Source organism: Poeciliopsis prolifica, unplaced genomic scaffold (assembly GCF_027474105.1).
Source record: "Poeciliopsis prolifica strain line A6 unplaced genomic scaffold, Auburn_PproV2 SCAFFOLD026, whole genome shotgun sequence".
In the NCBI taxonomy this organism is placed as follows: domain Eukaryota; kingdom Metazoa; phylum Chordata; class Actinopteri; order Cyprinodontiformes; family Poeciliidae; genus Poeciliopsis; species Poeciliopsis prolifica.
Genome location: NW_026562401.1, coordinates 2,016,838 through 2,161,016, shown reverse-complemented (window position 1 = coordinate 2,161,016; position 144,179 = coordinate 2,016,838). Strand labels below are relative to the sequence as shown.

At 37.7% G+C, this 144,179-nt stretch overlaps 5 protein-coding genes across 6 annotated transcripts in view; 4 read left to right on the top strand and 1 right to left on the bottom strand.

The window, feature by feature from the left end:
- LOC129371568 (C-reactive protein-like) overlaps positions 1-5,050 on the top strand; it is a 5,382-nt gene extending 332 nt beyond the window's left edge. The window contains exons 3-5 of the mRNA XM_055048207.1: positions 371-473; positions 570-867; positions 2,471-5,050. Of these exons, the coding sequence (XP_054904182.1) occupies positions 371-473; positions 570-867; positions 2,471-2,689 (620 nt within the window). The 3' untranslated portion in view covers positions 2,690-5,050. The remainder of the gene's footprint in view (positions 1-370; positions 474-569; positions 868-2,470) is intronic.
- A 1,453-nt stretch (positions 5,051-6,503) lies between these two features.
- On the top strand, positions 6,504-10,354 carry LOC129371322 (serum amyloid P-component-like). Its single transcript, XM_055047877.1, has 5 exons — positions 6,504-6,556; positions 6,766-6,814; positions 8,012-8,114; positions 8,227-8,524; positions 9,517-10,354. The coding sequence occupies exons 2-5, from the start codon at positions 6,766-6,768 to the stop codon at positions 9,718-9,720; spliced, it is 654 nt and encodes a 217-aa protein (XP_054903852.1). The 5' UTR covers positions 6,504-6,556; the 3' UTR covers positions 9,721-10,354.
- A 1,188-nt stretch (positions 10,355-11,542) lies between these two features.
- LOC129371067 (serum amyloid P-component-like) lies at positions 11,543-14,402 on the top strand. The gene is made up of 5 exons (XM_055047429.1): positions 11,543-11,594; positions 11,804-11,852; positions 13,039-13,141; positions 13,254-13,551; positions 13,846-14,402. Exons 2-5 carry the CDS (start codon positions 11,804-11,806, stop codon positions 14,062-14,064), a joined length of 669 nt encoding a protein of 222 aa, XP_054903404.1. The 5' UTR covers positions 11,543-11,594; the 3' UTR covers positions 14,065-14,402.
- A 5,211-nt stretch (positions 14,403-19,613) lies between these two features.
- On the bottom strand, positions 19,614-28,318 carry LOC129371491 (metalloreductase STEAP4-like). Its single transcript, XM_055048093.1, has 10 exons — positions 28,022-28,318; positions 27,794-27,901; positions 27,552-27,622; positions 26,178-26,262; positions 24,426-24,704; positions 24,246-24,340; positions 23,948-24,125; positions 23,673-23,813; positions 20,336-20,532; positions 19,614-19,629 (listed from the first exon to the last, which is right to left on the bottom strand). Exons 1-10 carry the CDS (start codon positions 28,316-28,318, stop codon positions 19,614-19,616), a joined length of 1,467 nt encoding a protein of 488 aa, XP_054904068.1.
- Positions 28,319-60,659: 32,341 nt separating this feature from the next.
- On the top strand, positions 60,660-142,361 carry LOC129371542 (G patch domain-containing protein 8). 2 transcript variants are annotated; one of them, XM_055048165.1, is made up of 6 exons: positions 60,660-60,798; positions 61,088-61,157; positions 61,275-61,513; positions 129,320-129,457; positions 135,062-135,192; positions 137,724-142,361. In XM_055048165.1, the coding sequence occupies exons 3-6, from the start codon at positions 61,361-61,363 to the stop codon at positions 141,535-141,537; spliced, it is 4,236 nt and encodes a 1,411-aa protein (XP_054904140.1). In that variant the 5' UTR covers positions 60,660-60,798; positions 61,088-61,157; positions 61,275-61,360; the 3' UTR covers positions 141,538-142,361. The 2 variants fall into 2 exon arrangements, with proteins under 2 accessions (XP_054904140.1, XP_054904138.1); XM_055048163.1 differs by lacking the exon at positions 60,660-60,798 and having other exon boundaries at positions 60,823-61,157.
- Positions 142,362-144,179: the final 1,818 nt, after the last annotated feature.

The following is a 144,179-nucleotide window of genomic DNA, read 5'->3' as shown; positions in this document are numbered from 1 at the left end:
GCATAACATACAATAACTTTAACAAAATGAAAATTTAATTCGATATTTTGTACTTCCTGGGAAACTAAAACAGCAATGCTGTTTTAATCTGCCATTTAAAGTAATTCTAAGATAAAAGGAAACCAGCAAAAAAAAGGGTAAAAATAAAAGAAAACTTTAGTAATTTGTAAAGTGCTTTTGCCTTTACATTATGCATAATGTACATGGTTTGCCATTAATTCATTCTTTACATTGTGGTGCCTGAAAGATGTTTCAAATGTCTCTTCCTATTTTGCATTACTGTCAAAAGATCAGACTGTATTTGACAAATCAGGTATTCAAAGGTATTTGTGAATAAAATAAAGAAATATTTTACATTTTATGTTTTCAGATCTTTCTGGTAAGATGTTCACCTTTCCACAGGAAACCAACAGAGCTCATGTGCAGCTTAACACATCAAAAATAAATTTTAGTGCCGTAACTGTTTGCCACAGGTACTGTATCCTTAAATATCAATTATGTAGAAGAACATTCTTCATCCTTGTGAGAGAGATATATTATGCAATGCTTTATGTCTATCAATGTAACAGATCATTTACAGACCTCAAGAGAGACCACATGCTGTTCTCCTTGTCCACACCCAATAGTCCCAATGACTTTTTGATTTTCTGGGATAACACCAATAAAGAAATGGAGGCACACATTAAGAACAAAAAGTCTGAATATGGAGGCCTGGACTACAAGCCCAACACGTGGCACTCAATCTGCACCACCTGGGACTCTGTGACTGGGCTGACACAACTGTGGTTCAATGGACAGCCTTCGGTCAGAAAATTCACAAACTCTGGGTCGAACATAAGAGGACCTGTCAATATTGTTGTGGGACAGGTAAAATGTCCTTTATTCATTGAAGAATGTAACAAACACCTGTCATTTTTAGCAATCTATGAATCACTTTGTCATTTTTTTACAGGTTGACAAACATAAAAACAAACTTGAAACAAAACAGAACTAAAGTTGGGTGAATTTATAAAATAGAAGTAGATGATTTATAATTTTCCACTTTGTCTTTCTGTGTTGAGAAGATCTCCATATGACATCAAAACTATGAAACTTGGCTTTATCACAGTAAAATGCTTTAGATTGTCAATATAGTATATTTTCATGATAATTGGTGGTTTTGACCTTAAAACCACCAATTATCATAGAGGCCATATTTGCCCAATCTCTCTCCTATTATTGAATTCTGAATACTAACCTTGACTGAAGCAAATCATGCCTGCAGGGCATTAGATGCTGTTCTTAGTTACTGTATGACCTCATCATTGAAATGTCAATTTGTTATTGGAGAAGATTAGTAGGCTGGTCAATTCTGGTAAGAATTGCGACAGATGTTTTCTCTGTTTGTGGACAATGATTCTCACTGTAGTTTGAAGTTGTTCCAAATTCCAAATACATTGATTTTGTCTTTCCAGAATCACAAATATCAATGACATTCCTGACTGTGCTTGTGATTCTTTAAATAATGGGACAAAAATTAGATCTTTTAACTTGCTTGATGTTTGGTTTTTAGTTGGAATCGAGAATAGCCGGACCAGAAGAAGAAAAGTGAGCAGAAGAGCTTTAATAATGTCAAAATAAAGACTTACAGTTTTGGCACAATGAGAACAGAGCATGAAACCAGCACAAGCATAAAAGAAGAATCTAGTTCAGAAAAAACTAGGAACTTAAATACTGAGAAAAGGAAGGAAATGTTTCAAAATTTCCATTACACTCTCTCTGTCATCATTTTGGTCAGTAATAACAAAAAAATATAAAAACTCATACAAACACCTCCATCTTATCAGATGGAGGTGTTTGTTTTAAGTGATTTCTTGACTGCACAGGAAATCACACCAACAAACGAAATTATATTCTCAAAAAATCTGCCATTTTAACCCTCTCCAGGCAGGGGTTGCAGATTTGCAACAACTTAAACAGTCTTTTCAAATAATTTGAGCCTGAGAGGGTTAACAAGGATGTGGAGGGTTGTTTTAATCCAAAATATCATTGGATTAAATGTATCATATCATACTGTATCACACAAATGATACAGTGGCCTTAACATAGATCACTGTGTTATACACAATTTTAAAATGTCAAACAAGCAGTAACTTGACCCAAAATCAGTAAAAACCTCTGCATAAGACAATGTAAAGCCTTTATTCAATAAGTAATAAAACCAAATAGGAAACATTTTACTTATGTCATTATGCTTCTTAGGTGTTCAAGGCTGTCTAAAAGCTACTGTACTTAGGAAGCGACATCTGAGTGTTGACTATTTACTAGCTACCACACAAAAGGCTAACCTTGACAGACCAGTTGAAAATGGTCTAATGTTATATCGTCATTATTTTGACGATATAACATTTGATTCAAATCATTCATGCGTTTTTTTCTATTTCTCTATCATTAAAAAAAACTAAATATTTAAACTCTGCATTTCCAACAGGAGCAGGACAGCCATGGTGGCGGGTTTGACCTGAAACAGTGTTTCATTGGCATGATGTCTGATGTCCACATGTGGGATTACGTCCTCTCTGGCTGTGAGATCCAGAATTATGTGGATGAACGAAACTTCACACCAGGGAATGTGTTGAACTGGAGGGCTCTGGATTATCAGATTGTAGACAAAGTGTTGTCTGAAAATAAAGTCACTGTTTGTTACTAACCCATTTTAGAACAATTTGATACTGCATGAGTTGTATGTCAAATGCAACTCATGCATTTGACATTTTCCGTGCTCCTCCTGAACGTCACGCTAAAGTTTATGTCCTAATATGACATGTTTAATATATCAGTTTAACCAAAAACTGCAAGTTGCTCAAAATAATGAGATGTATCTCTGTGATGTGCACGGGTGGAACAATGATTTGAAGATTGGGAAAGTAATTCTGAGAATTTTAATTCTGTTACGGGAAATGCACCAAGCGACATAGGAAAACTGCAAAATCTTAAAAACCTGCAGTAAATTAGGCTTGCATTTCTTCAGCTATTTGATCAAATTTTTTAATCACTTCAGATTTTTTTTATTGTTTGTTTATTATTCACAAAAAATTTTTATAGTCTAGTTAGTACATATGGATGTGTTCTATAAATTTTTGCATGAACACAAACATATAGAAATTACAACCTTAATCTGTACAAATATGTAGGTATTTTTATTAGGTTTGTTGTCCATGAATTTAAGGTTGACTGTAGAAGTTGACTTTTATATCACTACTTTTGTTATTTTAAAAAAAATTGTTTTTATCATTTATTTAGAAAGCATCACAATTGAACAACCATAGTAAACAAAGAAAATATGAAAACCAAGAAGCCAACTCTGAACAAAGTTTTGAATAAAAGAAACAGGAAAACACTTAAATTTGCACTTTGCTTCTAATGAAATCTAAGTAAAGATTTGACAAAGTGATTCTCAAGCACAAAGAGAGTTTGAAAAAGTTTAACAGTCAATGTTTCTTACAAAAAACAATCTAGAAGAAAATAAATCTAAACAATGTTCTAAAAAAGAGATAGGTACAATACTAAACTGCTTTTAGAAGCAAAATAATATAAATGTCAAAAATAAATGCCAAAACACAAAAGAAGCCATTTGATGTTGCAGTGGAAAACATTGTGGTTCCAAAGTTTGGGCCTCTTTAGTTGTTGATTTTGAACAGATTCTGAGCGTGTAACTCAAAAGTAGATCAGAAATGTGTTCAGTGAGAAGGCATAACAGAGCATGTCTTAATAAATTTGAATTTTATCAAAAAGTGTATTTATTTTAAAAGTGAAATTTGTAAAATTCATCACAGAGGCAACTTTCAAGCATTTCTATCAGTTTCTCATCTACTTAAAATATTGCAGAAGACCAATAAAGAATTTATTTAATACAGATAAGTTGTTGACATCTCTGATTACAAAGAGCGTAATCAGGAAATGGTTATTACTAAAGAAGCTGGCTGTTGTGCTGCTGTTTTGGAGCCTCTCTTTGCACAATGCTGATCATTCCTCTGAATTTACAAATTATAGATCTGGTTAACTGGTCTCTCAAAATGTCAAATTTTCTTAATGAGAAGACTTTGGGGAAACACTCAGCGGAAAACACCCTGGATTTATTTGCATGTATAATAACAAGATTTCTGCTGTTTGGAACGTAATTTATTAAGTTGGTTTAATTGTATTGAATTATTTGTTACCAATTGAAGCAATCCAATTAAGTTGGTTCCACTATAGTAATTTTTCAGGGTACAGGATCTTTTTTAAAAACTAAAATAACATTATAAAACGTATGTATAAAGCTGTGCCTTAAGTACAATGTGAGTGATAAACTTAGCAAATTGAGTTGTATGAAGATTATGAATTGAGTTGGATGATCATCACATATTGAGCTGGATGAATTTAGTAAACTGAGTTGGTCAAACATATATAGGTCACAAAACTGGCATCACAACAATCCAGACAAATAAGTCTGTATTTGTGCTTCTGCACACAAACACAGACTTATAGATATGTAACTGGCTATATACTGTGAGTGTTTATCCATTCACAGCAGGTGAAACTAAGACATTAATTGCTTGATAAATTAATGTTGGTGTTTCATGGTAAAAAAAAAAGTCTTTGTAAAACAAAATTGGCAATGGAAATATTTAGATTTTTTAGTTTTCATGCAAGTGCATTTGTGATGCAGGAATATTTTACTTTAGGCAAATACTAAACACATTTCTAATATGTCTGTCTAATGATTGTTCACCATATTACACAGAGTTCTTGTTCCAAAGATATTAATTTAACAACATTGCTGTTATTGCTTTAACTAATGTAATGGGTGAACTTGTGAGCAAATATTTAACAAATGTAAACATGGTAAGCACCAAAGTCTACAAACACTATGGACTTTGATTGTTACGAAATTTAAGCAAAGTTTTGAAAAAGTGAATATTTACTGATAGTCACAATGTTTCAAAAGCTAATATACCTGATGCAGACGAGTTAGAGAAAACATTTTCCAAAATCTGAAAATAAATGAGTGATTTGGTCAAGCACATAAAAATGAACAATCATTAAATTAAACATTACAAAATTAACAGTGAAATGAAAATGTGTCTGATTTTCATTTTGTATTTTTTAATTCCTTAGAAAAATGTATGTCTCCATTACCCATTTGTTTAATTGGTCTAGAATGTATTGCTTAATAGTCATATTTGTTGTAGTATTTGGTCACTTAATTTTGAACTAATGGCAGGGACAATGCATAGTCCTGTTGGTAGAGTCTGGATCCAGTATGAGGAGGCTGATACACCCTTGTCCCTAATGGGATCGAGAACGGTGCTGGTGCCTTTCTGCAGCGAGACATTTCAGGCTCGAGGTGGGGTACACCCTGACAGGACGCCAGTCCGTCGCAGTGATTCAAGATGTAAGGACCTCAAATGCAAATATTCACCTGCTCTTTTTGTGTTTCCTCTTTGATTGCTTAAAAAAAAAGGCCACAAGTGCCACAAAATTGTCAAAATCTTTTATTATACTACTACTACTTAAAGTAATCTTATTTTTGTTCCAATTTTAAAAAAATGAACAAATTAATTAAAAATTCAATGCGTATTTCTCTAAAGACAGACTAGGGCAGAGAACGTTATCTTTGGTGTGAAGTCACGACCGTTCCTTTGCCATACTTCATTGCTGGACCATCGTGGTTTCAAAAACACATTCCCTTACTGTTAATTATATTATGAATGCCACTAAGTAATTATCAGCTGAATTACTCAGTGCGAAGTTCACCATTAAATCCCCCACTTCAACCATTTGATATTGAGTAAATATTTGTGTGTATGCATATCATCATTATTTAATACAATTATTGTCTGTTGAGGAGATAAAGAGCTGTTATCTTGGTACAGTCATGCAAGTAAAGTTTGAAAATATTTAAAGTCTTTATTGCAGCCCAACTTAAAAGGACTTGTTTGTCAATGTCTATAAAATAAATAGTTTTAAATAGTTCTTAAGCAACATGCTTTCAATGACAGTTTTTTTTTTTTGGGGGGGTGTTTTTTTTTATCTAACAATACAATTTACATAGAATAGGATATATTTATTTTATTTTTTCAGGAGATAACCAAAAAACTGTTTTTGGTTTACACAGTGTGATGATTTATAGTTAGTTACAGTAGATCATGAGATTCTCTTATTTACACTGTGTTGGAATGACAGATGCAGTTTTGGAATGGTTTACATCATATTTAGAAAACAAAACTTTCTCCGTGCATATATTGTTAAGGTCCATCTTTTATTGAAACTGCACAAGTTTCAGTAACAGAAAGTTGTGCCGATACCATTGTGTCCTCTATTTGATCTTTTACAAAGTTAAAAGCTCAACCTTGTGGAAGGTTGGCCTTCTCAGAGAAAGTCCAAACTTCTAATTTACATAGAAGGTAGATCAGATGGGCAGGAACACCACAGAAACCAATAAAATACGATTTTCTACCACCATCTACAGTATAAAAGTGACAATCCAATAGTTTTACACACAACATCCAGAATAAACACTCAAGGATCCAAGGTAAGATATGCCAAATTTTACATAGTGAGACAGTTTTTATTTAAAATCTAACATAGAAAAAGGACTAAGGATTCATGACAACTATGGATAGTGTAAAGCTTGAATAAGTCATTATTTTCTGCAAGTTATTGAGAGTATCATCACTGTTAATTCTTTGTGACATGTATTGTGTTTTTTTATTATTATTATTTTGTTGTTTTTTGTATCAGATGCTGCTCTTGCTACTGCTGGTGGCATCATGTGCTGCCGTTCCTCAAAGTAAGAAAAAAACAATTATTGCATTTTTAACAATATAAGAATATAGATTAAAGGTTTATATGATAGCAAGTGCAGTAGTTGTTCTAATTACTTATCTTTATGCCTGATAGCAGGAAAATACATTTGTAAAAAATTGTTGGTAAAATTTTACTATCTTTTCAATTAACAACATTTAGGTTTTATGTTTCAGATTTACCAGTAGCAAACATGTAGGTCTGCTAGCTGGTTGACTTGACCATTCAAGCCAGGAGTATATATCTTTTTACAACCCTGAAATAAAATATGAAAACACTCACAGGAGTGTTTTCCGTCTCACTGGTGCTAGTGCCTGGTTTGGACTTTGGTTAGTTTGGATTGGTAATAAACATAAAATAATTAAATCATGTTGTGCTTCGACTGTAATAAAATGCTGGATAAGTTGCAGAAGCAGAAAGGTTGACTGTCCTGACTTTATTGCAGTGTACTCTGATGTCACGTGAGTTTAAGTGTTAAACTTAACTCATTAGTTAATGGGAATAATCACATCTGATTATTTACCACTGGATGCATAAATGACATTTTGCACTCAGTTCTTCAAACACTGTAAAATAATGTTCAACAATATCAAAGTTGTGCTTTGCTTTTTAATTTTAGAGTTAAGCAAATTAGGATTGTGAAGTGACTTTAACTATGTTACATAAAGTTTTTTTTTTCTTTGTATTTTCACATCATGTCAACAAGAAGGCAGATCTTGACAAAGCAGTTTTGATATAATCCAGTTATTGGAATCACAGTTTTATGTGTTATGGTAAAAATATTGTTTTATGCAAAAAACAAAAACAAAACAAAACAAAAAGAAATATCCAAATAGGTATATGTTTTCAGCGTTTTTAATCTTTGAATCATTTATTGTGATGAGAAAAAGTCAACCATCTCATTCCAGATCAAAGGTTTAAGCTGCTTTATAACTTTCAGTGTGACTCATCCAAGTTAGTTTATCTAAAATAAAAAAAAATAAATAAATCAAATGTAAAAAAAAAAAAAAGTCTATAAACAAGTTGAAATCACTTGGTTTAACATAATAGTTCTTGTAAGTTCAGCTATGAGATTGGATCCCAGTTTCCAAGTGGACAATGGTTTAACATGAACTATAAATAACTTTAAAGGCTTTTTGATGTTTTGAATTTAAATTTCTTTAAATACTTCTTTGTTTTAAAGATCTTTCAGGGAAGATGTTCACCTTCCCGCAAGAAACCGACACAGCACATGTTAGTTTGACAACATCAAGTCAAAATTTCAATGCTGTGACTGTCTGTTTCAGGTAAATATTGATATTGATGTTTAGAATTTGTTAAAATAAATAAAGCAATCTCCAGAGTGTATGAATGTATAAAACTAAAACAAAATTCTTCATGTCTTTTGCTTCAATACAGGTTCTTTACAGACCTCAAAAGAGATCACGCCCTTTTCTCGTTGTCTGTACCCTCTCACGATAATGGCTTTTTGTTTTACAATATGGCCAAGTTAGATTCTTTTGAAATGTCTGTAAGGAACACAATCGCAAAGTTTGAAGGACTGGACCTCAAGCTGAACCAGTGGCAATCAGTTTGTGGAGCCTGGGATGCTGTGTCTGGTTTGGTGCAAATGTGGGTGGATGGAAAGCCTTCAAGCAGGAAATTTACCAGCTCTGGATCTGATATCAGTGGACCAATGATAATTGTTTTTGGACAGGTGTGTTTTAAACACTGTAAATGCAGAAATATTGATACTTTATGAAAAATATCTAAAATTGTATCAAGTTTATGATTAAATCAAAGTTAGCCACATATTAAAACTGGTGCTGGCTTAGCTTAAACTAACCTTTCTACTAAGAGCTTGAGGGTGGCTGTGTGCAAAACTGCTAAGCAGAAATTTATGGAAACAAGCTCTGGGAAAAACAGTTTCAGTCTAAAAAATTATGTTTTCTTCCCTCTCCATATATTTTAACTATATATAGATGTAATAACTGAAATAATAGGCAAAGACAAGCCTGAAATAATCTGCCCCACTTAATAAATTGTGTTTTAGGATTTAGAATTCGGACACACAATATGTTTACAAGTCGGCATATAAAGGTTCATTTTAACAGCAGGAACATTTTCCAAAACCAGGATAATTTCTAAAGGAGCATTTCTTGTCATTCCTATTTCTATTGCAGGAATAAGAACTAGCTCATATAACTATGATAGAAATATGTTCCCCAAAACATCCTAAGTTATTTATGGTGCTTGCATTCAAACATTATACTATATATACATACTATGTATTTGCTTTTATTGACTCAAAGTTTTAAAATAAATACAAAACCACAACTGGGGCTCATCATGTCTTATTGGAGATTTGTAGCAATACTTCAACCTATTCACCCAACAGTGGATTTATTGCTAGTTCAAAATCGCTACTATAATATTTTAGATTACATATTATCTTTAATCTATTCTTATTAGTTTCATTTTAAGATTTTTAAGCTGTCAAATATTTCCTGTTTATGTAGTCTAATAATGATGGATGCATCTATTCCTCATCCTACTTTAGTCAGCATACAAAGTATTGAGATGTATGTCTAATTAAACCTCTGCATCACCATAAATGACCCCAAAATGTTTATACAATATCCACTGTTGCAGCTTGGAAGGTAGTAGACGTTTGTGAGTTTCATTATTGTGTCTATTCTCTGCTTACAGGATCAAGATGCATACGGTGGTGGTTTTGATGCCAAACAATCATTTGTCGGCATGATGTCAGACCTTCATATGTGGGATCACAAGCTTTCACCCTATGAGATCTGGAAATATGCGAAGGGGTTTGGTTATGCACCAGGAAATGTGTTGAACTGGAATTCACTGGAATTCCAGATTCAAGGAAGGGTGCTGATCGAGAATGCTTGACAGTAAATTATCCTTTCTACAAATTTATATAGCACACAATAATTGGTATGTTGTACGTTATGATCAAAAATTACTATATTCTTTATATTTCAACATGATAAATATGTTTAATTCATTGGACTAATCATTTTTGTCACATGTCAAAATCTTTAGTAATGTCTTTTAAATTTTATATTTGTTTGGTTCTAATAGCTACTTTCACGACAAATCTGATTATTTTTATTTTAAAAATCCTAAAATAAACAATTAAGAATTGTCAGTTTATTTCTTTCTTCCAGAAAAAATGTCCCTGAAAACTAAAATAAAAACACTTTAATGGTAATTAATAATTTAAATACCTAAAGGTTAATTACAAGTTCATCATCGAATCTCCCATTTCAACCATTTGATATGTCATAGTGAGTAAATAATCTTGTGTATGCAAATCATTTTAGAATATTAAGTAAAATTACTGTCTATTAATTTTACTCTTTGCTTAAATGTCTAGTGAGGCAAACAGAGTTGTTATCTTCCTACAATTGTTTTTTTTTTTTTTTCAGGAGATAACCAAAAAGCTTTTTTTGATTTACACAGTGTGATGATCTACAGTTTAAATACATATGTATCAGTCTAATAAAAGTATTTACAGCCATCATATGTTTGCTGTATAATTTCATCTGTTGTTATGGACAAGCTCAATTTAAATTATAATAGTGGATATGTAGGTTTGCTGAATATATTCACTCACCTTTTACTGTTCTCATGGTATCTTCAGATAATCAAAGTCCACTTAAAGAAGAGAGTCCTGACAGTGCTTGCGCTCTTCCTTATGGTTGCTGGTTATTTAATTATTTGTGACAAACTAGATTAAACAACCCTACTTCTGGAGTCATGGATGAGGTAAAACCATGTACACATTGATACATGTAATTGGCTGCATGGTTCTGATCTCCTTAAGAACAAAGGGCACAGTAATAATTTTCCCTTTTCATACTGAAAAAATACAGTATAGCTGAAGCGACCATAACACAAGTTTAACTTTTGCCCTTCCCAGTTTTTCGTTTCATTTTGTGCAAAACATCATTTAGATTTTCTTGCATTTTTCTTAGTAAACACTTAAATGACGGCACAGCTTAGGATTAAATACCTAAAGGTTAAGATACCTTTAATACTTAATTTAGACAGACTGGAAAAGGTGTATACATCAGTACTACAGAATAAAGTTGAGAAATTTTGTATTTAAAAATATATTCCTAATATTTTTTAAAAATATTAGGAATAATAATACTGATAAGGAAGAACTAAAAATATATTTTCTATCAGTGGGTAAAACATGGTGAGCTGAACAAATGCACAGTTGTTAGAACTGTGACCTTGAACCTAGAAACTGAACCAACAGAGGGAATAAACTACAATAAGGAAACATAATGAAAATAAGAAATCATTAAAAGGAAAAAACAGGTGAAAGTCCAAATTGATAAAGCATCACAACAAAACAAGAAAGTAATTATTACATCCCTTTCATTTAACTGTAAAAAGATAACTCAGCAACTTATTAACTTAGATAAGTGAAATGGATGAAAAAATAAGACCAAAAAAAGAAGAGTTAAAATATCCAAACTGAAATATTCAGTCATACGAGAAATTTGACATGTAATTCCATTGGCAACCGTCTTTAAAAGGCTATTTAATTCAATTGATGTTGTTTATAAGGTCTTTTAAATAAATTCAATGGTATTCTTTATCTGCCACTAATTTACATAGAAGGTAGATCAGATGGGCAGGAACACCACAGAAACCAATAAAATACGATTTTCTACCACCATCTACAGTATAAAAGTGACAATCCAATAGTTTTACACACAACATCCAGAATAAACACCCAAGGATCCAAGGTAAGATATGCCAAACTTTACATAGTGAGACAGTTTTTATTTAAAATCTAACATAGAAAAAGGACTAAGGATTCACTACAACTATGGATAGTGAAAAGCTTGAATAAGTCATTATTTTCTGCAAGTTATTGAGAGTATCGTCACTGTTAATTATTTGTGACATGTATTGTGTTTTTTTATTATTATTATTTTGTTGTTTTTTGTATCAGATGCTGCTCTTGCTACTGCTGGTGGCATCATGTGCTGCCGTTCCTCAAAGTAAGAAAAAACAATTATTGCATTTTTAACAATATAAGAATATAGATTAAAGGTTTATATGATAGCAAGTGCAGTAGTTGTTCTAATTACTTATCTTTATTCCTGATAGCAGGAAAATACATTTGTAAAAAATTGTTGGTAAAATTTTGTTACCATCTTTTCAATTAACAACATTTAGGTTTTATGTTTCAGATTTACCAGTAGCAAACATGTAGGTCTGCTAGCTGGTTGACTTGACCATTCAAGCCAGGAGTATATATCTTTTTACAACCCTGAAATAAAATATGAAAACACTCACAGGAGTGTTTTCCGTCTCACCGGTGCTAGTGCCTGGTTTGGACTTTAGTTAGTTTGGATTGGTAATAAACTTAAAATAATTAAATCATGTTGTGCTTCGACTGTAATAAAATGCTGGATAAGTTGCAGAAGCAGAAAGGTTGACTGTCCTGACTTTATTGCAGTGTACTCTGATGTCACGTGAGTTTAAGTGTTAAACTTAACTCATTAGTTAATGGGAATAATCACATATGATCATTTACCACTGGATGCATAAATGACATTTTACACTCAGTTCTTCAAACACTGTAAAATAATATTCAACAATATCAAAGTTGTGCTTTGCTTTTTAACTTAAGAGTTAAGCAAATTAGGATTGTGAAGTGACTTTAACTATGTTACATAAAGTTTTTTTTTTCTTTGTATTTTCACATCATGTCAACAAGAAGGCAGATCTTGACAAAGCAGTTTTGATATAATCCAGTTATTGGAATCACAGTTTTATGTGTTATGGTAAAAATATTGTTTTATGCAAAAAACAAAAACAAAACAAAACAAAAAAGAAATATCCAAATATATGTTTTCAGCGTTTTTAATCTTTGAATCATTTATTGTGATGAGAAAAAGTCAACCATCTCGTTCCAGTTCAAAGGTTTAAGCTGCTTTATAACTTTCATTGCGACTCACACAAGTTAGTTTATCTAAAATAAAATAAAAAATAAATCAAATGTAAAAAAATGTTATGAACAAGTTGAAATCACTTAGTTTAACATAATAATTCTTGTAAGTTCAGCTATGATATTAGATCCCAGTTTCCAAGTGGACAATGGTTTAACATGAACTATAAATAACTTTAAAGGCTTTTTATTTTTTGAATTTAAATTTCTTTAATCACTCCTTTGCTTTAAAGATCTTTCAGAGAAGATATTCACCTTCCCACAAGAAACCAACACAGCACATGTTAGGTTGACAACATCAAGACAAAATTTCAATGTTGTGACTGTCTGTTTCAGGTACATATTGATATTGATGTTTAGAATTTGTTAAAACAAATAAAGCAATCTCCAGAGTGTATGAATGTATAAAACTAAAACAAAATTCTTCATGTCTTTTGCTTCAATACAGGTTCTTTACAGACCTCAAAAGAGATCACGCCCTTTTCTCATTGGCTCTACCCTCTCACGATAATGCCTTTTTGTTTTACAATTTGGCCAAGTTAGATTCTTTTCAAATGTATGTAAGAAACACAATCGCAACTTTTGAAGGACTGGACCTCAAGCTGAACCAGTGGCAATCAGTTTGTGGAACCTGGGACGCTGTGTCTGGTTTGGTGCAAATGTGGGTGGATGGAAAGCCTTCAAGCAGGAAATTTACCAGCTCTGGATCCAGTATCAATGGACCAATTATAATTGCTTTAGGACAGGTGTGTTTTAAACACTGTAAATGCAGAAATATTGATACATATGAAAAATATCCCAAATTGAACCAAGTTTCTGATTAAATCAAAGTTATTTCCTGTTTATGTAGTCTAATAATCATGGATGCATCTATTCCTTATTCTATTTTAGTCAGCATACAAAGTATTGAGATGTATGTTTAATTAAACCTCTGCATCACCATAAATGACCCCAAAATGTTTATACAATATCCACTGTTGCAGCTTGGAAGGTAGTAGATTCTTGTGAGTTTCATTATTGTGTCTTTTCTCTGCTTACAGGAACAAGATTCACACGGTGGTGGTTTTGATGTCAAACAATCATTTGTCGGCATGATGTCAGATCTCCATATGTGGGATCACAAGCTTTCACCCTGTGAGATCTGGAAATATGCGAAGGGGTTTGGTTATGCACCAGGAAATGTGTTGAACTGGAATTCACTGGAATTCCAGATTCTAGGAAGGGTGCTGATCGAGAATAAACAGAATGCTTGTCAGTAAATCATCCTTTCTATAAATTAATGTAGCACACAATAATTGGTATGTTGTACGTTATGATCAAAAATTACAATATTCTTTATATTTCAACATGATAAATCATTGGACTAATCATTTTGTCACATGTTAAAATCTTTAGTAATGTCTTTTAAATTTCATTCCAAATTCAATGCTGAATATTTTACAAAAAAAATATTTTGGGTTCAATTTGTAATTGAATATAGTATTTTATTATAAGTTTATGTATTTGTTTGGTAATAATAGCTACTTTCAAGACAGGTGTTCAAAAATCTGATCATTTCTATTTTAAATATTCTAAAATAAAAAATTAAGAATTGTCAGTTTATTTCTTTCTTCCAGAAAAAAAAATGTCACTGAAAACTAAATAAATAAATAAAAACACTTTAATGATAATTAAGAATTTAAATACTTAAAGGTTAATTACAAGTTCATCATCAAATTCTACCTATGGATCAGTCTAATAAAAGTATTTACAGACATCATGCTGTATAATTTCATCTGTTGTTATGGACAAGCTCAATTTAAATTATAATAGTGAATATGTAGGTTTGCTGAATATATTCACTCACCTTTTACTGTTCTCATGGTATCTTCAGATAATCAAAGTCCACTTAAAGAAGAGAGTCCTGACAGTGCTTGCACTCTTCCTTATGGTTGCTGGATATTTAATTATTTGATTAAACAAGATTAGACTAGATTAAACAACCATACTTCTGGAGTCATGGATGAGGTAAAACCATGTACACATTGATACATGTAATTGGCTGCATGGTACTGATCTCCTCAAGAACAAAGGGCACAGTAATAATTTTCCCTTTTCATACTGAAAAAATACAGTATAGCTGAAGCGACCATAACACAAGTTTAACTTTGCCCTTCCCAGTTTTTTGTTTCATTTTGTGCAAAACATCATTTAGATTTTCTTGCATTTTTCTTATTTATTCTATTGTTAAAACTGTCAAGTTGATGTTTTAAAAATTTGACAAGTCTGGTTTCACCCAAGGCTTGGTAACATTAAGCTTTGTGAAAGACACATTGAGTGGAACTACATTAACAACAAACTCATGCAGTTAAAGAAGATGGGATCAGTTGGATCCTCAGAAGGTCAATGTCCTCGCTAGTATGAGTGGGAGTACTGAATGATCACAGTTTAACCACTGTGTGGAGAAGGACACAGAAGAACCTCTCAACACATAGCTCATCTTTAATACATGCATTAGAAATGTTTGCTCTTTTCATCTCAACATTTAAAAAAGAGTGTATTTTTTTTTGTTTGTGCCAAACACAGTCACGATTGAAGGCATTGTGATATTCTGCTATACATTTGTCAATGCATTTGTCTGCCATTTTGTGTATCATTGAAAAATACACTTTCACAAAATACCCAGAGGGAATTTCTTTAAATCTTGTTCACTCTTGCTCACAGATGAGCTGATTAGAATTGCTGGTCAAAAGTCAAATTTGCTGACAGGTTTCTGGGCTATTCAAGACTTTACATGGTAATTATGACAAGATTTTCCTCACAAGGGCCTAATGAGATGCTAAAATGAAGTGAGCAAGAGATTTATCTCAGCAGTAGACAACGTGCTTTGCATGTGAAGACCTCAAAATTCCTGATTCCAACAACCTCTTTGTCAGGAAAATGGCTTAAACAGAAGACATGTCATTAAGTTTGCTTTGTATGGGACATTTACCTTGACCTATAGAGCAGTTCTTTGATGGGAAATGTATGGTTTGGATGTAATAGCGAGCAAACTATTACAGAATAAAGAAACGGTGCTCATCGTTCTAAAATACCAAAAGAGAAGCATAGAGTTTCAAAATTATTTCACACTGATATTCCAATATATATATATCTAAGTGTCCTTTATAAATTGAAAAAAAAAAACACAAAAAAACTTGATAACTGGCTGCAGTTATCACAGTTCATATTTAATTACATGGAGAAAAACACATGATCTATTGGAAAAGACAAACAACAAGTTTTGAGTTTTGTGGCAGTGGTGTAGGGGTAAAACACGTGACCCATGTAAAAAGAGAGACCTGAGTCTCTCCCTTTGACTTTTGCAATGTGTATTCCCCATCAATTTGGCCACTATTTGACAGTAAAGGCCTGGTTTCAAATGAAGGTCACTAGAGGCACAAAAGTAGAAAAAAAAAAAAAAAAAACGTTTTGATGAAAACAGTCAATTTGGATCTTAAGAGAATCTGCCTTGATGTTCGACACCACCTGCCAAAAGAAAGTGAAAAAAACAAGTAAGGGCCTCCTGTAATTGCTTAAGCTGGCACTGAGATTTTTTTTACTTTAACTGATGCACCAAGTATCAGTTCATAAATAACTGTGTTGAAAGACACATTCTGTGGTTGTAGAAAATGTATTAATCTATTTCAGGCATGCATCAAGCAAAGAAAATGCCCAAGAAGATTTCTGAAACGGCTGAAATTAGATTGAGAACAGGCGGCCGTTATTATCAGAGCTTTTTTAGACTCTGCAAACCATCTCTTCATTGTGATGTGCGTTGCTGCACCAGAGAAACGTTTAGAGTTTGGTAGAGCCTGAAAATAATTTCAGGTTATAAACAAACTCCCAGGCTGATATTTAGGATGGATAAATAATCTGAAGAAGTTCTTCCACAAGTTTGATCAGACACTCTCTCTGTCTCCAGCCCAGTTCCCGTGGATACAAACTCTCCAATCTCTGAATCTATGTTTGACAGTTCATCAGAGCCTCCACTGCAGCACTGGAAGCTCCTTCGCTCAAAACTGTGGTAATCCAACAATATCCAATATGATGGACTGGAAACCTGTCTGAGGGACATTACCTGCTTCTTGCCCAGTGATAGAAGGATATGGACACCAGCCCCATCTGCTTACTCCCAGGGTAAGCAGGTATAGATGGCTGGCTGGCTGGCTGGCTGGCTGGCTGGCTGGCTGGCTGGCTGGCTGGCTGGCTGGCTGGATGGATGGATGGATGGATGGATGGATGGATGATGGATGGCTGGATGGCTGGCTGGCTGGCTGGCTGGCTGGCTGGCTGGCTGGCTGGCTGGCTGGATGGATGGATGGATGGATGGATGGATGGATGGATGGATGGATGGATGGATGGATATATTTTTATAAAGACGGATTAAACCAAAGGCCCCAGGATCAGTGATCTGATCTTCTTCAGTCATAATACACGTCTGAAAACTCAAGTCTGTAACCTTCATTGTAGAGCCATGTTTGCCTAAGCTGTAAATGCCTGAAAAGAAAAGTGCAATGTTTTTTTTTTTTAATTATCTAGATTCTTACGGTTGCTACCAGCCCAACCATGTTGGACTAATAAATTAGAATATTATTTAAAATGTATTTTAATAGCTCAATTCAGATATGTTTAAAAGGTGCTTTCAGTCTGACAAACACATCACCTCAGAACACATATTGTAATTCATTGAGGGTTATGGCAGTTATTTAAAATAATGCATTTCTGAACGGACTGGACTCTTCAGTGTTGGATGTGTAACCTTGCACAAACTGCTCTGGCAACAGTGTAGCCTACTTGCAAGTTCCAAGGGACCTTCACGATAAATTAGGCTGCCCAGAGAGGGGCTGCAGCAGTAACACTTCTCACCTCACACACCTCTCTTTTGACATTCCCGTTGAATCAATTAAGCACCCTGTGCTGCCTGGGAACTCTGAAAAAACCCCTTGTGATCACGAAACAGCTTCCTGATGTAATGGGGGGCAACTTCTGTCTCAGCTGACTGAGATTGAGACTACTGTAGGTCTATTTCAGCAGACACCAAGAAGCACTTATTTGAGATTCAGTTTGCATACAATGACATTCTAGGCCATAATGCATTAAATCCTACCATAAACTGAAAGCACTGAAAATGCACTGCTGAGCCTTTTTTCTAAATACTAAGGTTAGCTATTTGTTCTTTCAAAATATCTTGCATATTTTCTACTTTTATTTAAATTTTGATTGAAAAAAAAGTGCTGATTTTTTTTAAAAATAAAAATTATGTAAGAAGTGGTTTCATCAAAAAAATCTCCAAAATAATGTTACAAAACTGTGACTTTTGCCTTTGACACTTTATTCAACATATAGTTTCATATTTCACAGACATATATTGGGAGAGCCCTTCACTCAATGTTGTCCAAGCTGTTTATATTCATACAGAGCTGAACATTAATGGTCCTTGAAGGTTTTATGAATTTGTCAGGCTTATAAACTGAAACAGATAACAATAATGTGAGCTTGTTTCACAGTGTTTCTGCATGTCGCCACATTGTAATTCTTTCCCAAGGACATATTAGAAGAACTTTATCTAAGGCACTGACACACACATGCACACCCATACACAAACAAAGCAGATAGCTTTCTGACACCAGGAAGTAGGCCAATATCAACAGAAGTTTCCTCGGTAATGAGAGAACATAACAATGCGAGAGGGTGTGACAGATTGTGTGCTATGATAATATTTTCTAGATGCATGATAACAAGATAACTGAGTAAAAGGGACGCTGTGGGCATAAATGAAAAGGAAAAATTCTTCTTATTCCAGATTTTGTACCCTTAACAACAAATACTCTTTGTTCCTGCCTTTCCTCTTCTACCTCTGAGTCATTAGACTTGGACCAACTTTTGTTTACAAGCCATGTTGTACTTTTTTATCAGTTGCTAATCTTTCATTTATTTGGTCCCAAGGCTTCTCCTCCTCTACAACACACACGTCGTGCCCCACTACTTCTACTGAACATGCATGATGCCAACCCTCGAGGATCGTCTTTGGACACCACTGCAGTCAGCTCAAAATGTAGGTAGACAAAGCCACTGCAAGGATCATGTCTTCTTTCCTCTCCTTCATCAGACAGACCTCTGCTCTTGTGACGAGGCAGGTAACCATCCAGGTAACAAACAAAAAAAGGTGTTTTTCTCCCACACCTCGGATGTGTTGGAGTTCATTCATTTTTGTCTCTGTGCTCCACCAGGTTTGTTAACCAATTTTAGGACCCAACCAGAACCCTGCAGTGTAAATTACCTTAAGAAATAATTAGATTTGGTTCTATATAAAAACAAGCTGCAATGCCAAATAGAATTATCAAATGTTACAAGCCATTGATGTCATACAAATGGAACAGATACAGAGTTACATTCACTGTCCAGCGTTGGGCCACACTTAGCAGATCTTAGGGATGCGACCAAGTGAGGCCAAGATTGAAGCGCAAGTTTGCCGTTTATTTTTCTCTGCAATCTGTACCCTCCCTGAAGAGTAGTCTAATCAGTTTCAGTCTGTTTACATATGACTGGCAGCAGTCACACTTAAACATGGTTATGGAAGCTGCAGCATGTGAGTGTAAGCAGATAGAAGACGTTGAAAGAGAAAGAAGTAAAGGCAAACTCCATAACAGATGCAAAAGTCACAACTCTATTTGCCTCAATGTTATCTAATCAGAGCAGCTGATCAATAACCTTCCCCATATTAACTACTACCGTATTTTCCAGACTATAAGTTACAGTTTTTTTATAGTTTGGCCAGGGGTGCGACTTATACTCCGGAGTGACTTATGAGTGAAAATTAACACATCATTATATCATATCACATGATATTTTCACACTAAACCGCAAGAGGGCGCTCTTGCGGTTTAGTGTGTGTTATTCTACTTTAGGAGTTAACAGAGTTGTATGCAAGCGACATTGAGGACGAAGATTTCATTGGTTTAGTGATTTGGAAAGATGGTTTGGTAAACTTGTTAGCATGTTATTTTTGCTATAGTTAACTCTTAATATGTTATGTTAACATACCAGGCACGTTCTCAATTCGTTGTTCTTTATTATGCATTTTATGGCTGGTGCTACTTATACTCCGGAGCAACATATAGTCTGGAAAATACGGTAAAAAATCTGACGTTGGATATGAATATAAATATTTATAAACTTTCTTAGAAAAGAATGCTTAAAGTAGAACAGAAAACTAACAGTTCTGCTTGTTCGTGATACCATTACCTACTTTGTTTGTGATACCTTTTTTTCTAAAGTGGATGAAAGATACAGTCCCCAAGAAAGTGAAAATTGCCAAATTTGTTTTTTTTTTGTTTAACATCTTACTATGGTAATTTATTACTTGTTATCACATAAAACATATCACTCTTCACACATTGAAACATTTTCCAGCAATGAGTGTATGTGGCTAATTTAAGACGTGAATTAATAGATTGCATACTCTGCCTTTTGAGAGCAAAGTTCAGAGACAGGTGGTTTTTATTGCACCCATCTGCGTTCCCAGCCTTGTCTTCTCGAAGGAGAAGAAGTAACTTGAGCAGCAACACCACAGAAGGTACGATCAGACAGAGCATGTAGCCTGGAGGCGTGTACCATTTGTAGGTTGAGGCTTTGATAAATTTATTCCAGCCATAGATGTAGCCGTGAGCCGTGCAAATGAACAGAGTGAGATGTCCTAGATTAGACTGAAAAATAGCACAAATAAAGGCTTTACTTAAAACATTGCAAGACGAGTTGGACATTTCAGAATAGACATGTTTTCACTAACATGATGACAGAGAGACCACAACAATCAAAAGTGTAAGGTTACATGTATGAAGCTGGAGTTTAAAGGTAATAAAAGTCATGTTTTTATCTAACTAAATGGCTTGAAATGAACTTCACATTAAGGTTAATACGAAACAGGTCTACAAAATATCTACAATTACCATACTTTTAAAATTCAATGTATTATGATTAAAGAAAGATAACACTTTAATCAGAAAAAAAAAAAAAACATTTTCACATACTTTGCTTTAGCTACAATGACTATTGGAAAACTTAAAAGAGTTGTTTTTTTATCCCTATTCAACGTAATCTCTATTAATTTAACGTAATTAATTCCATTTTGTGATATTTTCTGGCAAGTTTTTTCTAAAATATGTTTTTCCTGAGCAACAAGTCACAAATATTTAATTGATCTAAAATAAAAAAATATCTCCATAAGTTATCCTAATGACCATCACATAAATATCAAACATGAATTTTTCCTCGGGGCTGCTTCTCAAATCAGACTCCTCCATGTTTTTTTCCCAACTCTAGATTATCCCGCTGTTAGACTACATTAAGTGCTTATACTAAGACTTTAAAAAATTGGAGTCGTATGTGTTACAAGGTATGTGGAATTTTTTGCTCAACTCAAAAGTTACTCTTGGGATTTATAAAGATCTTGTGTTAGAAATATATACAAAAATCTACACCATAAAATACAAAGCTTTTTAACATCACTATTTCTCATTTTCTGGTTATTTTTACAGTGGTTTTACTTCTACAACAGTCTGCTTTTGATGAAAACATTATAACTTATAGATTTATGGCTCAATTGAAATGCCTTGCTGCTGAAATGTGCTATACAAATAAAATTTGATTTGATTTGATTTAGAAGCCCAGAATGAAAAAAAGAAATGTTCTTCTTGCAATTCTAGACAATTTATTTTTTAAAATGTCAGATTTGTTTTTTATGTTTTTGCAAAGTTGCGTTTTCTCACTCATTTCCTCAATTCAAGAAAAATATATTTGTCACATTCTAAAATTTACTAAGGTTCATGTGTTTCTTGTCTGCATTTATTATACCAGCTGCATGTCTGTTAAAAGTATGTGTATAACCTGAAACTGTCCCTTAGATCATCATTTAATATTTAGCCATTCAAATGTTTACAGCACACTATTGCCAATCTTGCACCAATTATTTCTACATCTCAAAAGACTCCATAGCATTAGTGTCACAACTTAAAGATTCCATATCTACTTCATTCTATTTACTGTTTATATATACTTTACATATGTACCAGTGCTGCAGAAGAAATACTGAAGTGCTCCACAAATGCAGCAATAACCCAGTAATAACCCTTTCTAATCTAATTTTAAGGCATGCTCTGTCCACACTGATGAAGATTCACTCACTTCACCATGCTGAAAACAACTGCAGTGGGAGGGAAATCTGACATTGTTTTTGTTTGACTCAAGGAGTTAAGCAACGAGAGTGTAAGCAAATAATTGTTTAACCAATGGGGGACAATCATAAGATTAGCACAACACTGTTAAATTTGAGGCCAAGATGATTAGACGACCATTGGATACAACAGTATATGACACAGTGTCTTCTGCACAACTTGTTCTACCCTGAAGATGAAATAGTAACAGATTGACCCATTAAAAATATATATTATAATAGGCCAAAAATAATTGGCAAGTTAAGAAATTGTGTCACAGATGATTTAATTTAATTAAACAAAAATCTATTCTTGAAAAATATATTTTGCCTTTTCAAAAACAGAGAGCATGAAGATCAATCTTTGGTAAAATGAAGGGGCACCTTTATCATTGTTTATAATTGTGCATTATTTATATTTTCCATTCAGTAATTCAGTAATCCATAGTGAAGCTTGTGTCAAAGTTGAGTTTTCCATGCATATTGGTGTATCTAAAATGTGTTTAATCATTATTATGACATGTTCTACAAAGAGTATGAGTGCCTCCCAGTGGTCAGACAGTTATCAGCTGCATAAATAAGAAAAGAGGCCAGACTCTGTTGCAGTGTCAGCCACTTCAAGCATTTAGCATGCCAAGGAGAGTGTAAGATGAGATGAAGAAATGTCATTATCAGGGTGTTGCTGCAACATCTGTGTAACAAATATAATGAGTTGTAAATGTAGATGGCTTTACATATAGATTAACAGCAATTTTGCAAAAATAAATTTGCTTCAGACTCTTTCATTTAATAAAAAAATAATTTCAGTGTCATTTTTCCTAGTAATTTATAGTTGCATGTAAACTTGTTTTTTTCTATTGATAGAATCATCAAGTGCTAAGAGGGGCTGAAAATGCACATTAATTAATTTCATAATGACACTCCTGGCCTAATTTGAAGCTTAATTTTGTGAATTACTTGGACAACCTGCTTCCATTCAGAGTTTTAGTTTTTGGCTGCATGATTTTACATCCACATTTAGTTACAATGAGCTCAGACAGCACAAACAAATTATTAATATTGATTTAATGATGATCAGAGCATATCTCACTTAATCTGTTTGAAACGCCAAATCCCTCCAATGTGTGCATCAACATGCGTACAACCTTCGAGTCACACAAACCACATCTTTAATGTATATTTGTTGAAAATTGCCATCTCAAGTGTAATTTTTTTCACAACTCTTTTCGCCAGATCATAAGGATTATTTTGACCTATGCGTCTTTCTGTGGGCCTCATTCTGGTGTCGACTTATGGATTTGACCTTTACATAAATAGGCTTGTGACCTGTATTAACAATGTTCCTGCTGGGAATTACACCAGGTATCATAATTCTATTTAATGAATAACTTAACATTTAAAATCCCAGGCAAAAGTCCACCAGGCTTTCACTCTGAGAAACGAGAGCCAGCTACTGCTTTTGAAGAATTTTAATTGCTATCGTAAAAGAAGTTGGAAACTCAAAATATAACCCTCTACAAAGGTGCTTAAAGATCTTTTCTGCTGATTGATTCACTCCACCTGTCTGATGATGTTCGTACTCAAAAAGGTGAAGTACACTCACACATGCATTCACATTTCCAACTGAGCTCTGACCTGAATAAAGTTGAATTCTCTCCAGCTGAGGGATCCGCCCACAGAGGGCAAGGATGTTAGTCCTAACAGGACAAAAAGGAAAAATCCCAGGATTCCCAGAGATATAAACGAGTCTGTGCCCCACGCCCCAGTGTTATCAAAGTAAAATGGGGTGGTTTTATTTTTCTTGATATGAGAAAGAGAGAAAGAAAAAAAGAGGCAAAGGAAGAAATAAATGATCAATGCAAGTTTTATGTCATGTTATTCTTTGTGCCTGACTGTTAAAAACATTATAACTGGTTTGGACCAGCTTGCTGTACCTCATCCACCACCCCTGAAATGAGTTTGTGCCTTTCAGAATAGCGAATAGGAATGATGAATGAATAGATGGCATGCAGAAAAGCATAGCCAAGTGCAACAAGACCCATCTGCTTCCTGCAAAGCATCCAGCGGTCCAGCCAGTTAGGGAAACGCCTGGAGAAAGAAAAACCAAAGGCAAATGCGATTTAATTTAACATTATATTTCTACAATATACCATATTGTTAAAACAATACATTTTTATTATTTTATTGTTATTTGTGTGATGATCCGACCTGTATTTGGTCCCTCCGAAGAGTTGAAAAAAAGCAGCAATCTCTCCAGGAAGGTAACAGAGAGACAGCATAACAAGAGCCACAATTGGAAACACCTAGATCACAATTTCACAAAACACTGTTAAGAAAAGAAAAATATATTATACCAGAAAAGACTTGATATCAAAGACAACTCATAACCTTGTTGGCCAGGGACAACATAATTCGATATGAGATATCATCTTTCTTTTTAACATAAGCGTAGATAACATCTTTAATGAGCAGGTAGAAGAAGAAGAAAGCAGTGAGGCCAACAGCTATGGACAAAGGCAGTCTCCACTCCGGGAACAATTTCAGGGGGAAGTCCTCCAACTCTCTAGCTGCTGACAGAGAGCCTTTATCCAGAACAGTGAGGCCCAGTTTGGTAGCCAGGTGTGCTACTGCCTGCTTTGCTTCTCCACTTTCTCCACACAGGAAGACCTGCACACAGTTTAGGTAACTTCAGAAATATCCAGAAGGAAAAGTATTTGGAAGATGTTGTTGGCAAGAATTTAAACTCCAAAAAAGAGAGAAGTATTATCAGCTCTTACAGTTTTATTTTTATAATTTTCTTTAATGTGCAATATTTTTCTATTTAACTCTAAATGACAGTAGAAATGTTTTTATTGTTTTTTTCCAGCAGAACCATTTTTGTCCATTTTGATTATTTGCTGTTGAGTAAAATCTAGAACATACCTTACAAATAAAATCTGTCTGAGGATTAACCCTCATTTTGTTTATCTGCCAGTCTTGTATCAGTAATTTCTGAGCTGAAACTATTTAGTATTGTTTGACTCTGTAAAGACACGTCACCTTCATATGTCCGAGTCATATGTACTAAGGATTTAATGCTGTTTCTAGATCTTTCTAGATCACTTATCATTTTTACCTCTCAGCTCCAGGATAAGATGATTAAGTTGTTTGTAAGAAACTGAGCACTGCAGAGCATTGGAGAGAGCAATCTGACAGGCGTGTGTGAGAGTCGGAAGGATAGAGCACTTTTCCCCAGGTGTGTGTATAAGTGGACTGGGCAGTCAGCCATGTCTGCCTACATTACTGCACCAGTAACAGCAGGGGACGGCCGACAGACTAAATCTCCATCTGAATGTAAATGTGACAGCGCCACAGCCCCGCTGTGGATCTAATCAAATTGCTGGCCAGGGAATAGTGCACATTTACAAGCATGTATGTGTGTACATGAATACATACTGTGACTACCTGTGCCGTAAGAAAGACATTTGGAGACACGTCTTGTGTTCTTTACCTGTTTTCAAAGAAATAGAGTTCTGCAGAGGCGTGAGCGATGGTGTGTGTCTGCGTGCGTAGGGGTGTGTGTGCGTGTGTGTACACTTGTGAAAAAATGTTTGTGCTAAAGAGGATTTGAGGCAGATTTAGGTTTGGTCTCCAGAGGTTCCGGCATGTTTGTGTTTCTCTTGAAGCAAACTGAAATGAAGGTTGCAATAAACACTGGGCTTTCAACTTTCTAACATAATAAGGTGTGTTGGCGTGTGTGTGTGTGTGTGATGTTTTCCTTTGTTTTTTATAATGTCCTTATTTTCTGTACTCCTCAGATGGAAAGTTGATGCAATCAGTTATCAGCAGGAAGGCAAAAGAAATAAATTCCATTTCCAGGTTGTGCACAGTGTATGACGAAGTAATCTTTTTTATGTTTACAATTCTGAGAGGCACTTTTCCCAATGTACAATAAGTGATGAAAGCAGGCACTGTTTCCAGGTTTGATGTCAAGTGTTTCTCATCATGAACAGATCAAGCTGGTAATCTCCTCCCTTTTACTGCTCTGTCTTTGTATCTTTCCTTCCTGTCAGCTAAAGTGTTTCTTAATGCCTAGCAGCTTCCTGGTGTTGTTTTGCCTTGATCCCACTGACAATCTCTAAAAGATTATTTACTTCTTACCAGTTTTCCTGCTAAAAGTCCATTCTGCAGGGCCCAGGCAGACAGCGTGTTAAGACCTTTTACCACAGCAGCACTGGGAACCAGCCTGAAGAGCAGAGCACATTTTACCTTCATTGGTTTCAAAAGAAATCTGTCTTAGAACTTTCTGTTAGATATTTTTTATTATTATCATTTTATTGTTACTTTAGTTTATATTCAGTCTAAAGTATTATTGTGATTTAGTATAAACTGACCTGGAGGTTACAACTGTCTTCATGCGAGATAGTAAAACTTTATGGTTCTCAGACCCTAAAGTTTTCTCTGGTGTTTATCTACCCGGTCTTAGGTGACAGTTTGACCAGAGCTGAACTGGGCTCAGATTGTAAATTAGATATCACACCTGGAACTGAGTTGTTGGTCTGTTTATGTTAAATGTTTTACGACCTCTGTTGTTTGATGCTTTGACAATAAAGAGGGAGCTCACGTGAAAGCAGATCAGAACTCTCTATTGACCAGCCCGGAGGAGCTGTTGATCGGGATTTCTCCTTCTGCAGAAGCCTGACCATATTTAATTCATATACGTTGTCTGTGGTTATTTTATTGTAGGTTCAAGGAAAATACCTAACATTTCATATTTTTCCTGATAAAGGGCATGCTTTGAAAACCTTGAATCTAATGTTTTTCTAACATAATAATACATTTCAAACATCATTTCTTATCATTTCAAGTGAGGGATACATTAGTACACCCCCATTTCCCCACATAGTCTAAATCCTACACAAATGTATATCACATCAGGTGAAAACGGTTACATTACAACATCCCTACACGGCATTGTGATGGAGGCTTGCCCTGTTTAAACCACAGACAGTTTTGTTCCTGACTTTTGATTTGCAAGGGAACACCATGATATGATTAAAAGAGCAGTCTGAGGACCTCATCAAGAAGATTATGTCAGCCTATGAATGTAGCAAGGAATTTGAAAAAGGTTTAAAAGAATCTCAAATCTCATTTTCACTTCGAGGTGCATGTAAAAGGACATTCTGAGCAATTGCCAGCATGCCCACGTTTAACCACCATAACCTGAGAGCAGAACATAAAATGCTCAAGCAAGTCTCCAAAAACTAAAATGTCACATGAAAGTCCATGTCTGTAAAGTCAGAAAGAGACTGAAAAAGTTTAAATGCCAAGGATGCCGTGGAACAAGTAAAACGCTGTACATGGAGGTCAGACTGGAGTTTTACAAAGAGTAAGCAAAGGCCATGTAATGGATAAAATAATCTAAACTTACATTATTTGCTTAGCAATAGGGCTAAAATCTGTATAACAATGTACAATCCTAAAATGTATTCATTTTCTTCTGCATTTTTTTTAAATTTTTTTATAGATTGTTACCTCTGCAAGTAAGCAGCATTGGATTCTGGGTATATGCCTTTCTTCAGGTTGTTACTGAGATCCACCAATACCTTCAAAACAAAATACATTTAAAAGGTTTAAAAGGTTTAAATCTTTAGAAAAAAGCCAAATTTTGTTGATCATATCAGTTCTAAAATCAATAAAAATCAAGGAGAGTGAATACATTTGATAGCCACTGGATATAAACAATCAAACCATACTGTTAGTTTGTGTTTATTTACCTTCCCTTTAAGATGATGCTCCAATTTTGTCAAGAAGCCATAATGTTCACGGTGAACACAAATAAAGATCAGGTTAGAAGACTGGGCTGCTTCTGCATGGGTCATCACCTGTACAAAACATGTATTCAGCTCTTCATAATTCATTACATAATTACATACATCACACACACACGTTTGTCTCCATTCTTCAGTTTTTGAGAGAAAAACTCCAGCTTCAGTGATGTTTACCTGAGCTCCCTGCGGCAAAGGGCCACAGCTGTGTGGTCTTCTGCTGCCACACACAACTCCATAGCCAGACTGGAGCAGACGGAGGCCCAGTGAGCGCCCCAGGTCCCCGGTCCCAAATATGCACAGCAGCTTTGGCTCAGGGGCAGCTGCCATGTCCAGAGGATGCTGTGATACGCCGTTTTGCTGCATCTCCTCACACTTGCCTCTCTTCACACTCAATAAGTAGTTATACTCCTGTGGAGTCTGACCTTTGCTCTGCCTCTCCCCTTTTCCTTTTGACCTCTGTGTGCATGACATAAGACACATGGATTTGTATTTATTACGCCTACAATCTATAGCCAAGTGCACATGTGATGGAGTGTGCCTGCAGAGCAGCCTCAATTTCATTAGCCATTGTTTTAGCAGTTTTTGTCTTTTTATTATGCTATAATAATAATAATAATAATAATAATAATAATAATAATAATAATAATAATAATAATAATAATAATAATAATAATAATAATAATAATAATAATAATAATAATAATAATAATAATAAAAGAATGGTTATAACATCTTGGTTATTTTAAACAATGCTACAAAACAGCAAAATTTTATAACTGTAATAGAGGAGCATGCAGAACCCGCCGCACACTTCAGTGAAAATAATACCTACAGATTCACCATTTTCTTCTTTTTAGATATTTATCCCTTCTGAGAAACACAGACTGTGTTATCATCCTTGTACTGCCTGAACCTAAATTTCATATTTCACATGTAAAAATAAACATTATTCTTCTGCTTTTCAGGGCTGCCATCTTTTATATCTTCTGTTTCCACACTAGACACGATGCCATGTGGGAGATCCTGGCCCACGTATTCATTATCATTTCAAAACCTGCTGTTCCAGCCAAATGGCTAGAAAGACAATTTGTGCAAATTCAGTGTCTCCCTGTCCCCGTGGCTAAAACATCTGTAAAGATGTGACACCAACAGACTCAGCAGAGCAGAAATTAAGCCTGGCATATACGTTACTGTTTTGCGTGTGGCTGTTTTGCTTTGCAATTTATTGCATGCGCCTATAAGTTTCTGGTTGCGTTTGTGTGAAACGGGTCAGAACGATCAGAGAGTGAGGTCTCAGCTGTGATGTGCTGCACCTGGGAAGCTGGCTCTGCAGACAGGGTGACAACCTGGCTGTAGAAACGACATACAAAATCACATCAAATTTACTAACTGTTTTGCACAAAAATACTCTTTTCCATAAAAGCAGCAATCACACTATACATATACATCTCCGCCAATGTTTATGGGCGATAAGCAGCCTTCCTCTGGAGGTTTTACAGTCAGGTCCATAACTACGGCATTTATGTCTACCTAGGGGGATATTGCAGTGTGAAGTAAAAATTGTGTTATTATTTCTTTTAAGAATTTTATTTTAATTCTTTAGTCAATTAACACTAGTATTGTTTAGTCTGTTAAACCGTGTAGGTCAAGGAGTCTTTGAAGAATCAGTTAGATAGGTTTCCTTTTGACCTCTCCTTGGAAAAGTTCTAGTAGGTTGTCAGTGACTGAAATAAGGCGCCAGTGTTTATTAACAGATAACAATAAACAGGTTAGGTAATTGTAGTGAGATAGAATAAACCCTAAGGCTTAACAAATTCCTCCATTAAATGTCACAAGCTAAGGCTAAGTGCTGAGTCAACGTACAAAGTCTGATAATGTTCTTGTTATGCAAAATTGTTCCATTAGTAAACCTGATTTTTGGAAATGCACCTATTTTTGAACAAAGATGTTTATCATCTGAGCAATTAACTTACCCTAAGAATGGATGTTGCATTCTCTCTATACCCTGTTAAGAGTGACGGTGCATTAACCTGTTCGACTGGCTCTGGGCCAGTGAGTGACCACATTGTATAAAGAATCCTATATATTGTGAGAGCTTGCAGCTCCAAGTCAGAACTCATTGTAGGTGCAGCTGTTGTGCTGTGGTTACTGTGTGTTCTCCATTTGCAAACGACTGAAATAAAGATTTTGCCTGATCTGTTACTACAGATTAGATATTGTTTTTCCCACAGCAGCAAAATGAAAAACCCTTTTATGCCAAACTTTTAAGGCATTCATTCACTTGTCGTGCTGTTTGAATGTACCTGATAGTACATCCACTATAATGACTCATTTTCTTGTTTTGCCTCTGGGAAAACTTCTTTTTTTGATCTGCTGGTGTTCTTTCCCACATTTCAGTCTTTCTGTGCAGAAACAGCAACACTTTTCTTCCTCTATAGCTATTGCTGATCAATTAAGAACCTCTGCAGTATGTCCACAAGATAATATGCAAATGTATCCAGAGATGTTTGTCATGGTGTCATCTGAGCCCATGGCCTCTGCCTCTATAATGCATGTAGAAATTGAGTGTTACCTCCTCTTGTCACTCACAGTGGTTTCAGATACTTCTTGACATGTATGTCGATCTGACTTCAAAATTAAATGGTCTTTGAATGTTTCAGCCACTGGTGCAGCAAATGTGCCTCCATGCTTACCATACACTGTTCTGCAGCAAGGCCGGCCCAAGGCACGAGCAAACTAAGCAGCCTCTTATAGGGCCCCAGGACCACTTTGGGCCCCCTTATGGGAGCTAATTTTCATTTATTTTTCTTAGTAATAATTCTATGTCGTTATAACATCCAAAACACACAATTTCATCATGAATTGATTTGTTTTTACAATAATATATATTTGATAATGTATGTAGAAATCATTATTTTATGGATAAAAAGGGAAAAAAATGCTTTTGGGGGACTTTAGGAGCTGCAGTAGATACTGCTCTATTCTCCATTAATGTTTTCTTTGTTTTTCAGGAATGACCATAGACAACTTCAACTTTGTCATTAAGTCCAAACGTTTGAGAATTTGGACTTAACTCTCGAAAGTTAAATGTGAAATTATCTTTTTACATTTAACAATTATGCACTCAGTCATAATAAAAAATATTCTCACGCTTCATTTTATACACACCATAATGGAGTTTCAGTTTGAGATTTATTTGAACAATCCCTAAGCTCTGATAATTCTCTTTGCGTTATTCTGACTTTCAGCAAGAACCAAAAAGCATGAATACAAAACATTTATTTTGCAATTTTAGGAGCCCAAACTGAAAAATGCACAGCACATTTGCAACACATTGTGACTGCGCTGCCAGCAAGAGCAGGTCAGAGTGAAATTATGTGCCGCTCATGCATAGTTCTAGTCGGAAATTATTTGGGAGATTCCTGCTGTTTCCAGCCATCAGAAGACACTCAGAGAAACATGAGGTGCAGTTGTTAAGACAGCTCCCAGTTAGAGCATGCATATGGTGGATAGCTTCATGCTGCTACAACGGCAAAGGAAAGGCCTGAAGGACACATGATGTTTGAGGAATTTCTGTTTGATGATTGCCACTGTGCTACTGCATTGGATATGAGCTTCAGATGTAAGTTCTAAGTAAGCTCAGGTTATGAGCTTGGTAAAAAAACAAAAGAAAAAAACTGATAGACGGAAAGGAATGGAATAAAAGATACTGCACAACGAAAAAAAACAGCACAGAAAATCTCAAAGAGACTGGGGCACTAAAAAGAGACGCAGGACAGAAATTTCTCAAAGTAGAACAAAGACAATTATAATAGCCAGAAGTTTCCAAAGCATTTACATTAATATTCCATTAATATTCTATTAATGGCTTTCTTGACAGGAAATTTGGAATGGTCATTATAAAACACTGAAAACTGCTTTAAGGAGATTAAGAAACAGTCGGATTAAAGAATATCTTTTTTTGTGGATACACTACTTTTCTTCCAAGAAACTAATTAGCTTGTGTGCAAATGATTGTCTGAGTTACTTTTCGACGACACCAAAGAAACTTTATGGGGCCTTTTGAAAGTATTCATGCTCCTTAAACTTTTCATATTAAATTAACACTGCAACCTTTCACAACATGCAATGAAGTGAAACCAAAGAGAGGTTTCTGAAAGCCATAAAGTAAGCTGTGCGTTTGTATAGTTTGTTTCATTTAAGTCCAGATTCATCAGTAATGAGCTCAATGCAGCTTCCCATTAACTTGTCCAGCCTCTGTGAAGAAGGTTGATTTTCCCACAGTATGTTGCTGCCACCACAATGTAATAACGTTTGCAGAGTATTTTCAGGGCAATGTGCACATAGAGTTTAATTTTTTATTTTTATTTTTGCATTTTGGCTAAAAAACAACATCTTAAATTCATCTTGACACTGATTTGTTGTACATCTTTATGCTTTGTGGCAAACTGTAATTTGGACTTCTTAGGCTTCAGATACACAACACAACTTTTACAGTCTTGACAAAATTTGAAAAGACTAAGTGTTCACAAAAACAAGCTGACAGACTTGGTGTCAAACAGTTAACTGGACCTCCCGAGGGAACATGGATTCTTCAGTCTATCTAAAGTCAACTAAAGCACAAAACTTTCACGGAAACTCCTACGACAGGGACAATTTGAAGGAACAGATAAACGCACTCTCAGAATTTGTACATGTGAAAGTCCTCCTTGTGACGTATGAGATGTACTTAAAACATGTGACGTTCCACCCAGGAGCGAACATGATTCGGATAATTTCTTAACTGTGTTCTAAGTTTCACTCATTCTAGGAGTTTAGAACATTTATTTGACGGTGTAAGTTTGTTTGTGGGTTTGAGAATGATTTTCAATCTTAGATGTAGTCTGAAAATATTTATTTTCTAAACAGACAACAAATTAATGTTTGTGCTGGATTGTGCCTCAAATAAGAAGCTGTTGTGACTGTCTAATGTTGTCCAGGCAGCATGCTGCCCTTTTAAAAATGTAGTGTAAAGGTGATCCAAACCAAGTGAAGGTTGTTGATTGATGTGTTTTTTCCACACAATTAAAACAACAATTTTTTACACATGTGGCCATGTTTATGAACTAGGAAACATTTCAAGCTAATGATTGCTCTGTTTTTTGAGTTGCTATGTCAATGGGGGCTTATATCTTTTTTCCTATCACTTTTTTCTACACATAAATTCCAAATAAATATCAAAGATTGTTGATGTAAGATGATCAAATGTGAAAAAGTTAAAGTGATATGGAAACCTTTGCATGGTTACGTGCATGTTCACAGGATGCAAATGTAACATTATTGCTTCCATTATCAGTAACAGGCATGCATGCTGCACCAAATATCCCAACTCATCCTCTATGCTGCTTTAGCGGTTTGAGCACAGGCAGCACATTTGAAGTCGAGAACCTTATCTGGCAGGCCAAGCAACAGGAATCGAATGCGGGAAGAAGCTTCATAAAACTTCAGATTTAGAGATTTTCTTCTTTTGTCCTCTGTGCATCGTTGCCGAATTACACAGGCTTTCTTTTTTTCTTTTTTTTGTGATTTTTTTTAGGGTTCATCCTCTCAAAAACAGGGGAGAAAGTGTGAATGCCTCCACAAAGATGACGCTTGGAGAGAAGGCTTTGATAATCCTTTTGCTTCATCTGACTTCTTCACTTTCACTCACGCCTTGTGTCTCTCTTTTTAAGAACAGGGAGAGGATGAAACTAAACAGTCCTTTTTTGATTTGTGCTACTATGAAAGCCCAGATTAAAATCTGCTACACATCACAGTCATCCTATATAATGATATCTTTGACAAACAGCTGTGGCCTGCAAATAGCATGCGTCCACACAGCTCCTCCCTGGAGGAGGCACAGCCCATTATCAGGCTGAAATATGCCTAAGGAATTTTTCGGCTCATCTCCTCAGCCATGCTTCCAGTCAAGTGAAACAGCTGACAAGGTAGAAAAAGGCTGACACAGAAGTCTAATTCTGTAAGGATGAAAACCTCACACTTATCAGAGGTGCAATTTAAAGGTCTGTTTTTGGGTGTTTTTTTTTTTTTAACGGATGGCAATCGAGAATAAAATAAAAAGAAAAGAAAAGTGTGGGATAGGCACCATGCAATTTGCTCAAGTGTAATGAGCAGGAAGATGATTAATGGTGATTAGGTGAGTTATTGTTTGAAACCTAAAGCGCACAATGGGATAAAAATTGCTCTAACGAGCATAGAAGCCATTTGTTCTCATTTCCCTTCAAATTTCCTTCATAAATTTAATGCTTTCAAGAGGCTATGCTCTCAAGAAACCATAATCAGTGAAAAATAAGCTTAAGCCAGCAGGTCTATTAGGACCAGCATGGTCAGTTTAATCAAGATCTACAGTACTCTAAATTTAAGTGAATCTGTTCATGTGTGTCATGTTTATAATGTATTTGCAATGCATTTTGAATCTTTTCCAAGGTTTTCCCACTTGGTTACAAATTTCAGTAGAAGCCACATTATTTCAAAGAAAACCGTCATGATTACCAAAAAGGAACAAGAACCATAACAATAAAATCCAACAAGGCCGAGTGAAACTGCTAGAATCAAAAGCATGTCTTTATTCATATGTGATAAAACTCTGTTTTATAGCCATATTGGAAATAAAGCTGCTCTAATTCTCATATTTTGTTTTCAATGTCAGACACCAGGAAAAGTCAGAGAATGTGTGTCAAAAATTAACCAGTTGAGAATTTTATTATTTTTCTTGACCACTGAATCTTGTCAATTTTACGCTTGGTAAGACCTGACTGATGATTGGTCAACCGGAAAACAGATGAAATACCCACAAAGAAGATCAAGTGACTTCACTTTCAGTGACTACAGGTTGACTGTTTCCTAAATGCTTAGGGTGTGATGAATACTGAAGCAGAGAGTGTGTCCCCACGTGGTCTGTGCTGTGTGTGAAAGGTGTGGGCAAATATGAACGTCCCACAAACGCATCAGATTGCGTCAACTATTTGGATAAACAGACTTGAATCTTTATGTCAACTGTCAGAGAAGCATTTCTTTAATTATCTTTTATTATAAAATGTGCAATGTCTATGCATTGCTATCAATTGGGCATTTCAACCTACCTTACTTATTTAACTTGACTTTCAATTTCATTTGAAAACTATTGCCAATCCCGACCCAGGGTCTTTTTGCATGGAGCTTGCATGTTCCAGGTTTCCGGGTTCTCCGGCTTCCTCCCACAGTCCAAAAACATGACTTTCAGGTTAATTGGTCTCTCTAAATTCTCCCTAGGGGTGTGCGAGTGTGTGTGTGTGCATGATTATCTGTTCTATGCAATGGCATAGACATTGCAACAGACTGGCGACCTGTCCAGAGTGTATCCCGCCTCTCACCCGGAACATTGGCTGGAGATAGGCACCAGCACCTCCCGACCACACGAGGGACAAGAGTGTTAGAAAATGGATGGATGGATGAAACTACTGCCAAGCTTACCAGATGGTGCAGTACTGTTTCCTGGATCTTATTTTTACAACTGAGGTTTGCACCTCTAACTGAGTTGTTAAAGTTATCTCCTCTTCTTATTGTGTTGTTTACAATTCTACCTGCTGTTACTCCATACTGTCATGGGGTCATTAAGATTTCCGGAGAGGTTTATGACTTTTGGTGTAGTAGTAATGCTAATAGGTTTCCCTGTGGTGAGAATGTGTGTGGTGTGAGGTGGAGGGCTGGCAATACCCTCACATTATCCTGTTTCCTGAAAGAATACAAGCAAGCGTACTGCCAGTGCTGATAAGACACAGCAGATTGTTGTGCATGCTGCTGTCTTCAGTAGGTTTTCCACTGGCATGGAGATGTACTCATTGTCTTCTACAGTAATCTCTTACAGCTGAACTGTTATTTTCCATTCTTTGTATCTAAGTTATGTTCCATTGTCTTGAATATTGTAATGCTTTGCATTACCAAACAGCTCACGGCTTGCTAGCAGAGATAAGAACATTTTGCAAATGTACTAGTGGAAAATAATGATAGAGTGAAACACAAAATGTTCATAAATTGCCATAATAGTTTTTTTATACTGTTTTCATTAAGAACATTCTACAGTAGTTAACACATAAATTGAAGAAAGATAAATATTTCATTGGCACTGAGTATAAACAGGATCTTGTTCAGTCTGGAGGGTTTTTTTACAAGTTCATTGACATGAATATTGAGATCTAATATTCATGTGAGATGTGTACAAAAAACATAGGACACCTGTAGAGGCCTGTCTCCATGTCTAGCAGGGAAATATACTTATGGAGAAAAACGAATAATTCACAATTTGAAGGTTTAAAGCAGGATAAATGTGTTCAGTTATATGTTGTATTTTTGTATGTAATTGCAATCCATTTCGTCAAGCGGCATCTTTGTTTGGAAACATGGAGAAGCAGTAAACCAGAAATGGCAGCAAAAGATGGGAAAAATCCTCCAATGTACAATGCATTTTATGCTGAGTGTGTGTTTGGGTAACACTGAGACTAAACCATATTAAATGTTGCAGACCGCTGACTAATTCCTTGTTGTTATCCATTTATTTATTTATTTAACGTAAAAATACAACTAGCGAGATAAGAAAAGATGTCGATGAGGGTTTGTCTTTCGGTTTCAAAATGCATGTTGGAAGTTTAGAAGCAACAATATTTTTTCGATTAGCAGACAAAACTGTTAAATCCAAGTTTGTTACAGAATGTTTATCTCAAGATTATCTTTGGTTTGTGACAAAATGAAGCATTCATTAATATAATCTTATAGATTTGTGTCTGAATGTCTCATTAAAACTGTTGAACCAATGCACACATGGATTGTTAAATTATAAAGATGCAGCACTTCTCACTAAAACACACTTTCCATCAGTTTGGGTGCGCTTGTTGCTTATCAGGACCACATTGCAGAAATCCAAGCAAAGACTCCCAGACCTCCTTTTCTCCAAACAACTCTTCTCACGCTCCCAGGAGGAAACAAGCTCCATTCCAATCCCAGCAAAGAGACACTGCCCAGATTTGCTTTCTGGGACAATTAAACTTCAGGTTGCAGCTCAGGAACAGTGTCTCGTGAACTATCCACTTCTTTTGCCAGTGAGATTCCAAAATGGTGCTGATCTATAAACACAGTAATGACCAGGGCAAGCTACCAGAAACAGCTCAAATTGGAGAAAAGTAAAATAAATAAATAGATAAAAAGTTACTTTGGGAATTCAGGAGCCTGAAGAACAGCAAAACGCACCCAGTCTGTTTCCACTGGCAAGTAAAGAAGTCACAAACATGAGCCTGAACATTTCCTTAGCTTTTTAAGTTGTCAAATATTATATTTTGTTTTGTTTGCATCACGAGCAAAAGGTAAAAATTCAGATTCTTATAAAATCTTTCATATGGCTTACAAAGTATTAAGGTTTCATTTTAGGGGTTTCTTCAGCCTCACACCGCCGCATCAGCAATAAAAGTCTGGAAGCAGCTGTTCACACACTGGGCCTGATTCACTCGGATTCAGTGGAGTCTGATTTTATCTCCAGATTTTTTACATCTTTTGAGTTTTACTGCCTGTTCTGCCTCACCATCTGGTTCATGAAGCAAATAACACTAATTATATGGCAGCAGAAAAAAGTCTATTAAGTTCAGTAGATATAAGCAATCTGAACTATTTTTACAGTCATAATCATTTGTACAATCTTTTAAAAATATTTTTACCATTCTTTTCAAATCCAATGGACATAAGACATTTTGTCTTTATGGTTGAAAACAAGCTTCATTCAAATATTGAATAAGGGAAAGTAGCAATTATATTCTCCATGAATCCTGCCAGTGTGCAAATGACTGCATGGATAAAAATTGACCTCAGTTGTAAGAATACACATGGAAAAGTGGTGGCAAGTGAGAAATGCAATTTAGATTTGCAGCAGTTGCTTTGCAAATCTAAATTGCACTGTGTGAGCGAACGTGTGGGAAAAAGAGGGAGAAACAGACATAAAAGTACAAGAGGAAAGCCGGTTTGCATGGCATGTGTAGGTTAATTACTGCATGACCACGCTGAGAGCGTTGAACTCTGACACGTAAAGAGTCGGGGATTGTCTTTTCTCATTGGCTTGCATGAAAGAATGTGTATAATTACTGTGAGTAGGATTGCAGATGACCTTCACTTTCACCAGAACACATTTCAGAAGCATATATAAAACAACATAAACTATTCCAGTACTGAAAATATTTCCATGTATTTAATCTTTTTTATATTTTATCCATAAGTCTACAAGGACTTGTCAAAGCCATTTTAAGTAGCCATCATTTAAAGTGCCAAGTAAGTGTATTTTGTTGCTCATAGTCAATATCATTATTAAAAAATAAGTGCAGTCTTTGAATTTTGTGGGTTTGTGTTTCAGGATATAACAGTTTTCATGCAATGAGGTTTTAGTCAGACACTGATACAAATTCTAATAATTTCTGGTGAAAAATCCAAAGTAACGTTTTACATTATGTGATAATATATCCAACTGAACAAAAAACAAAAAGCAGAGCAGGTTTGAAAAGCAAACTGCACTCTGTCACATGACAGGTTGTAAAGCCACCTCTTAAAAGCAATCACTTAAAATATAGGCCTTCTGTTGGATCTTATCAGTCTCTTAAATCATTTATGATAAAACCACTACACTCCTCTCAGCTTATTAACCTGACAGTGCACAACTATGTTGTTTCTAAATACTTGAGTCATGTTAAAATCTGATCTTTGCTTGTTTCATTGTTTTATTTTTTACACGTCCTCTGGTACACTTAAGATAATTTTGCTGTTACTTGCCAGTTTTGTGCCGTGTCCACTGTGTGTCATCACAGTTGACTCTAGAATAAACTTGCATCCTGGTTGGAAATTTTAACTTAATGAGAACAACAATATTTCTAGCAAGCAAAATCATGAGCCAACTCCTCACAGTTTGTGTTTTTCATATGTTGTTTAAAGTTTTGATCAAATCTCATATTGCACATTTTTTCCAAAAATGTTATTTATCAAAATGACATTCTTTACTTTTTGTTGTTGTTGTTTCTGTTTGTTTGTTTGTTTGTTTCGTCTGATGCAACTTCGTAAGCCTAAGATCTTTTGATACAAAAAAATATATGGCAAATTCTCCAAAGAGGTTTGTTTACGTTGGTTCTAATCCCACCATCTTGAATTTCACATTTGATTGTCTTAGATTATAGTGGTGAGAGACCCAAATCTGTAAAGACCTGAAAACATTTCCAGGGTGCAGAACTCCTCTTGCCCAATGACTGCTGGAGATAGGACCAAGCTACCTGTGAGCCAGCAAAGAAAAGCTGGCTGACAGCCTGATGATGGGCATGCAGAATCAGGTTAATAAGTATTTGTTCTATAAAACAACTGTCTAAACTTTAATGAATGGAGAACAAAACTCCATCCGTCAATTGTCTATACTCACTTATACTTGTGGGGACACAGGAAGGCTGCCGCTTATCGCCGGCTGTCATTGGGCGAGAGGTGAAGTACAAACAGATCCCCAGTCCATCACAGAGCAACATAGAGACACACAGGACAAACCACCATCCATGCACACACACACACACACACACACACACACACACACACACACAGGCACTCAGAACTAAACAATTAAGAGAGACCAATTAACCCAACAGTGTTATTGAACTGCGGGTGGAGAACATGCAAACCGACAGAAGATGAGCCCAACTTTTCACATTTTTGTTTTAAGCTGTTACTGTAGGAGTTTCCTCTTTACAGGCTACAAGACCTCAACTGTGGAAGAAGCTTCCTATGTTTCTACACTGTCTTGAGAGCCTGAACTTATTTATATAGCAGCTGAAGACATTCTTGTTTTATAAATGTGCCTTTCCTGATACAGAAATCTGTGTTTTTAATTGTTTGAATCATGTGTTTTCTTTTACTTTTAAACATGCTTTAATTTCTTTGCATTTTAACACCTCTGTTGTCTTTGTGAATCACTGTTTATATGCTGAAAAGTGCTATATAGTTAAGTTTCCTATATATATAAGTTTACAACTTATATATATAAGTTCAGATTTGCTAAAAGTTCGATTTTTCACATTTTTAAAGTTGAAGAATAATGGATCCATTGTTTCCAACTGCAAAGGATAAAACAGAATAACTGCAACCCCCAGAGCACATCAGGTGATTGTGTGTGACTGTGACAGAAATGTTGTTAATGACCTTCTGCTGTCAAGCCCACTTGGAGTTAGTTATTTTGAGCAACACTTTGCCATTCTCAGTCTATTAAGCCTCTGAATGTTTTGTAGAAAATGAAAAATTGCTATTACACACTATGAACTTCACAGCTACTCTAAGGTTTCAAACTGCATATCATTACCTAAAGTTCAAATGACTACGGTATTGACACAATAAAATTCATGACATCGACTTTGAGGTTTGTTATTCGTTTGTTTTTCAGTTTTGTGATAATTATTAGCCTTTTGTCGTGTTTTATTTAGGCCATTCTATTTGTACCTTGCTTTGTTTACATGGCTTTATGTCAATTAGTTATTTTCCCTCAGCTCCAGTGCAGCCAATAATTAGACTCTGCTGTGTTGAATTTCAGTTATCCACTTCCCCAACATTTAACAATCTCTGTTTAATCCCTCCTTTGTCAGCTCGTCCTGTTTCCTGCATTTTCCTTGCGCGGTTTCTCCATGGTGATGATGCTTTTTGTTTGCCTCCTTTGTATGTTTGTTTCCTCATTAAATAAGTTCAGCATGATGTTGCCTTTTTCCTGATGGCATTTGGCTCAATACCGTGTTGCACAGAGTTCTCTCTGTTTTAATTTCAAATTAATATATTTGGAAACTGCATCTCCCAGAAAAAGTATTTAATGGTAGTGTTACTTCTAATAATAAAAATAATGCAGTTGAAGACAATCTTTATTTGATTTATTCACAATTTATGAATGAATGTCAAAAGTTATTTATGCTCTTCTCAATTATTAAAATCACAGCCATCAAATCCTTCTCATACCGGTGGAACAGCTTTTTGCATGTCTCCTCTGGCGAATTAATATTTATCCGGTGCTCTAGTGATGACCAGCAGGTTTTGGGGGTTAGAAGGTCTATTTGCCATAAACCCAGTCTTTACCTTTCTCAATCAGTCTCAAATCAAGACTTTGTCTGGGTCAAGACTTTGACTGGGTCATTCAATTTATAATTATAATTCAATTAGTAATTGTTCCAGTCAGAGAACATTTTTTTTACTTTAAAATATGATTTTTAACCAGAATCTGGGATGAATGTGAACTTATTTCCACACATGGCCAGGTTGGTTTGGACAGCCTATTTTCTTATATAAATTAGATCCTCATTTGAAAGCTTCATTTTGCATTTATGTCAGTTATTTCTGTCTGATATTGATTCTGGTTTTGTGAACTTAAACATCTTAATCAACATAACAAAGGGGAAAAAATCTGTGACAGAACTATATGTCACAAGTATAACAACTGAAATAAACTGTCCTTTTACTTTGTGCATTTTGCAATGACCAATTGTTTATAATTCATAAACTCCTGAAAGGACTGACAACCCTAATGATATTTTCCTCCTGTTAATATTTTCTTACTGTGGAATGAGAGATTTGGGAAAAACACGTTTCAAAATGGTCTTTTTATCATTTCCAGGTTGAGGGCCGGAACATGACATTTTCATTTCTGATGCTTTAAACTACTTTGGATTGTATTGTAATGGGTTCTGGTTATTTTTCCTGGAGTAAATGAGTAAAGATTAAATGTTGCAAAAGCTTATACATGATGCATATGTTGGCATGCAAGCTGACCTGGAGTTTTTAAAACACCTTTACATTCACTCAAACTAAAACTAAAAAATATTAACCTTGAGTCACTAATGACAAGTTCATTGCTTTTAAATATTTTTTTTAAACCTAATGTGACTTGTGCGATTGATTATAAAACATTTTCAGGTGTATTTAATTCTTTCTAGTAATTTAACTCTATCTTTCATTTTCTGTAAGGCAAATAATGACAGTGGACCATCACACGTGTTTTTGTTTGCTAATGTGTGCTTCCATGAAAGTGTGTTAATGAGAACTCTAATCCTCTCAGCTTTGTTCGGGTCACGTAGGCTATCAGGTAGCTGCAGGGATTCAAAGAGGGGGTCAGAAGAATTTCTTTGTATCAGCAGAGGGCCATAATTAGTCTGCGAGTTCTGGAGCAGTAGATTGACACTGGAGTATTTCAGTGTGTCTGTCTGCGTTTGTGTGAGTGTGCCTCAGTGTGTGTGTATTTGCACCTTTTTTTTATTCATAGACCAGACTATATAATATTTTTGTTATGATGTATGGGTTGCACAGCCTTTTTTCAATACAACACAAACATGTTCATGCACACTCTATGAAAAAGCCTCGGGGTCCGATCCCCCCTCTCTGTGTCAGTTTGAAGCTGGACATAATTTCATTTGACAAGTTTTGACAGAAACCAGAACATGATATCATCATGGCTAAGACAGACTGAATCAGATCTACACGGATGATGAAACTCACATTATGCAAGAAATTTCATGGTGATGTTTTTGTGATGTTCTTTGTGGAATACAGTTTCTCTGTGCTTCACTTTACTGTGACATTTTAATAACTGAACCGTTAAATGCTTCACTCGTATTAAAGTGAACTCGGCCTAAAGCGGATCAGCTATCCATCTCTGACCTGGAGTTTTTAAAACACCGACTGCTGCAGCATATAAATAATAATAATAACAAAAGAAAAAGGGAAATTAGAAGACTCTTCCATGAGTCTTCTGTCCTCTTTGACTGAGAAGTCTCCATATATTTTACAGTTACTAACAAAATTCTATCACTATAAAAATAAAAATGTATATATTTTAAAAAAGACAAAAACATAAATCACAGACCATGAATAGAATGAGATGTGGCATATAATAAGTGGTTACTGTTCCTCTGTGTACAATGCAGAAACGTTTGCATTGTTTGAGGAGGGAAACAAAGACAAGAGCCCATCTTGATTGCAGGGAGGCAAGGCTTTAAAGGAGGTAGCAGAGTCCAGGTGTCTCAATTACTACCATTGTCTCGCTCCACCGACTGCTGCAGCATATAAATAGCACATATAGATTGGAGACAAGAACAGGCCAGCCCATACACCCAGTTGCAGCTACAACAGAATATAGATGCAGCCTGCAAACATAGTCCTGGCTTGGGATGATAACTTCTTGCCTCTATTCCAAACACTTTGACTTCTGTCTCCAGCTGATGGCAAAGAACAGCAAAAAAATGTTTTCAAACAAAAGTTAATTCCTAAACTTAATACACGTTAATTTCTAAAAAGTAAATTTATGTGTCCTGGACACTGTGTGCATTCATTAAGGGGCGTATTATTATTATTATTATTATTATTATTATTATTATTATTATTATTATTAATGAGGTTCTTCTTTCACCTGTTGTAAAAAAGTTGTACATTTCTGGGAAGAAATCTCTGGAGCTGTGGGGGGTTAAACATATTTAATGTGCAGCCAAGAACAATAGGAGTTCAAAGGATTTGAATTAAAAATGATGAGATATGTTTCCATCATGTATGTCACTTATTTCCACACAAAATTGTCCATGCTTCAGCTTCTGGCTATATTGATCATCTAAAACAAGCAGCAACTTGTCAATGAAATATGGCAAAATCTAATGGGTAACTTGGGTTTTGCTTCATCAATGCAGCTGGGAAAAGCACAGCAACATGCCATATTTGACATCATTGTGCAAGATACAGCTGGAAATACCACATCTGATGCAAAGACATATAAGTCCACTGTGTGGACAGGGGCCATTATTACTCCTACCAGGGGAATAACCACAAAAAGAAAGGCTGCATTCTCATAGGCTAGAAATCCTAAAAATGTTTTAACTCGAAGGTGTGAAGTTATTTCAGTGTGTCCATGTAGAAGAAATCATGCACACAAAATCCACATCTGTGTGATTCTGAATTGATCACTGCAAGCTGATAACATAGACTTTCAAAAACTTCAAATTGTCCTTTCAATTTGTGTTTTCAATTCAAAAGTTGTGTGACTGCCTGCCATAATGTTTTCAACTCACTATCAACAAGCATGAAGTGTTTGGTATTAATGCTCAGCAGCTAAATAAGCCAGTTTTCAAAGCTCATAGTATTGTTGCCTTTCCTTTTCTACAACACAATCAATTAATATATGAATGGACTGCAGCAAAGGAACAAACCACTATTCATAGCAATCAGAATGGGCATGATTTCAAGTGCCAACCTTTATCCTATTGGCTATAATAGGTATTTATCAATCAGCTCCTTTGATCACAGCAAATCTCTTAGCCTATGTGTAATAAATATAGACCAAAACCAGTCCTGTATTGAACCGCTACCTGTACAGGATGCAGAATTTAGCTGTCAAATATGAAGTGATTCCACATTTTCATTCTTTAAAGGACTTTGAATTGAAACAGCGGCTGACTAGTCTCAGCTGTGATGGTGGAGGAACCTGGCAACCTAATCCCATGTAACTTTGCATAGTAATATCATCAGTGTTCAACAAAGGAAAAAGCAACTGACTCAATAATAGTTTCTTATAAAAGAATTGATGTTCACTATCTTATGTTTTATAATGTTTTATCCAGCAGATATGAAGAAATCACATTTCAGTTGCTTTAAACAGTCAAAATCTGATAAAATCAGTCTGACTAGCTGTTAGTTGACGACATGCCATTTGAAGGTTAAGGAAGTATTACTAAAAATTATTTTGAAAAACCTATTTTTGAAAAACAAAGCTACTCCGTTTAGCTGGTTTCAGTTCAGTTAGTTGGCAGACGCTCACCACACTCTAATCCATCACAAGGAACACTAATTCAGCACTATTTTTAATTTATGTCTGATACTGCATTGCTGAATCTGATAAATTAATTTGCATATAAATGACACTGACATTGAAGTGGCTGATACAAATGTACACTGGCTTGATGGTTAGACAGGTCACACAGCAAGTTCAATCTATTATGCAACCGAATTTTAGAAATCTTGATTCAAGCGTTTTCAATAAGTGAACATGGAAGAAACAGAGCAGAACTGCATGGATGTATAAGCTCATACTGTTAGTGAAGAGAAACGGCTATCTGTTTCTGCTGACTTCTTCATATTGGCACAATGAATGAGCTGCAGAGACTCAAGAGTCAAGATAAATATCAAGTCAGCATCATGTGATTCACACCTTGATGACTTATTTTAAAATGCTCCCTTCCATGTATCCTTGTAAAAGAGAATCACTTGATAGCACATTGTATTCTGGTGGTATATGAAGGATTTTTCATGCATCCCTGTGGTGTTTGCTCCACAGTGTTGTCCGTTTCCTTTTGGTTTAACTCCTCACACATGTCGAGTAGCTCATCGTTGAGGGAAAAGCGAGAATGGCAGAATTTCAAGTCATGTTATTTCCCAGCAAATGTCCACTGCAAATACATAGTGACACAGTGACGCTCGAAGGAACCTTAGAAGAGATAATTTCATAAAAAAATGTGTAAAACAGTAAAGAAAAATGACTCCCCCTCCATAATTAGGCAAGGAAAGATTTAAAAAAAGTGTGGTATCAGCATGCACTTCTATCAGGCAGCTGATGAGGGAATATAAGCTCCCTCCTATCTCTGCCTCTTCACACCAACCTCTGCTTTCCATACAGGAGTGGCAGATAATTAAAAGATAGAGCGATAGCAGAGAAGGCCACTGGGGCCTCATCTTCTGTTCTTCCTGCTCTGACATAATTAATATAGGGGCTTTATAAAATCATTCACATGATTCATTCATTCATTCTTTTTTTTTTCGTAGACCTTGCCATCCAAGAAAATTTAGCAGTGATGTGATAACTGTGTTAAAAATCCCAGGAAAGATAAATAGTTTAAAACAGAATATTTTTCAGCACAATTAGGACAACTAACCAGTTGCTTAAGGCATCTAATTGAAAGATTTGTTTTTTTATTGTCTTAATTTAATCAAAGAAAACTCCCCAGCAGATGGTTATTTGTTTTAGCCTACATTACTGTATTAACAGTCATTTTGGGTTGTCATGTGAAAACAAAAAATAATTAATGTCCTAGTTCATTTCACGCTTACATAAATCACTTTTTAAGCTGTCAGGATTCTTTTATTCTCTTTTCTTCAAATGATTCTTCTTTTCTTTTGTTTGAGGAGAACTCTTTTTATATTGTTATTGTAGTGAGGTCAGAACCTTCTTTGTCTTTGTGTCTTCAGTTTAAAGAACTGCTTTGTGACATTAATACTTCTTTGCATGTATGGCACTGGGAAATGCAACTACTTCAAAGAAGTTATAAGGTCAATGCAATGATGATTCTTCATGAGCCAATTTTTCAGAGAAGACCTGAAAGTATGTGGGCTTGATTGAATCTCTTTATTCCACTTCCATCTTCCAACAGAGATGCCTAACCTTGCACTGACCCAAATTCAGATAAGCTGAGGCGGTGAGTTGATTTGAAGATTTAATAAAAAATATGAACAAAGACAACAAAAAACATGGGAACCAAAGGACAACAACAACATCAAGAACCAACAAAACCAGAAGGAACATGACGGCTGAACAGGATGTAATGGGATATAGCAGGAGAAGAAAGTGGGAATGAGAAAGAGGTGGTTGAACAATGGACAGGGCTATTTGACTAACAAGGTGCAGGTGTGAGGAGAGAGAGCAAATGGCAGGTTAGGAAGAGAGGAAGAGAAAGAAACACAACTGATTTCATAAAAAGAAACAAAAAAATACAGAACAGAGGCTGTGTAAATGCTCTTGTTGACTATAATGGGCACATATTTACTGCAGCGTCTGCTCTGTGGCGAAACAGAGATACAAGCAAAGTAAATTGGAGGAACATTTGGGGTAATTCAAGTAGTCTCAGCCACTGAGGCTTCTCATGGACCATGGTCTCACTGAGATCTGTCAATATGGAAAGGGACAAAATGTCATCCCCAGGCCATTAGGATTCCAGCAGTGCTGAATCTACAAGTTGACAGACAACCCATTTTGAAGGACACAAAAGAACCAACAGCAACACCTATAAGACCTGATCTACGTGTCTAGTATTCAAAGAAAGAGACAGGGACCAAATTGCATACCTTGTAGAGGTCCAATCTATATAGATGTCCATAAAGATATAAACAGTCACAAAAATATATTTCTAATCCCCAAGAGTTTGAAGAAATTATTATCTGAAATGATAAGCCACAAGTGAACGTTTTGGAAAGTGTGCTTCCAGTTGGTTCTGACATGAGCACAGCACTCCTACACCAAACATGGAGCCATAATCGATGGAGCCGTGACGTGTTATGTGTAGACAAAGTGAACTTGGGTTATACAGCACCACAATGATCCAAAAGGCATAATCAACAACTTTTCTAAATGACAAGGCTGCCACTGGTCGCCAATAGACGAGGTGCCTGAAGTGTCTTTGTCGATTCAAACCAGCATCCCACTGGTCACAGGACCAGTGGCTCCCACTTCTGCCACAATTGTTCAAGGAAGAGACTTCTTTTCATCAGATATACAAATATGGGTTTACACTGAGCTAATTTGGTTTGGATAATTTATTTCTACTAATACATAAAATCCTAATTTGAAAAATACAATTTACATTTACTCTGTATATATTTGTTTAATGTTAGTGAGAATGAACAAAACCAGAAAAAACTGCAAAAGAGCATGTTAAAGGTGTCACCAACTGCTTCCTACATTTTAATATAATTAAAATCAGATGGTGCTGACAGATGGGGTCAAATTCAGACACGTATAATTACATCATTAAAATGTATAGATAGTAGAAGATAGAAAATGCAGTTTTGAAAACCATTTCATGCTTTGTGTTAAAGCCAAAAGCAAACTGCGACATGACAGCATGTGTGTTTGCTATAGCTTGATATAGTTTGTTCTGATTTCTTTTTGCCACCAGCCAAACATGGCCTGAAATAAACTGAGCTTTGGTTGGATCTCATATGTAATGTAAACAGGGGTTGTATACCAGTGAGTTCACATCATTCGCTGCTGTTTTACCAAGGTCAGTTGTGAACTTTAAAGATTGTGAAAGCAATTAAAATTCTCAGATAAGCTTTCTGTGCTGATGAGATTCATGTAACAAGTCCAAAGTCTCCTGAACAGCAGTTTAATAAACTTTGTCACTGTGATGGCTTTACCAATCAAGCAATAAAAATAATTTGATCTTAATGACCTCTCTTGATTTAATGTTTGACCATAAAACAGATCTGAGTAAGAACATCAGAATCAAAGGGTTTTTGGAGGAGGAGCACAGAGAAGATAATATTTCAGTTACTCATTTACTGATGGAGATAAAGAAACAACTACATCAGTGCTGCCATGGGAATGGATACGTTTTCTGTTTCTGTTTTTTTGCTTTTTTGTGTTTCTCAAGACCCATTGACCGTCTCTCGTCCCCCTCGTCTCTTTCTCCACAGCCTCCGAGATAGACAGATCAATATGCTCAAGAACTCACTTCTCACCATGTCTTTTTAAGTGCCTTCATAGCTCCTCTTCCCCTTCCTGTCGTCCCACTGCCATCCCAGATGTACCCCATTGTAATCCCTCTCCATCTCCCTGGCTCTCATTTGCTCCCTCTACTTATTTTTCACTCTCTCTTTGGGCGTGCACTCTCTTTTAGGCACGATGTGTGTGTGTGCGCGCACATGAGCGTGTGTATACGTGAGCGTGTGAGGGAGGGAAAGAGAATGAGAGAAAGCCCTACAAGAGCTTTTCTAAATCCCAGGTAAGAGCAGAGATTTTCTGAGGGAGAATTTCATTTCAGCACCTCTCATCTTGCACAGTGAGCTGGAGGATAGAACTCTCCCAGTTATGAATCCAATAACCATTGTGTGTATGTGTGCCACAGGTTTGTGTGTGTTCCAAAATGGCTGTGGTGTTAGTGAGAGGGGCGGCTAGACAGAGCCTTGTTTATAGGATTGGAGGTTACTCTCATAAACTCAAAATGAAGGTCAAAAAGAAGAGTGAAGAAGCAGACAGCTGGAGGATAAGAGTCAGCCAACTTGACATTTGCTTCTGCATGAACATATTTATGTGACTAAGTGGGGTGGGAGAGCACAGAGTCAATGTGAAGGTGGTATTATAAGTCACCCTCACAATCTTCATGTCTTTACCTTAATTTTTATGGTTTTGAGGTTAAGAAAATGCTCCTACACTGCCTTGCAAACATATCTCCAAGCATAATCTTTTCACATTTTGGCACATCACTACAACAAACCTCAGCTGTTATATTTTATGTCATAGGACAAGAAAAAAGAAATGGAAATACCAGAAATACCTGGTGTTCAAGAACAGTGCACGGCTTAGTGTTAGAGCAGATATCTCATATATGAAGGTCCCAAAATGCATCTGGACTTATGACTGTTATGTCACAAAATGTGAACATGTTGATGTGATGGAAATACTTTTAGAAAGCTAAAACTATATATGCCCAATTACAAACACACATATATGCACCTTGTAGCTGAGCAGAAAAGAGTGTATTGAGTTAGAGAGCTGGGGTCAGCTTAAATCATTACAGGTCACCATGGTTGGGCTGGCTACCAGATTAGATTAAAATCTAGTTGACAGAGCGAGCCGAGCACATTGTAGCACGCACACACACACACACACACACACACACACATGCACCAACGCATGCATACACACTCTTGGGCACTGAAATAAACACAAAATTGTAAACCCAAGCTGCACATTAATCACTGTGACTCTGGATGTAATGTGCTGTGATGTAGCTTTGGTTTTCTTCTACAGAAGTCGAGGCCATTTGCTGACCTCTGATCAGTAAACAGCCGTGCAACAGATAAAAGCAGAAGCTGTCCCAGGGGAGCATACTGTTGGGGAAATCAGCCTATTAGGAAGTTGAGGAGACTGATTAGATTAAAGCAAGCTGAGATGGGTCACGGTGCCGGTCCTCTGGCTCCAAAGCTCTCACCACCAGTGCGACATACACCATGGCTGAGCTGCAGATCCAGTACATCGCTGTGCTTAATTCTCAGGGAATTATGATCCTTTTCAGAGATTAAGAGATATTTGTGAGCAGCTGGGTGGAAGAGAGGATTGAATAAATAGAGAAGCAGCTGCTGTTTGTCTGCTTGGTGTCTCTGCCTTCTAGCACCAGAACAACACTATAAAGCTCCTGTGTGGGCTATATGTTACTGCAAGCAAAGCCAGCCCCTATATCCGACTTGCTGCCTCACTTGCACTTCTCCCAATGTAGTTAAAAAAGGGCAATAAATTGAAAGATGGAAGATGTTTATCTCCTTTCTACCCCACCCACAACCTCATGCCTGGCTCCTTTCTTTCTCTTTCTTTCTACATGCTGCCCATCGTGCTCCGCATATGTGACCTTCACTGCCAAGTTTGCCATTTGCTGCCAAGTGGATCTTTAACTGCTTCAGCGATACACATGACCTAACCTCCTCTGACCCTGCTAGGTGCTGCTCACAGTGGCTGGCAGCCAACAGAACAAGGGCATGAAGCCAGGCCAGAAAAGGACTCCTTCAAATCAGCTTGGAGCAAAATGATAGCTCTCCTCCCTTTCTATCAATTCTGCCCTCTTCTCCTTTCCTCCTCCACAACCACTGATGTAGAGCTGCAAAAAGCTTTTGTGCTCCTTCTAACACCAAATTTAATCCTTTCTGCCATTTCTTTGAAGTACAGTAAGTTCAGATGTAAGGACTCTAAAGCGTGCTCACACGTTTGACTAAAAATTATCTGAATGTGTTGCCTGAAACAGACTCAATTAGTGGGCACAGTAATGGGTAATATTACCAAAAGGCACTGAAACTCAAGTATACAGTCTAAAAAGTTCCATATTGTCACAAAAAGAAAAACATATATATTCTAAAAAAAATATGTTACAGTGCTGAACAAGTGGGGGAGCTACCCCCACTTGTTTGCAGTGACAAACAAAAAGAATGAAAAGAACTGATGAGAATATTGAGCGCACAAAATAAATATGACTGGGCAATACTTGATATTTAAACAAAACATTATTTTTGGTCCATCTAGGAGCTGGATGTGATGTCAATCTAAAATCTGTGGATTGTGATACAGACCAAAAAAGTACCTAATTAGACTGTTGAGGCAACTTCTCTATTCTAGCCCTAAATTAAACTTTCATAATTTGGTGTGCGCCAGAGTTTGGCCCACATTTAAACTCAGCAGTTTAACACCTAGAAGTTCATTCATATATTCCTCATAAACAGTTAAACATTTATAAGAAACACAAACTTCATAAATCATGCAGAAATGTCAGAAAGCATAAGCCAAAACTAAAAGACATCATTTCAGTTACTATGAAAAACATGGGCGTCAAAAGGTTTTAATAATGAAATGCTGACATTTCCTCCAGTAATTCCATTTAAATTGTTAAACTGGCCAATTATAAAGAGTCAGAATATATCATTTTTACTATTAATATAATCCTGTAGCTGTATTATTGTTTTTACAAACAAGGGAAAAATTGACAATTTTTCAGGAGACAGTAAATGACACAAGCCACTAGGAGGGAAAAACTACAAAAGTTCATTGCCAACAAAGCTAGATGTTCATAGAGTGCCAGACCTAAGCGTATTAATGTTAAAAAGTTTAATGAAAATGAAAGACTAAAGTATGCACAAGACACAAAAATGATCACAACCTTGAGTAAACTCTATTAAAATAATTTAATACAATGTGAACTATATGCAGGCTGTGAATTTTCTGGTTTACGGAAACTAAATTGAATGTGTTTTCATGGAAGATAAAAAAAAAGTCATTCAGCTTGAATCTCTTGAAGCAGCAAAACCTCTAAATCATTGGTGAGTGTTTAATTCATAACAGAGATGATGCAGCACTGATGGGGTGTCTCCAAGGTCAGCAAAGAAAGGAGCTAAACCTGGATGTGTAAAAAAAAAAGTCAGTCTAATATTGGAATGAAAATAAAGCCAACAGACAAAAATAGGAGTTCATAGACTTTGTAGTTGTTGTGTACAGATGTGAAAGCCCCTGAGTTTGATTCAATCTCATTTAATGAATATGCTTAATGTTTTCATTTAGAATGAGAGCAAACTTATGAAACCAGATAGAGACAAAGTACTGTATACTTTTAGACTTTTAGACATCGTCCGCCTTTGCCTGAGGAATATAGATTCAACCACAACATACTCAACAGGAAAGCAACATAAAAATATAGTCACTCACTTTCCTAACTTTCATTATCTTAGAAAAAGTACTTCTCGACCAGTATTGTTGTCTTTTATTGTTTTCTGTTTCTCTGCTCTGTTCCTTTGATCCCAAGTGGCTTACAGCAGTGAAAAGTTATACTGACTGGTTCTGCTGAATGTCTCATCCTTTTAAAAGGGTTTGTTTTTGTCTAATGCTGCCACATGCTTGTTCAGACTAAGGGGTTTAGGTTATAGTCTAAATCAATGAGGTGGTATAGCTTTATAAGTAAAGTTGGTAAGTGTGTAACCGAATTCAAATGTCCAGATATTGAGCAGCATTGGTTTGATCGTACTGTATACTTTTAGACATTTGATACTATTTGTTTACAGCTGTTGTGAATTGGTGATATAAAATACATTGATTTCCAAATTAAACCAGAAACATAAAAATATAATAGTAACTAATCAAAATTGCACACAATAATAACAGAAAACTTCACAACCAATTACTTGAGAAGAATACGAAATATTATGGAAGAAATCTTGGGAAGAGAATGTGCTTCTATAGTTTGAGCCTTTCTAAACTGTAGGTCAAAAATGCTAATTAGCCTGCAGGGAGGAAGCCTGAGGGAGGTAGAGGGGCAGTAGAGAGGTGTGGGAGTGAAAGAAAGAGGTGAGGGAGGGCAGAGACTTTTGAGATATATGAAATGAACTTCTGTCAAAGTGCAATAAAACTTCACTATGAATCATACCCCACTGGAATGTGGCACAGGGAGTTTGAGCAAATGCATGCAAATCCAGTCCGACTGAAAGAGAAATTGACACACATAAAAGCTACACACATTCTCTTCATTTGCATGAGTGTGAGTTGCAGTCCTATTAATGGCATCGGCACAGCAGTGCTGGTCGATGATCCCTTTCATGATACCATTTTGTTGCAGTTCCAGGGATTGTGAGATTCAAATCAGGACAGACTGTAGAAAAGAGTGACAAATTGACCACCGCTCACAGGGTTGGGTTCACTTCAGAAGCTAAGTTTCTGGCTTTGAGAGACTGGTCCTTAACCCCACTCTGGTTCCCCCATGTCTCCTGTCTGCTCCATCTTGGAAGAATCATATAAAGAGCTCCTCTCCTCTTCTTGTCAATTTTGTCTTCTCATTTTCTATTTCCCTCTCGCTTTGCAGTCGGCACCCACACAGCTTCACCGTGTAACCATAACTAAATATAAATCATCCTTTCTTTTTACGCTTTCATTCCGATATGTCTACCACCCTTTCTCATTTGTTCTCTTCATATAAGCCCTACTCTCCCCCTCCCCCCAAACTCGCTTTGCCTTATTTTCTGTCTGTCATATTCTCTCTTTTTGGCTCTCCACCTTGCATAAACATAGCTCTAATAAATCGTGCACTGGTAATTACATAGAACCCACCGGTAAATTTCACTTCCATTTACATTTAGATTAAAGAATATTTCACTCCCATCAATCTGCAGTACCAGTCCGCGCTGTCCATGGCTATGCCCATGTGTAGACACAACAGTTTGTGGCATTTTTATACTCTTGCCAGTCCATCTATGCACAACCGCAGATATGAAAACCAGCTCCGGGGTGCTCTCAAATATAAATGAACATAGAGTACATGAGAAAGCACTCTTATGAAGATAAGTTAGACATAAATAGCTCACTCTCCTGCCGACAGAGACAAATGTCCCAGTTGAGCATTTTGCATTGACATGCAAAATGCACATGTAATAATCAAACAGTAAATGCCTACATGCTTCTCTGTGTGCAAAAAATGTTTCAGATAAACTTGTAAATGATGGGATCATGGGGTCACATATGTTGTACCAATAAAATGATTGTAATGCTTGACATAGAGCACTGCAAGTCAATGACTGGATGCAATCTGCTGGGCTTCCTTAGAAACTTTTTAAACTAATTTGAATAATAAACTGAGCAAACTGTACTATCTGACAACTAGGATCAATTGGAATTTATGTATGATTGAATTGAAAGGATTTTTTTTAAAGTGCCTACAAAATTACATTTGTTAAGAATTGGAAAATAACTACCGAATGCATCAACATATTTTTCAGGAAATGTTTCTTCATATTAAAGAAAACCAGTAAAAAGTGTTTTACAATGTTATTTTGCTTTTTTAAAACTTTTTTATTTCCTAAATTGCAAATTGTCACAAAATTATCCAAAATATAAAAGGAACATAAAGAATTATGTTTTGAACAAAAACGTGTTGAAAACCATGAGTTGTCAATAGGGGCTAATTCATGTCTAAATAAGGAGTCAGCAGAAGTCTCACAGTTCAGCAATGTTTGGATGGATCCTTTCTCTAATGCACCTGAATCAAATGAGCTGTCAATGACCACTGATTCCAAAATGCCAAGGAAGCAATTCAGGTGTGTTGGAGTAGAGATGCATCCAAAACTTGTAGGAGAAAACTACACATACATCACCCAAATAGCATTATAGATTAGTTTGAAGTTAGGAACATCATGGCGTAGGGTACTGAGAGACTCTGTTTATTAGAGGAAGGGTGCATGGGAAAATGCATTTAAAAACGGCCCTAAAAACCATAAAAAATTTAAGACAGCTTACTTGCAAGAATGGGTCAAAATCCCAGCTGAGCAGCGCATCATCATCTAGTTTAAACACAGGAGACATCTTGAAACAAAGGTCTTTTTACTATGTATTTAACATGGTACATTTCAGAAAGCCTCTTAAACACATATACCTGGTTATTTCATTTTACTGCACATGACTTAAAGGGTTTTTGGTTTTGGTTTATCTTTACATAAAGATAAACCAAAATGTATGTTTTGCAGAAATCTTTTTTTTTTTTTTGTAAGACATGCAGTCATCTTTGTGATACTCCTCAGGTTGCGTTTTCACCATAATGGCACAGTGGATTTGGAAGAGAAACTAACTTCTAGAGTTCCTCACCAGCTTACCATTTCAGAGAATATCATAATACATTCAGAGCCAACCTCTTTCACTGAGCATAAAGACAGCAATATGAGCCAAACACCAAAAGTATAATATCGCAAAGAATTATGAGAGATAGGAGACCCAGAGGCAACAACTGGGGAAAACAGATACCACCAAGATTTTTCCCTTTTCTTTCACTTTTTCTCTCTGTTTTTCTCTGACTCCTGCTCTCCTCTTCTCCTCTCTGTATCACTGCATCATTTCTAACAGTAATGAGTGCGTCAGGAGCAAGGAGGGAGCAAAGGGAGGGGGGCAGTACTTTAGGGAATTAGAGTGTTTAAAATACTCACAACGGTTTTCCTCAAGTGGATGATCAGTGCAAATAAGCCCCGTCACACCTTTTCCTCTTGGAAACACATACACACACGCATGATACCCAGCAGGTTTTAAACCAGCACGTAACACGGCTTCATACTGTGGGTTCTCAAATCCCTGACAGTTTAACAGCATCATTATCAAAGGAGCTCATTTTTTCAATCACCGTCATGGAATCATTGGAGTTGTCTTTTGCATCATCAGATTGCTCAGGACACAATTTCTGTCCTCACAGGCTCACTGGGAAAAATAAAGTACATTATATAGCAGTGCTTAAGTGTATTGGACACTAAATAAAACATCTGTCGGAAAACAGTTTGTTGGTAATTTCCTGTGTGAAACTGGTTTCTTTTTTCTTCTGAGAGGAAAATGTTTTTTTTTTCGTCTTCTTTTTCTGTTCTCTAAAGAACCCGATGAGAAAAAAAAACCAGAAGTTTGTTTTCCATCCAACAGACATCTGACACGGTGAAAACGTGTCTGCAGGCATTCACATTAAGGTGCTGTTTTGCTTTCATCTGTGAAGGGCTGAGACCATGGCTGCAGGAGTAAATTATAGCAACAGCATGATTTTAGAGAGTTTAGAACTACAGAACAGCGGGGCATTGTGAAACCGATCACTTTATATAATGTAAATAGTACAAATTATTGGCTTAGTTGAGGCTTGAATTTAAGGAATACTGTTAAAATAAATCTTGGCATGTCCTGACAGACATGCTAAATGATCAGTAGGGAATTTTCTGCTTTTAAATAACTCAAAGCTAACCTAAGTATGGAATCATTTTTCTTTAGTTTTTGCGTGATACCCATCAGTTCTGTGAGATAGAGGGCCAACTGAATATATCAGTCTTGGTGTGCTTCTCAAAATATGGAGCTATAGCATTTTGCAGCACACATCATTTCACCATCATCAATACTCGGAAGAGAGTTTGTACTTTTTGGGCTGGCAACCATGAGTAGGTATGTGATATGTTGTGAGTTTGATATTTCTATTTCTGACAACTGTACAGCATTGTTTTTAATTTGTGTGCGACAATGAAGAACTTTGTCCTGGTGTATCGTGGTAAAAAGAGAGCTGATCCAAAAGCCGAAGTTCTCAATTTACTGGTCGATCCATGCTCCTACCCTCATCTATGATCACAAACTTTTGTTAGAGACCGAAAGAATGAGATTTTGGATACAAGCAGCTGAAATAGGTTTCCTCCACAGGTTGCATGGGCTCTCCTTTATAGATAGGGTGGGAAGTTTGGTCATCTTGGAGGGACTCAAAGTAGAGCCACTGCTTCCCCACATCAAGAGCAACCTGTTGAGATGGCTCAGGCATGTGATCAAGACGCCTCCTGGACGCCTCCGTGGTGTTCCAGCCACGTCCACCCAGGAGGAGGCCCAGAGGAAGACCCAGGACACGCTGGAAGGACTATGTTTCCCAACTGGCAATGGTATTGTTTTTCTTCAGCGGGGAAGAAGGAAAGCTGAAAGATCAGAAATTATCTGAACATTGATGGAACTGAATATCGGACAATCCTGCAGAAATTGTGAGACAGTGGCAAAGGTTCACCTTTCAGTAGAGCTTTCAGTTTCAGATGAAAGTCTAAATGTCTGGATAAGTCCAGAAAATCTGCGGCAAGATCAAACCTGACAATTTTAACCTCCTTTTGCAAAGACACAATTATCCGGCTCTTACAAAGCTGATAGAGATCCACTTCAAAAAAATGTGCATCTGTAATTACAACAAAAGCTGGACAGTATTGACCCAGAGCGGCTGAATAAAAATACATGGCAAATTTTTAAAGTCCATATTTAAGAAATACAATATTAAAAACTATCAAGCATATGGCGTATCAACAGTTGAAAGAAGCTTATGTTTGCATGTACAGTGAAAAGTGATTGATTTGAGTAGATCACCTCCTTCCCTTGTTTCTTGGTCACTTCTGATGTTCACATAACCAGTGAAGTAACTACTGGCTATTTTTTCATCTTGTTTCTGTTTGTTCCTGTTCATATTTTTTGTATTATTTCTTCTGTATAGTTAACCTCTCAGTTTCAAATATGTTAAATGTTCTAACTGCACAAAGCCACAGAGCAGATTAAAAAATATTTTACTTTAATATTTTGGGAGACTATAATCCACCATTCAAATCCATTTAACAAGATATTAAAGTAAATCCCCTGAGGTTTAAAAGCAATTTTTGTAGAACAATTTTCTGAGAGCTCTTGCAAGCCAAAAAGTCTAGAAAACTTTTTCTCCAGCATTTTTCTCCGGCCTTTCCTAGAGGATCCCCAGCTGTGCTCAGGCCAGCTGGATGAAATGATCCCTCCAGTCTTGGGTTGATCAGGGCCCTTTGCAGCTGATTTGAGTCTGCCTATAGGCGGGGGCACCTAGGGGGCATTCACTTCAGATGCAAGAACATTCCATGTGTTTGATATTAACAGAGACAGGGGGGAAAAATAATGAACTAAATTATTTTTTTAGAGAATGATCTGCTACTTGTCAAGAAATAAAATGCAGAAAATATATTTATCATCTTTTGTTTTAACATCAGCATCCAACAAACTCATGAAAACGTGTCAAATAAAATGAAATGTGTCAAATATTGTTTTATATCCTGACTCTGCTTGAAATCTCTCCACAACTTCAGCCTTCTATTCTTCACAGACCCTCCTTTCGACCATCTTTAAATAGGACTATTAAAATATGTGCAATTCCCTCCTAAATGTTTCAGTAGATGTGTGCGAATCACTCAACAGCATATATCCACATTCCCCCTACACTGTACAAACATCTCTGCCGATCTGGAAGAAGGAGATATGATGCTAGCAACAGTCCTGTGCATGGTGAATATGGTGGACAGATGCATTCATGACTCAGTTTCTGCACTGCATTAAGAAGTGTAAATCCCACAAGGAACAAACCTCTCATGTAGGAGGACATCCAGATTAAAAACAGCACGACCACATGCTTTCTCATCATGGCAGATCAAAACAGCTTTGAATGCTGTTGCTCTGAGGCTTATTTATGTTATGATACAGCCTACAAACCGGGGTAGTGAGCGGTGGCAGAAGCTGGGCCCTTAAGGACCAGATAACAATTTGTCAAAGACTTGAAAGACTGCTGAGTTAGCGACTAAGGTAAAGAGAACCAACTGTTTGTCCAAGAGAGGTACAATACTGAAAATAAGAAGTTTGACACAGACATAAATGTATCAGATACAAAACAGCAAAATAGATGAAAAGAATAATTATGAAAGTTCAGTTTTGGTGCAGAAGAACGCCAGAACTTTTCTGTTTTCACTCTGTCTCCGGGTGGCCCATTTTCACAAACTCTCAGACTGAATTGATAGCTGTGCTAAATCTGTTGAAAGTTGGAGGATGAGTAGCCTCTCAGAGTCTGACATTTTTGTTAAGATGTATTGCATCTCCCCAGCAAGTGACAAGTGCCTCAACCTTAAATAACTCCTGAATCTGATAATAAATTACAAGTGATGCTAACCAGAAATACACTGTAACTTGCAAAAGTATCCATATGACTTGATATTTTTCATATTTTCTTATGTTAGAACCATAAATGTCAATGTATTTTATTGGAACTTTATATGCCAGATCAACACTAAGCAGGGAAAAATAATAAAGCAAAAGAAAAACTTGGCTTTCAATTTTCTTTACAGATACAAATCTGAAATATGTTGTCACTCTGTTCAAGAAAAGCATTACCCCATCATTATGCACTAATCACTATATTTAACCACAAGAACAGCTCTTTTGAGGGTAATCCAAAGTGTTGGTTTTCTGCCACATGTAATGGTTTTCTTCTACATTAAACTAGAATTGCTATAGGTATCAACAAAGGACATTTCTCTCTTTTTAAAAAGCAAAAAACGTTTGGAGTTCATAAACAACAACGGTGCCATCAATTTTTCCCACCTGAGATGTGAATCTCTGCAGATCCTACACAGATCCCTTAACTTTGTAGGCTTGCAATTGTTCCACTTTCCTTCTGTTTTCAGATGATGGACTCTGTGAAATGCTGAAAGCTCAGAATATTGTTTTATATCCTAACTCTGCTTGAAATCTCTCCACAACTTCATCTATGACTTATTTGATGTTTTTCCTTGGTGTTATTGATAGTGTTTCCTAATGTTATCAGACCTGTACTGAAAATAAATTACAGTAAGTGGATTTTGTTTACTAAATATGGGATTTCCAAAGGTGTGTGGGTGAACCATAATAGGTGTATTACCAGCACAATGTATCAGCTTTTGTATAAACAAAAAAAAAAAAAAAAGAGACAACCACTATTTTCACTGAACTTCATGTTTGTGTATCGGGGCAAAATAAGAAGAAAAAAAAGAAGTGTTTATATTGGATTTTGTCCAGGAAGGACTGTTAGTAAAAAAAAAAAAAAGTAAAAAGGAAGAGGGGAGGAAAAAAAAAACCCGATGGACATTTTTACAGCTGGAACACGGAGCTGTCCGTTAGAGTTCAGCACAAAATGAACTTCAGTCCTGGGCTGAAATTGCAGGGTGTGACACGCAGAGCGGTTTCAGAACCACGTCGGGATGAACAGCGCCACGCATCTCCGTGTCCGAGACAGCCTGACAGACTCAGCTGCAGCTGGTTCCGAGCTGCTCTTTGACACAACCCGCTCGGGAAAAAGACCCTTTTATCATCACTAAGGCTGCAGCAAAACGAACCCTGCCTCCCCCACCCTCTGTCTCTCCACAGTCCGGGGATGTAGCCCAAAGTGACGCGTTTGCTTTGACTGAGGGCATCAAACTCCGATACACTGAAAGGGGGAATGCCACACACTGAGCTGATGTCGGCGAGAAAAGTTTCTTTGTGCGCGAGCAAAGGTAAGTAATGAGGGGAAAATGAAAACATATACTGGTGGAAGAAATTGGCGTGTGCAAGGAGGTGTGTTTGAGAGTTACTCAAGCACAACGTGGAGCCGAGTGATCCCCCTCTATCCCAGACCCACGCTGCAACTGGGGCTGTAAATTATACAGCAGAAGGGAATCAGGTCCAGAGCAGCACACGCACACACACGCACCCCCCCACACACACACACACACACACACACACACCACACACACACACACACACCACACACACACACCCCCCCCCCCCCACACACACACACACCCACACACACACACACACACGCACACACGCAGACTGGAGAGAGAAATGGGAGAGAGAGAAACAGAGAGAGATGGTGAGAAGGAGTGCGTGCGTGTGCGTTTTGGAGAAAGAATGAACCACTTCAACCTGCCTGCGCGGGAGCCCGATAATAACTACCAGGCTGTTCCTCTGGATGGATTTACCGTCCCTCCCACCGCGCACCGCAGATTTTCGTTCACAAGACACCTGATTGTGACGCCAATCAATACAGAGAGGAATTAGACAAGTAGGCTATGAGATTTTTTTTTTCTTTTCTTTTTCTTTTTTCTCCCTAGCGTTCTTCGCTTTTCGATGTGCGTGGAATTTAAGAATGCGCACCTGCGGAGAGTCTCCGCTTCCCTTGTTTTCTCTCCTCACTGAGAAGTCCGCTTTGCGAGCTGTCGCAGCTATAGGCTACACTTTGCTGGACTGGAGAGTGGAGTGGGCATGAGGAGGCGAGAGGAGGGTTGAAGAGGAGAGGGTGTGTGTGTATGTGTGCCTGGATGAATCCATCTCTTTCCTCTGGCACTCCACAGGCGCTCACCCATTTATTCCAGCCTGGCCGACGGACAGCATGCCAAACGCAGACTCCGGCGGAAGAGTTTGGTAAGTAAAGACCTCCTAGTTTTTCATCTATTCTGTTTATGCCCCTCTTCTTCAAGGAGTAGAGGCAGCTATCCCACAGAACGCCACCATGCCCCACGTTTTCTCACTTCTCATCAGAACACTGGAGTAAGACGTTCACACCTGCAGCACCCCCGGGCAGGACCGGGCATCGTCCGCGTCTCAGATCGGTGGAGGAGGAACCGATGGGCCCCAAGCCTCGAGATTCCCCCGGGATGGCGTGCAGTGCGTGTTACTACTTGGTTATCAGCTCCACTCACCTGAGCAATGGACACTTTCGGCGGGTCAAGGGTGTCTTCAGAGGACCACTCTGTCCAACTGGAAGCAGTGACACACCGGTAGGAGAGCATGCTGAGTGAAGGAAGATGTGCATGTTTCATCGTTTTGTTTGTGGAGAAACTTTTTTCACTACTTGGGCATTTAAAGTGCTCTATGTGAGGCCATCTTCTATGTTTTTTAATTGGAGGGCTGAAAGCTGAAAGTTTTATGGTAAGGACAAAATTAGCAAAAGTCGGGTTTCTAACATGCACTGAGACAAAAATACAAAGATTGAAAAGGTAATTGTATTTCTGACTTCGTGCCCTGTCCCAATGTCTAAAGGTACATCCTGACAAGTTCTGTATTTCAAAGTCTTCTGAATGGCAATAACTAATAAATAAAAGCACCAAAATCTGTATCCTCAATTGAAAATATATAAAGAACACAAACCACAGTAAATTAAATTAAATCAGTTAAATTTTGTTACTTATTAACTTTGCACTTTTGTTTCTTCTTTGCTCTTTTCATCTATTTTTATTTTCATAATCACTTTCCTACTTTTAAAATTGGGTTTAAAAAACATCCACTATTATTATTATTATTATTATTATTATTATTATTATTATTATTATTATTATTATTATTATTATTATTATTATTATTATTATTATTATTATTATTTTAAAATAAGTTGGATTTTGATAGTTGGCTGAAACCCAGTAACCTTTTTGAGGTATACAATGAGAAAGCACTGAACTTACATAGCACAGAAAATATGGATTGAAAATCATGAGCATAACTTATTCTTACCAGGTTATTCTACAAGTTAAGTCAAATTTGTTGTCAGTTTGTTTTTTTTTTTGTCACTCATATTGTTCTTAAATATGAACAATAATGGGAATTTACAGACACTGCTGTAAAAAATAGACTTCATACTTCCAAGATTGCTAAAAAAAAAGATCTGGGGAAAAAATGTAATTTGGATGTAAAAAACAAAAAAAGTTGTAGGAACCCCACCAGGGTGTCCTCACAAGAAACTCCTGAAGTTACTTGAAGGTAGGAGAGATAAAAATAAGAATAATAAGCTCATCAGACCCAGTAGCACTCTAATACAGCTGCAGGGTAGATGAGAATATTTTTTGTGCAGAGTGATAATTTCTTTTCCTGAGCAATAAAATAGCATCCCCCCCATTTGTGTGGAAGACCAGAATATTTTTATTTCAAAAAGAAGAAAAATTGTGTAGTCAAGCATGAAGCCATTGTCCGCTACAGTCCTTTTCCTCTCCTTTGGGAATTAAATGAGTAAAATCACATTACTTCTGTGAGGAGGAAATGACTTGAGCAGACAAAAATAGGCCTAATTACCTCTAGTCTATTGTTTTGGTCTGTATTGTTTTGTCGAGAGTGTGCAAGAAAGAAACTCTTTTTGTGTCAACGGGGAATATTAGCCACCAAGCTTGACTGTGTCCATCTGTGGTCTTTGGTGTAAATCAGGAGGAGTAAAGTCCAAAAGGAAGAAAAAGACCCAAAAAATAGCAAGATATTTTGAACCGTGTTTATTTAGGTGAGTTGTGTGTTTGCATGCATACATCTGGGTACGTCATAAGTGGAGCTTCTCAGAGGGTCCTGGGTAATCAGATATTATTCATGAGTTCTTAATGTGAGATGAGAAAAAACTGGCACAGCTGATGACAAGTTTGATGAGAAAGGAGGAAAGAAGCAGCCCGTGTGTGTAACTGCGTGTGTGCACGAGTATGTGCATGAACACGAGTTATTACCAGTCTGTCATGTTCTGCCCGCATTGACTGTGTGATGGGAATGAGCGAGCGGTGCAGACGCAGTCAGACTGGCGGAGAGACACGCCAATAAGTCACATTCACAACCATCCCGGCAAACTTATCACACTTTCTCAAACACACACACGCGTAAAGAGAGAAAACGATATCTAGTTAGACCATCAGTGCATAGCAAGTCTTTAGATGCACACTGCACAGTGCATATCTCACTTTCTGCAAATTAGGGCCCATGTTTGAATTTCATCATTCCTATCACCTGTCTCAGGGCTCCTTCATCTACTGAAAAAACATCAAAAGCTTGTTTTTTGGCTGCTCCTGCAACAGTGTCTCCTTTCTGCCTAATTTATCAGAGAAAGTCAAATTTCTAAACACTTGTGGCTCAGTGGCACATCTAAATTTAGAGGTGGATGCAAAGTTTTCAAACAGTTGCTAATTCCCAAGTTTACGGAAAGTTGTTTGAAGCTTCTCGATGCATCTCTGAGATGAGGATTCCCTTAAAATGTGCCATAGTTTTTGTCAAATATGTGCCCAGTTGCAGCAAACCAGGGAGGTTTACATTTACAAGGCCAATTACATTAATTTCTGAAAGTGTCACTATACCATTATGTCCAATACTGCATAAACAGTGGACATTAAATATTTTATTTACATCAATCAGTTAACAAAGCCTTCCTCTTTCAAAGGAATTATGGTGCTATAACTCAGCCATGTTTGTTTGAAAGGGTTGTAAACATCAGATATCAAGTTTTGCCACAGGTTCTTTGACTAGACCATTCTAACACAAAATAGTTCTTTGATGAAGCCATTCTAAAAGATGCTTTGACTGTACTATATGTTTATGCTGGAAGATGAAGGTTGGTTTGTGTTAAGTGTTAAGGTCTTCCTCAATGTTTGCCCAGTATTTAGCTTTATCCATTTTCCCATGATCTTTGACTGGATTTCCAGTTCAATTTATTACAGTAAGCTGCTGTAATAGTAGCTAAAGTGACAACATTTGCAAAACTTACAGGAGACTCTCTCAGCTAACCCAAAAAAATATCTTTACTGCTTTTTATACACAATTTATAAACCAAATTGTACCCACCATGGCTGTAGTTATTTAAATAGCAATGAGAGTTATTCCAAATCTCTGACTTTTCAAGAACAAATTTTAAAAATGTCCCCAAAATTAGTTAAGATATTAGTTAGTTAAAATATTAGTAAAGGCTGACAAAAGAAGATTTCATATTGACAGCGTTAGATTGGTTTCAACTCAAGAATGCAAAATATTTTGACTGTGAAGAGTGTGAATTTATTAGACTGATTTAGAAAACACAAAACATAAATCAAGCAAAAACATAAGGAGCTAAAGGACCTGAAGATTCTCTGTTCAAGAGCTGACCTTGCTTTGCTTTGCTCGACAAAAATGCTGACATCCTGCAAAGGTATTGCAGGCTCAACTGAATTTGACCTTTAAATAAAAATACAAATTTAAGCCATGTCTCATATAAATTGATCACTCCAAGCTCTGTTTTTCAGGTGTTTTTTTTTTGTTTGTTTTTGGAACATCAAAAGACCTGTCAGAGCTAACAAAGCAAAATGTAAATATGGGAAGTTTTCCTGTTTGTAAAATGCTGATAGGTATGGAAGGTCAAAAGGTAGAAGAAAAAAATATGCTTTCAGATTTATCTGTATTAGTGTAGACAAGGTGCGATATATGAACCTGTCAACATGATGAACAGTCTGTGCTTGTGGTCGAGCAGTCGAAAAGTGACCCCTTGCTTTAGGTGAAATGAGGAGGAGTGATTTTAATGCATCTTTTCAAGACGGTTAAACGAGCTGAGGAGCGTCTTTTTGTTGCCGTGGTTCTAATTCTGGAAGATGCTACAGCAGACGGTTGCTCTCTGATTTGTTGAAGTCCAAAACAGCTCACAGCTGGGATTTGTCAAGGATAACTTCTTGTGTTTTCTCTTTGATGACACATTGCAGAATGAAAAAAATAAATACTGGACACTAATAAGTGCTGAACAGCAGCCATTTTCCAACTCGAGGACATATTCTCTTGTGTATGTTAAAAGTGCTCTGTTATGTTATTTAGTTAGCCTCTCTGGAGTGTGCGCTTTTGTGTCAAGGACAAGTTTTTCTTTTCTTTTGCTCATGACTACTTTATCACCACTAATTTGTTATAGGTTTAATAATTTTCTAATTATTATAGGCTTGTGCGACATGTCTACATTTTGGATTCTGTATGTATATTATCACCTAATCATCACTAGTGAGTCATTCTTCAAACTCTCATTAACACTTTAAAGGATTTTTTTTGTTCTTGGCATTAGCATTAATGGACGACAGAAGGAGATAGTAGAGAAAAAGGTGTTGGAAAAGGGAATTGTTTCATGTCCAATGGATTTCTAATTTCAGACAGATCCAACCTGATTCGCAGCCAGCCATTTTCTGTCACTAATTACACACATTTCCACATGTGTAAAATAGTTTTGTTATAATTAGCTCTTGAAGTGCAATACACACTGGCAGCATCTGACATAAAAAAATATTTCTAAATAATTTTCTGTGAAAAATCACATATTGTGAGAGTCTTGTCAGCAGCTGATATCGGCACCTTGTGACCACCTTTGAATCTGTTCTATTCAGGATTAACTTCTGAATATAATAAACTAAATGCCACTACATTGTCTCTGCCACAGTAGCTCTATATCTGCTCTTCTGTGGTAGTTTTGCTTCTATGGTTAAATTTAGCCATGGTTTCTTATATCTACAACTGCATCCTCTGCTTTACAAGGGCAGTGACAAACTAAAATATTGCCTGGTGATCAATTTGTTGTGGGATTGGCTATTCTGATGAGAAACATGGTGGAGGAATGAAATTCTAAGATGTTATTTTGAATTTGTTGAAAAGATTTAAATAGCCAGGAATTCACTGAATGTTTAATTAATTTGAACCTAATGAGTATTTTTTTTTATTTTTCTTATATTAGGCTATGCCCTTTGGTGGCATAAATGGAGAAATACATTTGGCTAAAATCCACAGATGTCTTCTTCTTCTTCAGTGAACTAGTGAGACACTAAGTGTGTATTAGAAGTGTTGACTTTTCCTATTAACTTTTCTGTTTTTCTGTGACTTAAGTTTTAAATACCTGACAGCAGAAAAGGTTTAACTTTGAGTATTCTTCTCAGTAAAAGCATCAACTCTGAAAAGTGTTGTCTGCATGACCTTAGATGTTATTCCTGATTAGATGTGATGAAGTGGGCCATCAAGGACAAGCACAATTTTCTGTCCCAAAGATGAATCAATGCCTCTAAGTTTGTGATGTGAAGATGTTCTCCCTTCTCCAAGTTGAGAGTTCGCTGCTTCAAGATGGGTTTGTAAAACCCAATCAAAGTGGTCGTAGGGATGTTTTTTGCGACATCTCCAAACAGAGGTGTTTCTGACATGTCCCACACGGACGAGGCTTTAGGGCAGATCAAGGACTTACTAAAGATTATGACTCAAGATTGGCTTGGGAATGCCCAGGAGTCCCTCTGGAAAAACAGTAGTTGCAGAAAGGGAGATGTGTATCTTCTGTGCAGGTTGCTGATTTCATTGCCTGCTGCAGCAGTCATGTATCCAGATTAGTTACAATATGTCTTCAGGGCAGCAAAATCAAAGTTAAAGTCATTCCCATATAAAATAGTTATGTCAGGGAGAATGCGTCAAAATTCCAGCAACCTATTAAAAACATAGTTTTATGGATGCTTTTCTGCATTCAAAACCCTAACAAACCATGTCCCCTATTAGCATGTCTTATGTCCACCCTGCCAGCCGAAACCTGTTTGATGTACATTTTACTGCAGCTGCTTGAAGAGGAGGATTTCAATTCATTATGTCATACAGTGTCAAAGCAAGTGGAAATGGACTGGTGTATGCGCGCGTGTGTGTGTAGGTGCGTGTTTGTTTGTGTGTCTCTCCCTTTGCATTTCACTGTTGTGTTCTTGTTGACTCCAGAGGGAACTAAGCAATGTTTATGTAAATAAGGCTTCATTTGAACATATGCCCTAAACAATTATCTTGAAAAAACTATTCAGCAGCAAAAGAGACTACAATGTTCAGAGTGAGTCATGTTGCAAGCTACAAATATCAGGCCACTTATGAAGGAGCAGAAACAAGCAGAGCCAACTAGAGGGCCATTTGGCATGGCAGTCTGAGCATCTAATTGCCACTTTTAATTAAAATCATAATTATGAGTTGTTGAGGATCAGTATCAAAAAGCTCTCAGCAGAAAATCTGGACATTCATTAAGTCTTTATCCTGTTAACAACAAAGTGAAAAAGTCTTGACTTAAAAGGTAGAAAATGTTTGCCATAAAAGCCCAGAGACAGCTGCTAAGTGATGAGTAGTTAGTGTTTCACAGTCAACACCTGTAATGCCGCACCACCTCTCATTTATAAAGGCTAATGGCAATGCACTTACATGCTCACCAACTTGGCCAAAAGGCCCTGGAGGAACAGATTGAGAGAGCGCAGGTAAGTGCTACTGAATGCTAAAGTCCTGTATGACTGCCCCGTTCCTGCTGACCGCTGCAAAGTGCTCCTGCTGATCACGGCTAATGTCCTCCATCACCGCACACACTCTGGGCTTTGGAGATGACATGTAAGCAAGTGTGTGTTGGGGAGAAAGGTGGATAATTTGGACAGATGGGTGAGAGGGGAGGATGAGAGGGAGGAGAGCAGGGAGGGGGGAAAGGCAGTTGGCATCGGTATTAAAACCCTCTCAAGCTTTTATTGGCATTTCATTTAACTAATGAATTAATTAGTGCCTCAGCATAATAACCTCTGCTTGATAAGTGAACTGGTTCCCCATAGGAGAGGTGCTGTCTGTGATCTGTTGCTCCAGTTGTTTTTCCTTTGCTTACTTCTTGTCAGCTTTTTTTGTTTTGATTTCTATTTTAGTATATTTTCACTCTGGTTACAAAGTTTTCTAACCGTTTGTTTGTGCTTCGTTATATAACTTTTGAAAAAAATTGCTGTTTGAGGTGATGTAACCTGCAAGTTTCTCAGCAACAACACAGCATGCCCTGAGGAGGATACTAGGTGTACAAACATCTTAAACATCATCCATATATAGCTGTAATTTTTAATGTAGATTGTTATAAAGACGGTTAGTGTCCTCCATCACCGCACACACTCAGCGCTTTGATGACATGTAAGCAAGAGAGTGTTGGGAAGAAAGGTGGATAATTTGGATGGGTCCATATGGGTGATTCTGTATAAGATTTACTGATAATCAAATCTCTATATTTTTCTATTTTTATAAAATAATGCTCACCTCTAAAATCTTGTCTAACCATATTGATATACGAAAAGGGAAATGGATAATTTCTCTATGTTGGTATTCTGTTTTGTACTGTTCTGAGAGAATCAGTCTGAGTTTGTTTCTCTTTTAGAGACAAAGGAGAAATAACTACTCTATCCCTCATTCATAAAAAGCTAGCATTTATATCATGCTTGCATGAACTATAAAGTGTTCATTAATACATTCAACATTTTTTCTACAGATGCCACATGTTAGTTTAGGCTCTACAGGAGGATTTTAGTTTAATTTTTAGCCACTCACATCCAGCAACAAATCCTGTCTGCAGAGGGGAGGACGCACCTAGACAGGGCAACCCACAGAAAATTACAAAACAGCGTACCCATTAACGTTCAACATCCTCCAAACTTTTCCTGTCAAATCTGGTCTAATTCTAACAAAAATCCACAACTGGAAGATAACTGCTGGATTTATCAGCAGAGGACAGAGTTGAGGGAGGTCTGTCTGCAGGTGAAACGGGATTGGAGAACAAACCGAAGATTGGCTGCACCTGCGGCTTGAGGTACGTTCCTCCAGTAACAGACCTGGCACCGTTTACTTATATCAAAGTGATGGAGGGCTGTCTGACCCAGAATGCAGCGACAGATGCATTCTGGGATATATTCTGGATATTTTCCCCTCTCTGCCAGCTGCACACCAGGCTTTTTATGGAGCAGCTTTATGAACACAGTCAAATGTTGCGTCAGTCACAGTGTCGCTGATACAACTTGGGGACACACACAGGGGTATACTTAAATATATTGCAAGGGCAGTTATGCATAAAATAATACTAATAAGGTTTATGTAACATTAGTATTTGGCTACATTTTTATTCCCAACCAGCCCTATTTTGGAGAAAAAAAAATCTTGCCCATATTGATGGGTGATATTAGATATGGCTGATTGTGTTGTACTGTCTGTGGTATAATGTACATCTGATACTTTATGGTACTTACTTTTATGTTCCTTTTTCTTTTTTTTTCCACTTATTTGTACTTCTTCTATAGTTTTTGTTATTTTGATTAAGAAAAATCCCTCTTGGAATCAATAAAGTACCGGTAATCTTGATCTAATTGTTGGTTGGAGAGTTCAGTTCTGAGAACCACCGTCTCCTGTGGGCCCTGGACATCTGACCCCTCTGGCTCTCTTGTCTTTCCAGGGCTACTCTGACAAATTCAGCAATAAGATGCACTTCAGTTCTTTTCAGGTGTCACATATATTGACAAGTATATTCACTTTTGTTAGTCCTGCAACTTAAAGCAAAATCAGAAAACTTGTTCTTGTGGATTGTGTGCAGGCCCAAAGTTGTAATTTGACATAACTTTAAATTCATCCCATATTTGCAAAAAGTGCTTTGTCGAGAATGTTGTCAAACTCATGTTGTGATTCATATTTACTCTGTTTGGCCCTCCCAAATAATTTGCATTGGGTATCAGGAGATAAGCGTAGTTCAGAAGATCTTCATATAAAGCTACTCTGATTATTAATTTTTTTTTAAATGCTCAGAAATTGTAGCATAGTTGAAGATATTTTAGTCATTAGTGCAATATTCATAACATCCTCCAAATTGTTCTTAAAACATAAAAATGTTAATAATTATAAAAATTCACTTTTAACTTGACATTATTTTAAACTATGGCAACACAAGCAGACAAAGCCACCTCTGTCTTTGCAAATAGCAAACACATATCAGATGGCAACCTGCTAATTGGAGGAATTAAAACCTATCTCTTAATTTTTTTTTTCCAAGGTTACCAGTGCATTTTAGGCAGTCATTATAAAGCATTATTGTTAACCTTCCAAGATCAAGTGCCCCAGTATCTTTCTGCCTTGTTTTAAATTCACACTTCTGTGGATCTGTGGTTATCTAACCAGAGAATATAAAGAGTTCCTCAGACCAGAGTTAAAACCCCAGGGGAATTTGTACTGTCAAATAAGTTTTTCTCCAATAGTGGAATTAATTTATCTGTCTTTTTAAGACTCACAGTCTTTATTTCTTTACAAAGAAGAAGCATAACTTTTTAATCAGATCTACCTTTCGCATGGCAGAGCTTTTATACAATTGATTTTCTTAATGTCTTCTCTACAGTATCATGTCTTTGATGCTATCTTCATACATTTTATTATTTTTATTCTACATCACTTGTGTTGTGTGTTTTGTAGCAGAGAAATCTGCAATCGGAAAAAAGTTACCTATTTCGGCTGATATACATCTGTGTATGTCTATCTATGATCATCTACTTCATTTGTTATTAACTGTCAAAGCACAGAGTATTTCTTACTCACTGCAGACTCTACAGTGCACACTGTTCAAAATGAATATTCTTAATTCTAAATTTGTCCTTTTCCAGATTTAGGTTGCAATGTTAATGCATTACTACAGAGTTTCTTACTCAAGAACATAATCTAAAAATACTGACTCAAGCCTAATCAAAGCATTTCTTGCCTGTAAATATGCAATTCAAATGAGAAATGTGGCTTTATGAATAAAAAATAATGGTCATAATGTTTTAGTTTTGCATGTGCACAGCATATTCCCAGCGAAGCACTCTAATAGCCAGCTCTATTGATCACTCTGGGGGAAACAAACTTGCAGTAGTTGCTCCTCTGGTATCCTGCAAACATTACGTATTCATGGTCGCTAACGTTATAGCTTATTTATCAGTTTATCCCTTCTAAAAATGCTTATAACATATATAGCTGTCAATTTTTATAGATCAAACTCCCAATATAATTTAATATTTATTAAGTGGAAACCAACTCAGCTAACATGTACGAGTTTCCTTATTTCTGGTCTTAGGAGACACAACAAATCAGTGCCAAGTAAAATAAAAGTAGCTTCTTCAAATAACCTGGAGCCACTTTCTGCAAAAAAAAAAAAAATGGAGCACAGGTGAGTCAGAGAACACTGAAGTGCAAATAGGCTGGGTTGCACTCTATTTAAAAGAGCGTATGATGGCATGCACTCTAAAAGGATTTTCAGGATCTTTGGAAGCAAAACAGGCTCACAACAAAGAAGATCCTCTACCATACTGAGCAGCAATCAAAAGGCCCTGTTCCGCATGTTCATCAAATGTTCACACCAGACCCTTCTGGAATGTCTACCACCAAAGAGTTCAATTTTAGCCTCATCTGCAAAGCAAAAGTCCCAGTGGAGTCCAGAAAATGTCATGCTTATGTTGGTGATGGTTAAACAGGAAAGACTTTAATTATTAAATAAGTCCTTTGCAGCCAGTTGCCATGTAGACAGCACCTTAGCGAGACTTTGTGACCTTAGACTTTACAAGATGCTTTTTTCTTTTTCTTTGCATAATATTTATTTTTTGCTCCTCAGTTGCATGGTGGCAAGATACATTTGTGTCAAGAAGTCATTTAAATTATTTTCCTCTGCTTTGCTTTCCCTTCCCTCCTGAACAAATGTGCTCAAATGATGTTAGACATTTATGACATTTTTTTTTATTTATTTGACATTATGATGCTCTATTGAATGATATTTATTTTCCCAATCTGTTTAGAGATTTTTCACACCTCTCTCCCAAGTGGTCCAATGAGAGTGGAGGGTGCTGCATAATGGCCCCAAATATTCATAAACTGCTTTGCATTGGCACAGAGTTTCTTCGTGCAAACTTGTTTGAAAGGACTGAAAGTTGGTTGGATTTTTCGACATGAAAACGTGAAGACCGCCTCAGCTGATTTACATATTTCACCTGAAAGGTCCAAACATGTTCAAAGCTTTAGAAGTTGCATGAAGTGCACATCAAACTTTGTGGGTAAAGTATCAGTTGATTACTGATAGCACCAGACCAATGCAGTCATGGAATCTAAAAACTGCAAAGGTATTGACAGGAAAGGTGAAAATAATCCATTTAAGCAATCCAAACATGTGCCACAATTAAAATCTACATTCCGATTATTATCACTCCATGTTTTAAAGCCCTTTCTGTCACAATTCACAATTTTGCTTAAGCTGCCCCCCATATTTGCATTGAGATCTACCGGTAGTTGTTTTTTTGGCTCTTTTTGTTGAATTTCTTAAGTTTTTCTTCTATCTTATGTGTGTCTTTTGGTTTATTTTCACAATATCAGCCTTTAGCTTCTGGTTAATTACATCCTCTGTGTTTCCATTCAAATTTTCCTGTAATCAGTCATTCATCCTCCCCACAGTTTCCTGCTGCTCTGCCGTCTGTTGCTTGTACTCACCTGGTGTCCATGTTACTCATTAGATCTCCACATTATTTCAGCTTCTTGGTTCTTTCTCTCACTGCTGTTGCTCTGGTCCTGGGTCCCATGATGATCTTCCTTTAGTCTCTGTAAGTGTCAAACTTTAAATCCTGCATTCAACTCCCCACCTTGCGTCTGAAAACATCTTCAAGCCATTTTGGTCCTTCTCAACTGCCTCCAAACGCAGAAGTGCAGGCTCTCTTCAAAAGCCTCTAACACCTTAGCAAGTCATAAACATAGTGATAAGTATAGTCACTGTAATTGATAGAAGGTCAAAAAGGGATTTTTGAGATTGATATTTGTAAAATGCTTATGCAACAGCTTTAGTTCCTTGTTGAAGGACGCACAAATCAAAGAAATAATGCAAATCAAAGACATTTACTGTTCTGCAATCATTTTTTGTCTGTATTTCCATCCAGCCTTTATGTAGTTCATACTTTCCCGAGACAAAGTTGTTAGTTCTTCAGAGTGTAAACCAAAAATATAATTTATTCACAACCAGTTCTGCTTTCATAATGTTTTATTGCCATTGTAGATATGCCTGCCTCATTTCCTGTCAGAAATACACTTCTTGGTTTAATGTGATTTACTTTAAATTTGTGTTATTCCAGAATAAGTAGACAGTGGGAGAGTTTTTTTTTTAAATAAAAAAATAACTTTTACCTACTTATTAATTTATTTTAATTTTAAATTAAAAATGTATGCGTTTTAGATGAGTGCGTTTTATTTTTCTGCTGACATTCTTGACAGAACATTGCTTAGTTTTCAGCCTGCAGCAACACCTCTTCCTCCAGACTGGGGGCATGCCAACCACCATCAGTACTGCTTCAGTCAAACTCTTCAAATAATCCAACTTAAACTTTACAAAGTGTACATTCCAGTGTTAGATCTGTGTGTTCAGTGACACACGAGCAACAAAAGACTTACTCATGCACGCTGGCGGCAGGCGCAGCAGATGGCCAACCTCTCGTTTTGCACATCACCTCAGGACAGATGTTTGTCTGTGTGGTCATTAGTGATCACAGCATCAGATAATCACCTGGAGACACACAAGCACATAAACACACACTCACACACAATTAGTGAGTGTTTGATAATTACAGGATGCTTGATGAACCATCTGGAACACAAACTAAGGCAGAGATGAACTGACTCGCTCAAAAGAAAATCACAGGCCCCAAAATTATGATGGTATCAAGAATATGTTTGAAATTTAGTAATTAACTGAAATTAAGTAATAAAAAATATATTTTGTGTTCTTTTATTTTCTTGAAGCCACTTGTCCCTGTACTCTGAACTGCGTAAATATTTGTTGGGTTTTTTTTGTTGCTTTTCTATCAAACTATTATTTGCAGTTATCATCAATAATCTTCCACTTCCATTTCTCTAGCCAAAGCCTTTGCTCTCACATCTTTCTTCTGACACCTCTCTCGCTGCTCTCTCCTTTCACTTTTCATCTCGTCTCTGAAGCCCATTCATTTTTTAGCAGGTCAAAGGTGCAGCTGTTTAGGCCTTTGAATCATCTGTGCGCGTGTGTGAGTGTGTGTGTGTACAGTATGGCTGTTTGGGTGTGGGAGAGGAGACTAATATTGAAGTAGCAATATTGCAGAAAAGTCCTTGAAGGAATGAAAGGAAAGTGAGGGTGTGCTTTATTTGATGGTCAGTTTTTCCCGCTCTTCAATAACCTCAATTTTCACATCTCCATTCTGCTCCTTCTTCTTCCTCTTCTCAGTCCATCTGGATTCATGCCTTCACATAGTAACGGTTGTGGAGATTACATTTATAGCTCCATTAACCACAGCTTGCATATTTTGATGTGCCTTCATGCACACCCAGGTGTGTGCGCTGCGCGTATTTGCACCTGCGTGTTTCCAGTGCCTGCGTATCTCCACCGCTGACACCCAGGCCAGGGTTAAGAGCAGCTCAGGCAAATTAATTATCTCTTCTCTGGAGGAGAGATGACTCACAGTGCCTTCTGGCAGAGCAGGAGCCCAGGAAATACTCCCAGCCTATCAGAGACAGAGGGGGCTCCTTCTGAATAAAGCAGCTTGGATTTCTTTCCCAGCTCAATCTTCAAATCACATTTTTCTTCCACTTTGGATGTGCATGAGGATTATTTATAAAAATGAATGTGTCTGAGAGAAGTTGAGCAGGCACTGCATTTATAGATCAAAGCGGTGAAGGAATTTTAATGCATATGAACAAGTTTTACTTCTCTGAGACTGAGTTCGTTGACATAAGATCAAGGCTTTTATGTTTTGCATTGCTGTGCCTGGGATAGAATAGGCTGTTAGAACAGGTTTTACTGGATGCTGGAAAATTCTCACATAGGTAGCATTAAGTCAGTCCATATAAATGGAAATTACTTATTTACTAAATGTGGAGCTCTTATATTTACTGCTAAAGCAGTGAATGCTGCACATTTTCAGTTTAAGTTGCTCTGCAATGCTGAAATTATGTAAATAAGAAGCTTTCATCTATGCTCCACTGCTACAATGTACTTAACACCAACACAAATGTCATATCAATAACAAAATTAATATTTATTGAATGACTGAGCTGCATAGACTCTCAGTCTGCACTGATGAAGATTTGATCACCATGGTACATTTAATGTAGGGAATATCTACTTTCTTATCAATTTTGCTAATTATTTCTCTCTACATAAGTTAAAACAATAATAATGAGATAATTACTATATGAAGAACATGGAGACTTCAGGTCACTCATAGATAATATAAACATAGAACGTCCCTCTTCAGATTACATGAGAGCAAAAGTAATGACACAGCAAAACATTGTGAATTTTACACATTTAATCTGAATGCCCATCCACTACACAACACAAGGATGCATCAACACACATATTTCATTGATGACATAGAACTTGATGTTCCACAAAATGCTTTTCATTTTTCCACATTAAGGTGAACTAAAATTCATGGCAATGCAAGAAACCATGTTTTAATAAATTGAAAATAGCTTTATAATATTTCATTTAAAACAAAATCATAACACAACCTTTTAAGTTTTAGGACAGTTTTATAAACTAGTCTGAGATCATGTTAAGAAGTTAAATGATCAGATAAACACATAAAATCCTCCTGAGTAAGAGGTTCTTTGGAATTTATACATTTATTTATTATAGGGGATTTTGCTGAGTCATGAAGTCAAGCTTTTATGTTTCTGCTGCTTCAGCCATATTCTTGTACTCGGGATGCTCCATATTCCCTTCTGACCCCTGACCGACTTCCCTGAGTAAAAATAGGTGCTGCGAAAGTCAAAGTGAGGTTCAAGGATTCATAGCGATTCAATGGGCATGACAAAACGGTTACGGTTTGAAATCTCTTTGCAGCTAAGTCAGTATTATGTACTTAATTTAAAACTGAAGGGTAAAAAAAAATAGCATAATCAGAGCAGATACATTATGATATTGCATGTATTACCATGTACACTCGGTCTAGCATGCACTCATTTTTATGTATCAAAGCAGATAGAACCTACTAGGACATTCTCATAGCAAAGGGCCGGTCATGCATCAGTAGAAATAAATCAAATTATAAAATTTTTTACCTCCACCAGCCTCAAGAGCCGCGATAACACTAATAATTCATGCTGTTTGCTTCCACCGGTCTTCATATTACCGGCCATGGTAAAAACAACCTGCTACAATTACCATGAGATGCAGCGCTCCTATGTTTAGCAGATTGAAGATGCCAAGAGCTCAGCTTAGGTTAGTGCTGTGCAGAAATGTCCTGGCTGCATGCTGCCAGGATGGCAGGATCACAGCGGTCTGCAAGCAGCCTCCAGCTACCAGCCACCAGTCCTTGGCAAACTCTTTTTATATGGGCAGGGTGCCTGACTCTGCTGTCTGTTTGTGTATGTATGTTTGCAGTGATTGCATTTCTGCGTTTTTTGCTCAAGTCTGCTTGGTGGCCTTCTTACCCTTGCTGTGAGGTATATTCTTAACCCTGTGGTTGAGGATTAGTCATAACAGAGAATGGGAAGACATAGAAACAGCAGGAGGGAAAGGGGGGAACAGGGAGAGAACGAGCACAAAGATGAGAAGCAATGTGTGGGTAGTTTGTGAGCAAAAGCATATGCATGGCATGGGTACTCATCAATTTATCCAAGATTCCCTACTTTTCCACTTCCGCAAAACCCTGAGGTATGGAGTATAAGCACAAAGTCTATAAGGTTCTGCTTTTGTCTTCCTCTTTTTGTTTAACAAATAATATAATTCTACATATGCAGCACTTCTCTCATCTAAAGAGAAACAGATAGCATTTTGACCTTTGTGTATTATGTTGTAGAAAGATTCATGAGAGATAGACTGTAGGCTTTTTAGTATAAATATAGCATCTGAAAGGCATAAATGTGAAAGAAAAACATTAATATCTGGCTATTCTTATTTGGAAAAACATTAACGATTTAGTGAGATTAGTGAACGTGGCTTCTTTTTATAACAAAAACACCCTTGGTAGTTTCCCACTGTATAGATATTAATAGTGGAACAGATACTAAAATGACAGTAAAACAGAATTTTGAAAGCGGAAGAAAAAATGTTTCAAGTTTACTGGCATAATTTGTCACATATGACCCAGCTGGTTTTAAAACCTGACTATTTTTGGTTTATATTATTGTAAATCTTTACTCAACAAAGTTTTTATATCAGACAGTAGACAAGTGTTCTTTGTGTCCCAGAAGACCAAATCTACATCAAGACTAAAGTAGGAACAAGGTATTTTCAGTGGCTCTGTTTGTCTGGAGTTGTTGAATATTGTGGCTCTATGAACACTTTCAATGAGTTTTCAGAGGTATCATATTAACTTTGAGGCAGAACAGCCAGTGTGTGTTTTTTTGAAAAAGTGGAAGTTACTCCTTTTACAGAACGATGAAAGAAAAATCTATGAGCTTTGCATGCGTAGCTGAATGTGGGTGAATGTTTGCGTTTATGCAGCGGCATGTGAAAAACAGCAGCGTGTGATTTATGTAAATGAGTGTCACCGGCCGAGAAAGGAGGAGGAGGCAGAATTCCCAGGCCTGATGAGTGGCTTAATGATTCATCAGCCCAGGCTGAGGCAGGCATCAATAATGGATGACAGAGTGGGTCATGCAGGATTGCTCGCCCCTTGATTAAAGCGCTCCACCGCTAAACGCCTCACTTCCTCCCTATTCTTACCTTCTTTCCATGGGGATAAATACAGGAGACGTGCTGCACATGCACGCCGTTGCACGCCTGCACATCTGGTCGCACACACTCCTCTTCCTCAATCTCTGCTTGTGCAGCCTAATGTCATCTCACCTCTCACATGCTTAATAGGCTCTCATCCTTTCCTCATCTCCTTACCCTGTTTCTTCAACCTTAATCCAATCTTATTAAACGTGAGACAGCAAGAGAGGAGCAAAAGAGAGCAGCAAAAGTGGGTAAGGGGAACATCAAATGCATTTGGTCTAAACGGAGAAGGAACCTTTCTCCTTGGAGATAAGAAAGAAACACAAAGGTTCATGGCCTCTTCTTCTCCTACAGACTGGAAAGAGTCATTCCCTCCCTGTGTCGAGCTGTAAGCTATATGTGGCTGTTAGTGCGACAGGACAAATCTCTATCTATTAGGAGATATAAACCTCTAAACCCTGCGCTACACAGCCATACATACTAATGCTGCCATGCAGACGGTTGGCGAGAAGTTAGAATGATGGTAAGAGATCCAGAAAAAGAAAGGGTGGTAGGGAACAGAGGAAGATTTAGATCTGAGGAAATCTGCACGCAGCATAAGATTCTATTCGCCACAGAGTAGCAGAACAGCAGGAAAGCAAAACAAAAAAAAAGGCCCTACAAAGTTGGACAAAATTCATAGAGTCTGCATATGTGTGCATGCTAACAGTTAATTTCCTCTTCAGAGGTATTAGTCATCCATGCACTTGTGTAGTCTGCCTGGAACAAGATCACTCACCTTTATTGGACACATTTGTGTTATCCCCCTGATACGGCACAATTGAACCACACAAAGAGAACAAGCACACAGGCACAAATGCTCACCCGCATCGCACCCGAAGGCTTCAAAAGAATCTGCAATCATAAAAGCTTGAAAGGGAGCAATCATTCCTCAATTCATCCGCATCAGCAACCCATCGCTCCCTCTCAGCCGTCCTCGCCCCTCGTCTGTTAGTCTCCTAGTTACTGGGACTCATATGAGCTGTAACAGAACTGTGTGTAATCTTCGTTTATATTAAGTCTGCTCTTGAAAGCTGTCACTGTCACAAACTGAGTACCTTTACTGTTTAACCTGCTTTTACTCTAATCTCATCAACCTCAAGCTGTGCTATGTACCCATAGTTACTTTGCTCACTTTAGTTCTGTTTTTGAAACTAACTTTGTAATTGTGGGGAGGAAACAATCAATATTTTGTTTAATATTTAGTCTGCATTATCATTTAAATATAGATTTTTAAAAGAAATGAAAACTCATGTTTCTAGACTTGAACAAAGGGAGCTCACTACTAAAGAAACTAATGTGGGTATATTTAAATCACAGAAAACCCAAAGTGTTAAACATAGCTGTATTTGGCAATCATAACTGCATAAGCAAAGCTACTTAAAGATGTTCTCACTGCATTCAACAGTTGTTTGCTTTCCACACCCACTGTAACTGCCTAACAGCTATTGCTAAATAAATTTTCTTTTTGTTGAATGTTTGCAGCTTCCTTGTTCAACATTCACTCTCTTACGAGAATATACTGTTAGCATTGTTCCTATAAGATATGTCAAATAATAGTACAAGACATCTTAACTGATGCAGTTGGATGTGACCAGATCTGTGATTATATTTTAAATATTTTATATTGTCAAAAGGATACTAAAATAACTTCCATAATCCTGTTCTATCATGGCATGCAGAAAAGCATCCAGTTAGTAAGAAGAAAGTAAAAATGATTAAAAATAGTTCTACTGCTAAAGTAATGCAAATAGTTATAGTACAAGTATTAACTGAGACAAATTACAAGTTTTTGGTATTCATTTCCTTGATGCCAAATGTACAAACAAATTAAAGTATTTTCAGAAATGCTGTGGATCAATTTTCACTTGTCATTTGCAATATCTTTATTTTTTATATAAGATACAGTAGGAAAATCCCTGACATATTTAATGGGCAGTATCACCCTCTAACCGTTTTTCTTCATAAAATCAGTGACTACAGCACCTATTTGTGAACAACTCAAAGTTCTGAGAAATGCTTTGTGATGTGCTTGATTTGCTCTTCACAGCTAGCCTTGTAACTAAGCAAAAATGATTATCAAAAGCTAAAGATTTTCTGAACTGCATCTGGAACAAAGTTGAATTGGTTTGATGAAAGATTTGATGTCATTCTAAGATTTCAGTTCCAATACTGAAATGGACAGCAGTGAAGGAGATAATTGGTTTGAGCAAGTTCTAATCTCAGCTCCTAATGGCAACATTTAAAAGAGAAATGGACTCGAGAATATTGGGAAAGTCCTAATGTAAACTTAAGTGGGTAACAGTGAGCTGAAGAAAAGTGCTAGTAACTTCAAAAGCAGCCCCTGCTCATCAAAAAGGTGCAAAACAGATATCAACATTTTGACCCAAGTAATTTCAAATTTAGATTCTGTTATTTTGGGCAGAAGAAGAAGCACATCCGCAAGTCAAATAGAAAAGTTTACAACAGCATTAATAACTAGAAAATTCCTGAAGAAATTTAACCGGGGCCTGCCAAAGTGTGCCCATCAGTTTGGACCCAGCGTTCTGATGCTAAACATTAGCATCCATGCTAAAGAAAGCTGCAATATCATCAATACCATGTGGAGAGTCACAAGCATGACTTTCTGCATTAAGTAAGGGAAATAGCGAATACCTCATGCAAGGTAAAAGGCTAATGCTAATGCTCTACCTTGCTGCGCAAGACAGTGCCCTAACTTGAGAGGAAAAGATAATGCAAGCTAATATCATTGCAGCGCCCACGGCGCTGCATTAGCCACAGACGAATCTTAAGGCTTTTATTTTGAAATTTTCAGAATGCTTAATTTTAAATGGTCAATGTAATCCATGTACAACAGTGATTTGGTTAAATCAGACATATAATGGTCAAAAAAGCACTTACTTAATATAAAAATTGTCAAGGCTTTTATTTTGAAATTTGTTCAAAGCTTAATTTAAAATTGCCAAACTAATTCCATGTGTAACAATGGTTGGTTAAAATGAGTTATAAAAGGCCCAAAACATAAGCAGTTCTAAAGTCCAGCTTTTTCCTCTGAGTTCTGCCATGTTATAACTACAGTGATGCGTTTTTGTAGTCCTAACCACTGGCCCTGCTGTGTTCCGTTGCTATGGTAATGGATCCTCTGCCAGCTGTGAGTCAGACAGGGGGAGACATAATTCTATCAGTTTGAGGCAGCCATTTTCACTAAAATAGGCATGAGCCAGAAAGGAATCTTAAGACTTTTATTTTGAAATTTTCATGAAGCTTCATTTTAAATGTCCAAAATAATCCAAAGTTTTACAGTGGTGTATATAAAAAAGTCACATAATGCCCAAGAGAGCAATTACGTGATATAAAAGAATCTCAGGGTTTTTATTTTGAAATTTTAATTCAGCTTAATTTAAAATTACCACACTAATCCTGTGTGTAACAATGGTTGGTTAAAATCAGTTATAAAATGCCCAAAACACAAGTAGTTCTAAAGGCCAACACCTTCCTCAAAGCTCTGCCATAATAAAAACTACAGTGATGCGTTTTTGTAGTCCAAACCACTGGCCCTGCTGTGCTCCGTTGCTATGGTAATGGATCCTCTGCCAGCTGTGAGTCGGACAGGTGGAGACAGAATTCTATCAGTTTGAGGCAGCCATTTTCACTAAAATAGGCATGAGCCAGAAAGGAATCTTAAGGCTTTTATTTTGAAATTTTCAGTAAGCCTCGTTTAAATGTCCAATCTATTCACATGAGTAACAGTGATTGTGTTAAATCAGTTCTAAAATGCTCCAAACAGCAATTCATATAAAAATTGTCAAGGCTTTTATTTTGAAATTTTCATTAAGCTTAATTTCATTAAGATTAATTAAACTTAATTAACACTAATCCCATGTGTAGCAATGGTTGGTTAAAATCAGTTATAAAATGCCCAAAACACAAGTAGTTCTACAGGCCAGCTCCTTCCTCAGAGCTCTGCCGTAGCAAAAACTACAGTGATGCGTATTTGTAGTTCTAATTTATAATTCTAAAGGCCAGCTCCTTCCTCAGAGCTCTGCCACAGTAAAAACTACAGTGATGCGTTTTTGTAGTTCTAATTTATAATTCTAAAGGCCAGCTCCTTCCTCAGAGCTCTGCCACAGTAAAAACTACAATGATGCGTATTTGTAGTTCTAATTAGCTGCTCGGCCCTGCTGTGCTTCGTTGCTATGGTAATTAATCCTCTGCAACTGTCATGTGTGTGAGACAGAAAGAATTCTATCTTTGTGAGACACCCAGTCAGTTTTCACTGAAAAAAGCAGTCCGAACAACTCCTTCCCATTCGGAAACCGTGATACGTATCGGAAAACCGTTTGAAGCGTATGAGAGCGCTATCTTTCGTCTCCTATAGTCCCGCTATTCATATCTGTACATCACTCACAGTAATAACAGCGACAAGATAAAAATGGTGTGCGCTGAGGTCTGACATTTTTCAGAAATACATGGAAGTGATCCTGGCTGAGCGAGTCGAAATCCTGTCGCATCACTTTGCTCTGAAGCCCCTAGACAGAAAACCATAAGCCCTAGAAAAATTTTGAAAACATTTTACCGGAGCAGGCATGCGTATCTATGTTATGACCGAGTTTCATACCGATAGAGCGATATTTGTGGGCGTGATGGCGATTTCAAAATTTATTTGGGGTCAGAATCGCACTGCTTCCCACACTCTAACGAAACGTTGATTACACTCTAGTTTGGGCAGTTTCTAACTGACAAAAATTTTTGATGGTTTTTCGCTTTTTACTTTTTTATCGTAACTCCGAATCCCACCAAAAGTAATAGCTCCAATGCCGGGAACGAGCCGCACGTTTTGATACCACTTTTGTGGGTGGGCTCGCAGCGGTACGAGCCGCATTCCGGCTGGCGGAAGAAAAATAAAGAATAACTAGAAAATTCCTGAAGAAATTTAACCGGGGCCTGCCAAAATGTGCCCGTCAGTTTGGACCCAGCGTTCTGATGCTAAACATTAGCATCCATGCTAAAGAAAGCTGCAATGTCATCAATACCATGTGGAGAGTCACAAGCATGACTTACTGCATTAAGTAAGGGAAATAGCGAATACCTCATGCAAGGTAAAAGGCTAATGCTAATGCTCTACCTTGCTGTGCAAGACAGTGCCCTAACTTGAGAGGAAAAGATAATGCAAGCTAATATCATTGCAGCGCCCGCGGCGCTGCATTAGCCACAGACGAATCTCAAGGCTTTTATTTTGGAATTTTCAGAATGCTTAATTTTAAACGGTCAATGTAATCCCATGTACAACAGTGATTTGGTTAAATCAGACATATAATGGTCAAAAAAGCACTTAGTTAATATAAAAATTGTCAAGGCTTTTATTTTGAAATTTGTTTAAAGCTTAATTTAAAATTGCCAAACTAATTCCATGTGTAACAATGGTTGGTTAAAAAGAGTTATAAAAGGCCCAAAACACAAGCAGTTCTAAAGTCCGCTTTTTCCTCTGAGTTCTGCCATGTTAGAACTACAGTGATGCGTTTTTGTAGTCCTACCACTGCCCTGCTGTGTTCCATTGCTATGGTAATGGATCCTCTGCCAGCTGTGAGTCAGACAGGGGGAGACATAATTCTATCAGTTTGTGGCAGCCATTTTGCCTAAAATAGGCATGAGCCAGAAAGAGTCTTAAGGCTTTTATTTGGAAATTTTCAGTAAGCTTCATTTTAACTTTCCAAATAATCTAAAGTGTAACAGTGGTGTATATAAAAAAGTCACATAATCCCCAAGAGAGCAATTCCATAATATAAACGAATGTCAGGGCTTTTATTTTGAAATTTTAATTCAACTTAATTTAAAATTACCACACTAATCCTGTGTGTAACAATGGTTGGAAAATCAGTTATAAAATGCCCAAAACACAAGTAGTTCTAAAGGCCAACAACTTACTCAGAGCTCTGCCATAATAAAAACTACAGTGATGCGTATTTGTAGTCCTAACCACTGGCCCTGCTGTGCTCCGTTGCTATGGTAATGGATCCTCTGCATGCTGTGAGTCAGACAGGGAGACATAATTCTATCAGTTTGAGGCAGCCATTTTCACTAAAATAGGCATGAGCCAGAAAGGAATATTAAGGCTTTTATTTTGAAATTTTCAGTAAGCCTCGTTTAAATGGCCCCAATCTATTCACATGAGTAACAGTGATTGTGTTAAATCAGTTCTAAAATGCTCCAAACAGCAATTGATATAAAAATTGTCAAGGCTTTTATTTTGAAATTTTCATTAAGCTTAATTTCATTAAGATTAATTAAACTTAATTAACACTAATCCCATGTGTAGCAAAGGTTGGTTAAAATCAGTTATAAAATGCCCAAAACACAAGTAGTTCTACAGGCCAGCTCCTTCCTCAGAGCTCTGCCACAGTAAAAACTACAGTGATGCGTTTTTGTAGTTCTAATTAGCTTCTCGGCCCTGCTGTGCTTCGTTGCTATGGTAATTAATCCTCTGCAACTGTCATGTGTGTGAGACAGAAAGAATTCTATCTTTGTGAGACACCCAGTCAGTTTTTGACTGAAAAAAAGCGGTCCAAACAACTCCTTCCCATTCGGAAACCGTGATACGTATCGGAAAACCGTTTGACGTATAAGAGGGCTATCTTTTTCGTCTCCGATAGTCCCGCTATTCATATCTGTACATCACTCACATTAATAACAGCGACAAGATAAAAATGGTGTGCGCTGAGGTCTGACATTTTTCAGAAATACATGGAAGTGATCCTGGCTGGCGAGTCGAAATCCTGTCGCATCACTTTGCTCTGAAGCCCCTAGACAGAAAACCATAAGCCCTAGAAAAATTTTGAAAACATTTTACCGGAGCAGGCATGCGTATCTATGTCATGACCGAGTTTGATACCGATAGGGCGATATTTGTGGGCGTGATGGCGATTTCAAAATTTATTTGGGGTCAGAATCGCACTGCTTCCCACACTCTAACGAAACGTCAGTTACACTCTAGTTTGGGCAGTTTCTAACTGACAAGAATTTTTTGATGGTTTTTCGCTTTTTACTTTTTTATCGTAACTCCGAATCCCACCAAAAGTAATAGCTCCAATGCCGGAACGAGCCGCACGTTTTGATACCACTTTTTGTGGGTGGGCTCGCAGCGGTGCGAGCCGCATTCCGGTCTACGGAAGAAAAATAAAGTTCTATAATAATAACTAGAAAAATTCCTGAAGAAATTTAACCGGGGCCTGCCAAAGTGTGCCCGTCGATTTTGACCCAGCTTTCTGATGCTAAACATTAGCATCCATGCTAAAGAAAGCGCAATGTCATCAATACAATGTGGAGAGTCACAAGCATGACTTACTGCATTCAGTACACTAAATATGGGTAATAAGTAGGAAATAGCTAATACCTCATGCAGGTAAAAGGCTAATGCTAATGCTCTGCCTTGCTGCGCAAGGCAGAGCCCTAACCTGAGTGGAAAAGATCATGCAGGATAATCTTATTGCACTGCCTATGGCAGTGCACTGATGGGAAACAGAGAAATGCTAATGTTTGTGCTAATGCTAATGCACTGTCTTGCTGCGCAAGACAGTGCCCTAACTTGAGAGGAAAAGATAATGCAAGCTATATCATTGCAGCGCCTGCGGCGCTGCATTAGCCACGGCCGAATCTTAAGGCTTTATTTTGAAATGTTCAGAATGTTTAATTTAAATGGTCAATGTAATCCCATGTATAACAGTGATTTGGTTTAAATCAGACATAAAATGGTCAAAAGAGCACTTAAGTGATGGGAAAATTGTCAAGCTTTTATTTTGAAAATTTTTAAAGCTTAATTTAAAATTTTCACACTAATTCCATGTGTAACAATGGTTGGTTAAAAAGAGTTATAAAAAGGCCCAAAACACAAGCAGTTCTAAAGTCCAGCTTTTTCCTCTGAGTTCTGCCATGTTTAGAACTACAGTGATGCGTTTTTGTAGTCCTAACCACTGGCCCTGCTGTGTTCCATTGCTATGGTAATGGATCCTCTGCCAGCGTGAGTCAGACAGGGGAGACATAATTCTATCAGTTTGTGGCAGCATTTTGCCTAAAATAGGCATGAGCCAGAAAGAGTCTTAAGGCTTTTTTTGGAAATTTTCAGTAAGCTTCATTTTAACTTTCCAAAATAATCTAAAGTGTAACAGTGGTGTATATAAAAAAGTCACATAATCCCCAAGAGAGCAATTCCATAATATAAACGAATGTCAGGGCTTTTATTTTGAAATTTTAATTCAACTTAATTTAAAATTACCACACTAATCCTGTGTGTAACAATGGTTGGATAAAATCAGTTATAAAATGCCCAAAACACAAGTATTCTAAAGGCCAACACTTACTCAGAGCTCTGCCATAATAAAAACTACAGTGATGCGTATTTGTAGTCCTAACCACTGGCCCTGCTGTGCTCCGTTGCTATGGTAATGGATCCTCTGCATGCTGTGAGTCAGACAGGGGGAGACATAATTCTATCAGTTTGAGGCAGCCATTTTCACTAAAATAGGCATGAGCCAGAAAGGAATATTAAGGCTTTTATTTTGAAATTTTCAGTAAGCCTCGTTTAAATGGCCCCAATCTATTCACATGAGTAACAGTGATTGTGTTAAATCAGTTCTAAAATGCTCCAAACAGCAATTGATATAAAAATTGTCAAGGCTTTTATTTTGAAATTTTCATTAAGCTTAATTTCATTAAGATTAATTAAACTTAATTAACACTAATCCCTGTGTAGCAAAGGTTGGTTAAAATCAGTTATAAAATGCCCAAAACACAAGTAGTTCTACAGGCCAGCTCCTTCCTCAGAGCTCTGCCACAGTAAAAAATACAGTGATGCGTTTTTGTAGTTCTAATTAGCTGCTCGGCCCTGCTGTGCTTCGTTTGCTATGGTAATTAATCCTCTGCAACTGTCATGTTGTGAGACAGAAAGAATTTTATCTTTGTGAGACACCCAGTCAGTTTTGACTGAAAAAAGCGGTCCAAACAACTCCTTCCCATTCGGAAACCGTGATACGTATCGGAAACCGTTTGAAGCGTATAAGAGGGCTATCTTTCGTCTCCGATAGTCCCGCTATTCATATCTGTACATCACTCACATTAATAACAGCGACAAGATAAAAATGGTGTGCGCTGAGGTCTGACATTTTTCAGAAATACATGGAAGTGATCCTGGCTGAGCGAGTCGAAATCCTGTCGCATCACTTTGCCTGAAGCCCCTAGACAGAAAAACCATAAGCCCTAGAAAAATTTGAAAAACATTTTACCGGAGCAGGCATGCGTATCTATGTCATGACCGAGTTTGATACCGATAGGGCGATATTTGTGGGCGTGATGGCGATTTCAAAATTTATTTGGGGTCAGAATCGCACTGCTTCCCACACTCTAACGAAACGTCAGTTACACTCTAGTTTGGGCAGTTTCTAACTGACAAGAATTTTTGATGGTTTTTCGCTTTTTTACTTTTTTTATCGTAACTCCGAATCCCACCAAAAAGTAATAGCTCCAATGCCGGGAACGAGCCGCACGTTTTGATACCACTTTTTGTGGTGGGCTCGCAGCGGTGCGAGCCGCATTCCGGTCTACGGAAGAAAAATAAAGTTCTATAATAATAATAATAATAAAGAGGCGTTCTATTAGGTGAAGAACAATAGGTGCCTGCCATGCAATGCATGGAGGCAGTGACTGACTTGCTTCGCAAGTCAGTCACTGCTCTCCTTATGCATTGCTATGGGCAGGCCCCAATAATAATAAAGAGGCGTTCTATTAGGTGAAGAACAATAGGTGCCTGCCATGCAATGCATGGAGGCAGTGACTGACTTGCTTCGCAAGTCAGTCACTGCTCTCCTTATGCATTGCTATGGGCAGGCCCCAACTAGAAAATTCCTGAAGAAATTTAACCGGGGCCTGCCAAAGTGTGCCCGTCGGTTTGGACCCAGCGTTCTGATGCTAAACATTAGCATCCATGATAAAGAAAGCTGCAATTCATCAATAGCACGTGGATAGTCACAAGCATGAATTATTGAACATGGGTAATAAGTAAAGGAAAAGGCTAAGGTAAAAGGCTAATGCTAAGAGAAAAAGATCATGCAGGATAATCTTATTCTTAATAATCTTAAATGCTAGTGAAATGCTAATGTTTGTCCTAACTTGAGACGAAAAGATAAAGCAAGCTAATATCATTGCAGCGCCTGTGGCGCTGCATTAGCCACAGACGAATCTCAGGACTTTTATTTTGAAATTTTCAGTGAGCTTCATTTTAAATGGCCAATGTAATCCCATGTGTAACGATTTTTTGGTAAAATCAGACATAAAATGGTCAAAAGAGCACTTAATTGATGGGAAAATTGTCAAGGCTTTTATTTTGAAAATTTTTTAAAGCTTAATTTAAAATTTTCACACTAATTCCATGTGTAACAATGGTTGGTTAAAAAGAGTTATAGAAGGCCCAAAACACAAGCAGTTCTAAAGTCCAGCCTTTTCCTCCGAGTTCTGCAATAGTTAGAACTACAGTGATGCGTTTTTGTAGTCCTAACCACTGGCCCTGCTGTGTTCCATTGCTATGGTAATGGATCCTCTACAGGCTGTGAGTCAGACAGGGGAGACATAATTCTATCAGTTTTGTGGCAGCCATTTTTCACTAAAATAGGCATGAGCCAGAAAGAGTCTTAAGGCTTTATTTTGAAATTTTCAGTAAGCTTCATTTTAACTGTCCAAAATAATTCTAAAGTGTAACAGTGGTTTTGTTAAAAAAGTCACATAATCCCCAAGAGAGCAATTCCATAATATAAAAGAATGTCAGGGCTTTTATTTTGAAAATTTAATTCAACTTAATTTAAAATTACCACACTAATCCTGTGTGTAACAATGGTTTGGATAAAATCAGTTATAAAATGCCCAAAAACACAAGTAGTTCTAAAGGCCAACACCTTCCTCAAAGCTCTGCCATAATAAAAACTACAGTGATGCGTATTTGTAGTCCTAACCACTGGCCCTGCTGTGCTCCGTTGCTATGGTAATGGATCCTCTGCCAGCTGTGAGTCAGACAGGGGGAGACATAATTCTATCAGTTTGAGGCAGCCATTTTCACTAAAATAGGCATGAGCCAGAAAGGAATATTAAGGCTTTTATTTTGAAATTTTCAGTAAGCCTCGGTTAAATGTCCAATCTATTCACATGAGTAACAGTGATTGTGTTAAATCAGTTCTAAAATGCTCCAAACAGCAATTGATATAAAAATTGTCAAGGCTTTTATTTTGAAATTTTCATTAAGCTTAATTTCATTAAGATTAATTAAACGTAATTAACACTAATCCCATGTGTAGCAAAGGTTGGTAAAAATCAGTTATAAAATGCCCAAACACAAGTAGTTCTAAAGGCCAGCTCCTTCCTCAGAGCTCTGCCATAGTAAAAACTACAGTGATGCGTATTTGTAGTTCTAATTTATAATTCTAAAGGCCAGCTCCTTCCTCAGAGCTCTGCCACAGTAAAAACTACAATGATGCGTTTTTGTAGTTCTAATTAGCTGCTCGGCCCTGCTGTGCTTCGTTGCTATGGTAATTAATCCTCTGCAACTGTCATGTGTGTGAGACAGAAAGAATTCTATGTGAGACACCCAGTCAGTTTTGACTGAAAAAAGCGGTCCAAACAACTCCTTCCCGTTCGGAAACCGTGATACGTATCGGAAAACCGTTTGAAGCGTATGAGAGGGCTATCTTTCGTCTCCGATAGTCCGCTATTCATATCTGTACATCACTCACATTAATAACAGCGACAAGATAAAAATGGTGTGCGCTGAGGTCTGACATTTTTCAGAAATACATGGAAGTGATCCTGGCTGAGCGAGTCGAAATCCTGTCGCATCACTTTGCTCTGAAGCCCCTAGACAGAAAACCATAAGCCCTAGAAAAATTTTGAAAACATTTTACCGGAGCAGGCATGCGTATCTATGTCATGACCGAGTTTCATACCGATAGGGCGATATTTGTGGGCGTGACGGCGATTTCAAAATTTATTTGGGGTCAGAATCGCAGTGCTTCCCACACTCTAACGAAACGTTGATTACACTCTAGTTGGGGCAGTTTCTAACTGACAAAAATTTTTGATGGTTTTCGCTTTTTACTTTTTTATCGTAACTCCGAATCCCACCAAAAGTAATAGCTCCAATGCCGGGAACGAGCCGCACGTTTTGATACCACTTTTGTGGGTGGGCTCGCAGCGGTACGAGCCGCATTCCGGTCTACGGAAGAATAAGTTATAACTAGAAAATTCCTGAAGAAATTTAACCGGGGCCTGCCAAAGTGTGCCGTCGGTTTGGACCCAGCGATGTGATGCTAAACATTAGCATCCATGCTAAAGAAAGCTGCAATGTCATCAATAGCACGTGGATAGTCACAAGCATGAATTATTGAACATGGGTAATAAGTAAAGGAAAAGGCTAAGGTAAAAGGCTAATGCTAAGAGAAAACCTGAGAGAAAAAGATCATCCAGGATAATCTTATTCTTAATAATCTTAAATGCCAGTGAAATGCTAATGTTTGTGCTAATGCTAATGCACTGTCTTGCTGCACAGTGCATGCTGCGCAAGACAGGGCCCTAACTTGAGACGAAAAGATAAAGCAAGCTAATATCATTGCAGCGCCTGCGGCGCTGCATTATCCACAGACGAATCTTAAGACTTTTATTTTGAAATTTTCAGTGAGCTTCATTTTAAATGCCCAATGTAATCCCATGTGTAACGATTTTTTGGTAAAATCAGACATAAAATGGTCAAAAGAGCACTTAATTGATGGGAAAATTGTCAAGGCTTTTATTTTGAAAATATTTTAAAGCTTAATTTAAAATTTTCACACTAATTCCATGTGTAACAATGGTTGGTTAAAAAGAGTTATAGAAGGCCCAAAACAGAAGCAGTTCTAAAGTCCAGCGTTTTCCTCCGAGTTCTGCAATAGTTAGAACTACAGTGATGCAGTTTTGTAGTCCTAACCACTGGCCCTGCTGTGTTCCATTGCTATGGTAATGGATCCTCTGCAGGCTGTGAGTCAGACAGGGGGAGACTTAATTCTATCAGTTTGTGGCAGCCATTTTCACTAAAATAGGCATCAGCCAGAAAGAGTCTTAAGGCTTTTATTTTGAAATTTTTAGTAAGCTTCATTTTAACTGTACAAAATAATCCAAAGTGTAACAGTGGTTCTGTTAAAAAAGTCACATAATCCCCAAGAGAGCAATTCCATAATATAAAAGAATGTCAGGGCTTTTATTTTGAAATTTTAATTCAACTTAATTTAAAATTACCACACTAATCCTGTGTGTAACAATGGTTGGATAAAATCAGTTATAAAATGCCCAAAACACAAGTAGTTCTAAAGGCCAACACCTTCCTCAGAGCTCTGCCATAGCAAAAACTACAATGATGCGTATTTGTAGTCCTAACCACTGGCCCTGCTGTGCTCCGTTGCTATGGTAATGGATCCTCTGCCAGCTGTGAGTCGGACAGGTGGAGACAGAATTCTATCAGCTTGAGGCAGCCATTTTCACTAAAATAGGCATGAGCCAGAAAGGAATATTAAGGCTTTTATTTTGAAATTTTCAGTAAGCCTCGTTTAAATGTCCAATCTATTCACATGAGTAACAGTGATTGTGTTAAATCAGTTCTAAAATGCTCCAAACAGCAATTGATATAAAAATTGTCAAGGCTTTTATTTTGAAATTTTCATTAAGCTTAATTTCATTAAGATTAATTAAACTTAATTAACACTAATCCCATGTGTAGCAAAGGTTGGTAAAAATCAGTTATAAAATGCCCAAAACACAAGTAGTTCTACAGGCCAGCTCCTTCCTCAGAGCTCTGCCATAGTAAAAACTACAGTGATGCGTATTTGTAGTTCTAATTTATAATTCTAAAGGCCAGCTCCTTCCTCAGAGCTCTGCCATAGTAAAAACTACAGTGATGCGTATTTGTAGTTCTAATTTATAATTCTAAAGGCCAGCTCCTTCCTCAGAGCTCTGCCACAGTAAAAACTACAATGATGCGTTTTTGTAGTTCTAATTAGCTGCTCGGCCCTGCTGTGCTTCGTTGCTATGGTAATTAATCCTCTGCAACTGTCATGTGTGTGAGACAGAAAGAATTCTATCTTTGTGAGACACCCAGTCGGTTTTGACTGAAAAATGCAGTCCAAACAACTCCTTCCCGTTCGGAAACCGTGATACGTATCGGAAAACCGTTTGAAGCGTATAAGAGGGCTATCTTTCGTCTCCGATAGTCCCGCTATTCATATCTGTACATCACTCACATTAATAACAGCGACGAGATAAAATGGTGTGCGCTGAGGTCTGACATTTTTCAGAAATACATGGAAGTGATCCTGGCTGAGCGAGTCGAAATCCTGTCGCATCACTTTGCTCTGAAGCCCCTAGACAGAAAACCATAAGCCCTAGAAAATTTTGAAAACATTTTACCGGAGCAGGCATGCGTATCTATGTCATGACCGAGTTTGATACCGATAGGGCGATATTTGTGGGCGTGATGGCGATTTCAAAATTTATTTGGGTCAGAATCGCACTGCTTCCCACACTCTAACGAAACGTCAGTTACACTCTAGTTTGGGCAGTTTCTAACTGACAAGAATTTTTTGATGGTTTTTCGCTTTTTACTTTTTTATCGTAACTCCGAATCCCACCAAAAGTAATAGCTCCAATGCCGGGAACGAGCCGCACGTTTTGATACCACTTTTGTGGGTGGGCTCGCAGCGGTACGAGCCGCATTCCGGTCTACGGAAGAAAAATAAAGTTCTATAATAATAATAATAATAAAGAGGCGTTCTATTAGGTGAAGAACAATAGGTGCCTGCCATGCAATGCATGGAGGCAGTGACTGACTTGCTTCGCAAGTCAGTCACTGCTCTCCTTATGCATTGCTATGGGCAGGCCCCAACTAGAAAATTCCTGAAGAAATTTAACCGGGGCCTGCCAAAATGTGCCCGTCAGTTTGGACCCAGCGTTCTGATGCTAAACATTAGCATCCATGCTAAAGAAAGCTGCAATGTCATCAATACCATGTGGAGAGTCACAAGCATGACTTACTGCATTAAGTAAGGGAAATAGCGAATACCTCATGCAAGGTAAAAGGCTAATGCTAATGCTCTACCTTGCTGTGCAAGACAGTGCCCTAACTTGAGAGGAAAAGATAATGCAAGCTAATATCATTGCAGCGCCCGCGGCGCTGCATTAGCCACAGACGAATCTCAAGGCTTTTATTTTGGAATTTTCAGAATGCTTAATTTTAAACGGTCAATGTAATCCATGTACAACAGTGATTTGGTTAAATCAGACATATAATGGTCAAAAAAGCACTTAGTTAATATAAAAATTGTCAAGGCTTTTATTTTGAAATTTGTTTAAAGCTTAATTTAAAATTGCCAAACTAATTCCATGTGTAACAATGGTTGGTTAAAAAGAGTTATAAAAGGCCCAAAACACAAGCAGTTCTAAAGTCCAGCTTTTTCCTCTGAGTTCTGCCATGTTAGAACTACAGTGATGCGTTTTTGTAGTCCTAACCACTGGCCCTGCTGTGTTCCATTGCTATGGTAATGGATCCTCTGCCAGCTGTGAGTCAGACAGGGGGAGACATAATTCTATCAGTTTGTGGCAGCCATTTTGCCTAAAATAGGCATGAGCCAGAAAGAGTCTTAAGGCTTTTATTTGGAAATTTTCAGTAAGCTTCATTTTAACTTTCCAAAATAATCTAAAGTGTAACAGTGGTGTATATAAAAAAGTCACATAATCCCCAAGAGAGCAATTCCATAATATAAACGAATGTCAGGGCTTTTATTTTGAAATTTTAATTCAACTTAATTTAAAATTACCACACTAATCCTGTGTGTAACAATGGTTGGATAAAATCAGTTATAAAATGCCCAAAACACAAGTAGTTCTAAAGGCCAACAACTTACTCAGAGCTCTGCCATAATAAAAACTACAGTGATGCGTATTTGTAGTCCTAACCACTGGCCCTGCTGTGCTCCGTTGCTATGGTAATGGATCCTCTGCATGCTGTGAGTCAGACAGGGGGAGACATAATTCTATCAGTTTGAGGCAGCCATTTTCACTAAAATAGGCATGAGCCAGAAAGGAATATTAAGGCTTTTATTTTGAAATTTTCAGTAAGCCTCGTTTAAATGGCCCCAATCTATTCACATGAGTAACAGTGATTGTGTTAAATCAGTTCTAAAATGCTCCAAACAGCAATTGATATAAAAATTGTCAAGGCTTTTATTTTGAAATTTTCATTAAGCTTAATTTCATTAAGATTAATTAAACTTAATTAACACTAATCCCATGTGTAGCAAAGGTTGGTTAAAATCAGTTATAAAATGCCCAAAACACAAGTAGTTCTACAGGCCAGCTCCTTCCTCAGAGCTCTGCCACAGTAAAAACTACAGTGATGCGTTTTTGTAGTTCTAATTAGCTTCTCGGCCCTGCTGTGCTTCGTTGCTATGGTAATTAATCCTCTGCAACTGTCATGTGTGTGAGACAGAAAGAATTCTATCTTTGTGAGACACCCAGTCAGTTTTGACTGAAAAAAGCGGTCCAAACAACTCCTTCCCATTCGGAAACCGTGATACGTATCGGAAAACCGTTTGAAGCGTATAAGAGGGCTATCTTTCGTCTCCGATAGTCCCGCTATTCATATCTGTACATCACTCACATTAATAACAGCGACAAGATAAAATGGTGTGCGCTGAGGTCTGACATTTTTCAGAAATACATGGAAGTGATCCTGGCTGAGCGAGTCGAAATCCTGTCGCATCACTTTGCTCTGAAGCCCCTAGACAGAAAACCATAAGCCCTAGAAAAATTTTGAAAACATTTTACCGGAGCAGGCATGCGTATCTATGTCATGACCGAGTTTGATACCGATAGGGCGATATTTGTGGGCGTGATGGCGATTTCAAAATTTATTTGGGGTCAGAATCGCACTGCTTCCCACACTCTAACGAAACGTCAGTTACACTCTAGTTTGGGCAGTTTCTAACTGACAAGAATTTTTTGATGGTTTTTCGCTTTTTACTTTTTATCGTAACTCCGAATCCCACCAAAAGTAATAGCTCCAATGCCGGAACGAGCCGCACGTTTTGATACCACTTTTGTGGGTGGGCTCGCAGCGGTGCGAGCCGCATTCCGGTCTACGGAAGAAAATAAAGTTCTATAATAATAATAATAATAAAGAGGCGTTCTATTAGGTGAAGAACAATAGGTGCCTGCCATGCAATGCATGGAGGCAGTGACTGACTTGCTTCGCAAGTCAGTCACTGCTCTCCTTATGCATTGCTATGGGCAGGCCCCAACTAGAAAATTCCTGAAGAAATTTAACCGGGGCCTGCCAAAGTGTGCCCGTCGGTTTGGACCCAGCGTTCTGATGCTAAACATTAGCATCCATGATAAAGAAAGCTGCAATTTCATCAATAGCACGTGGAGAGTCACAAGCATGAATTATTGAACATGGGTAATAAGTAAAGGAAAAGGCTAAGGTAAAAGGCTAATGCTAAGAGAAAAAGATCATGCAGGATAATCTTATTCTTAATAATCTTAAATGCTAGTGAAATGCTAATGTTTGTCCTAACTTGAGACGAAAAGATAAAGCAAGCTAATATCATTGCAGCGCCTGTGGCGCTGCATTAGCCACAGACGAATCTCAGGACTTTATTTTGAAATTTTCAGTGAGCTTCATTTTAAATGGCCAATGTAATCCCATGTGTAACGATTTTTTGGTAAAATCAGACATAAAATGGTCAAAGAGCACTTAATTGATGGGAAAATTGTCAAGGCTTTTATTTTGAAAATTTTTAAAGCTTAATTTAAAATTTTCACACTAATTCCATGTGTAACAATGGTTGGTTAAAAAGAGTTATAGAAGGCCCAAAACACAAGCAGTTTCTAAAGTCCAGCCTTTTCCTCCGAGTTCTGCAATAGTTAGAACTACAGTGATGCGTTTTTGTAGTCCTAACCACTGGCCCTGCTGTGTTCCATTGCTATGGTAATGGATCCTCTACAGGCTGTGAGTCAGACAGGGGGAGACATAATTCTATCAGTTTGTGGCAGCCATTTTCACTAAAATAGGCATGAGCCAGAAAGAGTCTTAAGGCTTTTATTTTGAAATTTTCAGTAAGCTTCATTTTAACTGTCCAAAATAATCTAAAGTGTAACAGTGGTTTTGTTAAAAAAGTCACATAATCCCCAAGAGAGCAATTCCATAATATAAAAGAATGTCAGGGCTTTTATTTTGAAAATTTAATTCAACTTAATTTAAAATTACCACACTAATCCTGTGTGTAACAATGGTTGGATAAAATCAGTTATAAAATGCCCAAAACACAAGTAGTTCTAAAGGCCAACACCTTCCTCAAAGCTCTGCCATAATAAAAACTACAGTGATGCGTATTTGTAGTCCTAACCACTGGCCCTGCTGTGCTCCGTTGCTATGGTAATGGATCCTCTGCCAGCTGTGAGTCAGACAGGGGGAGACATAATTCTATCAGTTTGAGGCAGCCATTTTCACTAAAATAGGCATGAGCCAGAAAGGAATATTAAGGCTTTTATTTTGAAATTTTCAGTAAGCCTCGGTTAAATGTCCAATCTATTCACATGAGTAACAGTGATTGTGTTAAATCAGTTCTAAAATGCTCCAAACAGCAATTGATATAAAAATTGTCAAGGCTTTTATTTTGAAATTTTCATTAAGCTTAATTTCATTAAGATTAATTAAACGTAATTAACACTAATCCCATGTGTAGCAAAGGTTGGTAAATCAGTTATAAAATGCCCAAAACACAAGTAGTTCTAAAGGCCAGCTCCTTCCTCAGAGCTCTGCCATAGTAAAAACTACAGTGATGCGTATTTGTAGTTCTAATTTATAATTCTAAAGGCCAGCTCCTTCCTCAGAGCTCTGCCACAGTAAAAACTACAATGATGCGTTTTTGTAGTTCTAATTAGCTGCTCGGCCCTGCTGTGCTTCGTTGCTATGGTAATTAATCCTCTGCAACTGTCATGTGTGTGAGACAGAAAGAATTCTATGTGAGACACCCAGTCAGTTTTGACTGAAAAAAGCGGTCCAAACAACTCCTTCCCGTTCGGAAACCGTGATACGTATCGGAAAACCGTTTGAAGCGTATGAGAGGGCTATCTTTCGTCTCCGATAGTCCCGCTATTCATATCTGTACATCACTCACATTAATAACAGCGACAAGATAAAAATGGTGTGCGCTGGTCTGACATTTTTCAGAAATACATGGAAGTGATCCTGGCTGAGCGAGTCGAAATCCTGTCGCATCACTTTGCTCTGAAGCCCCTAGACAGAAAACCATAAGCCCTAGAAAAATTTTGAAAACATTTTACCGGAGCAGGCATGCGTATCTATGTCATGACCGAGTTTCATACCGATAGGGCGATATTTGTGGGCGTGACGGCGATTTCAAAATTTATTTGGGGTCAGAATCGCAGTGCTTCCCACACTCTAACGAAACGTTGATTACACTCTAGTTGGGGCAGTTTCTAACTGACAAAAATTTTTGATGGTTTTTCGCTTTTTACTTTTTTATCGTAACTCCGAATCCCACCAAAAGTAATAGCTCCAATGCCGGGAACGAGCCGCACGTTTTGATACCACTTTTGTGGGTGGGCTCGCAGCGGTACGAGCCGCATTCCGGTCTACGGAAGAATAAGTTATAACTAGAAAATTCCTGAAGAAATTTAACCGGGGCCTGCCAAAATGTGCCCGTCAGTTTGGACCCAGCGTTCTGATGCTAAACATTAGCATCCATGCTAAAGAAAGCTGCAATGTCATCAATACCATGTGGAGAGTCACAAGCATGACTTACTGCATTAAGTAAGGGAATAGCGAATACCTCATGCAAGGTAAAAGGCTAATGCTAATGCTCTACCTTGCTGTGCAAGACAGTGCCCTAACTTGAGAGGAAAAGATAATGCAAGCTAATATCATTGCAGCGCCCGCGGCGCTGCATTAGCCACAGACGAATCTCAAGGCTTTTATTTTGGAATTTTCAGAATGCTTAATTTTAAACGGTCAATGTAATCCCATGTACAACAGTGATTTGGTTAAATCAGACATATAATGGTCAAAAAAGCACTTAGTTAATATAAAAATTGTCAAGGCTTTTATTTTGAAATTTGTTTAAAGCTTAATTTAAAATTGCCAAACTAATTCCATGTGTAACAATGGTTGGTTAAAAAGAGTTATAAAAGGCCCAAACACAAGCAGTTCTAAAGTCCAGCTTTTTCCTCTGAGTTCTGCCATGTTAGAACTACAGTGATGCGTTTTTGTAGTCCTAACCACTGGCCCTGCTGTGTTCCATTGCTATGGTAATGGATCCTCTGCCAGCTGTGAGTCAGACAGGGGGAGACATAATTCTATCAGTTTGTGGCAGCCATTTTGCCTAAAATAGGCATGAGCCAGAAAGAGTCTTAAGGCTTTTTATTTGGAAATTTTCAGTAAGCTTCATTTTAACTTTCCAAAATAATCTAAAGTGTAACAGTGGTGTATATAAAAAAGTCACATAATCCCCAAGAGAGCAATTCCATAATATAAACGAATGTCAGGGCTTTTATTTTGAAATTTTAATTCAACTTAATTTAAAATTACCACACTAATCCTGTGTGTAACAATGGTTGGATAAAATCAGTTATAAAATGCCCAAAACACAAGTAGTTCTAAAGGCCAACAACTTACTCAGAGCTCTGCCATAATAAAAACTACAGTGATGCGTATTTGTAGTCCTAACCACTGGCCCTGCTGTGCTCCGTTGCTATGGTAATGGATCCTCTGCATGCTGTGAGTCAGACAGGGGGAGACATAATTCTATCAGTTTGAGGCAGCCATTTTCACTAAAATAGGCATGAGCCAGAAAGGAATATTAAGGCTTTTATTTGAAATTTTCAGTAAGCCTCGTTTAAATGGCCCCAATCTATTCACATGAGTAACAGTGATTGTGTTAAATCAGTTCTAAAATGCTCCAAACAGCAATTGATATAAAAATTGTCAAGGCTTTTATTTTGAAATTTTCATTAAGCTTAATTTCATTAAGATTAATTAAACTTAATTAACACTAATCCCATGTGTAGCAAAGGTTGGTTAAAATCAGTTATAAAATGCCCAAAACACAAGTAGTTCTACAGGCCAGCTCCTTCCTCAGAGCTCTGCCACAGTAAAAACTACAGTGATGCGTTTTTGTAGTTCTAATTAGCTGCTCGGCCCTGTGCTTCGTTGCTATGGTAATTAATCCTCTGCAACTGTCATGTGTGTGAGACAGAAAGAATTCTATCTTTGTGAGACACCCAGTCAGTTTTGACTGAAAAAAGCGGTCCAAACAACTCCTTCCCATTCGGAAACCGTGATACGTATCGGAAAACCGTTTGAAGCGTATAGAGGGCTATCTTTCGTCTCCGATAGTCCCGCTATTCATATCTGTACATCACTCACATTAATAACAGCGACAAGATAAAAATGGTGTGCGCTGAGGTCTGACATTTTTCAGAAATACATGGAAGTGATCCTGGCTGAGCGAGTCGAAATCCTGTCGCATCACTTTGCTCTGAAGCCCCTAGACAGAAAACCATAAGCCCTAGAAAATTTTGAAAACATTTTACCGGAGCAGGCATGCGTATCTATGTCATGACCGAGTTTGATACCGATAGGGCGATATTTGTGGGCGTGATGGCGATTTCAAAATTTATTTGGGGTCAGAATCGCACTGCTTCCCACACTCTAACGAAACGTCAGTTACACTCTAGTTTGGGCAGTTTCTAACTGACAAGAATTTTTTGATGGTTTTTTCGCTTTTTACTTTTTTATCGTAACTCCGAATCCCACCAAAAGTAATAGCTCCAATGCCGGGAACGAGCCGCACGTTTTGATACCACTTTTGTGGGTGGGCTCGCAGCGGTGCGAGCCGCATTCCGGTCTACGGAAGAAAAATAAAGTTCTATAATAATAATAATAATAAAGAGGCGTTCTATTAGGTGAAGAACAATAGGTGCCTGCCATGCAATGCATGGAGGCAGTGACTGACTTGCTTCGCAAGTCAGTCACTGCTCTCCTTATGCATTGCTATGGGCAGGCCCCAACTAGAAAATTCCTGAAGAAATTTAACCGGGGCCTGCCAAAATGTGCCCGTCAGTTTGGACCCAGCGTTCTGATGCTAAACATTAGCATCCATGCTAAAGAAAGCTGCAATGTCATCAATACCATGTGGAGAGTCACAAGCATGACTTACTGCATTAAGTAAGGGAAATAGCGAATACCTCATGCAAGGTAAAAGGCTAATGCTAATGCTCTACCTTGCTGTGCAAGACAGTGCCCTAACTTGAGAGGAAAAGATAATGCAAGCTAATATCATTGCAGCGCCCGCGGCGCTGCATTAGCCACAGACGAATCTCAAGGCTTTTATTTTGGAATTTTCAGAATGCTTAATTTTAAACGGTCAATGTAATCCCATGTACAACAGTGATTTGGTTAAATCAGACATATAATGGTCAAAAAAGCACTTAGTTAATATAAAAATTGTCAAGGCTTTTATTTTGAAATTTGTTTAAAGCTTAATTTAAAATTGCCAAACTAATTCCATGTGTAACAATGGTTGGTTAAAAAGAGTTATAAAAGGCCCAAAACACAAGCAGTTCTAAAGTCCAGCTTTTTCCTCTGAGTTCTGCCATGTTAGAACTACAGTGATGCGTTTTTGTAGTCCTAACCACTGGCCCTGCTGTGTTCCATTGCTATGGTAATGGATCCTCTGCCAGCTGTGAGTCAGACAGGGGGAGACATAATTCTATCAGTTTGTGGCAGCCATTTTGCCTAAAATAGGCATGAGCCAGAAAGAGTCTTAAGGCTTTTATTTGGAAATTTTCAGTAAGCTTCATTTTAACTTTCCAAAATAATCTAAAGTGTAACAGTGGTGTATAAAAAAGTCACATAATCCCCAAGAGAGCAATTCCATAATATAAACGAATGTCAGGGCTTTTATTTTGAAATTTTAATTCAACTTAATTTAAAATTACCACACTAATCCTGTGTGTAACAATGGTTGGATAAAATCAGTTATAAAATGCCCAAAACACAAGTAGTTCTAAAGGCCAACAACTTACTCAGAGCTCTGCCATAATAAAAACTACAGTGATGCGTATTTGTAGTCCTAACCACTGGCCCTGCTGTGCTCCGTTGCTATGGTAATGGATCCTCTGCATGCTGTGAGTCAGACAGGGGGAGACATAATTCTATCAGTTTGAGGCAGCCATTTTCACTAAAATAGGCATGAGCCAGAAAGGAATATTAAGGCTTTTATTTTGAAATTTTCAGTAAGCCTCGTTTAAATGGCCCCAATCTATTCACATGAGTAACAGTGATTGTGTTAAATCAGTTCTAAAATGCTCCAAACAGCAATTGATATAAAAATTGTCAAGGCTTTTATTTTGAAATTTTCATTAAGCTTAATTTCATTAAGATTAATTAAACTTAATTAACACTAATCCCATGTGTAGCAAAGGTTGGTTAAAATCAGTTATAAAATGCCCAAAACACAAGTAGTTCTACAGGCCAGCTCCTTCCTCAGAGCTCTGCCACAGTAAAAACTACAGTGATGCGTTTTTGTAGTTCTAATTAGCTGCTCGGCCCTGCTGTGCTTCGTTGCTATGGTAATTAATCCTCTGCAACTGTCATGTGTGTGAGACAGAAAGAATTCTATCTTTGTGAGACACCCAGTCAGTTTTGACTGAAAAAAGCGGTCCAAACAACTCCTTCCCATTCGGAAACCGTGATACGTATCGGAAAACCGTTTGAAGCGTATAAGAGGGCTATCTTTCGTCTCCGATAGTCCCGCTATTCATATCTGTACATCACTCACATTAATAACAGCGACAAGATAAAAATGGTGTGCGCTGAGGTCTGACATTTTTCAGAAATACATGGAAGTGATCCTGGCTGAGCGAGTCGAAATCCTGTCGCATCACTTTGCTCTGAAGCCCCTAGACAGAAAACCAAAGCCCTAGAAAAATTTTGAAAACATTTTACCGGAGCAGGCATGCGTATCTATGTCATGACCGAGTTTGATACCGATAGGGCGATTTTGTGGGCGTGATGGCGATTCCAAAATTTATTTGGGGTCAGCATCGCACTGATTCCCACACTCTAACGAAACGTCAGTTACACTCTAGTTTGGCAGTTTCTAACTGACAAGAATTTTTTGATGGTTTTTCGCTTTTTACTTTTTTATCGTAACTCCGAATCCCACCAAAAGTAATAGCTCCAATGCCGGGAACGAGCCGCACGTTTTGATACCACTTTTGTGGGTGGGCTCGCAGCGGTGCGAGCCGCATTCCGGTCTACGGAAGAAAAATAAAGTTCTATAATAATAACTAGAAAATTCCTGAAGAAATTTAACCGGGGCCTGCCAAAGTGTGCCCGTCGATTTGGATCCAGCGTTCTGATGCGAAACATTAGCATCCATGCTAAAGAAAGCTGCAATGTCATCAATACAATATGGAGAGTCACAAGCATGACTGACTGCATTCAGTATACTAAATATGGGTAATAAGTAAGGGAAATAGCTATTACCTCATGCAAGGTAAAAGGCTAATGCTAATGCTCTGCCTTGCTTCGCAAGGCAGAGCCCTAACCTGAGTGGAAAGATCATGCAGGATAATCTTATTGCACTGCCTACGGCAGTGCACTGGTGGGGAACAGAGAAATGCTAATGTTTGTGCTAATGCTAATGCACTGTCTTGCTGCGCAAGACAGTGCCCTACCTTGAGAGGGAAAGATAATGCAAGCTAATATCATTGCAGCGCCTCTGGCGCTGCATTAGCCACGGCCGAATTTTAAGACTTTTATTTTGAAATGTCAGAATGTTTCATTTTAAATGGTCAATGTAATCCCATGAATAACAGTGATTTGGTTAAATCAGACATATAATGGCCAAAAGAGCACTTATTTAATGTAAAAGTTGTCAAGGCTTTTATTTTGAAATGTTTTTAAAGTTAATTTAAAATTTCCACACTAATTCCATGTGTAACAATGGTTGGTTAAAAATAGTTATAAAAGGCCCAAAACACAAGCAGTTCTAAAGTCCAGCTTTTTTCTCTGAGTTCTGCCATAGTTAGAACTACAGTGATGCGTTTTTGTAGTCCTAATCTTCTGGCCCCTTTGTGTTCCGTTGCCATGGTAATGGATCCTCTGCCAGCTGTGAGTCAGACAGGGGGAGACTTAATTCTATCAATTTGAGGCAGCCCATTTTTCTTAAAATATGCATGAGCCAGAAAGGAATCTTAAGGCTTTTTTTGAAATTTTCAGTAAGATTCATTTTAACTGTCCAAAATAATCCAAAGTGTAACAGTGGTTTGTTAAAAAAAGTCACATAATCCCCAAGAGAGCAATTCCCTAATATAAAAGTATGTCAGGGCTTTTATTTTGAAATTTTAATTCAACTTTATTTAAAATTACCACGCTAATCCTGTGTAACAAATGATTGTTACACAACCATTTGAAATCAGTTATAAAAAGTCCAACACAATGTAATTCTAAAGGCCAGCTCATTCCTCCTCAGCAGTAACTGACAGTTCCACCATGTTGTAGTTCTGACAATCAGCTCTGACTCTTTTGTAGGCACTGAGTGTTCCGCCATGTTGTAGTTCTACCTTTCAGGAATTGTAGTTCTAAAGAGCAGCTCAGTCCTCCTCAGTAGTAACTGACAGTTCCACCATGTTGTAGTTTTTATATTCACCTATGACCTCTTCTGTAGGCACTGAGTGTTCTGCCATGTTGTAGTTCTAACCTTCAGGAATTGTAGTTCTAAAGAGGAGGTCAACTGTCATGTCAGTGTGACACACAAGTAGACTTAATTCTAAATGCTTGAAGAAGTTAGTTTTTCTGACAGGCCTGAGAGAAATATTCAAGGTTTTATTGAAATTTTCATTAAGCTTAATTTAAAATTTCCACACAAATACTTTGTGTAACAATGGTTGCTTAAAATCAGTTATAAAAAGCCCAAACACAATGTAATTCTAAAGGCCAGCTCATTCCTCCTCAGTAGTAACTGACAGTTCCACCATGTTGTAGTTTTTATATTCACCTATGACCTCATCTGTAGGCACTGAGTGTTCCGCCATGTTGTAGTTCTAACTGCAGTCATTGTAGTTCTAAAGAGCAGCTCAGTCCTCCTCAGTAGTAACTGACAGTTCCACCATGTTGTAGTTTTTATATTCACCTATGACCTCTTCTGTAGGCACTGAGTGTTCTGCCATGTTGTAGTCCAAACCTGCAGTCAATGTAGTTCTAAGGATAAGGTCAACTCTCATGTCAGTGTGACACAAGGAGAGACTTAATTGTAAATGCTTGAAGCAGTTAGTTTTTCTGACAGGCCTGAGGGAAATATTCCAGCTTTTATTTTGAAATTTTCATTCATCTTAATTTAAAATTGACACACTAATCCTGTGTGTAACAATGGTTGCTTAAAATCAGTTATAAAAGTCCAAACACAATGTAATTCTAAAGGCCAGCTCATTCCTCCTCAGTAGTAACTGACAGTTCCGCCATGTTGTAGTTCTTAGAATCAGCTCTGATCTCTTTTGTAGGCACTGAGTGTTCCGCCATGTTGTAGTTCTAACCTTCAGGAATTGTAGTTCTAAAGAGGTCAACAGTCATGTGTGTGAGGCAGAGACAGATTTCTATCTTTGTGAGACAGCTCAGTCAGTTATAATGGAAAAAGCAGCCCGAACAACTCCTTGCCGTTCGGGAACCGTGATACGTATCGGAAAACCGTTTGAAGCATATGAGAGAGCTATTTTTTGTCTCCGAGTCCTGCAAATCAAATCTGTAGCTCATTCATAGTAATTACAGCGATGATATAAAAATGGTGTGTGCTGAGGTCTGACATTTTCCAGAAAAGTATGAAAATATATGGTGGAGAGCGTCAGTTAGGCTGGAACTTGATTTTGCTCTAAAGCACCTTGACAGAAAACCGTAAGCCCTAGAAAAATTATGAAAACATTTCACCGGAGCAAACATTCGTATCAATGTCATGTCTGAGTTTCATACCGATAGCACGATATTTGTGGTGTGGCGGCGATTTCAAATTTATTTGGGGTCAGAATCGCACTGCTTCCCACACTCTAACGAAACGTCAGTTACACTCTAGGTTTTGGCAGTTGAGCTTTTCGGTTCGGCAGTTGGAAATTTGGCTCGTTTTTTGCTTTTTACGTCGCCGTCATAACGCCGATTCCCATAAAAGTAATAGCTCCAATGCCGGGAACGAGCCGCACGTTTTGATACCACTTTTGTGGGTGGGCTCGCAGCGGTGCGAGCCGCATTCCGGTCTACGGAAGAAAAATAAAGAAGAACTAGAAAATTCCTGAAGAAATTTAACCGGGGCCTGCCAAAGTGTGCCCGTCGATTTTGACCCAGCGTTCTCATGCTAAACATTAGCATCCATTCTAAAGAAAGCTGCAATGTCATCAATACAATGTGGAGAGTCACAAGCATGTATAGTAAATATGGGTAATAAGTAAGGGAAATAGCTAATACCTCATGCAAGGTAAAAGGCTAATGCTAATGCTCTGCCTTGCTGCGCAAGGCAGAGCCCTAACCTGAGTGGAAAAGATCATGCAGGATAATCTTATTGCACTGCCTACGGCAGTGCACTGATGGGGAACAGAGAAATGCTAATGTTTGTGCTAATGCTAATGCACTGTCTTGCTGCGCAAGACAGTGCCCTAACTTGAGAGGAAAAGATAATGCAAGCTAATATCATTGCAGCGCCTGCGGCGCTGCATTAGCCACGGCCGAATCTTAAGGCTTTTATTTTGAAATGTTCAGAATGTTTCATTTTAAATGGTCAATGTAATCCCATGTATAACAGTGATTTGGTTAAATCAGACATATAATGGTCAAAAGAGCACTTATTTAATCTAAAAATTCTCAAGGCTTTTATTTTGAATTTTTTTTAAAGCTTAATTTAAAATTTCCACACTAATTCCATGTGTAACAATGGTTGGTTAAAAATAGTTATAAAAGACCCAAAACACAAGCAGTTCTAAAGTCCAGCTTTTTTCTCTGAGTTCTGCCATAGTTAGAACTACAGTGATGCGTTTTTGTAGTCCTAATCAGCTGGCCCCTTTGTGTTCCGTTGCCATGGTAATGGATCCTCTGCCAGCTGTGAGTCAGACAGGGGGAGACTTAATTCTATCAGTTTGAGGCAGCCATTTTGCCTAAAATAGGCATGAGCCAGAAAGGAATCTTAAGGCTTTTATTTTGAAATTTTCATTGAGATTAATTTTAAATGGCCAATCTCATCCCATATTTAACACTGATTGGGTTAAATCAGTTATATAGTGGTCAAAAGAGCAATTACTTGATGGAAAAATTGTCAAGGCTTTTATTTTTAAATTTACATTAAGCTTAATTTTAATGGTAACACTAATCCCATGTGTAACTATGGAGTTTTGAAATCAGTTTCTAAAATTCCCAAAAACCAAGTACTTGTCATGGCCAGCTGATTACTCATCAGTAATAACTGACAGTTCTGCCATGTTGTAGTTTTTATATTCTCCTATGACCTCTTCTGTAGGCACTGAGTGTTCCGCCATGTTGTAGTTCTAACCTTCAGGAATTGTAGTTCTAAAGAAGAGGTCAACTGTCATGTCAGTGTGACACACAAGGAGAGACTTAATTATAAATGCTTGAAGAAGTTAGTTTTTCTGACAGGCCTGAGAGAAATATTCAAGGTTTTATTTTGAAATTTTTATTCAGCTTAATTTAAAGTTTCCACACTAATCCTGTGTGTAACAATGGTTGCTTAAAATCAGTTATAAAAAGCCCAAACACAATGTAATTCTAAAGGCCAGCTCATTCCTCCTCAGTAGTAACTGACAGTTCCGACATGTTGTATTTCTGATAATCAGCTCTGACCTCTTTTGTAGGCACTGAGTGTTCCGCCATGTTGTAGTTCTAAAGTTCAGGAATTGTAGTTCTAAAGAGCAGCTCAGTCCTCCTCAGTAGTAACTGACAGTTCCACCATGGTGTAGTTTTTATATTCACCTATGACCTCTTCTGTAGGCACTGAGTGTTCCGCCATGTTGTAGTTCTAACCTTCAGAATTGTAGTTCTAAAGAGGAGGTCAACTGTCATGTCAATGTGACACAAGGAGAGACTTAATTCTAAATGCTTGAAGAAGTCAGTTTTTCTGACAGGCCTGAGAGAAATATTCAAGGTTTTATTTTGAAATTTTCATTAAGCTTCATTTTAAATGTCCAAAATAATCCAATGTTTAACAGTGGTTTTGTTAAAAAAGTCACATAATGCCCAGAGAGCAATTACGTGATATAAAAGAATCTCAAGGCTTTTATTTTGAAATTTTCATTAAGCTTAATTTAAAATTGCCACACTAATCCTGTGTGTAACAATGGTTGCTTAAAATCAGTTATAAAATGCTCAAACACAATGTAATTCTAAAGGCCAGCTGATTACTCATCAGTAGTAACTGACAGTTCCACCATGTTGTAGTTCTGACAATCAGCTCTAACCTCTTTTGTAGGCACTGAGTGTTCCGCCATGTTGTAGTTCTAACCTTCAGTCATTGTAGTTCTAAAGAGCAGCTCAGTCCTCCTCAGTAGTAACTGACAGTTCCACCATGTTGTAGTTTTTATATTCACCTATGACCTCTTCTGTAGGCACTGAGTGTTCCGCCATGTTGTAGTCATAACCTTCAGGAATTGTAGTTCTAAAGAAGAGGTCAACTGTCATGTCAGTGTGACACACATGGAGAGACTTAATTCTAAATGCTTGAAGAAGTTAGTTTTTCTGACAGGCCTGAGAGAAATATTCAAGGTTTTATTTTGAAATTTTCATTCAGCTTAATTTAAAGTTTCCACACAAATACTGTGTGTAACAATGGCTGCTTAAAATCAGTTATAAAAAGCCCAAACACAATGTAATTCTAAAGGCCAGCTCATTCCTCCTCAGCAGTAACTGACAGTTCCGCCATGTTGTAGTTCTGACAATCAGCTCTGACCTCTTTTGTAGGCACTGAGTGTTCCGCCATGTTGTAGTTCTAACCTTCTGGAATTGTAGTCCTAAAGAGCAGCTCATTCCTCCTCAGCAGTAACTGACAGTTCCGCCATGTTGTAGTTCTGACATTTAGCTCTGACTCTTTTGTAGGCACTGAGTGTTCCGCCATGTTGTAGTTCTAACCTTCAGGAATTGTAGTTCTAAAGAGGTCAACAGTCATGTGTGTGAGGCAGAGACAGATTTCTATCTTTGTGAGACAGCTCAGTCAGTTATAATGGAAAAAGCAGCCCGAACAACTCCTTGCCGTTCGAAAACCGTGATACGTATCGGAAAACCGTTTGAAGCATATGAGAGAGCTATTTTTTGTCTCCGATAGTCCTGCAATCATATCTGTAGCTCATTCATAGTAATTACAGCGATGAGAGAAAAATGGTGTGCGCTGAGGTCTGAAATTTTCCAGAAAAGTATGAAAATATATGGTGGAGAGCGTCAGTTAGGCTGGAACTTGATTTTGCTCTAAAGCACCTTGACAGTAAACCGTTACCCCTAGAAAAATTTTGAAAACATTTTACCGGAGCAGACATACGTATCTATGTCATGACCGTTTGAGACCGATAGCACGATATTTGTGGGCGTGACGGCGATTTCAAAATTTATTTGGGGTCAGAAATCCACTTCATTTTTCACTCTAGCGGAGCGGCAGTTGGTGGCAGTTATGCTCTGCGTTTCGGCAGTTGGAAATTTCGCTCGTTTTCGCTTTTTACGTCGCCGTCGTAACGCCGATTCCCCATAAAAGTAATAGCTCCAATGCCGGGAACGAGCCGCACGTTTTGATACCACTTTTGTGGGTGGGCTCGCAGCGGTGCGAGCCGCATTCCGGTCTACGGAAGAATAAGTTATAACTAGAAAATTCCTGAAGAAATTTAACCGGGCCTGCCAAAGTGTGCCCGTCGATTTGGATCCAGCGTTCTGATGCTAAACATTAGCATCCATGCTAAAGAAAGCTGCAAGGTCATAAATACAATGTGGAGAGTCACAAGCATGACTTACTGCATTCAGTATACTAAATATGGGTAATAAGAAAGGGAAATAGGTAATATCTCATGCAAGGTAAAAGGCTAATGCTAATGCTCTGCCTTGCTGCGCAAGGCAGAGCCCTAACCTGAGTGGAAAAGATTATGCAGGATAATCTTATTGCACTGCCTGCGGCAGTGCACTGGTGGGAAACAGAGAAATGCTAATGTTTGTGCTAATGCTAATGCACTGTCTTGCTGCGCAAGACAGTGTCCTAACTTGAGAGGAAAAGATAATGCAAGCTAATATCATTGCAGCGCCTGCGGCGCTGCATTAGCCGCGGCCGAAGCTTAAGGCTTTTATTTTGAAATGTTCAGAATGTTTCATTTTAAATGGTCAATGTAATCCCATGTATAACAGTGATTTGGTTAAATCAGACATATAATGGTCAAAAGAGCACTTATTTAATGTAAAAATTGTCAAGGCTTTTATTTTGAAATTTTTTAAAGTTAATTTAAAATTTCCACACTAATTCCATGTGTAACAATGGTTGGTTAAAAATAGTTATAAAAGGCCCAAAACACAAGCAGTTCTAAAGTCCAGCTTTTTTCTCTGAGTTCTGCCATAGTTAGAACTACAGTGATGCGTTTTTGTAGTCCTAATCTTCTGGCCCCTTTGTGTTCTGTTGCCATGGTAATGGATCCTTTGCCAGCTGTGAGTTAGACAGGGGGAGACATAATTCTATCAGTTTGAGGCAGCCATTTTTCTTAAAATATGCATGAGCCAGAAAGGAATCTTAAGGCTTTTATTTTGAAATTTTCAGTAAGATTCATTTTAACTGTCCAAAATAATCCAAAGTGTAACAGTGGTTTTGTTAAAAAAAAGTCACATAATCCCCAAGAGAGCAATTCCCTAATATAAAAGTATGTCAGGGCTTTTATTTTGAAATTTTAATTCAACTTAATTTAAAATTACCACGCTAATCCTGTGTGTAACAAATGATTGTTACACAACCATTTGAAATCAGTTATAAAAAGTCCAAACACAATGTAATTCTAAGGCCAGCTCATTCCTCCTCAGCAGTAACTGACAGTTCCGCCATGTTGTCGTTCTGACAATCAGCTCTGACTCTTTTGTAGGCACTGAGTGTTCCGCCATGTTGTAGTTCTACCTTTCAGGAATTGTAGTTCAAAAGAGCAGCTCAGTCCTCCTCAGTAGTAACTGACAGTTCCACCATGTTGTAGTTTTTATATTCACCTATGACCTCTTCTGTAGGCACTGAGTGTTCTGCCATGTTGTAGTCCTAACCTTCAGGAATTGTAGTTCTAAAGAGGAGGTCAACTGTCATGTCAGTGTGACACACAAGTAGAGACTTAATTATAAATGCTTGAAGAAGTTAGTTTTTCTGACAGGCCTGAGAGAAATATTCAAGGTTTTATTTTGAAATTTTCATTAAGCTTAATTTAAAATTTCCACACAAATACTTTGTGTAACAATGGTTGCTTAAAATCAGTTATAAAAAGCCCAAACACAATGTAATTCTAAAGGCCAGCTCATTCCTCCTCAGTAGTAACTGACAGTTCCGCCATGTTGTAGTTCTGACAATCAGCTCTGACCTCTTTTGTAGGCACTGAGTGTTCCGCCATGTTGTAGTTCTAACCTGCAGTCATTGTAGTTCTAAAGAGCAGCTCAGTCCTCCTCAGTAGTAACTGACAGTTCCACCATGTTGTAGTTTTTATATTCACCTATGACCTCTTCTGTAGGCACTGAGTGTTCTGCCATGTTGTAGTCCAAACCTGCAGTCAATGTAGTTCTAAGGATAAGGTCAACTCTCATGTCAGTGTGACACACAAGGAGAGACTTAATTGTAAATGCTTGAAGCAGTTAGTTTTTCTGACAGGCCTGAGGGAAATATTCCAGCTTTTATTTTGAAATTTTCATTCAGCTTAATTTAAAATTGACACACAAATACTGTGAGTAACAATGGTTGCTTAAATCAGTTATAAAAAGCCCAAACACAATGTAATTCTAAAGGCCAGCTGATTACTCCTCAGTAGTAACTGACAGTTCCGCCATGTTGTAGTTCTGACAATCAGCTCTGACCTCTTGTAGGCACTGAGTGTTCCGCCATGTTGTAGTTCTAACCTTCAGGAATTGTAGTTCTAAATAGGTCAACAGTCAGTGTGTGAGGCAGAGACAGATTTCTATCTTTGTGAGACACCCAGTTCAGTTATAATGGAAAAAGAGGCTCCGAACAACTCCTTGCCGTTCGGGAACCGTGATACGTATCGGAAAACCGTTTGAAGCATATGAGAGAGCTATTTTTGTCTCCGATAGTCCTGCAAATCAAATCTGTAGCTCATTCATAGTAATTACAGCGATGATATAAAAATGGTGTGTGCTGAGGTCTGACATTTTCCATAAAATTATGAAAATATATGGTGGAGAGCGTCAGTTAGGCTGGAACTTGATTTTGCTCTAAAGCACCTTGACAGAAAACCGTAAGCCCTAGAAAAATTTTTAAAACATTTTACCGGAGCAAACATTCGTATCAATGTCATGTCTGAGTTTCATACCGATAGCATGATATTTGTGGGTGTGGCGGCGATTTCAAAATTTATTTGGGGTCAGAATCGCACTGCTTCCCACACTCTAACGAAACGTCAGTTACACTCTAGGTTTTGGCAGTTGAGCTTTTCGGTTCGGCAGTTGGAAATTTGGCTCGTTTTTTGCTTTTTACGTCGCCGTCATAACGCCGATTCCCCATAAAAGTAATAGCTCCAATGCCGGGAACGAGCCGCATGTTTTGATACCACTTTTGTGGGTGGGCTCGCAGCGGTGCGAGCCGCATTCCGGTCTACGGAAGAAAAATAAAGAAGAATAAAGAGGCATTCTATTAGGTGAAGAACAATAGGTGCCTGCCATGCAATGCATGGAGGCAGTTACTGACTTGCTTCGCAAGTCAGTAACTGCTCTCCTTATGCATTGCTATGGGCAGGGCCCCAATAATAATAATAAAGAGACATTCTATTGGGTGAAGATTAATAGGTGCCTGCCATGCAATGCATGGAGGCAGTGACTGACTTGCTTCGCAAGTCAGTCACTGCTCTCCTTATGCATTGCTAGGCAGGCCCCAATAAAGAGGCATTCTATTAGGTGAAGAACAATAGGTGCCTGCCATGCAATGCATGGAGGCAGTTACTGACTTGCTTCGCAAGTCAGTAACTGCTCTCCTTATGCATTGCTATGGGCAGGGCCCCAATAATAATAAAGAGGCGTTCTATTAGGTGAAGAACAATAGGTGCCTGCCATGCAATGCATGGAGGCAGTGACTGACTTGCTTCGCAAGTCAGTCACTGCTCTCCTTATGCATTGCTATGGGCAGGCCCCAATAATAAAGAGACATTCTATTGGGTGTAGATTAATAGGTGCCTGCCATGCAATGCATGGAGGCAGTTACTGACTTGCTTTGCAAGTCAGTAACTGCTCTCCTTATGCATTGCTAGGCAGGCCCCAATAAACTTTTTTAGATATTGTGTTGTATCCTAAACGGCAGTGTATTTTATGGCTCCATGTCTTTAAATTGTTACATAATTATGCAACATAAATACATGTGACCAGCACGTCTACATGTCCACCAATATACAGATTTTTTTATGAGGAAAGTTTACAGGTTGATTTCCATAAAGTTGCTGGGCTTACAGGTTTCTGAAAACTTTGCAAACTAGTACTGCAATCTTTTTCAATGCAATTTGTCAGATTACAATGTGGTCACTTTTTGAAGCTGTCTTTGAGCTGCTTTTCTGGACAGACAGGAGAATGAGGTAACTCAACAGTGCTGTAAATCCTGTTACTGTATGTACGCAGGGTTTTCAATTGTGTCTGTAATTTAAATGTCAAGAGTAAATGCTCGATATACCTCTTTTTTTATCTGCCAGCTGGGAGAGAAAACGTTTAATACTTGAGGTGACATTTACCATGAACGAAGAGCAGCACGATAGGCACTCAGATGGAAGGACACATAACTGACAAGTACTTTCAGAGCTCTAAAGAGAAAAGTGGATATGAATCAGAAAATGGGAGGAATCCGCAACATTAAAAAAGGTAAAAGTGGTAGAAAAAAATACAACAGAGGGAATTGGAAATTTTGTGATGGGAAAAGACAAAAAGTGAAAAAAATAATAGATGATCAAATAGTACTAATTTGTTCATCGAAAATTCTTCTTACACATTCAGCCCTTTGGAGAATTTGTGTTAAGTCAGGGCAAAAGGTGGACTCCTAGCTGTAAGCTTCAGAAAATGCAGTAAAAAGCATAAAGTTCAACCCAACTTACATTAGTCCTACCATACTTCAGTGAATAAGCGATATAAACTTAAACTTTAAAGAGAAAACAGGGGCTGCAGCCAAAGCAAGGTTACAATAGAATTGCCATGGGATTTGCACAAACACATTCTTTCTTTCATAAATCTGTCTAGCACATTTCTTCTAGTAAATTAAGATGTCTTCAAATATCTTTATTTTTCTTTAAGCTATTCCCATTAAAATAACTTAACTTACTTAGGCCAAACAGTCAGCTCAAGTTGTGTTCAGTACGCCAGGAACATGGGAACAGGAGAGAGCAGGGCATGTATGTCGAGTGGTGGGCATATTTTAAATGTGTCACAGGGTAGTTCAGTTGTCCAGTGCATGATTAACTCCGAGAAAACAAGTTAGCCCTGTTGAGTTGAGAGGAGAAAGAGAGAGGGGATGAAGGCAGCGATGGGTGGTGAGATCGGCACAGTGGCTCCTACGGCCTTGCAGTGTGATGGACGGGGAATTAAATTTTGATTGCCTGCTGAGTGATCGTTTGGTCAGGCCTTGCGACAAATCCTAGATTTATGACTTCGGCTAGAAAGCGGTGCAGTTTGTCGATGCTCCTGGCTTTCTGTTGTCGCCTTCAAACAAAAGCAGTCTCATTATTTTTGATGAGTATTCAGTAGTTATTATTCTCATTTGCTTTTGTCGAGACACAGCATATTGAATGCAATATGCTGCAGATTAAACAGGGCTGAGCTGCTTTTTTATTCTTAATTGAAGCTATGCAATGTATTATATGCATTAAGATTTCATTTATAATCAAAACTCTGGTTAATTAAAAATAAATGCAACACTTAGCATGCAGTGTATAAGGCTGCTGTCACACTGTTTCTTGTCATTTATGTTGGAACTAAAAATGCTTTATACATGGATCTAAAAAGGAGGAAAAAGGATCATTTTGTCAACCATCCAGTCCTGTCATATTTTTTAAGTATGTTACAATTATATTGCACAACAATTTTGTATACTGCATGTGTACTGGGATGAAGGATGCCAATGTCACATTTTAACCACAGCCCAGACTGTTTTAATCAGGGTGTCCCAAATGTCATTCAGTACCAAGCTTATTGTTTATTACATTCGGGTTCAAAGCAACAGTGTAAATTATTTACCATGAGATTATCAATATTGTACGGACATAGATAATTTTTTTTTTCTTTTGCGTTACCTTGCAATACTGTACTGATCAGTTATGCAACATGATTGAATACTGTAAGCCCTTCTTACAGTGGCTGCCGTACTTTCTGCTTTAATATAAGGTTATGCAAGGTTTTTCCATGAATGGTAATACCTCTTTGTGAAATAACTGAAGTTTTATATCTTTTCCTTTAGGATAGAAAAGGCACCAAAAACTTATGTTATCAACAGAAATGTTCCGTTAGAAAATAAATAAAAATGCATCCTAATTTGGACTATTTCTAAGTTATTATCGCAGGGTGATCAGTCATCTGACAGTTTTGATTGTCTCTGTTGTGTTCATAGTCAGTTTAAATAACATGCTCATTTCCGAAATTAGCAATGGCTTAAACTGCACAGAATATTCTCCCAGGTAGCCTCCAGTCAGGAAAGTGTCAACTGCACTGCTGTACAGTTGTTAAAAAAAACAAGGCTTAATCTGAAACCAGGACCACATAAAGAAGTGAAACCGACAAAGAGCAGGCGGAGCAACTAGTCTATATTTACACGTTTAGGGCCCAGCCAGCTGACGAGACACAGGTGAAGCTGAGGAGTGCAGAGAAAGCAATTCAAATGAAATAAAAAGACACAAAGGGAGCAGGAAAACACTTGAGACACACAAACAGTGGTTTTTATCTTCCAAACTTACATTTTATTCAGCTTTCCTTTGGAGGCAGCTGGAGTCTCACTAGAATCACAATCACAACATGCTTACTGGGCAGCTGTTTGATTAATGGTCCTCAATGGCAGGAATGTTCTGACTTTGAAAAACAACCAACAATGATGACTGTTTAAGACAGGGTTCAGCGATTCCAGTCCCTATGTGCCACTGTGCTACAACGTTTGGATGCATATCTTCTCCATCACTCCTAAATCAAATTAATAGTTCATGGCCAGGCCTTTGTAAAATTTGATAATATGCCAAGTAAGCAGTTTTAGCCTCTTGACTTAGGTTTATTGGAGGAGGGAGGCATCCCATTGTTGCAGGACAGTGGAACTTCAGAAACCTGTATGAGAGATAATCATGAATCACAGAAAACACAAACGCTAGTGTCGATATCCAGGTCACTCTGTTTCTAAGAGGAATCAGTTTTGCACAACTAATGAGGGACAATGATTGGTTAACAGCTAGGTCTAAAGAGCTTACAGGAACGATGGTCGGCCAAGTTTGATCTCATTGTTAATGGAGCATCTGTGGGATGTGCCTCACAACTAACAGGACTTGTATGTATCCTGGTGCCAGATATAGTACAAGACCAAGGATTTACTGAGGTCCATGCATTGATAGGTCAGGTTATTTCTGGATCAACATACTGATAGCAAATAATCACAGTTTCTAGCCTGATTAGTATATTGCCACAGAAGCGCGTACAGCAGAACATAGATGAAAAGCACAAATACTGGCAAAAAGTAAAATATTTAAAATCTGTGTTACTATTCTTCAGGTTGGGTTTTGTGAAGCTGTGGTTTATCAACTAAATCAACTATTAAATATTAATTAATCTATCTCAATAAAGTTTGTTTACATTAGTACTTGATCCATTCACTCATATCAGTTTGTTGAGTGCTTCGGGGTCCTCTGGAAGAGTTATCATCAAGTATTTTTTTCTTTCCAAAATATTTTCCATGAACAACTTTGCCGATGTTTCTGTGCAACACATTAGCTGGCCAGAGAAGGTACCCTCCTCCTCAAATGACTTAAAATCTGTTTATACGGCCATCACTGTCTGTCCTCAAAAATGCTTAAAAGTTTCTTAAGAAGACATGAAGACGAAAATTGAGGAGGCCCCTGGAGAGTGAAGAAACAGATACATCTGCCTCTCACATCCTTGCTTGGAGATGCAACAAAGAAATGTAAATGAGAAGAGCAAGAAAATATGTTGACAATATAAAAAAACGCCAAAGGAAAGTTGTTTTTTTTTGTTTTTTTTTGTGTGCTCTTTCCAACTTTGTGACTTTTCGACTCATTTGACCTGGAAACGTTTCTCTCTTTGCTTTTGTGAATGATCCTCCAGTTCTTCACCCTAAAGAGAGGAGGACACCTGCAGCTTCCGTAGGAAACACAGGCATACATTGCATGGTGGTCTTCTATCAAGTAGCATGACATATAAATGGCACATTTCCATTGGTACGCATTGTTTTTGTCACTTAAGAATGATGCTATGGGACAGAGAATTTAATATTTTGACAGTTTTGGTTACGCCATCTGTGGATCTCTCCTCACTCACACACAAGCCCTTTTCAGGCATGTTCACCAGGGACTTGCAGAGTATATGCAGAAGAAAAAGAGAATTTCTGTCTTCTCTGCAGTAGGTAGTTCCATATGCAGTCAATAAAACGAGATTCTCTGCTGGATATGCATTCCCACAATTCTTCTGAGTGGCATCTGGGATAAGTTCACAAGAAGCTGTTGCGTTTTGTTTACTATTTGTTGAGAATGGCAGCTGAGACTCCCCAATGATTTTTGTCTTATGCCTCCATCAACATCACATAAATCTGGACAAATTTACAATATCAGTAGGTTAGGGGAAGGCAACATTAGAACAGGGGAAACAGTGTGAAGCAGCAACTCCTATCAGCATGCACACTCACTCCTTCAATCCTCCTGAGGATTTTCAGCTGTATTCACCCATAGTCTTACTTGTTCAAATTCCAGACTTCTCGCTTGGGAGTGTGCCATCCAATTTAACTGCAAGATGTCCAGAATGAATTCCTGGGAACTTGTGTTCATACATGCAGCACGCTTGGAGCCTGTCACAAAGATTTTAGCTTTGCTTTGGATGTTTGATAATGGTTTTATTTAAGCTACTGTCACACTGATCCTCACTGTAGTATTTATGCTGGAGTGCCTAAAATCCATCTTATGCTGTGAGAAAAGAAAGAGCATGTTGTGGTGCATCTTTTCAAAACTAATGTTTGTGTCTTAATGTGACTCCATTTTGTATGATGCAGATATATTGGGATAAAGTTGATAGTTTTATGTTAGAACATGGTATGTTGCCTTTGCTTTAGTGTTAGTCTAAAAGGTTTTATACATATTTCCGAATCTGGAGATAAAAGTTAAATTAAAAAACTCTAGATTGTGAATACACATGTCCCCGTGTGTTCAAATCAGTATTAGCTAAATTAATTAGTTAGCCAACATAAATCACCTGGAGGTGAGTTGAACTTTTTGAAATGAAGACAGAGCACATGCATGGCATAGTATGAGATAGAGCAATGTTATTGTTTGGTTATTGCTGGAACAGTTATATATTGCATGTGTCTGTTGTGAAGCAGAAGCTTTTCTGTAAGCCATATTTAGCACTAACAACACTGACGTGGCTTGTTCATGCTGGAAAAACATTCTGGTATGTCTACAAAATTTGTGGCAACCTGAATTAGCTGGTGATTTTAACGATTTTTTTATGTGCTATTATTAGTAAAGTATTTGAAATCATATGGTTCAACAGATAAGGCTGAAGATACTAGAAGTAAGAAGGCTTTTTGACTGCTGGATGCTGGAATCTTTTTTTTTAAAGATTGTAGCATTGTATTTTTACCTTAGCCATTAAAAGCAACATTATGCTGCATGTTCCATGTCTCCATGTTTTTTTTCCAGAAGTATGTTCACCAAACTTCTGGTTATGGTCATTGAATGCACTTGCTTTGACCAAATTCCTAATTGACCGAATAAATAATCACACCCACACAGACACACAAACCCGACTAGACAGTTGTAAATAGACGAGAACACTGATGCATGACAACGGATACAGATTCATCAGATGAAGAAAGGGTTGGGCAGACCGCAGAGGCGTATTACAGGCAGCCAAGGGAGATGCATTAGGGCTGCAAATATCAGCTCATTAACACTCTGCTATCCTGCTTGGCACTCTGTGTCTGAGTGCATGCATGAGTATGCCTGCCACAGACATCTTCAGGTTATTACAGTAATGAGCAATTTGGCCTGTGGGTCAACTGTCACTAGCTTCAAAAGAGTAGCATGAAACCTTGCTGCTCTGTCAGACTCTTGTGCTGTCACAGCCTCTCCACTTACGTGAATAAATGTGTCTGACAGAAAGTATCAGAGGAACGCTTTAGAGGCAGGTGGGGGTGAAACAGGAAATGTGCTTGGAGACGGTTTTGTTGTCGCTTCAGATGGAGTTGTTTTTATTCGTTACAGTGCTGAAGGTGGAGATAATGAAAGACTTAATTGGGCTTGATAAACATTTCTGAATAGTTTAATGAATTGTTCTCAGAAGGCGTAGTGGTAATTAGAAGTTCTGTGAATTGACAAATGTCTCTTGTTTGTCAGACTCTTCTCATGTTTTTTTTCCTCATTCCTTTCAGCTCACGACAGATTTTTCTACCCAAAGCGATGTGACGTTGCGCTGTTAGTCAAAACGTCACCTGTTAAAGTGCCTGGTTCTGGGACTGAATTTTTTTTAACAGTGATGTTACATGAACAGGTATTCAACCAGTGCCGATGCATCAAATAAATGGGTTCAGTATAATCCATTTATTTAACAGCCAATTATTACAACAGCTCCCTGTAAATAGCTTGTATTCCGGCAGGCATTTGAATAAAAAGCTGGTAGGTGTCACCGCATCCTCACCATTTGGAAACTAACGAGTCTAACATCCCACCAATAGATTATAGTTAATGTGTCGAAAGAGACATTAACAATGAAAGCATTAATACTACGAAAATAGAAGGTTTGGGAGGAGCAAGCTTTTCATGACTGCTTTTGGTTAGACATTCTTGGTGAATTGATATTTAAATGAGTGCATTAAAGTATGTTTACACATATTCTCTTCTTCTACATCTATGTCAACACTCATAGATGTTGTCATAGAACACATTCACACCATTCAGGACTTATGTTCTTGAATTATGAACAAGTGGCAGTTAATTGTGCACCACTAAAGTACGTCAACGTGAACAGATACATCTGTGCAACACTTTTCTGCAGCACTTGGATAGGCAATAAAAATGGGCAGACAGAATTATATTTTAAATCTGACATTGTACAAGAAGATTGTGAATTTGATGTAACGTGTTCTTGTAATTTGACACCATACAACACCTAACTAGCTTTTAAAAACAAGCAACAGGAATGTTTGATTAATAGAAAGGAAACATTTGTATCTAAGGGAAGCCTGTTATCGTTAATCAGCTGGAGAAAGGAGAAGGCAGCGTTTTAGGAAAAGACAGGGATAAAGCTTGAAGCTGAAGTTGACTGAAACACTTCGAGGTCCAACCCAATGTGTAAGTGGACATTTTATCTGGCTCTTCTTATATTTACAACAGTAATTTTACATTACAATTCTTGCCACATGACATAAAAAGAATGATGAATATTCATTTAAAAAAATCTTTGAACCAATCATTAATGAGAGTTTCAAACTTCTACTTTTCTAACTTCCTGCCCCTCCTGCTGTGCTCCAGTAATGATGCTGGCATGTGGAACAACAAGCGGTGTTTTATTCCTGTTCTCTGGAACAACAGTGTGGTTAACAAACTCCAGGGCCCTCCTAGGTGTTTCTCACTTTCCGGGTTAATGAGCACTATTGAGGACATTGGCGACAAGCTTTTACAAAAAAAAAAAAAAAAAATCTAAATAAAGTATACTTAAATTACATCTTTAACTCTTAGACTGATACCAAATCCACTTCAGAGTCTACAAAGAAACGTTGCAACTGCAGTTTATTCTAAGAATAGTTTCTTCAAAAGTGGCAATGTTCATAAAGATCTTACTGTTTTCTTTTCTACTCCCTGTTTTAGAAGTTTGATTCAGTGGAAGTTTCTATATTTGAGCAGAGAGAATTTGTAACCATTGGCTGTGCTCTTTCAAACTCTCGGTCTGCATTTATTATGCATGCATGAGTGTTGTTCTGTCCTATTTTTGCTAGTTCTGCTCTGTTTTGAATTTAACACTGAATCAAGAATGCAATTAAAACCCATGTTTGGGTGCTGTTAACAATTATTCCATGTGATCAGTAACATCCCTGAATGTCTAAGCCAGTATATTTAATAAGCCTGGAGAGGTGCAAATTCACATCCTTCTAAAAAGTAGTTGTTCTCACCACTTCTCTCTGCATATCTTTTTACTTGTAATGACACTCTAATGAGATTCTGTGTTTATCTAGAAATGTCTCATCATGTAATTGGTGTAAATGTTGTTTTCTATTTGTCCTCCCTGCTCCCTTCATCAAATAAAACTGCTTCACTCTTCTCAAGTCACATCTAATTTGCGTTAGGGAGCGGTTTTAATGATCTTTCCCCATTCTGTGTATCATCCAAACATCATCAAATTAAGGAGGCAAAATGCTCTCAAAATACAGTGCTGCAGTAACTAACTGTCATGTCAGACCCCAGAGCAAATCCTCACAGTTTTTCTAAGGTCGGTCCAGCAATCCATGAAAATACTGTTCAATATTTAATTACAGCCAACAAGAGAGTGTCCAGTGAGATGAGAGAAGCAATTTAACTCAAGAGTAGTTGGCTGGTGAGAGCCATGTTAATTGTTTATTTAGGCATAATTGATTAAATCATAACAATTTATTCACTCAGTCATGTAGACTGGAAAGGAAAAGGAAACTCAACCCTTTTTTTTCCTCACTGATATTGACTCAAAGGATGAATGTTGATAAAAAGCCAGAATATAAACGTTATTACACACAAAAAAAGAAATGAAAGCGCAAAAATTGGCGACGCTTATACTTTCTTTGCTTCAAAATCTTCACATATCTTCATCTACCTTAAAAACTAGCATCGCATAGCAAGGTGTTTTAATAAGGTGTTTTAATGCTTCTAGCATTTTATAAAGCTATATTTAGCTTTCCAGTCATTGTGTTTTTTGAGCTTGACTGGGATTGTTCTCTAACATCTCCTTTATATTTTATATTCTTTTAGAAATATTTTTTTTAAATCAGATCCATTGGAATGTTATGCTATTTAGGGGTCAAAGCAAAAATTAAATTAACAGAGATTATCAACATTTTCAGAAAAGACAGGAAGTAAGGTTTAGATTCCTAAATAAAAACAAAGGTTACAATCTAAATTGTGTCAGTTTTGTCAGTCAGTATCAGATACTTTATGTCAATCTATTCCTGTTCTCTCCTGAGGTTTGTTTATTAAAACATTCATTCACCAGGTTCCTTCTTTAAAAAAAAAAAAAAACAACCATGACAGAACATGTGTATAAAATATTATATATTCAGGGTGTACCACTTATTCAGCTGTGTGCAATGTTTTCCAGAACTTTCTCCAGTGAACAAAATTGTTAACTGAGTTTCCAAAAGCTACATTTAGTTAAACCTGTATTATTGTTATCATATTCCTGTAAAATGTTCAAATGTTACTTGGAAATTGGTGGAGTCAGTGATGTACAGTCGTGTGTGTCAATAAGAGAAATGGTTGACATAACAGTTCAAAAAACAGTTTATTTGTTATAAATTGCAGTGATTTTCAAACTCGACCCACAAAATAACAGCATATCAAAAGTTGTGACCTTTGCTTTCTGTTCAATAAGCGATTTTAGAAATAAAAGTTGAGTAAAGATGTCATGATAGCACAAACAGCATTACTGTGCTGGTTTTTTCTTCTTTATTGTGTTGAGAATCAAATAAACATGCCTTTCTATTTTATTGATTGATTTCTGAGGGAGATCTCAAAACTCACTTTTGTTCCAATTCTGGTCCTGACTTTTGGAACCAGTGAATTAATCATTGAGATTCAGCCAACCTTCTAAACCATGTGTTTTTCTATTCTGAGTTGTTGATTTTTCCATTTTCAATCTTGTTTTTGAGTTCTTTTTAGGATTTCATTGAACAATTTCATCAACAAAACTGAGTGTCTGCTGTTAGCACTGATGTAAGATATCTACTTTTTGAAAGAACGGTAAGATGAGTTTCACCACAAGGATAAAATACAGTAGTTAGATAAATCTGTAGACTCTTCATATTGTTAAATTGTAAATATTCATATCCTGAAATAAAATCTTAAAAGGACAAAATGCTATTTAAAAGTGTAGCTAAGATTAAATGTCATAATTAGATTTTAAAATCCAATTGGTTAAAAGTAAACGGACCAACCATCAGAAAACTGTAATAAAAGAGAGAAAAGAAGGAAATATATTATATTTTTTTCACACAGTGCAAGAAATACTGAGGGATAGGATGCAGCCTAAGCCAAACCAACAGAAAGTCCTAACAATGCTGAAGGATAAGACATTAGTATCAAGAGAACAGATGATTGCCACAGCATGGTTTTGCTCAGTGGGGCCCAAACAGGATCCCTCTCAATGGGGATCTGAGCAGTGCAAGAACAAAGATGCCAAATTCAGAACCCGAGAGGGAATCTACAAACAGCTGCAATAAATTTCCATCAAATACTTTGATGGATTTGGTCATATCATCACTCTGTGTACTCAGAGTACAGAGACTGTCTATTTTCAGATAATCAGGATTGTTTCATTGATGATACAAAACTTCAGCCTGGCAACATTTAAACTATTTTTCTAAACAATTCTCTGAAACATTGATTGTTGCAAAGCATTGACGTGTGATTCTGAGTCTGGAAGTTTCCCTATTATTAAGGCAATTTTATATCAGTTTTATATCAAATTTATAGGAAGGATGATGGATATGACAACTCTCAAGTATTTATTTTTCTTAGCAACCTTTTAAATCTTTTTTATGTAGCATGCAATACAACTGCATCTGACAAAAAACATACTCATACAGAAACTAGAGATATATTTAGTCAACTTTTGGATTGATGCTAAGACAAGCTTCCTGGACACTTCAGGAGACATTTGTGGAAATGAAAACCTGCCCTTTAGAGTTCAAACTGATATGTTGCAGGCATTTAGCACATATCCTCTCTAAATGTTGATTATCAGCACATTTGTGTTAACATGGTGAAAGAGCCATGTTCAAGATGCCTCTGGTACAGATGAACCTACTGAGATAAGGAGGCGCATTTATCTCCCAAATGAACCAAAGGTTTCTGGTTCTGATATGAGCTGGGGCTTTGAGATAAAAGAAGATGGTACTTCATGAGATGAATGACTTCAGTTTTGCCTTGAGGCTTCCCCAAGGACTTCTTTGATAGGCAGAACACATAATACTGTGCATCCTTATCACAAACCTCTTTTTTTAAGTCCATGGGGTGGAAAGGGATGGGATTACACCTCATCTTTACTTGTAAGGGCTTAGCGTACAGTGGTGCTTCACAGTTTGCAAACCTTTAAGGATTTACAGGTATATGTTTGACCTAAAATATCACCAGTTTTTAAAACACCCAAAAGCAGAAAACAAACTCCCAAAGGACAAAAATGCAATTCACTTTATTTTTAATGTTACTTTTATATTGTATTATTTTTTTTATTTGATTATTGACTGCTTCTGCCACCGCTTAATATGACATTTTAGGTTATGTTGAAATCAAGCTATAAAGTTATAACCTGCAAATGTTCCCTAACCTCAGGCAGAAGAGTCTCATTACAGTTAATTTGTGGAAAACGTAAATTAATACTCAGAATGGTAGAAGGTATGAGCTCCCAGCTTCAGCTAATTTGATCAAATTTAAAAGACTCAAACAGAAATTGCAGACACACTAGTTTAGTCCAGTATCTCTTGTGAGACAAACATTGCCAAAGGTCATCCTTCCAAATCATTTTATTAACATGTTCCTACACCTCCCATGGCCACAGACACATAACACGCACCATCTACACATCCAGACTGCTTCTACAAATATTTGGAAACGAATGGCTTGCGCTGTGAGGGGGGTCAATGAATTCCAGCATGATAGGATCCCACTTTTAAAATATTTCCAGTCATAAAGTTTCATTGCAAGTAAATATCCCACCGTGGTATTATAACAAAGTGGGAGCAACTTCACGTGGCCTTGAAATTACAGTATCTCAGGAAAGAAATTATCTCAGGAACAGTGTGTAGAGAGCTTGATGGAGTGTGTTACTATTGCTGAGCAACTGCATCCAAGCCATACATCTCCAAGTGCAATGCAAAGTGACAGACAGAGGTGTAAAGCACACTGCCACTGGCCTCTAGAGCAGCAATCTATCTGGGAATCCAATAGATGTGTCTCTGGGCCGACATCATATTAAAGCCTTTGTAATAAAAATGGAAGTTCAAATAAAGTTCATGTATTCGGAAAGGCCAGTGACCCAATGGTTTTTGTAATACATGATCTCTGTAATGTCACTTATAAAAGAATCTAAACATTTATCAATGCATACAAACACTGAAGTCGGGGAGTTAATCTCCAGCCTGAGTTAAGGGCTGAATTACCTTCTCTGTATGTCACCTTACACACAGTTGATGATGCAACTTATAATTATCGTAGATAATAATCACAAATATTAAAGGAACATCCCCCTGGCAACATCGGCATCAAATAAGCAACTGTACTGAGGTGCTGATACTAAGTTGAACAAAATCAGGCACAATAAGTGAAAATGTGTCCTTAGAATGTTTTAAATACTGTCAAAACCTTAGCTGATGACCAACTATAATGTTTTTGTACTTTTCACTGCTGCTGGGTTATCTTCATAACCTCTCTGGCAGCACAATTAACATCTCATTTTTACTAAAAATCTTTTAGTTAGTTTCTATGCTGTTGAAAGATTACTAATGGTGAAAAATAAAATTGTGCTTAATTAAGTTTAAATTAAATTAAATTAAATTAAATTAAATTAGATGGTGCTAAATTAGTTGTAGTTATGAAAATTCACAGAAATACATCAGTGTATTTTTGTCTCTGTGTGTCAGTTTCCTGCCAACACTTCAGATGACTGACTGATTATCTCAGTAAAACAAGCAGGAGCCATTCTTTCACACATCACCTGAAAATATAAAATGACACGCATCTTTTCAGATACTTTGGAAAGGGTCAGTGATGACTCTTATTCATGTCGGTTTCAGAAATTAAAGTGTCATTTCCTCGACAGACTCCTGACAAGAAAAAAAAAAGTAGCATTGAAGCAGATTAACATTCAGAAGCCTGCAAAAATAATCAGAAAACATGACACATTCGATTTCCATTCAAGCTTGCAAATATATCAATGTAGCTTAGATGAGTATAGATTCACACTAGTGAGGAAAATTGAGGTCAAGATTAATTTGGCTCTGGCATTTCAGGTTGACAGACTGTGTATTATTGGACAAGCTTCAGTGTGCGTTAGGATGCTCCTACTGCTGATGTAGTTCTATAAATGGGTTTAAGCGCATCAGCGTGCGGGGTAAGGGTTACAAATCACAAGACGTTTGCGTCTTCAGAGCCAATTAAAGTTCTCGTGTTTGATTCCAGTATACACCAGAAAAATGGTTTTCCTTGGTGCCTCTGACACAAACAAATTACTCTTGAGTGCACACACACACATATACACACATTTCTGTTTTGATGCCTTCGCACCTTTACTCTTTTTTTTTTCACGTGTGTACACTCCTCTCTATATTTCATTGTTAAAAGTAATTATCCTGACAGAATGCAGGGAAGTGAGAGGACGGTGTTAAAGTATATCCTGAGGAAAGGCCAGACCAAAAATACATCATACTCACATGCTTCTAGGAAGTACACATGGAACCATGTGCGTTTACACCAATACATGCATTATTTCTACCTCATCACTGCGCTCTGTCTCCTGTGAAGGCTGCTCTCGGTGATTGGATCATTTCCTGGAAGTGACTTAAGCTTGCAGGTCAGATCAATATTATGGCACACACATACACACTTCAAGAGACAAAAGGATCGATATATGTCAGTTCCACCAGGGTTGATTTCACTCTGAAAGAGTCCTGTCAGTCCACCCCTTCTTTTCACCCATTATGTGTATAAGAAACTGACCGACAGCTTGATCCTACCAAGGATCAATCTGTCTTTCCCATGATGTGTGCGTATTCGGTTAAAAAGGCGTTCTTGTTTGTGGCAAAAAAGGATTTTGTACTTAAGCTTTGTAGCTTTATGGAATGTGATACCTGAGAATTTAAGATGTTAGAGTATATTGAACAGATTTAATGTATTCTGTTCAATTTAATTCAGTTTTATACAGCACCAATTCATAACACATCATCTCAAGGCACTTTATTAAAAAAGTAATTCCGCTCAATCGTATATATATTAACCCTACTTATCAAACAGTGTTTAAGTTCAGTTCATTATTCAAATTAGCTTAAAACGTTTTCTGTCTAAGGAAACCCGGCAGTGGACAGTAGCAAATTATACCATTAACGGTGTAGCAATTCCTCCCACCATGAATGTATGTGCCGACAATGGAGAGAAAAACCTCCCTGTTAAAAGCAAGAAACCTCCATAAAGACAACAAGCAGCCATCTGCCATGATTGACTGAAGGTTTAAGAAGACAAAGCAGAATACTCAAAAAATCAACAGATTTAGTAGTTAGTTCTATGTTCATGAAAGGTAAAATGTTCATAGAGAGGGAGAGGATATTTAGTTGCTGGCAGGATTATTTCAGTCGTTATACTCCAACAGGAAAGAACCTCAGCCAAAACAGAATGCCAAACCAGTGTAGCTTACATATAGAGAGAAAAAACCAAGAGAAAAAATAAAGTTTAACACATGAATGAACAGCAAATAATACAAACTGAAGAGTAGAAGAATAAGGAAGTAGCAGATTGAAGAAAAGTGATAATTTGGTCTGCCAGCAGTCTACTATTATAGCAGCACAGCTACAAAGATAGCTCAGGATAATTTAACCCCATAGAACAAGCTGTGAGCCACACAGAGCACCGTCTTTGTGGACAGCATCCACTTCCCAGCCAGATTGATTAGATAGAACCATTAAGGTCGCTAAGTCTTGCTGCAATCGCCATGTAATTTCAAAATGTTAAAGATCCCACTGAAGGTAAAGGTTTTCTGTAGTATTGATATTTCCATATCTGTTATTATTTATAACAAATGAAAGTAAAATAAATAAAAAAAAAACATTAAATAAAGCCACTGTCTGTCTTTTAGCAAGTTCAGAGAACTTTTTCTGCTCTATTTGCACACAATACATAGCGAACATCTGTTCTGTGTTTTGTCCGCAAGACAAAAATATCTCAAGTTTTTCTAGAAATTGATGCTTGCATATTTTTCATTCTGCATCTACAAATTGTGAACTCACTGCAGGCTGCCATAACTGACTATGCCTTAGTTTGAAACTTCAGTAACTGGTCGAATTTAAAAATATATATTTCCATTTATGTCTTTGAAACGTCTGATTAGATGCATTTTAAGTTAAACTGTTTTAACTAATGGCTTACACTTCCAGAGTATTATTAGTCGAAACCTCAACAGTCACATAAAACAATGGAGTCTGGATTTGCAGGCAGATCGGTGGCCTCAGTCCAATAGCCAATCCAAAAATGACCTCAGTATTGATTCTAAGACTGATGTCCAATTGGATCATCCCCATCTGTAAATGCAACATAAGCTGTTTTGATTCATCCCCTTCAGGCATCTAATCATGTCAAGAAAGCGATTCACAGACTACTCAGGATTATATCTTAAACACAAGTTGTTTGAACACTCATACATGCTTCTTTACAAATACACAAACCCATCTTTCTCAGACATTTTATTCTACAAGGTAACAAGGTTTGCTTCACATGTACAAAATATTTTTGGTACATAACCGCCCAATTTCTGGAGTCTGAACTGGTGTTTACTGAAGTCAATTGGTGCCAAAAGAATCTCTCACTGAATGACCCAAGACTTCACAAACAGAAAAGAAGAGCGCCAGGAAGTAGGAAACATGGAAATAGAGCAAATAAAAGGGAGAGGAGAAGTAAAGAAAAAAATTAATTGACTGAAAGGAGGAGCGTAAAAAAAAATTTGTGGAATGTGAGGAGGAAGAGAATGGACAGAGGGAAGGAAAAAGGGCAGAATGAGAGAAAGAAGTGACAACCTCAAATTAAATTCCCATCATGTCAGTGTAGAACAGAATTCAATAGTGTTTATTGGCAGCCCCAGCCTCAGGGAAATTACATTCTGAAGCAGAGCATGGCAGGAATGCACACACACCTCAACACATGCATATACACTCAGACAGAGCAGTACACAAACAACTGCACACACCTATTGTACACAGACAGCACTGTGCAAGGTTCTGGGTCCAAGAAGGCCTGCTGGCTGATGCGAGCATGCAGACAGGCAATTTATCCCCTCGGGTCCATATGCCATTTACACAGCACATGTGTGACTGTGTGTATGTCTCTGTCCTTGTGCTATTCTGCCTACCCATTTGTGTGCATTTAAACTTTTTTTCTACATATCCCAGATTTTTCCACTGTACTGAAGTCTAAATTGTACAGTTCAGATGGCTATGCTTCCTGTCTATCCAATGTTATTTCCTCCACAGTCGGATTCTCCGTGTTTCTCATCACGGTACATACGGATGTTTAATATTATTGTGGCTGTGTTAAATGTCTACCCCCAGGCTCAAGCTGCCATAAGCATGGGGATTCAGCGTCTTTGTTCAGCCTCCAGCGGTGCCAGTAAAGGCAACTCTCTTTAATAGGATGTCGTTTAACAGTTTTATGCAGAGCTCATGTAGAGGCTATTACTGCTGATGTCTCTGGGATGCAGATTCGCTGTAAATGGATAACAGTCTGCCATTCGCTCCACTTCTCACTCTCTATGCCCCTCTAACCCCTTATGCTCTCATTTTGAATGTTTCTATCTTTCTCCCTCCAGGAGTGCACAGAGAGGGCTTTGGGTTGCTCGGTCGAGGATCTGAAATCGCTTTTCTACTGCGAACTGTGTGACAAGCAGTACCTGAGACATCAGGAGTTTGACAACCACATCAACTCCTACGACCATGCGCACAAGCAGGTACAGAAAGATGCACCTGGCACACTTGCACTCAATCTGGCAACATATAGACAAACAAACAGGCATCTTTTTTGATTTCCTAGAGTAGAATTTGGATGTGTTACTATAGCATTTTTACATGCTGATGGAAAGCTGTGCTATTATTACTATGACAGTCTGCCCAATTGGTTGTTTCCCAGCAGAAAGAGTGTGACAACTGCAATGCTTCTTTCTCTCTAATCTACGATACAAAGTGTTACAGAATTTATTCTTAGGATTTATATTTTAATACACCAATTGCTTCTTTTTGTATTAATCAAGTAGAAGATTTGCTTTGATGAAAGAACTCGAAAAGAATTAAGTGTGAAGTAGTTGAGATGCATAAAAAAAACTTATAACAGACTTAAGAATCTTGCCATATTTGGAAATATTTTATAATTGTACTTCATTGAAATATACTTGATAACTCAAATCTTCAAACCTTAAATAGGAAAATATCATTAAGCTATTGCTTTATATGAACATTAATCAACTTTAGGTCTAAACCATATCATATCTACAATCTTTAGTTTCCATCCATCCCTGCGTCTCTTTATTTGTTTATAGGTACATTTGGGGTATTTATTTATAGGTATATTATAAGTCTGTTCTATAGCTGCTTCCAAAAAAAGGGCAACTCCAACTTTAGCAATTTTTTTGCATAAATCCCAGTCTTATTTTATGAGCTGGCCCTTTAACTGAGATCCAGCTCTTCACCATCTTTCATAATCACTCTGCTGGTTTGTCCTATTTCTGCAGAGCACAAAGAGAAAACTTTAGTTTTCTCTTGTGATGAACTTGAACTGAAAAAGAGTGTCAAACAGTAAACTGTTATAATTAAATGAAAAACAGTTCAAGCAATGGATAAATAAACAGTTATCAGAACAACCGGAATACAAAAATATAATCATATGTAAAGTTCTTAAGCCACAAGTCTGTTATATAAGAATATTTCCTTTCCCCCCTCAAGCCCAAATTTTAAAACAAACAATTTCTATGTATCTAGTACACAAGAATCCTTTTAATTTATTCTTCCTTCACTTTATGCTTTCTTGAAAAAAACCCCCAAATAAGCATAGTTAAATAAACCATGTTGTTGTTAATCATGGCTAAAGCACAGCTTTGTTATTCTGATTTGGACAAGTTGAAGCCAGTGGACCATTAGAAAAAAGGTTTTCTCCTCCTTCTACATCCACTTCACCTCCAGTTTGGACTAACAAGCTGAAGGTTCTGCTGATAGCCCATTCTCCTAAAGCTATCTGTTGTCATGCCAAGACATATACTTGCACGCTAAAGCGCTCAGACATGCACTTACCCTTGTACACTTGTCCGCAAACACAAGGCGATCTCTCAACCAAGCCAAAGCGCTTCCCACTTCTGAACGCCCACACTGTGCATCATGAAATAAACATTGAGTAGGGGCCGTTCCTCCTCTGTCATTGTTCTTTGGAAATGAATTGAGGCAACTGCAGGCCAATGTTAATGCTTTGTTTTAGCCGACGGCAGGCACATGAAACGAGCTGCATGCGGCACAGAGCTGACAGCAGCTAGGGGTGCTGTGTGAACACACACACGGACACGCACACCTCCACACACACACGTACAGAAAAAAAGAGAATGCATGTACACTCTGCCTGCAGAGCAGACAACAGATGAAATTCTAGCTGAAGACAGTTTCCCTGCAGGAGTATTGGCTTTGGTGAATGGAAGCTGATTGCGTTTGCCTTGTCTCCTTTTTCTAGTCATCGATTCCAGGGTAAATATATCTGAATGCAGGGCCCTATCAGCCTTTACTGCTGATTATAGGCATTGATCTTTAATACATTGCATTTATTTTTGAGGGGGGGGGAAAGCAATCAGCCTATTAGCACGTCCCCCCTAATGTCTTCCAAAACTGTCACCCCTATATTTTCCAAGTGGATTGGAACCAACTTGGACTCATCCAAAATTGAGTATTTCTTAAATGTGTTGACACCACAAAACAAATACAAACTAACATAAACAGAAATCATTAGTACAAATCTAAAATTCTGGACCAGGAGAAGTATTTGAAATAAATTTGTCAAATTTGGGGCTTCATGATTTAAACAAATTCTTTAAGAGACAAAAACCAGTAATGTATGTGCCTAAATGCTTCCACTGTGTAACTTTTGCCCAATCCTTTCAATTCTATCACTGTGCATATTAAATTATTTCAGAAGTCAGAAAGGTGACATACCTCAGCCAGATGGCTAACAGGAATAATGGGAGATTTTTATTGGAGAGCAAAAGAGTTTTGAGGTGAACCTTTAGAGTTATTGCAACTATAAAACTAACATTTTTTTCCACTTTAACAGTCGATGAGTGAACAAAAAAATAGATACTAAATATTCTAGATGTTGGAGCTCCACCTCAACAAAAACTCCTAAAGGTTCCCCATCAGTTGCTGCTTTAATGAACAAAATGTTGGGTAATTAAGTTTATGATTATGCAAAGACTTTAACAAAAAAGTACTCTTTTGTCCTTGCCTCTTTCTGTGAGGCTTCTGCTTTATTTTTTGTTGAGGAAAATTCCAGAAGGGCATTGCAAAAAAAAAACAAAAAAAAGAGAAAACAGCTTAACCAAGAAGAAGAAAACATAGAGATGTTTTCTCTATGTTTTCTATAAGTTATAATTCTTATAGAAAACATATTTTCTATATATGTTTTCTATAAGTATGCAATGCATTGAGTGTGCAATGCAACTCATTGCATTGCACATGAGTTGTGACTAATTGTAATGAACTCATTTTTTCATATCTATATGCATTTTTTAAGTTAAAACAGGAGATGTTGGTTTTAAAATTGTCCAGATGTAGGTTTTGTTTAGTTATTGCTTTAACCACCTTACTCTCTTTCTCTTCTTTGTCTATTTTAGTAAGTTCTCAATATACTTTATTGGATTCTACTTTTTACTAAAGGACTCTGTGCTTGCAAAGTACTAGTTTACATGTATTGGTACAAACAGTACAGAAACTTTGATCTTTTCTTTCTCCTTTCTTGCTTCTTCTTTTTTTTTTTTAACAACCGCAGTCGTTCATCATTTACGCCTCTTTAATTCAGCATGATTAATAATACCCATAGAATAAGCTTGGCATCAGCCGCACAAATGACGAACATCGGCACCGCTCAGGCACACACATGTATCAGAGATCTAAAACCCGCAGTCCTAGTGGCATGTACACAGAGCTATCGTCAGTGAGCGCAGAGTGGGAGGTTAAGCATCACTCGATAATGTAAAAAGACACCAGCTTGTGTAAGACTCAGCTGAGATTAACCTGACAACTGTCAGCTCCTGCATTAGATCCAGCTTGCGAAAATGAGTGAGTATATAAATAAATCTGATGAGTGAGGAGCTAATCTGATGAGTGCATGTGTGTGCAATACATATTGTATGGGCAGATAATAAGTGTAACACAATGTAAAAGTACATCTGGCGTAATCCTGTTGAAAATTACACCTCGACATTCAATTCACAAACATGAGATAAACAAACCCTGAGTTCACAGAGAAGAAAAAATAAAATATACTGGAAAGCAAGAGAAAAAGCAGTGCACAAGGTTGCATCTATTCCCAAACTCCTGAGTCGCATCCCTACTCTTCAGACGTACATAGAGACAAAAAGTCTGTGCACACACACACCTGCCAAGCATGGATAAAAGAAGGATTAAAGCAAGTCAGAAAAGGAAACCGGAGTGAGGGGCATGAATCATTGTTTCCCTGGAAGAACCAGTGCACCCATTGCTACAGCTTCACATAAATACCCTCACATAAATACACAATCTTGTAACACACAGTATCACCCACATAGATATGACCAAGTTAATTGACCTCCCACATTAAAAAAAAAAAGAAACTTTATTTTTTCCCCCACCTCTTGCATTTGTTTTTATCTGTGTGACATTATCAAACAAGCAGAGATGATGCCTCATCTCACTCCCACATACAGATGTTTGTCAAAGCCCTTTTGGCAATATACTGTAAGTCACTTGTTCCCCTTTAGCACTTTTATTCAATGTGGGGGAATAATGAAGGAGTCTATTTTAAGCCCTTCACAATCCGTAAGATCTGACGGCACAACATTTTAAGCAAGCATGTCTTTTTTTTTCCTCCTCTAAGAGCACTGGACAAATTATGTCTTACTCTCTAAAAACAGTTTTGATTCCCTGATTTGGCCTTAAAATGCATTATAGAGCATAGTGACCTTTTAGAGTTTCACTGCCTGATGTAGGCTGTCCGCGGGTGAAGGTAAACCATTTACAACGCTGGAGGTTCTTTTTTTAGGTAAGCTAATCATATAATGAGAATATTATTCTCTCCTCAGGGAAAAAATGAAAGGAAGGAATTTTATATATAAATATATATAATTTGTCATATTATTACCACAAACTTCAATGTATTTTGTTGAAATTCAATTTTGAAGACCATCACAAAGTAGTTTTAATCATGAAGTAGAAAAAAAAGATACATACGTTTAATTTCTCTTTTTTTTTTTTACAAATAAAAATGTAATTAAGCTTCAAGTATTCAATACTTTCACTTTGGGCAACCAGTTTTCTTTAGAAGTTATTTAGTATTTGTCATTTAATCTTAGCATAACTAGAGTTGGTCTGTTGCCGTTTGTGATTTCATGATAAAGTAAATTTGATTGCATTGTTTTTCCTAATTTTATATGGACTGTATGTAACTGGCTCTGCATCAAAGCTTAAGCTTAAACAATAGTCTTCACCAAAAACAAAGTAATCATTTAACACCAGCCTTAAATTATGGTCAGCAGATGTACCATAATATCTGTGCTGTGGTCAAAGTAAGGAGGCACTCGGAAGCAAAAAGCAATAAAAAAATCTTCAGAGCAGACCATCAAACAGAAATGAAAGTAACTTCTTAGAAAATGAAATACCAAAACATGTCAAGACTTTAAGGGAACAAAGTGCTGCTGTTCTGCTGTGCTTCTGTTGGATTACATTATATCGGAGTTAGCTTTAATTGAATGTAATTTTTGTTCTGCTTTTAATAAATGTTTTTTTATTCTGCATTTGCCATGCATTTGTATTTTAGAGTTGTGGATTTCTTCATTTGTCATTTTATTAAAATTTTTGATAGATATTTTTGAGAACAACTAACAAATATTTGTGGTTGTTTCCAAAGCAGTAATCAAGGGAGCAATTTTTTTTTTAAACTAAGCTGTTAAGTGGCTGACTATTTTATGTAAAGTCGTGCGGTTGGTTTAAAACAAGCAAAATACAAATGAAAGTCGTCCAAACAGCCCGGAAACAGCGTCAGTGACTCCTTCATGTGAACTGCTTATAGGGTGCTCTTCACTGTTTGGTAGTGCTGTGGGCTCAAGCTGTGTGTTAAAAGGAAAAAAACCTTTTTTTTCCCCCAAGCTGAATGAAGTTAATTGCCCATGAGCTTAGGGGGAGAACATCTGCAAACAGAGCTCACTGACAGCTTTGAAAGACAGCTGCATGCAGGGAACCTCTAAAACTAATTTCTCTCTCACTCCTTCCCTCTGTCATCTTCATTCCTCCCCAACCACCCACCCCCTTTATTTGTCCGCTTCCCGCAGAGGTTAAAGGAACTGCAGCACAGAGAGTTTGTTCGCAACGTGGCCTCAAAATCATGGAAGGACCAGCGCAAACAGGAGAAGGCTCTCAGGCGTCTCCACCAACTTGCACAGCTGCAGCAAGAAACCCAGCGGTGAGCGGGAGGAGTGTGCGTTTGTGTGTGTGTTTATGTGTGTCCAACTGCAGCAGTCTGTCTGTAATGAGACCAGTGGCAAGAGTCCAGAGGGGTTAGAGTGCGTCACATCCAGTCAACGATTCTTAGACTTGATGGATGCAAGCGCAGATTTGAGTGCACTCAGCTGGCCTAGATAGGCCACAGGTGAAGTAAATATAACATAAAGACACATTCCTGCTGACACATGGAGAGTGGATGATTTGTAGGTGAAGGAGATGTAGTTATTTTAGAGGAGAGCAAGGAGTGGAACAACTTGAAATTAATGATTTTGGCAAACAAAGTGTATAAATGAAACTTGCCTGCGGGTTTGAAAGTGTACATTGCTTAATAATTATCTTGATTGTGCTTATTTTCTTTGCTATTAAATTGTTTGTTTGTTTTTTCAGAAATAGATGAAATACGTGGATGACATTGCTATGAAAGAAATTTTTTTTTCACTTTTGTTATTGTTATTCATGTCGAATTAATCCCTCGAGATTGCATCAGTACCAGCATCTGTGCAACAGTAATAGTACATACCATAGCCATGCAATGTACACGATAATAGTAAAACATTTTCCTTTATATTTCCATAACATGAGTCATCTGGTGAGTCCATTAGTGAAGGCTGATAGACTTAGTGTAGGTTCGGAGCATGTTTAAATTTTTTATTTGTATCTTTCATTTTTCACAGCTTCAAATTACATTTCATTATTCTAATAGCATAAGTGCCTGAGTCTTATTTTTTAAATTGGGACTTAGGCAATTATGCCATTAGGCTGAGGATTTGTTAAAACATGAAATACCTGTGAATAACCACACTCCATTGACTGCCAAACCTGTAGATTCCAAAAATCATTTAAAACAATCTGTCTTACAACACGAAGTAAGCCAAAAAGCGACACATCGTGCACAATTCAAAAATAAAAACAACATTGAGACCACATGAAAAATAAAATGACCGTCGTCTATCAGTTTGGAGAAAGTTTTAAAAGGCATTTCTAAGGCTCTGGGACTGCACCACACCACACCAATTATCTGTAAATGGAGAAAATGTTGAACCTTGATTAAACTTATCAATTGCAGAGAGCATTAATTACTCATCCAAAATGTCATAAAATAACCCAGAACATCATCTAAATCATTGCTAAATCTCACTTTTTAAATGCAATGTTTTCTTTTTAACAACTGTACATCACAATTGAAAAGGGGATTTGTTGTGAGTTTTTCTAACTTTGAATTGTTTTATATATAATATATGCATTTCTATGCTTGCTCATGATTGACTAAAGCAGGCCAAACATTAGCATGATTATTTCTCATGCCCCTCATAAATATAAACAACTTGGCAAGGCTGGCATTAGTTAAGCCTGTCCTGAAATTGCAAGGGTGTGCCCTGGTTTGCTTTTGACATTTCACTTTGGACATTAATTACCTTGATTTAGAACCACAAAGAAATGAACTGGACTGTGCCATTCTTCTAGACATTTATCATTTCAAACTTCTGAATTAAAACGGTTCTCTGCTGTCATTTTATTCCATTTTACTTTAACGAGTTTGTGCCTATAAAGCATTGAGGGTATTATCCATCTGCCTAAGTTAACGATAAACAAAAATATCTAAAGTAAATTTTGAAAAAGAATAATTCTTAGAATTTTTTCTGAGATTGCAGTGAAAGTTTTTCTGAGACCTCAGCTCCCAGGTGTTTCACTTAAATGTTATATGAAAAAACAATGTCAAAAATGGGTGGGGGTGGGCTTTGTCTTTAAAAAGGGGAGGGGAGATATTTTGTAAAATTGACCTGTTTGAGCTTTATATCATGTTATGTTATTCCCACATAAATAAAAAAAAAAACCTGGAGTGTTGCTTTCATTATTTTATGCTTGCTGGAGAAATTATTAAATTTCCTATGGCAGGCATTCAGGGGGTACTTGCTCTCACTGAGCACTCCTTTTCCACGGAGCTCTTGTTCTAAGCTGTAGTCTCCAAGTCGAGCTTCAGCCTCATAGAGCACACCTACCCAGCAACCCCACCACTCACCTCCTTCAGACTAGTGGCAGCAGCAATTAGCAAACACTTGTGCATCTGCTGAGTTTATCATAAGAACTACTTCATAGTGCAACACTCCTAATAACGTTGTAAATGGCTTAATGGACAAATGTGTTGAAGGCAGACTGTCAGAAAGAGACAGAGGCCCAATTCCAAGCCTTCAAATTGCAAAGTCAAATTTATTTTGAGCTGTTTGATATATACAGCCTTTTTACAACAAGTGAACACAACATAGTTGCTTGATTGTGCTATAAAATGGTACTATGTGCCTGGAAAATGCATAATACTGCCTCGCTCACTTAATGCTTATTGAGAATCAGGAATAGAAACCGGGAACATCAAGTAGTATTTAATTTAATTCAAGAGGCTCATAGATTATATTTTAGCAACTGTTAAGTTATATATGTTGATGAAAATGAAGCTGTAAATAAAATCTTTTTCTGTTTTCTATCTTGTTGCAGAGTTCCAAGAAGGACTTATGGGCTAAGGCGTGCAGTCAAAGCTTTTAGTCAGATGCAAGAAAAAGATGCGGAGCAAAGAAGTTGCAGCTCAGACGACAATTCTAAAGCCTGTGACCAACTCCAGCAAATCACTACAACAGACTCCAGGACTTTCAGCCGTCAGCCTGATGATTCTTGCCAATCCTTTTCACAAATATCTTTAGCCACAGCTCTACAAGAGTCTCCACTGATCCATTCACCATCTCACACAAACTCTCCAGCACTGCATCCACAGTCTTGCCACAGCTTTTGCCCCCAACTGCCTTCCCCTACACCAGGACGGGTGGGAGGCAGGCTTGGAGTGTCCTTCTGTTTCTCTCGGAGAGGACCCAGACTAGAGCCTTCTGCCTCTGTCTTTTCTGACCTGGAGGAGGAGGAGAGAGAGAAGAGAAAACAGATGAAGGAAAGAGTAAAGGCAATAATGGAAGATATCGGCAGAGAACGAGGGGAAGTAGATGAAAGTGAAAAGGATAAGTCCAGCTCTGACAGTGTCTTGCTAAGGGACACGCAGCCAATCGCCGGAGAGCTTGCAAGAAAAGAGGAACAGATGGAACGTTTTCCTATTTCTGCTGCAGTCAGTGATAATCACAGCCAGGACTTATTAGACTCACAGTCGCAGACCTCAATGACCGTATGTGACACTGCACTGGCAGAGTCTCACATGGACACCAAACAGAAAGACAGAGTTGCAGAAAGACACCAAGAGACACTGAGAAAGAAGGCGGGAGGTGATTTTCTATACGTGCAAGGCAAAGATGGTACAACACGACTGCGATGGCCTGTTAGTTTGCTTAAATTTACCAAGTCTCAACCACAAATCTCCTACAGCTGCAAGCCGCTCTGCACAAATCTTCAACCTGCAGAAAGACTCAGTGAAGATCTGCAAGAGTCGCAACAAAAATTGTTGTGTGTTCTTTCAGGTGAATTAAATCCATTTGTGCCATCTGTTCATACTGCAGATGCACATTCCTGTTTGCAAGGACAAGAAAGACATGAGATTAGAACACACAGACAGGAAAAAAATGAGGAACATACCAATGTAGAGACAGAAGCACATCTGCTCCTTGAAAACAAAAACCTGCCATCACCTGAAACAAAATCAGACAAAGGAAGGTGCATGCTAAGTGTGGAAAATTGCGAAGGGGCAGCCCCCCATCCATTTGACCCTGCTCAGAGTGACAGCTCTGACACAAACTCACAGAATCCTCTGGGAGGCAGATTAGAGGGTGCAGGCGGGATCAGGAAGAGAGCCATCACAACCCTGAGCTGTAAATTAGAGTCTGTCACCCACCCTGCCACACAAGGGATGTGCATCAGCCCGTCCAGGTGTGAATGTGGGAGTGAGACAATACACAAGTCTGCCAGAGCGCCAGAGTCACATGTGGGTGTCCCAAAAGTGTCACCCAGAAAGAGGAAGACCAACACAAAAAAACACAAACTGGTAAAGAAAAAGAAGAAGAAGGATAACAAAGAAAAGTCCTCAAACAACCAGCGATTAGCAAAGTGCAAAGTAAGGAGTGTTGTCTCTGCAGTTTGTAGAGCAATAGACACTGAGGAGACATGGGCAAAGAAAAGGAGGCAAAGAAAGAAAAGGGTGAGGGGGGTGGCTGGTGCAGGCAGTGACTGTCTCCTGGGGAGATGTGTGGCAGAGCCAGTATGTGTCTCTGTCAGAAAGAGGAGGTCTCATAGGAGCCACTGTGGTAAATTCAAGTCAGAGCTGGACACTGAGCAAACAGAACCATACAGCATCTTCACCAGGCTCAGAGACACAGTAGGGGAGAGAGAGAGAGCAGGAGATACAGCCGCTTTTCCCTGGCGGTCCCGCTTCTCTTTTCGTTCCTTCTCGCCGGGATGCAACTCAACACGGTTTTGGGAAAGGGGTCACCATGGCAACCCCAGGAGTTTCATTGACTTCTGTTACCCTGACAACAGCTGTGGTAGCGGCCCGATGAGAAAGAGAAAACTCTTCCACAAGGACAGAGAATTCATTCATGGTGAGAGCAGGAAATCAGGGAGGCGCTCAGGCTGCAGAGACAGAGGCCTGACTTTAGACCCCCAACAGAGGGAGTGGACAAGAGGTGCTTCTGCTGGAGGCAGTCAGGAGGGCAGGTTAAGAACTGGATGGAGCCCAAAAGATATATCAGCCAAGTGGGATCACGAGAGAAGGCTTAACCCAAGTCCTTGCTGCTGGAACAAGAGACATGAGAAGACAGAAGATGTAGACTGGGACAGGAGCAGCATTGACAGGTGGACTTTTGGCAGCAGTGATAGCTGGGAAGACAGGGAAACAAGAAGGTCCATTCCATGCATCAAGTCAATTTGTGACAACAGAGACAGCCCATGTAGCACATGGAGGTGTGGAGGCTCAAGGTGGTCAGGTTCAAGGCACCTCTCAAGCCCTGAGTGGTGGGCAAGTCAACATCCTTCCAGCTGCCATTTTGCAATAGGTGCACAGAGCAGTAGATGCCATAGTCCTCGTTCTTGCAGCCCCTGTAGCAGTACCAGCTTGTCAGAGCTAAGCTGTGAGTGGAGCAAAAGCAGTACCTCCTCAGGAATCACTGTAGATAGGATGTCTGTCAGCTCATGCAAAGCATTGTCAAGGTTTGCAGACATCTCCCTGGAGACAAGGAAGCACAGCAACCCCAAATTCACTCCCTCCGTGTTGTCAGTTTCCCAGTCATTCCCCCAGATATCACGGCTAAAAGGGCCAAACCTCAATTGTGACAGAAATCGCTTACTGTTAAAGGAGACAAGTTCACAGGTAGACCACTTACCCTCTGCTTCTGATGCAACTAGTATCTCAGACACAGCTTCTCCAGAGTTAAATCCTAGTAAGACTCTGCCACAGGCAGGGTACAAGACATTGAATTTACCTCTGATTGGAAAACTTCCTGCAATCCAAAGAAAGGCAAAGGAAAAAAAGGATCTGCAGGAGAGAAGTCTGGAAAAGAAGAGAGAGGACGAAGCTAAGATCCACGAGGCCCTCGGAACAGAGGGTGTCAGTCCAATATGTCCTCTTAATACTGCTGAGTCAAATGCTGGCAGTATCCAAAATCTCTGTCTGCAGGAGATTAAGACAGATGACAAACAGACAGGTGTAGAGACCACTACACCGATCAGCTTTTCAGAAGAAGAGATGGACAAATATCGTGTCCTCCAGGAGCAAGCAAGAGAGCACATGCAGAAAGTCCTGGAAAAGATACAAGAAAGTCCAGATATTCACACACAGACAAGCTACACACATGACACACGGACAGATAGTTGTTTTATTTCACAAGAACAATATAAACCTGTGCCCCTGCACAGCCTGATGGAGCCTCAGTTGATTCATCCAGATGTGTTGCAAAGACAAGTTCAGCAGTCATTCCATGTCAGTCTCCCACTCACACAGGAGAGCTTTACACACCCTGTGACTCTGGGAGTTCCTATCCCCAATCCACTTCCACCTTCCCTTCATCATATCATTTTACAACACACAGCTCTCTCTATGGACCCTCATGCAGCCTCCACTTCCAGCACATCCTCTACTCTTCACCAACATTCTTCCCCACTCTCTCCTTCCCTTCCTCATCCTCTTCACTTTACTCCTTTCCCCATCTCTTCCCTGCTTCCCTCAATCTTGTTTTCCCATCATCCCATTCCCCTCCTCTCACATGCCCCAGCTTTCCACACATCCCCTCTCACTCCACTGTCCCCAGTATCCCTGCAACCCTTGAACTCGCGGCCTTTCATAGACCAATCATGGCCAATGCATTTTCAACAGAAGGCAATATGATTTTCACAGAGTTGCTGCCATGGTAATTAATCTCTGCTGGCAACAAGAGGCAAAGGGGGAATGCTTAAAGACAAGTCTGAAATCTGTTTTTATTTCAAATTAGGCATTTGATATTGGTTTCCTCGTATCAGCGCCAACTCTGACTCACATGCGCCTTCACAGACACACTTCTATGTGTGCATATACACCAACAAGTATTGACTGCTTTCAAATGAAAATTTGTTTCTCCGGTTAGCCTCTGCTCTGCTGCTACTGACAGTAGGAAAAAACAGACTTTGATTCTGTGCTTTGACCATCATTTTTCATTCAGGTGCAGAACAAAAGGAAAAGGTACACCTGCTATTCAAAGACAAGCTGGGCTTGTGTCATCCTCTCTTTTTCCTCCAGAGCTACAGGCAGACCAGCTTCCTTTTGAAGTACCCTTCAATCCAGGGACAGGGTAACAAGAGAAAGTGATAATACTCCCCGCTAATCTCCATTTCATACAGGTTATCTGGGTTAGGCTGTGACTTTCAACAAACAGATAACATACTAAGGACCAGAGGGGGATGTGGCATGGCCATTTTAACCTTATGTGAGCTCTCTGTGAGATAGGAGTAATCCTGACCAAATACAAATTTACAACATGAAAGACACAGATTTATATATTTGAAATCATTAAAATAAAATATGTTTATACACTAATTAATCCACTTAATGCATTTGTTAATAGATGTCCTTTTACAACTTAGAATCTGAGACATGGTGTATTTTTTTTTGTCACACTCCATTTAACAGTTCATGAAGCTGATGTTATATTTAAGTGTGAGTGACAATAAAGGGACTTTCATGCTTTTCCAAAATCTGTCTGACTCTTGCTGACCATGTAATGTTTGTCCTCTCGCACAGAAGTCCCAACAGTCTTATAACACACAGTAGCCAATGCTATTCTCCATTTACTTCAGAAATTGGAAGTCTAATTGGCAGTACATCCAACTTCAGTATGTTTTGGTTGCAAATCCAAAGAATCACAGAATTTGCTTGTTCCCTTGCTTGGTGATTAGGGTAACACTCATGACACAATATACTAAACTACATGGCTGCATTTAATGCACTTAAACCCAGCAGTGAACACAGCACAACTGCAAATAAGAATCTGATCTGTATCCAATTAGATTCCTAAAAAAAGACATTTTTAAGTAATTTGGAATAAAAGTCCTTGAAACTCAACTCCACTTTGTTCCCTAACTACTGTCTTAGACTTCATATAAACTGTAACTACAGTAAGCTATGTGGTCACAATTTGCACACCAATTAAAAATAAATCATAATCTATTTTCACATGAACACCTTAGAAGACTGAATTAAAGCCATGCCCACTACTGTGTGGATATGCACATAAAGCTTCCAAAAAACAAAGAAAGCCTTGTAGCATCTGACTCTGCAATGTTATTCACAGTTAAAGGAGAGATCTGTTCCACACGGTTTGCTCAGTTTCTTTTTTTTTTTTCTGCAAAGGGAAAATAATATAGTGTTCAGCTGAAAAATCAGTTATTACATTTTCTGTCTCAAAGCAAAACTCTAATTGATTTAAAACATTCTTTGCTGAAAGTTGTCTGCATATTGCTAACTGAAACAGTACTGAAATGTGGCATGATACAAATGATCAACAAGCTACAGAACAAGCTTTAGAAACAAATGATGATGAAATACACATTTTAGAAGATGTCAGAAGAACAATATCTTACCTGTCTTGCAATAGAGCAGCAAATTAAAGCTGTCCTACAGAAACTCCCAGTGGGACAACATGTCTCTAGCTGTCAATAAAAATGGACAAGAGAGACTGCAGTAACTGGGACGCCAGTGGTGGTGAGTGAACTAAATGGGACACAATCACAATAACGATGCAGAGCATGCAACACTGGTGAAGTGCAGTGTGTTGCTTCATTGCACTTTAAAGCTGCTGAGGTTTCAAGCACATTTGAAAATTATTTAAAGAACTATTAGACTGGGCTACTTGACTATTTATGATTTACCCAGCTCTTTATTAGGAACAGTGTCTTTTGATGGGAGATTATACATGTTAATCAGTTCTGTGGTGAAACATGCTTAAAAAGCAACAAATTTATTATATGCGAGTTTGTTACCGCCTTTTATGTGTGAGTCAACCAACTTTTGGTTCTGTGTTTTTCATTTGAAGCAGTATCTTCTTCTGATTCCTTGTATGTGTACAGAGCCAACTACATTTGTATCAACCCTGGTAAAAAATAAATAAATAAAAAATAAATAAAGGCAGTATTGCAGTAGCAAATCTTCCACTGAAAATTGTAGAATGATCCAACTTTTAAATTGAGTGAACTAAATCAATGAGGGAAAAAATCTATACAAGTAATAGTAGTTTTTAAACAATCACTATAGACACAATTATTGGCACCCTTGCTGTTACTAATTTGTGCAATCACCTTCAGACAATAGAGAGGCACTCAGAACATTTCAGTGTTGGAGCATATAGGAAACAGAATCTCTCGATCGTTCAGAACCCTGCGTCCTCTCTCATTGTTTCTGTAGCTCCACTCAGCTTTATTTAGTTCTGGGAACTGAAATTGCAATGAGAACAGATTAAATTTGTGTCTTTTTGAAGCATTTCTCTGCAGATTTGGCAA

Bases quoted from the DNA above. Each gene is read 5' to 3' on its own strand.
- LOC129371322 (XM_055047877.1), top strand. From the start codon at position 6,766: ATGCTGCTCTTGCTACTGCTGGTGGCATCATGTGCTGCCGTTCCTCAA. The intron at 6,815-8,011 runs GTAAGAAAAAAA...TTTGTTTTAAAG, and splicing joins ATGTGCTGCCGTTCCTCAAA to ATCTTTCAGGGAAGATGTTC. The intron at 8,525-9,516 runs GTGTGTTTTAAA...CTCTGCTTACAG, and splicing joins TGATAATTGTTTTTGGACAG to GATCAAGATGCATACGGTGG.
- LOC129371542 (XM_055048163.1), top strand. From the start codon at position 61,043: ATGTGTGCCTGGATGAATCCATCTCTTTCCTCTGGCACTCCACAGGCG. The intron at 61,514-129,319 runs GTAGGAGAGCAT...TTCTCCCTCCAG, and splicing joins CTGGAAGCAGTGACACACCG to GAGTGCACAGAGAGGGCTTT. The intron at 135,193-137,723 runs GTGAGCGGGAGG...ATCTTGTTGCAG, and splicing joins CTGCAGCAAGAAACCCAGCG to AGTTCCAAGAAGGACTTATG.
- LOC129371067 (XM_055047429.1), top strand. From the start codon at position 11,804: ATGCTGCTCTTGCTACTGCTGGTGGCATCATGTGCTGCCGTTCCTCAA. The intron at 11,853-13,038 runs GTAAGAAAAAAC...TTTGCTTTAAAG, and splicing joins ATGTGCTGCCGTTCCTCAAA to ATCTTTCAGAGAAGATATTC. The intron at 13,552-13,845 runs GTGTGTTTTAAA...CTCTGCTTACAG, and splicing joins TTATAATTGCTTTAGGACAG to GAACAAGATTCACACGGTGG.
- LOC129371491 (XM_055048093.1), bottom strand. From the start codon at position 28,318: ATGTCATGCACACAGAGGTCAAAAGGAAAAGGGGAGAGGCAGAGCAAA. The intron at 24,341-24,425 runs GTTATGAGTTGT...ATTGTGATCTAG, and splicing joins TGTTGTCCCTGGCCAACAAG to GTGTTTCCAATTGTGGCTCT. The intron at 20,533-23,672 runs GTCAGAGCTCAG...GCTATTTTTCAG, and splicing joins GAGAATTCAACTTTATTCAG to TCTAATCTAGGACATCTCAC.